Source organism: Sinohyriopsis cumingii, unplaced genomic scaffold (assembly GCF_028554795.1).
Source record: "Sinohyriopsis cumingii isolate HCF-2022 unplaced genomic scaffold, ASM2855479v2 utg000624l, whole genome shotgun sequence".
In the NCBI taxonomy this organism is placed as follows: Eukaryota; Metazoa; Mollusca; class Bivalvia; order Unionida; family Unionidae; genus Sinohyriopsis; species Sinohyriopsis cumingii.
In genome coordinates this window covers 1,183,897-1,290,656 of record NW_028315919.1, presented here as the reverse complement: position 1 = coordinate 1,290,656, position 106,760 = coordinate 1,183,897, and the positions used below count along the sequence as shown (strand labels likewise).

The 106,760-nt window shown below is 36.4% G+C and overlaps 2 protein-coding genes across 2 annotated transcripts; both read right to left on the bottom strand.

Moving 5' to 3' along the window:
* Positions 1 to 17,466: 17,466 nt before the first annotated feature.
* LOC149773584 (baculoviral IAP repeat-containing protein 3-like) lies at positions 17,467 to 64,959 on the bottom strand. The gene is made up of 9 exons (XM_089946280.1): positions 63,856 to 64,959; positions 53,286 to 53,497; positions 38,990 to 39,141; positions 37,873 to 37,948; positions 36,512 to 36,615; positions 28,429 to 28,504; positions 27,879 to 27,986; positions 27,050 to 27,135; positions 17,467 to 24,649 (listed from the first exon to the last, which is right to left on the bottom strand). The coding sequence occupies exons 2-8, from the start codon at positions 53,455 to 53,457 to the stop codon at positions 27,065 to 27,067; spliced, it is 759 nt and encodes a 252-aa protein (XP_089802406.1). The 5' UTR covers positions 53,458 to 53,497; positions 63,856 to 64,959; the 3' UTR covers positions 17,467 to 24,649; positions 27,050 to 27,064.
* A 2,662-nt stretch (positions 64,960 to 67,621) lies between these two features.
* Positions 67,622 to 101,403, bottom strand: LOC149773583 (uncharacterized). The gene is made up of 13 exons (XM_089946363.1): positions 101,209 to 101,403; positions 100,052 to 100,236; positions 99,761 to 99,894; positions 99,138 to 99,187; positions 93,669 to 93,806; positions 93,112 to 93,309; positions 81,121 to 82,497; positions 79,029 to 79,214; positions 74,523 to 74,692; positions 72,579 to 72,651; positions 71,566 to 71,682; positions 70,479 to 70,598; positions 67,622 to 69,739 (listed from the first exon to the last, which is right to left on the bottom strand). Exons 6-13 carry the CDS (start codon positions 93,143 to 93,145, stop codon positions 69,543 to 69,545), a joined length of 2,274 nt encoding a protein of 757 aa, XP_089802489.1. The 5' UTR covers positions 93,146 to 93,309; positions 93,669 to 93,806; positions 99,138 to 99,187; positions 99,761 to 99,894; positions 100,052 to 100,236; positions 101,209 to 101,403; the 3' UTR covers positions 67,622 to 69,542.
* Between the last annotated feature and the right edge of the window lie 5,357 nt (positions 101,404 to 106,760).

The window sequence follows — 106,760 nt, the reverse complement described above, 5'->3', positions numbered from 1 at the left end:
ATTCCGAATTACACGAAACCCGACAAAGTTCCACAACTTCCCGTGAAACAGATAAAAATATAACGACTGAGCCGTGTAGTCCATGAGATACGGTTATGTATGTATGTATGTATGTATGTATGTATGTATGTATGTACATACATACATACATGCATAAGAAACAACGACTTTATCTTCAGACTGAAGAATATGATAAAATGATTATGTTAACTGTCATAAAATTGGTACTATCTAATTATTTAGTCACATGTATAATGAGAACATCCACATCTTGTTCAAAAGTATCACGATTATCGTCACTTGTCGATGAGTTTGTTAAGATATTCGCGTATTCGCTTGAATGATCACGCTGACAAACTGTTTGTGAACTCTGTGAACTCTGGAGGGGCTGGCAGAGGGACAGATGAACGTAAACAAATGATAGGACGGACAAAAGATAACTAGATTTCATCGAAGTTCAGTGGGCAGCAGATATAAATATGATAACGTGGTAAAGGGAAAACGATTTTGAGGTTGTATTGGACATCTAAAAAGTACTATAAGCCGAATTTTAAGTATCCATTTTACACGAGAAGGGGTTAAGGAATTGGCTTTGAGGGAAAGCTACAAAAAGACATTCGAAATTGATCCAAATATACGTGTTGGCGATTTCATATCATATCAGAATTATGAACTAACGGTAAGTAAACGTGAAACGAACTCTAAGCGAATGTTGAAAAGGCGAAGATCAAACGAAGAACAAATATAAACGACACGCGTCAAAAGGTTTCTTGTAGCAAGCAACATACGCTGAACCATAAAGGATAAACTGTGAATGATCAACAATGAATGGTAAACCAGAAACAATAAAGAAATAGGATTTCGAATATGCTTTTTATTGCTATGAAATCGTTTGTTTGTAAATAAAATAATCATGGTTTGGTTTTGTGTGATTTAGTGAAATTTTCAGAAAATGGCAGTTTATACATGGCAGCTAGTAGATTTTGTGGAGGAACTCGAGAAAACTCCAACAAAAACCAATGAGTAAAGGGAAGCTACTGGCAAAGATTCTCACATACCCATAGTGTTCAAGCCGAAACACGAACTCACGTAGACAGTGGTAAATATGTGAGTGATCAGCAAAGGCAAGCGCCATAGACCGCTCGGCCATCAGAGACCCTAAATAAAATCATAAAGGAACAAAATCCATAATTAAAAATTCACTCGTGCTATCCTGCAGTCTATTTGAAAATGAAATGTCAGTCTTAGTGAATCGTTTACCAAATGGGAGAATGTTTGGCCTCGTTGTCTTAACATTGTGCTTGATTCTGAGCCCTTTTGATATTATAGTTTAAAATCTAATTATTACTCCCACTGAAAAAGGTTTTACCGTCCATGATTTATGTGGATGACGTAAACGGATGTTTCGCGAAATACGAAAGTTACTTATGCAAACTGCAAAAGTATCTATCAAATCATTACTTGTTCTTCATTAAAATATAGAGGAATTTACTTGACAAATACGCTAACTGATTTTCGCCTCTGCTAGATACACATCAGTACGTATTTAATTAAAGTACAAATTATGGATCAGTTGGAGTTACTACCCTTCTTTAGTCTCTCAGAAATATTTGAAAATGCATTTTTAAACGCACTTAAACAAAAAATGCACGACTTAAAAAAAATAAAATGGTCAGCGATGATACCATGTACAGTAAACGATAAAATAGTTTATTGAGACGCTAAAGCAAACAAATTGCGCGTTTGGAATACTTAAATGTTTCGAGGTCTGCACAAGTAAACATCCTTATAGTTAAAGACGGGGGGGGGGGCTCTTTAGCAAGTCCACAAAGTACAATTTCCTTTGTAAATAACATGCTGTACAAATATAAAAGTATTTTTATAAACATAGCTTCACAAAAGTGGGGAAAATACTGTTAACTCAGAAACGAGAAACGGTTGCTAAGCAACAAGAGATTGACAGGTTTGAAATCAGATGGAGATAAAGAATATAAAACATTACTCAAGTGATGAACATGCTGAAAATATAAAATAAGTTACTATAGAAATTCACCAATAAAATTTTTTTCAAAGCTATTGTTATATCGGATAAGACTCATGCGGAGTGGCATCAAATATTATTTTATTCTATGGTCAAATATTCCTGTCCGATGGGCAATGGTTAAAGCGTTATTAAACCAATGCACCGCCATTTTAACTGTATGCCACCTACCCCACCCCAGCTCCTACAACAGTAATATCATGGGTCGTATATCCTAAAATTGGATAAATCCTCTCCCCTAACACTTTATGTACCGAACGTTTGGACATGAATTACCTTACTTGTTAGGAGGCATCGTGACTGATGATTTCACTGCATAATTGGTGGGCGGAAAAAAAAAGAGACGGTCTTGCGTATAGATCTACACGTATCTGACTGCATACACCCATTCTGACAAAATATACATATTTATGTCAACAAGCATGAAATCTTTCGTATAAAAAGGCAGACAGCTTGCCTGCCCATGTAATAAATGCCAAATGTGCACTGCTTATGCACGTGCAGACACCTCAGATATTTGCATATGCTACGGGTGCAAAACATAATAATATTCCAGTGTGTGCACGTTATTGTCTTTATTTCACAATTTGGCCTATAATAATTAATTTTGTAAAGTAACAGGCGTGAACTCTTCCTTACAAACTGATTTCCCCAAAGTCCACAGACAACATTACTGAAACGCCAGTTTGTGAAAACAGATTATTGAATCTATCTCGACCTCTATTTGGTAGCACAGATCTGATAATCTAATGTATTTTTGTGTTTGTATGAACTTTTATGTGCCATAAGATCTGTCCAGACCTATTGTGAAACATCCTCTCATGTGGTAACATCTAAAGAATACTTCAATACATTAATTAATACTTGTCTTGTCTAAAGCTTCATTTCTTAAAAACACTGATCGACAAAAATCAATAATAGTTCAAGTTCTGAACAATTTGCTTGTATTCTAAAATAACCGTGTTCGCTGTTCATTTATAGCAAACAGAGAAAGCGGGAAGCTTCCTGCTTGTAATGTTACTAGAATTTGTACCAAGAAGGGAAAGCTGGATTACATGATAAAATCAACCATGTCATTGCCCACCAGCTTTGTGACACGAAAAATATTTATTTGCAAATATGATTACGTATAATATGTGATTTCATTTCTTTGTATCGGATGCATCGATCTTACCACCATTTACACCTCATACATTTACCTCGCAAACGTACAGAGGGATCTCCCGATGCAGTTGTGAAACCTTTTCTTTCTTAGCTAGAATTTTACCTCTTCCGTTAGCCAGACAAATTCGTTTAGTCTGTTGCCCCCTGCTCACCACGGGGAGGTGGAAGTAGGCATTTTAAGCAGGAATAAGTTTGTTTTCTTAAGTGATTTCATGCGGAGCGAAATCTTAGATCTGTCATTTGCAATATTGCTAATGCACACAAATTTATGATATCTTGTTAATGATACAGGGGACACGATCCAAAATATTTTCTTTTCTTTACTTAAACAGCTTCTGAACTACAGCAACAGCACACTCAAGAAAAATTACACCTGATCATACAAAGTGAGTTATGTGACATTATCTTAGGTCACGATGCGTGAATAAACAATTTTATTTCACTATCCTTGAGAATTTGAAAGCTAGAGCCTTGCCACAAAAATAGACGATGTTGATATATGATCAATACATTGATGAAAATACGGAGAAAATTAAATGATACATTCAGACGTTAGAGTTAAACGCAAGTTTAATTAAACTAATTTCAACGACGTTTTAATTACAGTTCTGAAGAAAACGTGAGTAGGCTTCACGTGAGTTTGATCTTGCTGACAGGTTCAAGCTATTAATACATGTGATAAGTACAAGTGTTACACCATCAAGCTATGATTTGACAGGGAGAAACATTTCATTCCATGAACTTTAACAACAGCTTCTGATAGCCAGTTTGGACACACACAAATTATATTTACATGATATCCGAGATCTGTCCTTACAGGTATGTCCATGAAAGTGCCACGTGAAAACATCAGATGATGATGTAGTTCTGAACCAGAGTTGACGTCTATTGTGTCATTCAAACGTTTGTAACTTACAGCTTCAAAGAACAACAGTAATATCCATATTTGAACATCAGATGTGAAGACTGAAAGTGGCAAATTTGGCTCCCTTGTCTTACGTATGTGTAAAGGTTTCACGGTGCACATACCACTACTTCTATCTGATTCATTGTTACAAACAACACACTTAAAATACACGCTAAATCAACATGTGACCTTGACCTTCAAGAAAGAATAACAACATACTCTCTGGTTCTGACAAAATTTACAAAGTATCATCCAGCCAACAGGCTAGTTTCAGTAAATCTTCCGAGAAAATCAATATTGAAGATTTTGTATAAACATTTCAATATGCATACACTCTGGTTCCACATTGTCTTCAGGAAGTATGTAAATAGTGTCACTGCTACAGATTTCACCCTGGATTATTGCTTGAGTAACCATTAAATTCAGTGTGATCCAAAGTGAAATACAGAAAAATACCAAGAATTACATAAATGAGATGGCATGACATAGTATATCACCACGCCGCCAATAATATATGCCAAGGGGTATAGCCTGATCCCTGGGTACATTTGTCAAAACCGTAAATGTGTATTTATCTTTTCATATCCAGTAAATGTATACATGGTTACATGGTGTGAATCTTGACATTTTCCAAGTTATTAGCCAAAGGCAAATCCCCTACTCCAGTGGCATTACCCAAGATATGTTTAACATGTACAAGTTCATCTGTGCCCATTAAGTGTATATATAGTTCAAATATAGGGATCTTAACAGTTTGCAAGCTATGAGCCATTGTCAAGTTCACAATCAAAGGGACACAAACTCAGGGTCTGTGCTGGATATATCTGTAATTTGTCTCTTCATGCCCTTCAAACATATATATAGTTACAGCCTGGGATCTCAACAATTTTAAAAGAGGTGACAAAAGATCAAGTCTTCTTCTACGGGACAGTTACTGAAAATAAGTATGCTTTCTTGTCATGTCTATCAACCAATGTATGGTTAAAGGATGGGGATCGTAACTGCTTCCGATCTACTAACCAGGAGCAGCTTATAATCTAAGAAGCACGACTCATGGTCTGTACTGGATATACTAGCATGTCTGGTTCCGTCACATGTCCTTGAAACCAGACTCACATACCACTAGTCTAAGTGGTTCAGACCAGATAGGTTTATTGTGAAGTGGTGTTGACCGCTACATTAATGGTATTCAGAGCTACGTGTCGCTGGGTTGTTATGAAAATTTCAGCGCTATATGGTATTACAAAGAGGAATACAAGTGTAGTATTTTATAGCAATCAATCGCAATGCGCCTGTAAATTAATAATGTTACTGTTATTCCCCACAAGAAAAGAACCGAGCGCAAATTACTATCCTTATAAGAAATTTTACATGTATCCTTAAGTCGTATTAAAGTTTGAAAACAACTGTAATAATCTAAAGTAAATTCAGTTGAAAATGAATTCCTAGTTAGTACTAAATTTTATTTAAACCATTTTTAAATCAAGCGGAGTTATTTTCGTATAATATATAGGAGTTCATTCGTGGACTGAGCTCTTAGAGGAGGTTATCCTTTTTCCACACAAAAAAATAATTCGTCATAATGATTGGTATGATACAGTCTGTTTTGATGGACCTCTTCTCCCCCATCCTTTCTTGCAACATCTACCTTAACGTCATAAATGCTACATAATTGTTGTTGTTATATTCAATCATTTCTAATGGCATCGTGACATTATATTCTTCCAAAGATACATAAGAAAATGTCTTAAAGTTTCATTTTATGTGTTTTGGAAAAAAGAAACAACAACAACAACCAAACCAGTTAAGGGAGGAAATATATATGTATAGAGTATTTGTCCCTCTGCCACCCCTCTCACCCCTAAAGAAAAACAAACAAAAAATCGAACAACAACAAAACAACAAAGCAACATGTTCTTGGGATAAATTCTCTATACTAGTTTTACTTCCTTATAATCTTCTTGCCAAAACGAATTTCATCTCGTACCCCGAATCATACGATTAATTGATCCGTCAAAACATTGTAGTAATATTTTAAAAACCTTTAGTAATCGTGAGAACGATTTAGTAATACATCATAATGATTTATTAGACCGTAGCAATCCGTTAGAACAATTTAGTAATCCTTTCAAATTAATTATTTATCCGTTGCAATATCAAGCAAGTAGAAATAAAATTTACTAATTCGTTGCAACTATAACCCGTTACAAAGATTAAGTCATTTGTTGGAACGATCTAGGAATCAGCATTTTTGTTGTCATGGGCTTAATGCCATTCTTCTGCACATGATATGCTATAAATAGCGGCCAGTATAACTGGTGGAGGAAGAACCCGGGAAAAACCGCGGTAAGAACCACCGACCCACGTGAAGCTACTCGCAAACTTTCTCATATACCCACATTGGCCGAACACGAGATTCGAACCCATGTGGACAGAGGTGAGATGGCAGCGATCGGTGAAGACGAGCGCTTAAAAACCACTCGGCCACCCGGGACCCCCGACTGCGTTTGACGGAATTATTAATTCCTTAGAACGATCTGGTTATCTTTTCAGAATGATTTACCAATCCATAAAAAATAATTATATATTGGCTGTCTAGTGTTTTGAAGGATTCGAATTCCAATAAAAATACGATATACTGTGTTCAAAGAAACTAGGTCTTTCAAAATCTGATTAACTTTCTCAACGATCCTTTATTCTTTAAAGGAGTTAAATGCAATTGGCAAAGACCCTTATAGTAAATAACACTGACACTTTCAAGAAAACTTTCATTCTGAATTTTCATTTTGAAGAACTTTACCTTTGTTGGAGGTCGTGTCATTCTTTTAAACATATCCTTTTTCAAATACATCCAGGATTAAATGAACGGAGCAAACATGGTACCAAACATAGACGTGTACACTCTTTCATCATCAGGGTGAGATAACTTAAATTATACTTTAATGTTTTATTTTCAGCTTGTTAATTAGATCTGTGTTGTCAATTCAGTAATGAAACTTAAGTTATTATCATGTATGGTGTACTTCAAAGTTTACATGGTTACGCAACTCTCCCTCCCTGCCCCATCTCTCTAACTCCCCCTCCTCTCTCTCTCTCTCTCTCTCTCTCTCTCACACACACACACAGAGTGGAACCTGTTTGTGCCTTTGTAATTTATTTATTTTATTCGCGATAGTTATTTGTATTCTAGTGTATTGTGGTCTGTTTGCTTGGTGATCCCTCCATCTATATGAATCTTTATCTGCCTGCTGTACGTCAGTCGTCCTTGCTATCGATTTATGTTTATCTCTTTTTTCTTACTTGTTGTATGAATCTAAACTTGATAATCCAAAAGCAAAATACATGTGTCTGCCAATATTTCATCATAATATTTTAAACTCTAGTACTACTCTTAATACTTTTCCTAACCGCAAGAATTTAGTATTTACTATCATTACATTAACGGACATAAAGAAACTAGCAAATATGTATTTAAAAAATTATCTTGCATAATATGAAATTAAAACTTGAAAATAAAAATAAAAGAAGAGCGATGGAATGATCATTAGTTACATGTTTTGGCAAATTATGCTTTTGTTGTTTGTAGCTATTTATTAAAAAATTACATATTATATTTTTTTAGTGTAATTTTTTACTTAATATACAAACAACTCCAACGATGAGATAGACAAAACCATTCCCTCTCTCTCTCTCTCTCTCTCTCTCTCTCTCTCTCTCTCAGGGGCCCCGAGTGGCCGAGTGGTCTAAAGCGCTCTTCGTTACGGATCACTGCCATCTCAATTTCTGTCTGCGGCGGTTCGAGTCTAAGATTCAGCCAATGTGGGCATGTGAGAAAGCTTGCCAGTAGCTTCTCGTGGGTCGGTGGTTCTTTCCGGGGTTTTCCGGGTTCTTCCTCCACCATTAATACTGGCCGCCATGTATAGCCTATCGTGCTGAAAAATGGCGTTAAACCCCACAACAACAAAAAACTCTCTCTCTCTCTCTCTCTCTCTCTCTCTCTCTCTCTTGCGCAGCGCTTGTTCTTTTTTCTGCTTCCCAGGAACAGCTTCTAGTGTGCCGTGCACTGTAGTCGCTAGAAAGTGTGCAAAATCCATCTACCACTCATATAATCTAACGCACACGCATAATTTGTATCACGTGTATGTATATATGTGATACCTCCCTGATTGTTTGGAAGACTCACTTGTGTAAACCACGAAAAGCGACCAACAATGTGAGGAAAACTGGAAATCTTCTTGAAATTAAACAAAGGGGGGGGGGGCGCCAAGAGTAAATGTTCTATAATGTTGGAAGGTAACAAATATGCCCTGGAAACCCTCAAAGCCCCAATGATGTCGTTACGTGCCGAACGTCGTACATGCCAAATCACCTGAATAATACTGAATCTTGAAACATATTCGTCCTAAACATCTTTGGGTTCCATTAAAACCAGATAATATTTGCGTTTCATCACATTATGAGCCATATAATTTCTCCCTCGAGCTGAAGAAAAACTGGCGTTTTGCACATGTGTACCAGTTTATCCGATGTTGATCGGCTACATTCGTGGATGAACCGATTTCAGTCGAAAGCTGCAACACTAGATTTGATGACGTCATCGTTGTAAACTTAAGAAGCTAACACCACGCTATCTCGGAATGTCTTCAGCTTACGGTTGCCCTTCAAAGGATTCCAGCGTACCAGCTAATACCAATATAGACTCGAGTCTATCTAATGCGATTTTTCTTCTCAAATCCACTTAAAAATGTGGGCTTGCCTCTTTTCATTCCCCCTCGAATTGATTTGTGCGCTATGTGCGAATGTTGTTGTCATTAGATTAGTCATTAGCGGAATTTGTCCAATGTATCACATCACTGCTTTGGAAGCACTTCCAAAAAAGAACAGAAATACGAACGACTTCGTTGACCTAATTAACGATTGGCTCCTCTTAATTATAAACTGAGTATTTGAACGTCGTTTAAACCAAACTTCTTAACAAAGCGTTACCTTATTTCCAAACCTGAGTTAGATTTGAAGATTGGTAAAATTTATGAAACACGGTGGCGTTTGGGCTTTTAATTTCAAGTACAGCACACACACACACACACACACACACACACACACATTGGAACAGCGCCTCTTCCATTGCTGCTTCCCTACAGCATCTTCTACCGTCAAGTTGACTGCAGTCGCCAAGTGTACGGATCGCATCTACCATCTACAAAATTTCGCGTACATAAACACAAATATTTTGCTTTACATTTATGTATACATGCGATTTCAACCTTGATAATATGTGAAACTCCCTCATTTAGGCCTTACAATGTGTCCAATAAAATGTGAGAAAAACTGGTAATCGCTGGAAAACGAATCTAAATTGGGTTTTTTTTAGTGTGTAATGACTTCGAAAATAAATTGAAATGAAATACAAATCACCTTGAACAAGAGCGGAAAGGGGTGTGGACAAGCCAGCCAACTTAGTGTAAGTTTTCTAAACGGTTAGATTATTACAATTAAGCCCCGGAAACGCCTAAAACGGATGAGCTTTTATTACAGACATCTCTTCTCCTACTTGTTTTTGAGCCCCCTAAACGATATTTATGGATCCCTCACTACCTAAAGACTGTTCTTGAAATATCATATGTACAGAAATAAGACCATATCTGATATTTTCAAGAGTTCCAGTTATGCACAAGAATACCAGTTGTAGCTTGATACATGTAATGGAAATTTGTAATTTCCAATAAATACATAAAAAGTATGAAAAGTTTTTTTCTTTTTTTTAAAAGAAAAGGAATCGGATTAGTCACTCTTAGATTGGGTAATTAATATTGGTCCAGTGAAAAAAAATACCTGCATTGTCATTAATGTTTGGATTGAAATCATTTCCCGTTTTATAACTGTACCGTACATTTAAACTGTCAATTTTAAGGATATTAAATACGATCAGGGTCAGATTTCCTAAATTCTTACCTTTAGTCACGTACACTACCCCCAACAAATCTCAATATGCACGTCGTCTTTCTTAAGAGTGCATCATTGAACTGGGTCAGTGTTAGCTATAATTTGTCGCATTATTAGCTGGGTTTTCCAGCTGAAATCTATTTTTTAAGTAATCATTAATATCACCTGTGTACTTCACCTTGTCATTATTATCTGCGATGAAGTAAATATGATAATCACTCGTTATGAGCATGGTCTAAATGTTTGTTAGTATTGAAACTAAAAGAAAAATGTAACGTCCGAAGACTCAGTAATCCAGTAACAAATGTTTATATGAGTATATTTGGAGTTTGTTACCACGTTATCAGTATGTACCAGTTGCCCCAAGGAAACACCGCATGATCGTTATTTAGGGGGCAGGGGCTAGTTTTTACGTACAAATTTAATGTCGCATGCACCTGCCTAATATAAAAAGTCATAAAAAAAATAATACATGAGGTCAAAAACTATCTCGCAGTCAAATTAAACATTCTTTGAAATGATCATGATGTTGGGTTTATACGACATTCATATACTCAGTTTAGAAATAAGAGCTGCCACCTCATAATAAAGTCGCTGAAGTGGCTTGTAATTCCGTTCTTTCTGAGGAGTGCTCATAAAGTTGTGACATCATACATTCGGCAAATTCCGCTAGTAACTAATATAATAGCAACAATATTCGCACATGAAATACAAATTGTTTCGAGGAGGAACGAAAAGAGGCAGGTCTGCTTTTTTAGAAAAGCAGCTCCGAGATGAAAAAGCTTACCAATAAACGTGAATTTGATAAACATAAAAGTCGTTTGAATATTTGAAATCATTTGTACATTTGGAACAAAGTATTCTAAAAGACTACCACATAAGAATCACATACCGTATCTCATGGTGTTAGCTTCTCCTCTTTACAACGGTGACGCCATCAAATCTTCTGCTCAAGTTTTCGACAGAAATCGGTTGACCCACGGATGTCGCCGATTAACTTCGGATTAATTCCGCACGTATGTGAAAAATGATCGCGTTTCTCAGCTCGAGGGAGAAATTGCGTGGTTCATAATGTGACGAAATGTCTATATCATCTAGTTTTAAAGATACCCAATAATATTTAGGAACAATATCTTTCAAGACTCAGTAGTATTGAGGTGATCTGGCATATACGACGTTTTGCACGTAACGGCGTCAATGAGGCTTAAGGCCCGACCATTTAATTGTCGGATGGTGTGGAGGTAGGGTACTGGATTGGTTTTATTTTTCATTCATTCGACTAAAATTAGCCTTATTATTTAGCTCAGGTTTTCAAACAATGCCGATTCGATGTTATCATTGACCTACTTTAAGGTTACTTTTTCACCCCACCCCCACCCCAAAAAGAAACTTTATCTAAAGATTATCTCTTGACTTATCTATATCACGCATGTTGAAAAATTTGTACGAGCCCAAAACATTCAGTACGTCCCTCTCCTTTTAAAACTTGTGGGTTATGACTATGCAAAGGATCACAAAATTTAATAAATGTGAAACCTCGAAAACGTGAAGAGCTTGCAACTGAGCCAGTATAAATAATAATTAAAATTGCTAGACGAGTATATCTAAATGAACTTAAAAATAGACAACTCACCTTTGAGGTCTTGGCAGTGTGAATTAAAAGTAAGCAACCTGCGAACGCCCCAAAGCACTCATTAATACCGCAATGAAGTTTTATAATTACGTGTATTTTCTTGGATAGCGTATTCACATCTGAAATTGGACTCACCTTCTACTCTGTTTATAGTTGCATGTAATTTAATTATTGGGTTTTCCTAAATGGATAAATATAGCAATATATCATTAGAAGTGACGCAAGCAGTTAGGAATACAACCCGAACCTAGAAGCAAATTTCAATCATCCACTAGTATGGTTAACGTGCCGAACTCGCGACCAGAATGGTGCAGGTTCGAATCCTGCCCCCAACTCACCCCACCCTGAGATATGATCAGTTGCTGTAGCATATCCTTGGCAAGATACTTTACGCAGCCACGTTATGACCTGTAATGTATAGATGTGCATTTATTCCAAACCAGTTCAGTAGAAAGAGCCTCCCAACGTTCAGAGGATGGATCAAAACTCAAGAATTGTATGATAATGCATATCTACAATCACCATCATAGTACATAGTCTCTAACTATACGGGTAATGAGCGACACTGCAGACGCATTACAGACACTTACAATGCTTCTGAAGAAGACTTCTATGTTGATATAAAGCGGGTCTTGTTAAAACAAAATCCCAAGTGTAGTACTTTAATCATGAAATGTCAATGTGTTTCCAAGAATGGTCGGACGAACTGGTGAAAGAGCTAACGGATTTACAGGCATGCAGCTAGTGACGGATTTAAGATTTTGCCACCCCTAGACACTGCCAAAGTTGCCCCTGCCCCGAAACAAATAGAAGCATTAAAATTAGATCCATTGAAGACTTTAGGTCTTAAAATAGTGGCAAATACAACTCGATTTAAAAAAAAAATTATTATGTTTTTACAAAATTGATTTTAAAAAATTGACTAAGCTAAACAGACCACAGCAAGAACACTTAAATTAATTGCCACATTTTCCATCCTCGTTAAACAGTATTTTTACTTGTAGGTGTACGATACCTACATAATTCATTTTTAAATTAAAGTAAGTATTGTAAAATAATTGTAGAAAAAATGAGGAGGTACTCCACTGTGTTTATTTAACCTTAAATCAAAGCAACGACCACTAAAAATCACACCATTTTGTCCCATACCATTTTATCCGTACCATTTTGACCGCACCATTTTATCCATATCAATTTGTCCAATACCATCATGTCCACTTAACATTTTGTCCATACCATTTTGTCCGCTACCATTTTGTCCTAGTACCGTCGTTTCGATTTAATTTTTTCGCCCCCTTTTGGGCACAAGTAATTAGTATAGATACTATAGAATGTGACAGCTTTGGCACACCTATTATTTGTTTTTACAGCACACAAATACCACACATAAGGTATGACCAGTAGAACTATCAACCATAAACGCAATTTATGAGACACCGATGCAGACAAAAGCTGGTCTAATCAGAATGTTGCCGTTGAAATTTTCATGTTATATATCCAGAATTCCAATTTCACGTGTTGTATCAAAAATGATTGTCCTTAAAGTTGGAATTTCAAGGTCGAGATTTTAGATTGTATCTCTTGAATTAAACAGAAATGGTTGAAAGTTATATTTTCTATGTCTAGGATTCGATTGTGTCGTTTGAATTACAAGGCGGTGGTTGAAATGTCAATGTCATACGTCGAGAATTCCTAATTTACGTATTGGTTCAAAGAGTTTATGTTGAAATTTCCATTTCATTTGTTGAATATTTAGATTTCATCTGTTGAGTTAAACAGAGCGGGTTAAAAATTGGACGTCCAATGTCGAATTTGTAGATTGTATCTTCTGAATTACACGTCAGTTGTTGAAATTTTAATGTTATATGTCGAGAGTTTCAATTTAACATGTTAAATTTCATTGAGTGTGCTAAAAGCTCCATTTCGTATGTTGAATTTTCAGATTGTATCTGTTGAAGTACGCAGCAATTGGACCTTTTATTATGCTTGTCAGAATTGTTATTTGTATATAGTGAAATATCGTGTTGGTGTTACAAGTAACATTATACAATGTCCACTTTAACAATTCAAAATAATATCGAGTATTAAGATATATCATTCATGTATTCCATTATAAGGGGCAATTACATTTCATGCCTTTACAGTTTGAAAGTTACCATACACAGGTCGAGAATTACTAATAAGTTCTTAGCTAGAGGTCGCTGTCGTGAAAGATCCACGTTCTTTATAAACAAGGAGACCGCTCCTGGACTCACGGTACTAATTCAGTTCTCACAGTAAACCTATGAAAGCACCATGATATTAAAAATTCAATAGCATAAAAATTTTGTGTGCTCGTGATTAAACCTCTATTTATCAGTATAGATGAAACCTGAATGTCAGCTTCTGTGTAGAGGAAAGGATATCAGCCGCGGCATTTTCTGGACCTGCATGTGTTTGAAACATGTGCTTTCAATTCCGCACCAAAGAGTCAGGTGCTAATTTTAGTAAGGAGTGTTCCAAACTCAAGACTGTTAAAGGACTGAAATTCCATCCATAAAACAATTTGACCTTTAAAAAAAACAACACACAAATAGGAAATATCATATTGCTTACTGTAATTACTCAGTAAATGGTAAATTGCATACATTTTATATATGCAACGCTTAGATATAAACCAAAGTGCTAAACACTCCACCTAACAGTCAAATCTACACAATGTTTCCCCTCCCCCTTCTTGGCAACAGTTGATATATCTGAATATGCATTTAATATCCTACTGAACGTCACTCTGTGGTTTACAAAATGTTTTAATTTTGCTTGTTATCCACAAATAGAACCATGTGATTTGATTTATAGTAAAGTTAATTGCACTTGCATATGTGGAGTCACTGGGTATTGCTGTGGCTGTCTATACGACTCACGGTACTAATTCAGTTTCTATAGTAAACCTATGCAAACACCATGATATTAAAAATTCAATAACTTAACATGTTTGAGTGCTCATGATCAAACGTATATTTATCAGTATAGATGAAATCTGGATGTCAGCTTCTGTGTAAAGGAAAGGATATGAGCCGCGGCATTTTCTGGACCTGCATGTGTTTGAAAAGTGTGCTTTCAAATCCGCACCAAAGAGTCAGGTGCTAAGTTTAGTAATGAGTGTTCCAAACTCTGTTAAAGGACTAAAATTCCATCAATAAAACTATGTCTCTATTATTTTTTTTCTTCTTCTCACTTACAACTAGGATAAGCTCTCAAAAGATTAATTTTCCTACAACATAACTTACATTATTAACCAATCCTGGTCAGCCTAAGCCATATATACTCTATGTTTCATTCCCAGACTGGTACCCATTTTTCCATACCATTAGTACATAGTGTCATTCTCGTTTCTGTGAAATTCAACAGACGAAAGCTAAATACTTGCCATATGAAATGGAATTTTCATCGCAAACAGTTTCATACAACGTGTGAATTAGGAATTCTCAACATACGGTACTGAAATTTCAACCACCGCTGTGTAATTCAAAATATACATTGTAAAACGTCGATATAGGAAATAGAACTTTAAACCACTACTATATAATTTAATATATAAAATCTAAAATCTCGATCTATATAATGGAACTTTAAGGACATGCAAGTTGATCCAACACATGATACTCAGTTTGTCGACTTCGACATTGAAATTTAAATTGCAACTTTCTCACTGAACCAGCTTTTGTCAGCTATGGCGCCTCATAGCAACTCACTTGGTTTTGTTGGTATTAGTGGCACTTTTAATACATCACTGGCGAGGGGCCATCCATTTAGTATGTACGCAAAAATCTGGCAAAGCTTGACCCATTACCCCCTCCCTGTACACATGCGTACTTTTTTACACCTCCCACCTACTTACGTACCCTTGACGAACCCCCACCCCCACCCCGAATTCTATACAACGGTAAATATTTAATACACGTAGAAACGATCAAGGATTAATAATATTAACGTGTTTAATAAAACAGATAGTCCACCGACGTTGAATGTCTTGCTGCATCAGATAAATAAGCTGCGTAACTGTAAAAAGTTTGTCTAGTGACAGCTAAAATTCAAACGCCGACTGAAGTTGAATAGGTTACGTATTAGACAAATTATTATCGAGGTTTCACCCAACCCCTCGTTTCCTATGCGTACATACATTATCAGTAGACCCCCCCCCCACCTTACGCAAGCATATGCTATTGGGTCAACCCCCTCCCTCCTCCATGCGTGAGTACTAAATGGACGGCCCCTATATCATCCTGTGGAAATGGTAGCTAAGTCTCAATATCAACTGAATATAAAAGAATATCAATCTATAATGAATTCTCTACTCAAATATAAACAAGATTAAAATTCATAAGTTGATGACTTATAATTTAAAGTTTACAAACACAAAATGTATACTAATCCTTGAAAACATGTCCTATATTTTATTGAAAAAATAACTATTTAGTATGTGCTCAGATTTAATTTAGAGGTCTACTATTACTATATATAAGATTGTTTAGGATAAGTAGCTAATGGCAAGTACTTTTCATTACCTTTAGACGGGTATTAAGAAAGAATGACATTTTCCGCAACAACAAAAGAAACAGATTCTCCCTGAACATTTAAATAATATTTTTTTAAAAAAAATTAATAATCCATAGCTTGCGTACTATATATGCTGTTTAACAATCCAACATCCACCCATCATGCTAAGCCTATCAGTATCACCAATAACCCTTAAGACGGTAAATCAGCAGGATGCAGGATCGTTGATTTCAAGAAATCGTGAAACCCACGAATGATAATAAGGTCAGTACAAGCACTGTGCATGCACGTATACATTGCTTTCCATTTTGTTTCATTGTTGGAAAGTGGTCATGTGATTATTTTCGACAATTTGCGGAAGACATGTGCAACTCCCGCCAACGGCACAAGCACGATACACGTGATTTTGTTAAGTCACACTCTATAATGTAAATTTATCGGATAAAACCAGGTCACGTGCGGGATCCAGCCCACGAGTCATATTTTGTCCTCCTCTCATCTACGGCAAGCTATAGCTGTGAATATTCACTAGCAAACAATGAAGACAGTCTACCTATCCTTTATGTGTTCTCGTCTATATTTTCCCGTCATTTGTGTTGTCTAAAAAATTGCACAGTTACACATGCATACTCCAAATTCAGAATATTTATGTTGACAGTTTGTTAATGACGGTGTTATTTTATAAACCACATCGTTTCATTAAAGTGGAAACTGTCGTCCTTTAAAAAAACAATATTTGTTGTATTCGTTCTTTGGGAAACTTCCTCCTCCTTTTATGTACCTTATTAACGGAACCAGTGATTTTATTTCCTCGTGGCTATTAAATTGCTTCTTATTGTCCTTCTACCATTTGTAAACTCTGCATCTGAAATGTATATATGGTCCCTGTTGCAAATGTGAAATAATGTTACGTTTGCCACTGATTGGGATTGGTTGTTCAAAAAGCCTTGTAGAGTGTTATATTTTACGGCTTAATTACTTGAAGCAGACTTAATTACTTGAAGCAGACTGTATCCTTCTGAGTCATTCGTGGTCTTTGTGCTTTTGTATTACAACTTAAATATGTATATCATCATGTTAGATTGATGGAACGAAAAATGGGTGCATGAATAAGTTGATATAATTGTGTGTTGATAGAATATTACATCTTGCTTGGAAGAAAAGAGAAAGAATTCTAAGTTTCTTATTTGAAAGCTATTAATACTATCATAAATATAAAGAAAACAATCATTACAGATATTTTTGTTGAGATGTTTATTGAAAAACTAGTAGGCAAAACAAAATAGGTGTGAAGCAAAATATGTGAGAAATGGTTAAAAAATATAAAACTTTCGGTATCATTTAAAAGTATTATGGATTATATGATGTAAAAATTGAATTCCAGTAAATAAATTGGTTCCTGACAGAAATATTAACATTTTTAAAAACAAATAAGGAAAGTAAATTACTGAACTAATTATCGCTACACATACTGCATACATATCTAAATCGAATGAATAACAAGAGACCCCAAAAGACCTAATATCGATCACGTGACTTTCATGAAACCACGATTATATCAGCTTATCAAGTAAGTAATATGCAAATTTGGTCTCATTAGTGGTAACAAGCTCAGCCAATATGAAATAAGTGAAGATCTTGCTCAAACATCTTGATGACATACGACAATTTGATATAATTTGATATTAAATACAATCGCTAGAGGTAAGAATCAGATGCGAGATCACGTTCTTAATATGCGCGGATCTCGCTTATCATTAAAACCTTTCAATATTACGTTGCATTTGTTGGCCATTAATTAGATACGGACACAAGAATTCTGCGGAACACAAGTCTCGCTTATTTGACCACTGCATGATTTCGACAGCCTACAATAGTAACTGTAGCAGATTGACGACAAGTTAGTAACTATAGCTACCTATCGTAGCAAGGAACAATGTATGTCAATGAAGCAACATGTAGGCGTATGTGAAGAAAAAAAATCTTTGTTTAAAAACGCAAATGAATCTTAATAAAGGTCACAGTGACAACTATTTTCCGAAACAGCTATCAAGTTGTATTACAGTAAATAAAAATTATCTGACAAACATGACTAAATAAAAATATGATTAAAAGCAGCAACAACAATGACGACGTCAATAACCTATTCGTTGCAAAAGCGATATAAAAGACCTTTTTATAACACATGACCCAGATTCTTGCATAAGTGATAACCTGGCACTTGTTATAATAAATGCACAACGTTTTCTTTTGAGCTACTTAGGACAAACTAAAAATAGCATATCTTAGATTGCTACAAAAATGATGACCATAAACGACAAATTCATTGAATGCAGATGAAATACCCGTCATAAACATAATGCATTATAGAGGCCGTTTGTTGTTTCCTGAGTGGCAATCAAATTAAAATTTTCCTCTATTTTCTGACTGCTGAAGACGAGTACGAGTACCAGTCGACTCAATTTTTAGAGGCATTAACTGCAAACATTGGTATAAAAAAAACGAATGTTTAAATTGTACCATTCAGTTGCTGAAAAAAGTTTTGAAGTCATAATATTAAAAAAAAAAAATTAAATAAATGTCGACCCTTAAGAAGAAACCAGAAGAAGAAACTTCTTATATATTTTCTCTGTGGATTGTTCCAAGGTATTAGTTTGCTTCCTCCCTTCGCCGAAGTCACTATTCCGCGCCCACGAAGTAAGCATTGCCCAATCTGTCAAAATGACTACTGAGTGCATAGTAGGTTTGATAATATGCTCCTCTCAAGAGAAAAATAAAGCAAAGGGAACAATAACTGATGGATCGCCGACTCCTCTCACCCAGCCAGCCAAACGTTACCAGACTGAAAATAGTAATGGCCCGCTGAGAAACGAAAATTGCTGGGGAGGTGTTAGTGTTAAGTAATTTACAACCAGGTTCAATGTTGGTCGGAAGTGTCGCCATCTAACATACAAAATCAAGGTTTTAGAAGTTAACAACTGTCCATTAAATTTTCGTGAAATTTTCAGTATATGCTAAGAAGGGATTTTACTTTCAATTGAACGTTTAATCGGATATTTGGTTTTCTAAAAACATTATCATGTTAAATAGTAGGCAGAGCTATTTCTGCTCTGGTGATCCATTAGGAATCACAGAGTACATTTGAGCAATCAAGTGGATCGCAGGAATGCTCTAAAATGTTCGCATCACCATGTGGGTTTTGTACGCATTAGCTGTAATACCTAATGTCAAAACAGGCCATGAATACATGGCATTGACAAAACGTTTGTTTATAACTGAGTCGAAAGTTCCTCAATCACTTGGAATTTATATAAGCAATTTTTATTCCGCCCGCTCCACGCGTGTCAGTTGAAATACATGTACTGTAGTTTTCTCAGTATCCTATATATAGCGTGAGAAACTCCATGTGTCGTGGGGAAATATTCGTAAAGTCTAAATTTGGGCCCGTCTCTTTTACAAATGGGTAATTCTTTGAGTGCACCCCACCACCACCACCACCACCACCCAGGTTAGATTAACCAGTCGCTTAAATGTCTTAGTTGATAGGTTTTTAATCAAATGTACATTGAATGCACAACACGAATAATAGGTGGTGATCTTGTTTTCTCGTAGATACTTTTACCCCTAGAGAAAAGAATAATGCCATTTGCTGTGAATATTAGAATCCATACCCATGACACAGCAAGTTCGGCAATGCATAAATCGACCTACAAACGATCTGACATTACATTCGAGTAACTAGTAGATCCTGGTCCAACCGACTATCAAGTTAAGCGGCATGTACTAAATGCATATTCTACAGAAGCTAGATAATTCATTCATATTATGCATACATGATGTTGCATATGCAAAATAATACCTATTACTGGAGCGGACCTGGACCGTTATTACTTACAATTACTATAGTTTGAATACACACGTCCCCGTTTGTTTGTACACCCACCCCCACGATTTAAAGAACAAAAAGCACAAATGAGATTTAAGATGCACAGAACTTAATCAGTTAATTTATTGATTTATAATTTCAAACCTCATTTTGCGTGGGGGGTGGGGCTAACGCCCTTATCGTCTGCGCGTTTCATTCCAAACTGAAGTTTTCAGTGTTCAAGACGACCCTGCTCGCCAGTCATTTACAGGTCCTGGACAAATCCATTTTCAGCGAAGGGTCTATGCACGACTACACATGTATGTAAACAGAAGGAAAATACTACGTCGTCTGCTTCCGATATTTACAATGTCGAATCAAGGAAAGAAAAAGAGTGACAACTACAAATTTTCCTTTCACGAGGATTTAACAAGCGATGTAATTTCTATGTTCATGTGTGCAAAGGGATGTAACTATAAACTCTCAACATTATGGTAATTTAGGTCTCACTGGATAGTTTCGTATTTTGACACCCCCTAATTTTTAAGGTAGAAGGCATGAACCTAATTATCACACGCCTAGCATTTATAAATTCACACATAAGCTAAATCTATAATGTGGTTTAGATTTACTTTGAGTTAGGCTTGGAAATAGGTTGGCTTGTTGGTGACTGCATGTCACAGTTAGATGAGCATTGGAGATCAAATGCGTAACTTGGGCTGCAAATGAGCTGCCGACTTGGCTTACGTATTTAGGTGTGTCTGCTACAGAGGTAAATATCTAAAAATCTAGATGGTAGAGGGGTGATGAAAAGTATGCTAATTTGTTATAGTACTAGTGAGCTTTATTCATGCATAAGGCACACACTGATTCTTTTAGCTGCATTGTCACAGGAAAACATTCAAAATAGCTATTTCTTGTCAAAAATGAATGCAAAATTTAGGGGTTGGTGGCAGTTTTGGTTCAGTATAAAAACGACCAGTTGCATCAGGAATTTACCTGATTGCTGCAGTCAAAATTTGGCATGTATGCTTTCTACAAAAATCATTAGTTTGTTTTTATTTGTATCTTCAGTGTAAAATTATTCTCATTTTTCTGTAATTGGTCATTGTCGGATGAAAATTCACCAGATAAACTGTCCAGTGAGACCATACGTAATTATCCAGCAGTTACCAAACAGGATGAACTACGTCACTTTTTGCATAAGGAAATTAGACTGGCCCATAGTGTAAGCAATATGGCGCCGTGATAGTATGAAAAGTCCATTAAGCATGAAAGGCGCAGAGGATGTCGGAGTTAGGGCCACTCTGGTCACAGACAGGTTAGACATTATAAATCAATGAATGAATTGACTAAGTTCTGTGCGCTTTTTATCACAGCAAAGATTTCCGATACTGCGATCGGTAGAGTGGTACAAACAAACGGGGAGGTATATTCAGACTACATGTATACATTTTAAATCAGCGTGATAGGCAAATAAAGTCAAGGTTCATCAGTGACTAAATAATTAATATACATCATGCCTTGTTATGTTTGCTGCTTCTCAAAGAATGCATTGGGCCATCTTCACATATCCTGTTTAACCCCCGATAGCATATTGCATAGGCAGCTGCTAGAGAAAAAGATGTGTAAAGCAACTAACGATTTAAAATAATTGATTTAGCATTGAACTTCAGAATATATTTCAAAATTCACTTTCTTAATCTTGCAGAAGCAAGTTTATTAAAATAAAGTTTCAATCTTATACTCCTTTGTTTTAGGTGTTCTTGATTTGTATTTAACAGTCACGAATGTAAAAAAATGATGCATATATAAATATGCGGTTTTAATGTCACCATGTGACAATATTTTTTTTAAATGAACGCTATCAACTGCCTATCAGTATGCATCATAGGACTCCATAATATATATTTAAACAATAAGAGGATTAAGGATATATCTCAAAAACTTCAAGTTCACCTGGAAAAAATGCTGAAGTGATCCTTATTAGAGTATTTCCTCCACATGTTAGTCTTTATCTTAAAATTCTACATAAATACCTTTTGGAATTGTTCACGTAAATTTAACAAATGGGATTATACAATAAATAATAGGAGTTTTCTAACAGAACCAATATTTGATATTGGCATGTTGATGAATTTGCCATAATTGTATACCATAATAAATAAAAATTCCGTGTTTTTATTATTGCTCAGAAATATACTACAAATTTCTAAAAAATTGAAGGCACGCGCCTTAAAGAATGAATACAATTCATGGAAAGTTGCAACCATTCTCCTCACTCTGCACGACTCCCAAGTGAACCTGTTGTGAAAAATTATTTGTTGAAGATGTCTCCCGGACAGAATAAACGCATATGCATGCTTTATTTTACTACGTTTGGTATTTCTCCGTTTTCTCCCCATACTAGCTTGGAAATATAGTTACTAAACATAAATACTATAATATCAGACAGGTGTAAAATAGGATGTAAATATCATGCACGTGTCATCACTACACAAAAGTATACTGTATCCCTATATGATAGTTGTGGTTTAATTTTCATTCTTTTGTGGAGACGGGTTTATTTTAGGACTATATAACAGATCGCACATAAAAACTGGCCGAAACCGTATATCTTTTTTCAGGACATGTGATTTCCTTCGTACATAAAACATCTAGGACACACACGATACATAAAGTCGAAGGGTTCAGCCATTGACTAGAGAATGAAAAGTGATCTAAGGTGAGAGTGATTTATATTTTCAGTCACTGAAATGAAGCTTGAATCTGACCTGTATGGCAACATAGAGAATGCAACTTGTGCTTAGCTTTCTGAACGATGCTCTTAATCGATGGATTCTGTACCATTTTAAATGTCTCGTCCTCCAATAAGATTTAGCCTTTCCTTTTCTTTTAGTTTGTTTAATATTCAAGAGATATTTGTTTTAAATGATGCTGCTTAATTAAGCACGCCGCGGCAGTTATTCAAAAGTCGAGATTAATCTCCTTCCCCCTAAATGTCAATAAATAAAGATATAAATTGTTTTTCAAATATTAGATACACTAAGATATCTCCCTCTCTCTCTCTCTCTCTCTCTCTCTCTCTCTCTCTCTCTCTCTCTCAAAAGTATGACTGTTAAACTTGAATACAAACGTTAAATACATACGTTAATATACTGATCGTTTTAGTACATAGTTCAACTTGTGTACAGCCAGTATGTTTCTGTGAAAATATAAATAATTATGCAGTCATAATTTCTGAAAGAAAGACACAAATCTGCCTACTTTTGACGGACCGTGCAATTCTAAAAGAAACTCTTCGCTCTGACTGTGTTTGATGTTCATTCAAAACCTACGATCGATGGATGTATCTTAATATATCAATGTTAATTATTTCAGAAAGAGATTATAATTATAAGTGATGTTATACTGGATAAATTGTCTTACGATAAGTAGATCACTGAACAAAATATAGTGAATATAAACTGTGTGCGCATTCACACTACCAGTAGAACGTGCACGCTGTTATAGCATTTGATTTTGGTATGCAAACGGTAATATTTGTGTGTGTTACAACATGCAGAAAGCATGCAAAACAAATTTATGCATTCTATAAAACATATATAAAAACGTATGCAAAAAGTGTTACGTGCATGATATTTAGCATGCGAAAAGCACGTAGGTAAAAATGTACATATTATAAAGATTACACAAAACAAAAGTGCATGCTAAGTCCAATATTCTCAATTAGGTTTCTGTCATATGCTTTTTCAATCCCACAAGATATGATAAATGCTATATACCGAGATAGCCCTACATAGGGTGTCCATTCTATTGTATCTGTCAGACATTTGACTGCAATCGAATTTCAAAGCGTCGCCAACAAGTGTTATAAACGAATGCTATGTAAAATGGACTGAAACTTCAACGTTCATCCAGCTCAAAATGCGCAAAATGACAGTTTATAAAGAACACTTGCAGCAAGGTCCAAAGACACATTTTTCTTTCCTTTGTTTTAAATACACAAATGAATCATGGGTCAGTTTTAATACATGATACTGAGACAAACAAACCACAGCCTAAAAGTCATTTAAAAATAAAGTGTACAATATATTAATCAAGAAACCAAAACGAAATAACAAGAATAGTGATAGAGGCTAACGTTAGAAACACCCGAATAGTAATATACATGAAAAACCCTTTTCCTTTCAACAAATCTTAACAAGCAATTTTTATATTGTAAATAGCATTTGGGTCTTGCTTTGACAATACAGACCAAATAAGGTCTCTTATGACGTAATTGTCGGCTCAAGAACAAATCCTGAAGTGACATGGCTAGATGTTGCCTACATTCATTGAAATTGACATTATTTTATAAAGGTCAAACAAAATTATACTTGGTATTGACAAAATATGTATACATGGTCTTTATAACTTCCACCACCCAAATGCGGTATTTACAAACACCGTCGTTAATATTATAAGTATGAAATGTTAGTAAAAACATGCGAGTAATATTGTGAACCATTTAATGTCTATACCGCTAGACACGTCATATGGTTTCTTCTTTCTGCCCTGCAAATACAAAGAAAAGTGTTATCCTGCAAGTCCCATGTACCGTGTGATTAACGGACATTCCAAAGACAAGAGATCAATGCTTAAAAATCACATAGGGCTATATGAAAACAGTCATAGTTTATTTAGACACGAGGTTAAAATCACATAGGGCTACATGAAAACAGTTATAGTTTACGTTAACACGAGGTTAAAATCACTTAGGGCTACATGAAAACAGTCATAGATTATTTTGACATGAGGTTAAAATCACTTAGGGCTACACGAAGAAAGTCATAGTTTATTTAGACATAAGGTTAAAATCACATAGGGCTACATGAAAAAAGTTATAGTTTACGTTAACACGAGGATAAAATCACTTAGGGCTACATGAAAACAGTCATAGATTATTTTGACATGAGGTTAAAATCACTTAGGGCTACATGAAAAAAGTTATAGTTTACGTTAACACGAGGTTAAAATCACTTAGGGCTACATGAAAACAGTCATAGATTATTTTGACATGAGGTTAAAATCACTTAGGTCTACACGAAGAAAGTCATAGTTTATTTAGACATAAGGTTAAAATCACATAGGGCTACATGAAAAAAGTCATAGTTTACTTAGAGACGACGTTAAAATCACATAGGGCTACAAAAAAGGTCATATTTTACTTAGGTGTGAGGTTAAAATCACATAGGGCTACATGAAAACAATCATAGTTTATTTAAACATAAGAGATTTATCAATTAAGTCTTTGAATTGTCAGGATCCAAACTTTTTTGAAACTGTATTTTTAAAACTGTTTTTCTTTCAGAAGTTGCTTGTCTTGTATCTTATGAATTTCCAATTTAAGAGAGATATTAAAAATAAATTACAAACAAATGGTCCCAAACTATAGAGATGCAGCATACTATTTGTAACATTTGAGGGTTTTTTCTGTATGTTTCTAAAGTATTGTTCAATGAATCGAGTTCATACACTGTTCCATACGTTTGTACAAATCGAATATCCCGCACATAATGCATGATTTGTTGGTGGGTATTTTACTTTGATTTACGTGTCCCAGAATTTTCAGGGGACAAAAAAGAAGCACGAAAAATGGTATCTTCGCTTTGCTCCATCCGTTTCTTCGTCCGTCACTTTCGTCCTTTCAGCATATAATTTTAAAGCTGTTGGAAATTAAGTAATGAAACTTGGTATACGTATACATCATAACCAGCAAATATGACGCGTACTAAATTCGGTGGTATACTAATACATCTTAACAACAAGATATGACGCGTACTAAATTCGGGCTGCTATCTTCAAAGTCACTATCACGGCTCAATAATTTACAATTTCCATCACACTTTCCATTATGTTTACTAACTTTAAAACCCTTTGAGGTTACACGCTGAAGCTTGTTCATCATCATAAGGATGTGCATCGTGTACCACATTGTGTATCCTATCGTTCAAAAGTAAGGCTCAATTGTTTGTGTTTGTCATCACATTATCCCCCCCATTCTATAACTTTAGAGCAGTTTGAGATTAAGGGATGCAACTTGGTGTACGTATATAGCACCATTAACAGATGTACTCTGTGCCACACTGGAGTCTTAACTTCAAGGTCAATGTCAAGTGTTATATGCAGAATCTCTATATCACACATTTCTTTCCACAATAAACCGTTTGAACTATTGAAGGTAAAGGGATGAAATTTTATATAACCGTATGTCATCACTGACAAGTGCGTTACGTACCACACATTAGGGGCCTATTTCAAAATCAAGGATGCATGTGAATATCTTGGATTTCAGTCACATCTGCTCTTCTGATATCTAACTTTATAGCTGTTTAAAAAATGGATGTAACTCGATATACTTATATACTGTCACTAGAAGATGCGTTGGACTGAACAAGTGAGATCTATCTTGAAGGTCAAGGTCACATGTCAATATGTTCAGCATCTTTAACTTCTGTTTTTTATTATAAAAGCTGTTTGAGGGATGAACCATGGTGCACTTATTCTTCCCAGCTTGATGATATTTTATCGTGCATCACCGTCAATGTTACATTTCAAGGTCAAGGATACTGATCATGTTATTTTTCCCCTTACCTGCATGTTACCTTTCATTTCTTTTTAGATAAGAAAACGAAACACTGTCATGTTTCATTTCTGTGCAGTAAATGTATAGCACTGTCTTAAAGGTCATAGTCTGATTTCATTATTCTGATTTGTTTTATTCTCGTGATACTTAGGGAGATCGTTGAAAATATTTCGCGGAAGTTGCTTGTTAAATTTCACAAAAGCAAAACACAATCTTTACCCAAATGCATATCTATTGGATATTGTGAACAAGCTTTCACCGCAATGAAGCTTAGTAACGATTTGTGTATGAATTATAGTCTATCAATGTTTAACGTCATTTCAATATACCTTCCAGCCGTATTTCTAACAAGCTCTGAAATCTTCCCTTGAATGGATAATCTCTACTATATCCTTGCTCTTTAAATCTTTGTGCCCTGCAACAAAAAATATCACGAAGTCATGTCTCTGTTCACTTTTTATTATTCAGCAAACGTGCAATCAGTCAGTTTTCAAAGTATGCATGCATTCGTAGCTATCCTTAGTTGAATTAATCATTTAAATACAAATAATCGCTGATGCTGACAAAATGTGAAGTTTAAATTGGAACGAAACTTCCCTCTATGTGTGATACTAACTTGCTAGGTCAGAAAATCTTTTCATTGTGGGTTTAAATTTTTTCACCTTGCCTTGGTTATGTATCAACCTTAGTTGCGAATGTGCTTTTGTTACTGTCTTTGTAGCAATTGAAGTTTGTAACTTAAATGGGTTTTGTGTAGGACCTAACTATTGAACATTACGTTTGCTGTTAGATTTTTTTGTATTCATATTTATTGATTTTTCCCAAGCCAGTGAGCATAAACGTAGTTATTTAAATTCTCCAGCCAGGAGTAAACTAAATACTGTTGTTTCTGCAAATATGCAGATATGTTTATTAACTTCTAGTAAATTGGTAAGTGGTTTTTTTAATGCCAAGGCTTTAAATTATTGCTTATTTGATTTTCCAACGAGGCAGCATTAACCCTCTATAAGTAAACCACAAGAAAGACATTTATCATAAACCACAAGAAAGACATTTATCCTAAACTACAATAAAGACATTTGTCCTAACCCAAAAGAAAGATATTTATCCTAAACCACAATAAAGACATTTATCAAAAACCACAAGAATGACGTTTACCTTTTTCATACAGGTCAATAATAGCCCTCGTCACACTTTCCTGATCATAGCCATTCTCTAGAAGGCTTAGGGCGGCAGGAGTATTCAACATATCCGCAATATTAACACCTAGCGAAATAATAATAATAATAATAATAATAATAATAAGGTAAATCATTTTGAAATATTTTAGACATAACGAGGAGGAGATTATTGTTTTGATTGAGGTATGAATATATTGTTCCTATTTATTTTACTAAATAGTGAAATAATTTCGCTGACAAAAGAATCTTATCGACATATCAAAATTAATGTATCGCATGTGGACTATGTTACTTTCTCATCTAACTTCCAGATTATCTCTAGCAAACCAGTGTGTGCATGTATTCTGAATTATTTATTCAAGAATACTGATCAAACCTGATAGTTATGAACCAAGGAATAATTGTGAAAAAGAAAGCCTAAAACTTCACGTGAGACGGTAGAAATATGACGAACTGATGACACTATGAAAACCATGACTATGATTTTACCAGAACTAGTCACATGCAATGCAAAAGTATGAACGTACCAGGACTATCTCCATCCAATTCCCCTCTGACAGACGCGACAGTCATGGCCCGTGCTACATCTGGTCCTTGTTCCTGCTGACTTGGACAAAAAAGTAAATGCTTATACGTGCATTTCAGGATTTAAATAATAATGCCAAGGTAGCATTTGTTCCTCTTTTATCAATTTGTACTTAATTAAACTTCATTAGAATGGCAATGCAGAAAGTTGTCCGACAAACATGACGATGCATATATATATATATATATATATATATATATATATATATATATATATATATATATATATATATATATATATATATATATATATATATATTGTGTGTGTGTGTGTGTGTGTGTGTGTGTGTAAAGTATCGAATTTTGAATTGTATTGAACCTTCTAGATGAATATATTGAGCATTAAAATTGTATCAAATTAAAGCCAGAAAAGTCTTTGTGAAGAGTCACTTCGACCTTTCCCATTTCTCCCCCACGTCAGTGTTAAAAATTGAAAGACCAGCATTTACGACTCAGTGAGACTGACCGGAGCATTGCTACGCTGTCCTGAGAAAGTAAACATTTGAGCTACCAACCATCACAGCTTGATAGGAACCCGTGTCAAATTATCATTTTCAAAGGGAAATGGATATGCCCGTACTTCACAGGTTCTATGCTGTCTGAGATCTGACAAAAGAAATGATTATCTTGGTAAAAATTTAGGAATCGCTGCTTACGATTTGGCCAGAGTAAATTAAGGCGTACACGTTGAAAATAATGTGAATTTAAAGTGACGACCTTAGTCGAAATTCTTTTGTATTAAAATTCCTGAGAGTAGACATTTTACTCCGCCGCCGCCTAAAAAGAATAGTGCTTTCTTCGTTAACCAAGAAAAGGGGACCAGGTGGCTGTATTGTAAGGAAAGACAGGGTTTAGTGCTAGTATGTACTCTTTCTGAAAGAGAACAGCATTAAGGTTTACAATTTTAATTTTCCACGTAATCTTCTATTTTTTGATTGTTTGTTTTGTGCAAATGTGTTTGATTTAATTAGGATCCATATTATATATATATATATATATATATATATATATATATATATATATATATATATATATATATATATATATATATATATATATATATAGTTTATTCAATTTCATGGAAATCTGTTGATGATTGATGCTAGAGTTTTTCTGCAATTTATCTTTTTAATTTTACAGTTAAAAGTTCATTGATAGTATTGACTATTGCATGCTATCCAAGTTTTCATATATGTAGGATTTCATAGGGTTATATGAAATAATTTTGTTGGTCTGTGAGGATGATTTTTATTATCGTGAGTTAACGATAATCGCATATTTATATCTGACTTTGTAATGTTGAAATAATCTTGCAAGTTACGGACTGCTGTGAGCTAAAATTTTGTGAATTGTATGGAATAGTAACCGAGCATGTGGTAGGGTAAGTAAAGAGATACGGTAACGTTAGATATATCACTAACGTGTTATTTATGGCCTGTCGCTGTGAAGCGATGGTAATGTTCTATCGGTTTAGTTCAGATTTTATGCAGTGTGGATAGCTAGAATGCTTCTGAGTAACGTAAGTGAGGAAATTTTATGTACAAGTAGGAAGTGGTACATACAGAGATTTAGGGGTAATTTTGTCCTATAAGAAGCAGCTTTCTGGGGAGAGACGGGACAGTCCGAAGACGGAAATCCAAGAAAAGAAGTGACGAATTCAGAATAAAGGATTAGGAAGTCCAGGAAGGGTTGAAGTGTAGAGAATAGGAAGGCTCCAGGAAACAAGAAGACGTTGATACATGGTCACGGGAAAAAGGTGATGCAAGCAGTCGTGAACATTGCGCTCTTCTCACCATTCGTTCTTATGATGAAATCAATCCAAATTAGACACTGCTATTAAATTATGTTGACCTAATTTAGATTGAATTGGAATTGCCGCTATTCATTTGTTTTGATTAAATTTGCTTTGTTTTGTTTGTTGTTTGTTTGTTAAAGGGGAATCGTATTGTATTATTTCTTCCCAATATTCTTGCCCAGGTCTCTGTTGAAATTCTATTGTTCACTCCCATCGGGCTATAATATCGAGGGAGGTCATCCTCTAGATAACGCCAGCCAAATCCAACTAACCACCCCTCTTACTAAAAGTGCGACGTTACAAAGTGGGGTCTATCGTCCGGGATTATTTTGAACGGTGTGAGTGACAGAGGCTGGGTAGGATATTGAATAGAAAGTAGAGTACCATAGCAGTAATAAATTTGGTTATTGTTTAAGCAAGGAATTACGCGAGTGAATCGAGTCAATATCTATGCATTCTATAGTTAGTGCATGCCATTGTTTGATATTTCTTTAATGTATGTTATGACATTGTAAGAAATTAAGGTTCCGTAACTGAACTACTTAGATAGCGTTTGTCGTTATCTGAATTAAGTAATTCAGAAAGAAATATTGCCTTTAGTTAGTCTTGCTAGAAGAGATACTAAAGGAAGTCCCGAGAGGGTAATTGCACATCGTTGGTGAGAGCAAGCTGAATTTGGAGAGAAATTCTGAATTTTGTACTGCCAAACCTTTCAGATTGCTTTAGGGTGATTTAAGTAAGTCTGTAGGTTAAGACTTTATTGGAATAGAATACGGGTAAGTATTCTTAAGGAAGCTGTTTCCTATAAGCCAGTAACAGTTAGTCAATACTTAAGCTAAGTAAATTGGTCGGTGATACAGTCGAGTAGACGAGAATGGCAACTGATAGGCACTTGGTCAAAGAGTTGAAGTCTATTGGTAAAGACGAAATATATATGAAGGAACCCAATTAGCGGAATTTGTAAAGCGAAATCTCAGGGAATACAGCGAACAACAGGCGGCACAAAAAGAAAGAATCAGACAAGCCGAGGAAAACGAAAGAATTAGACAAGCCGAGGAAAAGAAAAGAATCAGAAAAGCCGAAGAAAATGAAGGAGTTACACAAGCCGAGGGAAAAGAAAGAGAAAGAGATATTGAGTTTGCCAGATTACAGGCCGAAGAAAGAGCCAGGAAGAGAGAACATGCGTTAACCATGGACAGAATAAGAATCGAATCGGAATATAGGAGTGGCGAAGAACTGAATGAACATTCAGGACCCACAAGCAAAATATCAGAGGATAGACGTATCGTTCAGATAACAGTGCCGATGTTTAACGACAGAGACGAAATCATCGATAACTTTTTGAGTCAGTTTGAAAAATTAGCTTTAATCCATCAAACACCCAAAGACCAGTGGGCCATTAATATCTTGCATTTTTGCAAGGAGGTGCCAAGGATGTCTATCATAATATGGCACCGACTAAACCAGATGATTACGACGCTCTCAAGAAAGCGCTGTTAGGGCACTATGAGTTGACGGCTGCAAGTTTTCGTAAACTCTTGAGAGAGTAATCTAAGCGAACAACGGAGACACGCGCAATTTCATACTCGCATTAGCGTGCTTTTCGATAAATGAATTTAAATGACAGGCATCGCGCTCACTTATGAAGGGATACGGGAGGAGGTCTTGAAATAGCATTTCCTCATTACATATCGGATAGACCTGACCGAAGTTTTATCGAAGCTTGATTTCGCGACCTTAGAAGATATCAGTGTAATGGCTGAGCGATATGAGAGTGCACATTCTCATCCAATCACCTGGAGTGGCAGGGATAGACCCAACGTCACTGACTTTAAAAGAGCTAACGGTTTGACACCTCATAGGTGGAATGGTCAAAATGGTATGAAGCTAGGGGCTCATAACCTCAGCCGTGATCAGTTCCGTGGCCCAGGAAAGACCCAAGGGGTAGATAAGGGTACCCCTTGTTAGAAAGCTGAAGTTGTATGCTACGGCTAAAACAAACCTGGCCATATTCTCGAACACTGCAGGAAATATCGTCCCACGATAAATGCAGTGACTCCAGGCACAGGTAGAAGGTGTATACCTGTAGAATGGTCTAATACAGCAAAATCTATGGTAAATGGAGAGAAGGCTACCATGCTGAATGACACCGACTGTAGTTTTCCAGCCTTGGTGGATAGCATATTTGTAAAATATGCTGCCTATAAAGGTGAGAGAGTGGAAGTCCAATTTGCTAATAGGAGTAAAAATTCTCTCCCGGTTGTCTACATTGACCTTGATTCGCCGTATGTGAAAGGACGAATTGAAGCAGCGTGCTTGTCAAGATTATCGCACGACGTAATTTTAGGATGTAGGTATGTGTTTCCACAGTCTAATCCTATGACGTGTACACCTATACACGTGGGGTCCATACATACGAGGTCTATAAAGCGAAGGTCAAGGACGAAGCCGCTTAACTCCTCAAATTCGCCCATAGACAATTTGCCTCCTGGTGAGTTAAAGAGACTTCAAGAGGAAGATTCTACCCTTAACAGGATACGCGGGTATGCAAAGGAGGAGTCCATGCGAAACTTGCCAGAGGGCGAGGTAGAGTTCGTGCTGAAATGGGGTATCTTGTATCGATACACCCGGAAAGGTCTCGCGAGGTATAATGAAGTGATTGTACCTCGATCTAAGAGAAAATAAGTGTTTAGGCTAGCACACGAGAGTCTACTTGGAAGTCACATGGGCGTGGCAAAGACGAGAGATAGGTTAATGAGGAAATTATACTGGCCAGGTGTATATGGGGATGTAAGGAGGTTTTGTATGTCGTGTGACAAGTGTCCGCGGGTGGTACCTAAGACCTCACATTGTCCAGTGCCGCTAGTAACCACTCCTCTGATTGATAAACCTTTCTCGATGGTGGCGATGGACTTGATAGGTCCGATAAAGCCTGCGTCAGAAAGTGTCAATCGTTATGTGTAAACGATTGTTGACTACGATACCCGATACCCAGAGGCGCTTGCGTTGTAAAACATTAATTTAGTTACGGTGGTTGAGGCTTTGTTAGGAGTTTGGTCCAAAGTTGGTGTTCCTGAAGAGATATTAACTGACCAAGGGGCGCAGTTTGTTAGCCAGTGACGGAAGAATTGATCCGGTTACTTTCCATTAGGTGTCTGACTACTACTCCGTATCACTCGCAGTGCAATGGTCAAGTAGAGCGTTTCAATGGGACGTTGAAGCAAGCTATGAAGAAGTTGTGAGAAGGTCGACCCAAGGACTGGGGTCGATACTTCTCGCGATATTTTTCGCGTACCGCGAAGTACCCCAAGCTAGTCTAGGATTTTCACCTTTCGAACTAGTTTATGGGAGGACAATAAGAGGACACCCATGGCTGTATTGAAACAGCTATGGACGGATGAAAAGGAATCCGAGGAAGTACGAACAACGTATAAGTATGTTGTTGATCTCCTTAACAAGCTGGAGGAAGTTTGCAGCTTGGCCCAGAAGAATCTCTGTGACGCACAGGGAGGTCAAGCCAGGTACTACGACAAGAGGGCGAAGGAACGGAAGTTTGAAGTTGGTGACAATGTGCTGTTGTTCCCGATGGAGCACAACAAACTCCAAGTATCACGAAAAAGAAGGGTGGACAGAACTACCGTGTCCAGGTAGGAGATAAAGAGAAGTTGTACCACGTTAACCTTTTTAAACGCTATCTTGAAAGGGAGACACTCACTGAGCTCGTGGTTGTTACACTTGTGCCTGAAGAACCCGACGACAACGGAGGAGTGGCAGAAGTACTTCTTAGTTGTCATTTGACGAAGGATGAAACGTATGTCGACGTTGTACTTGACGTAACGTTAACTTCAGAACAACGTGAAGAGGTGAAGAAGATACTCCACGACTACTCAAGTGTCTCGACAGAAAGGCCAGGCATGACGGATTTGGAAGAGTTCAGCTTGAAGTTGCTCGATGAAACGCCTGTGAAACTGCAACCCTATCCTCTACCTCATACGAAGTTAGAAACTGTACGGGACGAAATTAGAACTATGCTTGACTTAGGGGTCATTGAACTAGCCCAATCTAAATATAGTTCATCGGGTAGTTTGGTCCAGAAGAAGGATGGTAATCACCGCTTTTGCGTCGACTACCGGAAATTGAACAGGATCACAGAATTTCAGGTCGAAATGTTACCGGATCATGAGTCTATATTTGCCGGAGTAACCAAAGCCAAATGTTTCTAAAATAGACTTGTCCAAGGGATATTGGCAAATTCCACTTCGTAGGGAAGACCGTCGAAAACTTTCCTTTGCAACACCAGATGGGACATAACAACGGGTAGTCATGCCGTTCGGGGTCCAGAATGCACCGTGCATTTTCACCCGAATGATGACGAAACTGCTAGAATCTTTAGGAGGGACCGGAGTTTCAAATTTCATGGACGATTTGTTATTGGCGACACCTACTTGGGAAAAACACGGGGTCTTATTGAGAAAAGTTCTGGAACGCATTCGACAGACAGGGCTCACTGCCCGACCATCTAAATGTCATAGGATTTCGGAGGTTGACTTATCTAGGACACACTCAGTGAAGATACATTAACCCCAGACAGTACTAAAGTCGACCAACTTCGGAACGCCGCACGTCCAACTACGAAGTCAGAAGTGCGACCTTTTTAAGAACATACAGGTTATTATCGTTAAGTATTCGCAAACTTCAGCGCTATTGCTAGTTCGTTGACTGACTTGGCAGGGAAGAAGGCTCGGACGAAGTTATTTGGACAGACGCTTGTGAGAGAGCATTTCAGACGTTGAATGATACGTTGACGTAAGACGTCGTAGTGAGACTACCGGAAGTGCTGTACAGGGAAAAAATGTATATGATAGAAAACTGATAAAAAAAACCCAAACAATACAAAACTAGTATTAAACCAGTTTCAAATCACAAAATCTACTAATTCCTTCTTCAAGGGCAAAAAGCCATAAAAGACAATTACATAAAATGAAACCAAAACAAATCATAAAACAAAAAAAAACAAGTACTATAGAGAATCTATTGGTGTTTGTTGTAGATATGTACATAGTCCATATACAGTCAAATAAGAAATAAGTTTAAACTACTTTGAATGTCGCTTTTACGGCGGAAATGACTAGAACTGACCCCAATTGATGTCATAATTAAGTAGGTCAGCAGTAAAATCTCTGCGCCATCTACCATTGGGCAATTGTATTTTATTTATCCATTATCTATTATTTTGCTGAAATTGCATCATTACGTTGGCAATATTTAATAACTTAATAGATGCTTTTAAATAAATTTATGAAGGAATTTTTTTAATGTTTGAGGTTGTTTAACAGAAACATAATGTAATCGCCCATAACTCAAACTGGAGCATATAAAAAAGGACACCCCACCCCCAACCCCCGCAAACAAAATAAAAAAAAACAAAAAAAAAAAATATTGGATTCGCTGGCTTAAAACACTCAACCCCAGCGTTTGAATCATGAAGAAAGCAAACGGGCATTTGTTCATGCATAGGTAACAAGGAATTTATAAGCTACCAAAATCAATTTTTCTCTCATTAGTTTGCTTTCTCGCTATAGAACCAAGTCAACAGTGTATCATATTAGGAATGAAGGGAACAATATCAAATATAAAAAAGATAACCTTTTTATAATAACAGACATCAACTGTGTGTAGGAAATGGAGCCTTTGTATCTTATTAAAATTCAGCAAAAAGCAATGAATGCACTTTACTCTAAATATATATCTTAAACGCTCAAATATTTTCAACCAGCGTTTAAACTGAGCATTCAAGGACACTAAGGAACTCTTGATGCTGCATGCTTTTAGACAGGTTAATAGGTTTTTTGACAACTTATAGTTGGCACTACAAACACTAAAATACTTTATGTTTTACTTATTGTCTCTCTCTTTTCATTATTTCCCACATGGCAGATGGAAAACGAAATATATAAAAATATTTAGTAATGTATATCCTTCTCAAATATTAATATAGTCAGTAACGTCTTTGTATGCAATGATCAATAGCAACTGCCACCAAAGAAACATACATAACATGAACGTCTCTTCAATAAATGATTCTTCGACGAGCAACATAAAATTGCAAGTAGGGTTTAAGTATTCGATCCATCTACATTTCGAATACCATCTTTGTTATGACTTTTGAGGCATGCATTAGATGTTCCTCAAGTATTCAAGCCAGAAGAAGTAAATACCGCCTATCTTACCTGGATGATGCCAGAACTTTCTGAGTGTCGTTCACCATGACCATCATGTCCAAATGCTATTGGAAGGCCTGTGGAAGTGTGCACATTACTCTCCACTCTATATCCTGAAACAAAATTAAGATAATAAATTACACCACTCTCTTTAACTAAAAACTTGAAATAAATTAAAATCATTACATATAGACACAAAGATAAAAGATTTATCCAAAGAACAACCCACACGAAATGGATCTTTCGTTGTTGTCGGTGGTGTTGTAGTTTTGCTAGGTGGGTCTGATTTTTCACAAATATACACAGAATAATAACACTGTTGCAAACTTGTTATTTTTATCTCATGTGTAACCTCGTATATTTATTGTGTAGACGTGGTTTACAAGTGATATCATACTAATTAACAGATCGCAGATGTAATTCTAACCGAAATTGTAATAAAGTTGATCAGCAATGTAATGATAACCAATCCTATTATAAAGTTTAACCGATAAGAAAACAACTTCCTCATCAGATCATATTATAACTTTGTTTTAAAAAAATACAATTTCAACAGCTAAAATTATAATAATTGCAGAATTCGCCGACAAAGTTAATCCAGTGAGTTAGACAGCAGCGGCGGATTTAGGGATGTGTGGGCCCTGTGCGAAATGAGGACAATGAACCCCCAAAATCTAATTTCTATATCACTGAAGAAATTCAGCGAAATAAATATAGAATATACAGGTTTGTTTTCAAAATCAAATTCATTGTTAAATAATTTGCTTTATTTATACTCTGTATTTTTTTTAAAATCCAAACTTTTTGGGCCTCCCTAGCGAAGAGGTGACATAGAGGTAAAGAAAATTGATAAATATAGTATTCAAACGTAATGATAAATCTGCGCTTGTGCATTTAGTAAAATAAGAAAATGAGCATATAATGAAAAGATTACTGCATTTGTTTGGGAAAATATGAACTCGTTTTGTCGGATGCATATACTGCACTCCCAAAGTCGTACAGTATTTTCATCCGAAAAAACTCGCTCATATTTTTCTAATATAAATGCAGTCCTCTATACTTATTGGTTAAATGCCTCAAATTACTGGTGAACACTGTTAAAATTTATTACATTAATGATTATTATTGCAATTTGCTCATCGCTCAAAGTATGTGCTTGAAAGTTAAGTCTGGTGCGGAATGTTTGAAAATCTGTTCGCTTGTTCGTTACTAAACTTCACACAATTATTATTCCTGCGGTTAGAACAGCGATTAAATTATTTTGGGAGTATGAATTCTTGCTAAACTTGCCCATGTATGAAAATGCGCAGCCCACACGACAGAATAAACACAAAACAGTACCATTTCTAAGTATGTGTATTCATGGTTACCTGTAATACTATCATTATTTCTATCCAAAGGAATATTTGATGGCACCCTCATTCTATCAACTCCAAACAGTTGATCCTGGAAAAATAACAAGAAGAAAAGTTCTCAGTACTGTTACGTATATCTTATTTAATATATATATATATATATATATATATATATATATATATATATATATATATATATATATATATATATATATATATATATATATATATAAATTTAATGAAACTACGTGGGTTAAGAAGTAAACACTTTTTTTAAATTTTTATTCTGGGAATAAAATCACTGGTCTAATCAAGGCCATATTCTGTGTATGTGATATAAACATGATCACATGACCCTTGATGATATTTAGGAAAGCCCATGTAACTCAATGTTTGAAAGAAATAATTTTAGTAGAAGTTGGGTAGTTAAAGTGTTATGTTGTGCTGTTTAGAGTTATTTCATATTACTTGTTTGGAGTTATTTCAAATCACTTGGACTCAAGAGTTTTCACACAAGGAAAGATATTGCTTACAAATTCAATTTGGATTTCCAACACCGGAGTGCCATTATTTGTATTTCTACCAAGAACAGTAGATAAGAACAGTACTGACTACAGCATACGTCATAGTCATCCATCTTGGATTTTACATCAGGACTCGAATTTGAAATTATTAGAACATTTATTACTAGGACTTTTGCAATTTAATACGTGGAGTATTCTTAGATTAATTTTGGATTTGATTCTTGAAACCGTCAGTTCTCCTTTTTTCATTTTTTACAGAATTTTCCAGAAAAAAAATTATTTGTTAAATTTTAGAAAGCATGTTGTTTTCACTCTTTCCGTATTACTGTTTATTAGAGCCTAATCACGTAACATTATTAAAATATGAAGAAAGCCATGAAAAGTACTCATTAATTTGCAAAAATAGGTTTTCAAATTATTTTTATCTGCATTGATGACATGATATTTATCAGAGGAATTTCATAATCTGACTACAAACAAAGCAAATTTGGATCACACATAATGATGATCATAAAGAAGAATCAAAACTGATACTTGATTTACACGTTCAAAATGTTTGCTTTTGTCACGCTCCACTTAATTAAGGATAGAAATTATGCTTACTCTACCTTGATTTCGGCCAAAATTGCTGGTGGTTGAAGTTCAGGAAGATGCCTGCAAAATGGTGCGTTGCGCACATGCTCCAGCAATGGGTCCATTTCAATTGTCCAAGTTCCAATAACAACGCCACAAACATAGCACTGCACAGAGTCTCCATCGTCTAGCGAAAACAACAAGTCAAAATTGGTGATAGCGTAGCGTTAAGCAAATTTATATCAGCCGACATACTGTGCGTGGACGTCTTGTGTACACCAAAAAATGAAGTAAATATGGAGGAATATAAAATGAACGTTTGATATTGTGACATAAATATCTGCAAAAATATTTGAATACATGTCCAAAATTGAATTGTACTCGTCAATTTTATATATATATATATATATATATATATATATATATATATATATATATATATATATATATATATATATATATATATATATATATATATAAGTAGTAAATGGGGCCAACCTAGCGACAAGGGACTTTACCATGCAAAAACGGTCCATGCACTCTGGCGACAATGGGAATTTAACATGGGAATGTCACCTGGGGATCAATGGGAATTAAACATTGGTAACGTCATAGGTTTATAGGGTCAAAACCTTTTATAGGGTGAAATGTATTTGTAGGGACAAAGGGTTGATAGGGACAAACATAGACATACAGAAACAAACAAATACACATTCAGACACACAGAAAAGAGGACAGAAATATTCTAAAGAAAGACTCACAGATAGAATAGAGACTCGATAAAGAAAAGTCTGTTGTATGGGTTCAAAACATTTATTCAAGTACATATATACATAGGCTCTCTGGCCTGTGCTTTGGTCTAAGCACTATCCATTAAATACATAAACATTTGAACATAGAAGAAACATATTTACGAGTTGTTTAGTTATTGACACCAGTAAACTAATGTTTAAAATTAACGTTCACTCCTTTCTAAAATCACTTCATATGCAACGAATTTACATTAAATGTTCGTTTATAAGAAAAAAGCTAAAACAAAACAAGTAACAAACAATCAAATAAGAGAAAGTTCGTGTTTGTCTCTCTATCCATCACACACGTTGTTTAAAATCTGGTCAGCTGCCACTTGTGTCCCAGCATAGATGTTTCCCATCTCGTATTCCCTGTCACTCGTAAATCTGCTGTTACGTCCATCGTGCTAGGTACACTTATCGGTAAGCAGATCAAGAGCAGTGATCGTCTTCTTCCCATGGAGGTACAACATATGCCATATGAATAGTCACTTTTCCATCGGTGATGTCAAATTTTTCTCTCACCGACCGCACATCTTCAATAGCCCTCAAAAGTTTGGAAGAAGTTATTTCTGTAGGTGTGCTAAATCCGAGACATACAGGCGAGTTCAAACTGTCGTGATACATAGATAAGCTCAAACGACCTTCATCTTTGACTTGGCAATGACATTTGAGTTCCTCTAACAGTGAGTCAAGTAGATCCGTAATGAAACCTGATACTTCCTCGTCTGGAACGTCAGACGCGAAGTCTTTAAATTTCACCGTGTAGGTGTAAGTTGTCGTTCTAAATTTTCTCGAGGTCGCTGTCTGGGTCATTTGGATGCTAAAATACTCCTTTAGGTCTATTGAATCCTTTCCCTTCTTGAATGCACTTTGCTGTGACGGTATGGTGGTGAAAGAGGTCAATGATGTTTGTTCCTTCTCTTTTTTCTTCTGCTTAGAGTTATTCATCTTTCTCGTCGCTTGTCCTCGCAATGAAGTGTCGTTCTTGGAAGTCGTCCCTTTTTATACTGGGTGATATCAGCATGTCCATAAGGTAAAGTTTTGTGGTCTGGAAGTTTCACTGGTTGCACGTAGTTTGTCATGGCATTAGTACATAACAACTAAGATGTGGTATTGCATTGGTGATGTGATCGTGAGGCATAGAATCACACCCGAGTTTCTCGTTGGACTTGAGTCTTACGCTCTATACTTGCTGTTTAAAAGGATTCATTTTTGTCGATTGGTCTTGGTAGTGACAATGAACTACTGGTCTTGGACGTTGTCCCTTTTTATATGCCGACCAATATCGATGTGACCGTACGGCAACGTAAAGTGATTGGGAAGTCTCACTCGCTTCTGGTACACGATTTGATAGACTTTTTCCAGGGGTCGACTGACGATGTGGTGAGTGGGTAAACGTACAATCTTGTTCGGTTGGTGAGTGGTCACTTTAAAGTTTCCATCCTCTCCCGATTGCAAGGCTTCTTTCAATACCCCAAAGTTGACCACTCGACTGGTACGATAATTCAGAGTCAGTCCTTTCACTTTGCACTCCGTGTGCACTTCTCCTTGTTTGTCCCGGTATTGGTAGCCGTAATTTTTAGGACCGCCACTCGGGAAACTTAGAATCTTGTCGTCGGGGTGTTCGTCTGTCCAGGCTCCTAAACGGTTTTCTTCGATGTTAGGGTGTTGCTGACCCGGTCGATCGATGTAGATGCAACTGTCCGTGTCAAAGTACAGGACACTATACCCTAACAGTTCTAAAGCTTCGTACAATTTTAAGCGAACATGGGCTGTCACATAAGTCGCAATGATGACATTTCCAAAAGGGTCGTCTTGTACAAAGTCCAGATCTTCTTCGTAATTGACCAAGATCAAATCCTCACGAACGATGTCCACGTGTTTCATGTATTTGGTTTTGTCGTGAATCATCTGGAAGTAGCGGGAAGGTTCTGTCAAATATTCCGTCTTGAGTAAACACGGTCGTTGTGCCATTTTACCCCACAAGCAATTTAACATCACTTTGGCAAACGATCGCCTGCCTTCGTTTTTCTCGATGTGGTCTAAAGGAATACCTTCTTGTTCATAGTATTTCTCTTTGAATGTCTTTTCGTCTTCGGAAGTGTGACACCAGGAAGGATAGCCGCTGGCTTCTTGTTTCAGTTTCAAAAAGGCGTCCACGTAGTCTGCGAAAATGCCTTTCTGACTGGGGTCACCCTTGTGGTATTGTTGTGTCTTGGGAAAGTGGCAAATTTCGTACACTTCTAACAGTTGGTATCCCATGTCCAGAGCTTTGAACAATTCCACGCTAACCCACGTCCCCGTCAAGGCACGTTCTTCCTGGGTGTGCTGACAAGGCTGATCTTGGTTGCACGTTTCGGCACAAGTACAGCACAAAGGAAACATCAGTTTGCCTTGGCAATGGTGAGGTAGCACGGGATGATACAAGTCCGTGGGAGGCAAGACTTTGCACTTGATCAGACCTTCGTATTGTCGAATGTTTTTCAGGTCGATGTGTTCCGTCAGCAATTGCGGGTGCCCTGCAGGAAAGTGACAATATTTGCACACGTAAGGATACAGCGAACACACGTCCAAGTATCTGATTTCTTCTTCTTTCTCTTCGTCGGCTTGGTACAGCAAACAGGTGGCATTGGTTCTACCTCCGTACAAACTATTCATTGGGTTCAGGGGGTCCACCCACTGGTAACTTTCTACGATGCGTTTAAATTCGGGATCGATTTTCAAACGGTGATCGTACTCGTGTTCCCACATTTCCACCACTTGGTATCCTTGCTGTTCTAACTTTAGGCGACGCTGACATGTGTCCTGGTACAAGTCTTCCATGGTTCGTTGTAAAAACTGATTTTTAGTGCTACGATCAGGGTAACAGACGGGACATCCGTGAAATAAGCAACCGTTAAACTCGTACACGATCTTGGGGTTTTCTAAGTTCCAGCCATCTACCGAATACATTCCGATGGTCTTTTCGCCCCCTCCGTTGCGGGCATGCTGAATCCATTTGTTTTCCTTGTCGCACAAGTAATGTAACCAACGTAGGGCTTTGACCGAGTATTGACGTTTGACAAAGTTGGTCGTTTGAGGGCTGATGACAGCCACGGTGTTTTCAGGCATGAATCGTTGTCGATACACTAAGGAACACGCTTTGGCAATGGTGCAAGCTTCTTTCAAAGGATCGACCCCTCCGTGTTCCATGAACAGTTCTCGAAATTTTCCACAGCAACGCCGTAAAATGTCCACGTCGGAACGACAATACTTTAGCATTTCTTCCTGAAAATCGAAAGGGTCCGAGGCGTGAGCCTGGTACCAAGCGTAGAAAGCTTCTCGTTGTTCGGTACGCATGTTGTCGGGGTCGTAATAGTGAGCCTCATGTAAATGGGGTAGAACGGCGTGTTGATTGGCTTCCGTATTGAAAAAGTGTGGAAAGTACCCTTTAGCCATTTCTGTCATTCCAAACGTTTTAGGCATTCGACTCAAAGGCATGGCCAAATAGCTCATCGAATCTTTAAACTGTACTTGTCCCACTTGCATGAAAATGATTTTGGCTCCGTTCAAAGTCACTTTAGGACGTTCGGTGCCATGTTCCGTATAGTATCTGAGAAGAAACTGTCCATCGTATCCGGAGAAATTGTGAGCCATCACCGTGGCATGACGATGACAATCTCCGTAACGTTCGATGTCCTCTTGGCTCCACGTCTTGTCGATGGGGTCTAAGACCCATCGAGCGAAATCGGCTAGCGTGTTCGGTCCTCGAAAGATTTTTTCACGTCCTCCAGGAATCTTGCTGCAGTGAGGGCAATGAATGAAGATAGGTTCTTGAATGCACTTCTCGCACGCTCGATGAGCCACGCAGAAATTAGGAATGTGAATGCCAGTCTCTTGCATGCATTCGAAATCGAAAAAGATGAAATTGCTTTTCTTCTTGTAACCATCCTCTTTCTCTGGTGGGGGTTGGTATTTTTGCATGTAGCATTGGTCTTCCAAGTCCACGATGTGATGACAAATGTGACTTTTTTTTTCCTGAACATACGTGTGCCTTGGTACTATTGGTACGTATTCCTTGTCCACACGTAGGGCACAATCTTAGGAGTTGACAAGCACATTTCTGCTGTGAACCTTGCGTCTTCAGATGTTGTTGGTAACAGGCAGGGCTGACAAACGTGCGCAGACAAGCAGGCAATGCATTGGTTCTTGCCCTTCGCTCAGACAGGGTTGAGAGGCCAAACATCCTAAGCATTTCGATCCACAATGCTTGTGTTGCTCTCGATTATTATAACCATGGTCACATTTCTCACAGTAATATCTGTATCCCAGGAATCCGGGGATGGCGGTAATGGTATCGAAATGTTCATCGTGATAATAGACATGAATGTATTTTCCGTCCTTAAAGTCTTGGCCTCGAAACAATAGAGGTCCGCGCACTTCTTGAGGGTGCACTTTCAAGATGTATCGTGGAGCTAGGGCATCTTGCAATTTTTGCATCTCAGGAATGCCGCAGGGTGTGTCTTTGGACAGTCCGGCTTGTTGTAACAGGAGTTCTGCTTCATTTCGTTGTTTGGCTCGGTCGGATCGTTGAATAGTTTTCCAGGTTCTTTTCCATTCCACCGTGTCGTTCTTGTTGGCATAGGTTCGTCCCACCACGATGCCACGGGCTAAACACATCTGGTCTTGAGGGTTGTTAATTCGGACTAGATTTGTTTTGGTGTTGCGAAGGTCGTCCACCAATAAGACCTTTTTGCGTCCAGTCCCTTGAGGAGGAGAGATGTGGGCCATTTTCAGTGTGGCTTTACCATCGGTGATGTCAAACTGATCATTAGATTGTTGTACGTGTTGAATCTTGTCCATGACTTTGGAAGGGGTTAGTTCTGCGGGTCTGCTAAACTCGATCCAAACAGGGGATTTCAAGCTGTCGTGATCTATGGATAGTGTCAAGAAATCGTCTTCTTTGGGTTGACATTGTCGCTTTAGTGTGGTGAGCAAAGAATCCCACATCTCGGTGATAAACCCTTCTGCTTTCTCCAATGGTACGTCGGACTTGAAATCTTTAAACTTCACCGTGTAGGTGTAATTCGTGGTTCTAAATTTTCTAGAGGGTCGCTTTTCCGTCTCTCGAATGTGATAGTACTTTTCAGGGTTAACTGGTGGACTTTGGTTTGGAGTGGGCTCTCTATGTCTGGTCGCAGACGTGGAAGGTGTTGGTTCAGGTTTGCTCATGTCTTCTATTTGAGCGAACACTTCTTTTCGTGTGTGAGGCGATACGTCACTTCGCTGCCTCTTACGTTCTTCTTCTCTCTCACTGAAATCGTGCGATCGTTTCATCTCGATTGCTGATTCAGAAATGATTTAACCAAGTTCATTCTCTCCATATATACCCTCTCTACCTCTTGTTGTCACAATGACTTGGTATATTTCACAAGGGCAAGTGAAAGCCAAGCATATAGGAGCCCAACGACAGCGGTGCGTCTTAAACACCTCATGCATCTTGACGACCCTTCGATTCAAACCCTACCACGAAAGAAAAAAGTTGCAAGAAAAAAACCCAGACAGTTGGTGTCTTCAAGAGAGCTAGAGAAGCCGGCACTGTGTCGCTGGGACACGTACGTACTCCAGAAAACTACGCCACTCGACAACGTTGTCTCCTTCTCTCAGTCACTTCTACTTTGTCGCTGAATACATTCTACCAACCCTGTTTTAACACACGTTTTCTTCATCTGATATTTTTAAAAAATATACTAAACGCATTTTTAAAAGAACTACCCTTTTTCGACAGCAGTGACGGCGTCTCCTCCTGCTCTTACCACTGTTGCTGTACAAAGATGATCTTTCCTTAAGATCAAAATATGAGACAGAGCAAGTAAGTTGTGAAGTTGAGCGGAGGTGTCTAAACAACAACTGTCAAGCCCCTATGTTCCATTTCTGTTTGTGATAATAACTTGTGATACTTCACATTTTCTAAAGTGGAAATCTTTACAAACCGTACAAAAGTTATATGACTTTGGCTTCTGACAGTTGTACAGACACTTCTCTTTATAAGTGTCACGAGAAAATTGTGTGTCCAAGTTTTACCATTTTCCAAAACACGCACACTTGCAACGTGACCAGAATCTGTACTTCTTTACGTGTGGATATCCAACAGACCCGTCCCAGCATATATAGCTGGTTAAGAACTGTAGGAATATCACCTCATTTTTTCAGAAATATCAAAGCTTTTATGCGTCTCTTCCCTGTTCCACCCTTTATTAGTGCTTAGGTATATTCCCTAAAGACACAAACAATTTGGAACAAAATTAAATTTTGAATTAAGGTTTCTCTCTGTTTATACATTTTTTTCAAGTTGTTGGTACATGGCATATGACATCCAAATACTTTCTCAAACTGAGAGGCATTTCTACACATGTCATTGCCTTTGTTAAATTCGGTTTTGTTGGTTAGTCATCGTTAATCTTTAATTCTATTTTTATGATGTATTTCTTTTTTGCTAGAAGATTTAATTTCTTTATGTTGTTTAGTCTGTTGCTGCAAAAGAAAATACATGTATCTATAGCAAAGTGTTTAAGTTTGTTCAGTTTTTTATTTCAAGCTCTACAAAAGGTACCAAGTTTGTCTTGCAAGGGGATTGAAACTTTAAGTTACGCGGACGTGTAGGAAAACATACCTTTGTTACTACAATTTGCTGTCTTTGTGTTCGTTCTAATCATGCTTGCCTTATATCTTTTTGTTTTAGGATCATATTTCTTCTGATGTGAATACATACATCAATGGACAGACAGCTTGGGTTATCATCCTTGAGGTTCACTGTACTTTTAGTTTCTTTACTGAGGACTAGGACGAACATTGTTACAATTTTTTCCTGAACCCATGTTTTGGCTTTAGAATTCAGAGTTAACCATAGGCAGGGTTATACAGTGCAATGTCACTTGCTTCATTCTTGAAAAAGCCGTGTGATTGTCTTTTTTTCTGAAAAACTGTAAATCTAATGTTAGAAGAAGAAAAATTCCGTGACATATTGCAGTTCCAAAATAGGATAAAGTTAAGATACCAGAATTGTGCAAACTCAAGCTTTTATTTTATCCAAAGATTTACTGATGGAAGAAAAAAAAATCGTTGTACAATTTTTTAGAGTGTAAACTTTTGAAAAAAATAAGATGACAAACGGAACAGTTGGCGTAATTATGGTGACCACTGATCACAATTTTGGAGAGGTATCTTCAAACGGGAACATTTCATTAGGGTATAAATCAAAACCAGAGAGAGAGAGAGAGAGCATGTATTCCTACTTTAAAAATATCACGACACGTACATTTGTTTTTTACGGTATATTTTCCTTATGAAAGTTTCAAAGAAACACTCATTCCACTTACATAAGATAAGATAAGAATTCTTTATTTCAGACTACATAGTCTATACATCTAAATTAAAATAAAGATATAAAGTAAAATCACTGAAAAAATAAAAGAACATATAGAACATAACAATCACATCCATAGAAAAAATACACCCTTTAAAAAATATCACAAGAGTGAACTGAAGACGCATGTGATTAAAGAGTGACCACAGAAAAGTACATCCAAACAAGTCGTGATATATTTCGTAACATGACTAACATAATTTCCATGAGTCGCCCATGGCGTGATCATTTGTGTGTTAGTTTTATTGTTTGTGAAGTGACTAATGGTCAGGTACAGAAAAACACGTCTGATCATCTCGCGGTGCGAATAACAAGTGAAACCAATATGAAGCTAAGGCGGTGGAAAATATCGACTGACCAATGAAGTCACTTACAATGTGCAACACATTGTTTGGTTGCACTGGACAACAAATTTTTACAAAAGTCATGTTACTGAAATAAAATTAGTCAATTCTTATCAATTTTTATGTGCTGAACACGAATATGACAGTCAAATTGCAAAATTGGCTCTAGTTTTTTTGTAATCTGCAAGAAATTAATGTTTACATAACGAAATGCATTCCAATAGTAAAAGGTCAACTGTAATAGCCTACCTATAAAAAATCAAGTCATTGACTACATCTTAGATTTCTTCGCCTGTCTCTTGTACAGCTGTTCGGGAGCATCTCTGAGGAGTGTCCAGCAGTAGTCAGCCAGCATTGTAGTGGACCATTTTCCCTGGTATCTTTGTTCCATTGTTGCGATATCTTGATGAAAACGTTCGCCGTGTTCATCACTAACAATACCACAGTTGCTAGGAAAGAAATCCAAATGGGAATGAAGGAAGTGAATCTTTAGAGACATATTGCAGCCAAGTTTCTTATACTTCATCAACATGTCTTCTACTAGTTCCTTATAGTTTTCTGCCCTAACATTTCCGAGGAAGTTTGTAGAAACTAGGCGAAAAGCATTCCATGCTTGTTTCGCGTCACCTTCCAGCAAGTTGTTGAACCGGTCATCTTTGAAAAGCTCTCGAATCTGAGGACCCACAAAAACTCCCTCTTTAATCTTTGCTTCGCTGAGTCGAGGGAATATTTCATGCAGGTATCGGAATGCTGGCAAAGTCCGGTCAATGGCTTTCACGAAGTTCTTCATCAAACCTAGTTTGATGTGAAGGGGTGGTAGCAAGATTTTCTGAGCCTCAACCAGAGCTGGGTGTTGGATATTCTTCTCTCCAATGGCTACATTCTGCCTGTGAGTCCATTCCTTCCTCATGTAGTGCATTTCCCTTGCTCGGCTATCCCACTCGCATAAGAAACACATGTATTTTGTATATCCTTGCTGCAGTCCCATTAAAAGGGCAACTACCTTCAAATCACCACAGAGGTGCCAGCTGTACTTGTTATACTCAATGGAATTCAGTAGCTGCCTTAAGTTATCGTATGTCTCTTTCATGTGGACAGCATACGCTACTGGAATAGATGGAAGAATGTTTCCATTGTGCAAAAGCACAGCCTTGAGACTCAGTTTCGAAGAGTCCACAAATAGTCTCCATTCTTGTGGGTCATGAGTGATTTTTAAAGCATTCATGAGGCCCTCAATATCGGAACAGAATATCAGATTACTTTCCTTTCTGAAGAAAGGCTCCAATTGCTGGTGGCGCTTTCGATATGCAGTAATTGTGACATCTTCTTCTAGAAGATTCCATTGTTGGAGTCTTGATCCTAGCAATTCTGCCTTGTTCTTTTATAAGTCCAAATCACGAATCAGGTCATTTAGTTCTTCCTGTGTTATTCTGTGTGGGGTTGATGATGCACCACAGTGAAAATCTGGATCACTGCATGCTGATGGACCAGGAGAAGAACACGTCGACTCACCTTTGTCTTCGTCGGATGAATCAAGAGAATATTCTGCTGGAGGTTCTGGAATAGGAAGTCCCTCACCATGTGGAACTGGTCTCAATGCAGACGGAATGTTTGGGTAGACTATTCTCGACTTCTTTCGCTTCGTTATTCCGCCGGAAAGAGGAGGAACCAAGCAGAAGTAACAGTCATTTAGGTGGTTGCTTGGCTCTCTCCACACCATTGGGACTGCAAACGGCATTGATGACCTTTTGCAATTCAACCACTGTGAAAGCTGTGTTGTACATGTAGCACAGCATATATGCGGAGCCCAAGGCTTGTCTTGGTCACCAACCTTGCATCCGAAGTAAAGATGATACGCCTTCTTCACTTGAGAATTGATACTTTTCTTCTGGTTGGCAAATGTCACTTCCCCACAAATATAGCAAAAATTGTCCGCGGTATTAACACACTTTCGAGGCATTACTGTTCTTTATTGTACGTAAATGGATAAAATAATAAGTTTTATGTAACAGTAGCTTGAACTGTCTCGCACGTCTAAAATATTTTAAATGCTGAACCTATCTGATTGGGCTTTATATAGTACACTGCTTACGTCAGCTTCAGCAGCCGCCTGGCATTAGTATAATAGGCCTACACATGTATAGTACACTGCTGACGTCAACTTACTTCAGCAGCCGCATGGCATTAGTATTGCATTGCATCAGAAAATGATGCAATCAACTGTGGATGATGTGAGCATGATGGTATTATGCAATGTTACATCATTATTCCGGATGTTGCTGCAGTCCTACTGGAGAAATTTACACAGTGAAACATAGAAAATGAGGTATATGAATATCTTCAAAACGAGAGCCAATACAAATTTTTCACGGTTATATTCGTGTTCGGCACACCAAAATACTACAGATTAGGGTCTTTTCAAGTCAGTAATGATTTCACTGTTGACCAGTGTTGTAAATTCAGGGCAAGTAGAGTAGCGACCAGCCGCAGAATAAAAAAAAAAAAAAAAAAAAACACGTCCGATCTTGTCACTGTGCGAAACGGTACTGAAGTCAATTCGAAGCGAAAGCGGTAAGAAAATAAGTATAGCCAATGAAATCGTTTATGATGAGTGATGCATTGTTTTTTTCTTAGTAGCGTGGCAAAATAATGCCAACGCAAGAGCGTTGTTACCATTGCAGTGCAGACAGATTGGAGAGTGTAAACGTACAAACCCTTTGTTGCGTATTGTACCATTTCTTCTTGCCAGATCAAATATTAAACGGCCACAGTACTGGTTCGCGTTTTGAAACTGACAAACATTTTTAATCTTACTCAAACATTTTGACAAGCACACTCACATGAATAGAGACAGAAGTGTAAAATATCGGTTGGCCAATGAAGTCACTTACAATGCGTAACACAATGTTTGGTTGTAAATTCAGAGCAAGTAGTGTAGCGACCAGCCGCAGAATAAAAAAAAAAAAAAAAAAAAAAACACGTCCGATCTTGTCACTTTGCGAAAAGGTACTTAAGTCAGTTCGAAGCGAAAGCGGTAAGAAAATATGCATAGCCAATGAAATCGTTTATGATGAGTGATGAATTGTTTTTTCTTAGGTAGTGTGGCAAAATAATGTCAACGCAAGAGCGTTGTTACCATTGCAGTGCAGACAGATTGGAGTGTAAATGTACAATCCCTTTGTTGCGTATTGTACCATTTCTTCTTGCCACATCAAAATATTAAACGGCCACAGTACTGGTTCGAGTTTTGAAACTGACAAACATTTTTAATCTTACTCAAACATTTTGTCAAGCACACTCACATCAACAGAGACAGATGTGTTACAGTACCAGGTGTCAGTTTTTTATTATTTTTTTACCCTTCAAGCTAGTGATTTTGGGGTTTGTATTATCTCCCTCCTGTGTTTATAGTATATTTGGGGTTTGTTCTTTCCTCTTCCCTCTGTGTGTGTGTGTGTGAGTGTGTCTGCGCGCGTACGTTGTGTGTGTGTGTGTGTGTGTGTGTGTTGGTCTCTGTTTGTCCCTATAAAACTCACTTTATCCCTATCAGATACACTCTACCTACCTACCTGCAGTAGCGTGTATTCAGGTCAGCCACTTGCAACACTGTTGACATTTATCCCCTAGTGTTCAGTACAGTGACGTCACTGACGCTGGAAATTTCGAGACTATAAATATGGACTTGGGGATTTCCACAGTTGTAGCTATACATATGTACTAGAGTTCATAAACAGGAACGTCACTCAAGCTGAGGCTATAAAAAGATAGTGGGGTTTTCCAAAGGAATAACCCACAAGTTGTAGTATAAATAGATAGTGGGATTTCATAGGAATTTTAGCTGATTATAGCTATAAATAGATACATGGGTGTTTATCCACGATCGTCACACAAGTTGATATTGTAAGTAGTTACTAATTTTATCGGGGCCCCGAGTGACCGAGTGGTCTAAAGCGCTCACCGTTACGGATCACTGCCATGTCACCTCTGTCTGCGTGGGTTCGAGTCCAAGGCTCGGCTAGCGTGGGTACGTGGGAAAGCCTGCCAGTAGCTTCTCGTGGGTCGGTGGTTCTTCCCTGGGTTTTCCAGGGTTCTTCCTCCACCAGTTATGCTGGCCGCGATGTATAACCTATCTTGTGCTGAAAAATGGCGTTAAACCCTAGAGCAACAACAGCAACAACAACTAATTTTATCCATTTTAGTCTAAACCATTGTAACTTACTTTTCGGGGATATGTTTATTTTCCTTTAAATTCTGGGACAATTTCGTCATCTTAGCGTTACTTTTAGTCACATCCATTTTGTCGTTGAGCATTTCCTTGATTATAGCTATTTATAGCATCATTACAATTATGCAAATTTTTGAACACCCCAGCAAGATTTCAGGTCTTGGTAATGCTTTATATATAAATCTCACGCTTGTACTAGTGTATGTATGTTTCTGTCTCTGTTGTGTTTGACCCTCTACCATCATTGTCCCTTGACAGTCCCACCATGTTCAATTCCCCTTGACGCTATACAGACCCACCATGTTCAATTTCCATATGTTAAATTCCCTTGAGGCTATATCCCCCAGGGTTTTCCGTAATGTTAAATTTCCCATTGTCCCTAGACAGTCCCACGATCTCTTCCCCATGTTAAATTCCCATTGTCCCTAGACAGACCCACACTATAGTCCCCTGTTCCATTCCCCTTGTCCCTAGACAAACCCAAACTCTATTCCCATGTTAAATTCCCATTGTCCCTATAGTGACCCAGCAATTTTCCCCATGTTAAACTTCCCTTGTCCCTAGATTGACCCAAAATAGATTCCCATGTTAATTCCCATTGTCCCCAAAGTGCCGGGCCAGTTTTCCCCATGTTAAATTTACATAGTCCCCAAAGTGCCGGGACCCTGTTTTTAATGGTAAGTCCCACTGTCCCTAATCCGCCCCCCCCCCCCTTCACTACTTATATAAAACTAAACAGCTTAAATATGAAATGTTTATTGCAAAATTATGAATGCTATGTATCATTGGCGCCCGCACAAAGGACAAGGAGGAGGGTGTACTTGCCCCCTGGATATCACCTCTAAACATCCTTTGGCCTACATCGTAAAACCTAATTCCTGACCACTACATGTTTGCTCACCACTAAAGCCACTACCAAAATAATTCTTTGGTCGCCCTTTCTAGGTATTCATAGTTTGAGATAAATAGTCAATAGTATATGTGTTTAAAGAGATAGCAGTAGAGATCGATAGTCAATAGTGGGGTTTAGAGAGATAGTAGCGATCGATAGTCAATAGTGGAGGTGTTTAGAGAGATAGCAGTAGCGATCGATATTCAATAGTGGAGGTGTTTAGAGAGATAGCAGTAGAGATCGATAGTCACTAGTGGTGGTGTTTAGAGAGATAGCAGTAGAGATCGATAGTCAATAGTGGAGGTGTTTAGAGAGATAGCAGTAGAGATCAATAGTCAAAATTAGAAGTATTTGCATTGATATTAATATGTACAGCAGTTACCTTAGTTGTAGCGATAATGTTCTTGTTTTATGGTAGTAGTAGATGTAGCTGAAGCAACAGTTGTCATTGGTAGTTTTCTTGCAGTTTCATTAATATCGGTGTGTTGATAGCGGCAACAATAGCCGCAGCAGAAGAAACAGCGTAGGAGAAAAATAAGCTAAAAATATATCGAACAATGGAAAATAAAATTAAATCGCCACAGGCACCGAAGTCAAATGAAACTGTTATCCGGATTAGAAAACAGGTCATGTAAGAGTTCAAAATTGAATTAAATAAATGTAAATCTTACTTGTGAAGAAAAATCCATTTTCCACCAAATTTCTTAGATCTATGTCTTGACGCCCCCTCCAATTCTTGAAACTATCCATTCGCATATTGTCGTCAGCAAAGAAAGGAAATTTTGCTTTTCCGCAATACGGTCTGAGGATTGGGCCACAAGTGATGTTGTGTTTGAAGGACATTGTGTCAGCCGCAATACTTTAAAGAAACTTGGGAGACTAGCTGGAAAGAAAGAACAACCGTCAAATGTTTTTAAGACAGTAGGACGCCATCATTTGAAATTCACATTGAGAAAGTATTGTAATCACCTATAATATACGAAAATAATAATCTGAAGCTATATAATCCTAAATTGTACATCTTGTCAATTTAAGTTGCTTTCCCAATCCCTTTAACTATTCATGTACTTTTGTTGTGGGCCTAGCCAACTAGTCTACAAAATGTAGATTCATATTCTAAAGTAACAATATATCTCTCTAGAGGATTTTAATGATCAGTTGTCATGCTATGTTATCATAAATGAAAGAGAATAAGATTACAATAAAGAACAAACTGGATTTTATCTTCCGGATATTTGATGAGTTGCACACACACACACACACACACACACACACACATGCATACATGCATGCATACATACATACAACATTCAACATTAGGGTGCATAACAAATAAGACGGTGTTTTGTAAAACATTGATTATTTTCGCAATGACTGCGTCACAATGTCAAGGACTATGAGTCAGAGGAACTTTGCCTGAGACCGTTGCCTATTGTAAGCTACTAAGCACAGATGGCAATGGTATTCTGTCATCAATATAACTGGCAAGGATGCCAGTCAGGACAAGCATCGTAAGTAACAGTAGATACGTGGCTGTTGATCTAGAGTAGACAGGTACGCCTGACTCCTTCTAGTAAGTCCTTCTGGTGGATAAAGCGGTCGAGCAGATATCCTCATCCCGCTGCTGTGAAGGCAGCTGGTAAGGGATAAGTTTATAGCGCATCGGCATGAAACTCGCCTAGCTGAGAAAGAACAACTCACGGAAGTAGGAGCCGGCTACACCTTCTGCTGGAGTGGCAGAAGTAACGAAGAGCGGCGTGAAGCTAGTGTTGGATTTGCTATCAAATCACAGCTACTAAGCAAGCACACTAATCTCCTAAAGGGCGTGCATGACAGACTAATGCAAATGTGACTTCTACTGTCAGAAAAAGACATGCATCTATCATCTGCGCCTATGTACCAACCATGTCCAACCCAATTTCGCAATTCATTCAAGAGTATTTAAAACAAAATTGTAGATTCATACCTCCTAATCAGGATACGCACCAAAACCTTTAAAAATCCGCTGGGCGGTCTGAGTGCAAAACTTGTACATCATCAAAGAAAACTCAAAAAATTAATTTAAATTTCAGTACGGAAGCGAAGACATGTACAACACAGCAGAGTTTATTTTGGGAAAGTCGTATAACGACAATACTAATAAAAGGCAGGAAACTAGCGCATCACCAGAATTACTATCCTATTAAAGGCGCGTATTCTCAGTTGGCACAGAGCATACAATTATCATATTATCAAATGAAGGGAAGAAACCTCGTTAAAATGATAGGAAGACATCACAGGTCCAATGTGTGTCTTTGGCGAAAAAAATTATTTGAGGAATTCATGTTTAGAATTCAGCTGAACAAAAGTAACAGAAACATCTTAATATTCGTGTAGGCTAAACCACACTTCTGGTCACACGCGCCAATTCACCCCACATCTTATCTCACTTCCCGAGCAAGCTTATGATAGAAGTATGTGAATTGTATCTGGTGTGGATTCTGTTTTGCGTATTTTTAATTATGAAAATGAGGTCAACTCGAGTTTAAGATTAAAATATGATTTTTTTTTTACACCGTGGCCACAGCATCCTCTCTCTCTCTCTCTCTCTCTCTCTCTGTTTTACGGTGTTTTTCTAGCGGGGGAAGTAAGAGGGCTGTATAGTAGGAACTTGAAACTCAGAAACGTTTGAAGCATTTGAGGAAATAAAATAATTGAAAACAACCAAATAGCATCTGTACGAGCGGTATACAAGAGTACCGCTAGTTCGTCTTGGAAATGTTCGTATCAAAACGGAGTTTTCACACGTCTATATAAGAAAGTTTGATGAAGGCAAGGTGCATTTGCACACATAAAAACCACACACCCCACCCCCAAGAAATCGTCTGCCTTCTCCTGAAAATGGAGTCTGATTCATTTATAATTTTATCAACTTATGTAGTCATTCTCACTATAAACCTTATCTGTGGTACAGTAATTTTCCTTAATAAAGTATAGGGGTTTCAATTTTATTATTTTGACATATCGTTTAAAATTTAATTGATGTAGGAAAATATTATGCAGATTCGTATTCCCATATATAAAGCGTTAAATTTTGTTCAGGTCAGGGCCGCGTTTTTAACCTTAATCGGAACCATGACGCTCTTTCAGAATTTTAGTACGTTCAAATATTATTATTATTATTATTATTATTATTATTATTATTATTATATGGAATTTAAAAAAATAAAATGCTCATTAGTATTGACTGCCTTACAGGAAAACACTAAGAAGGAGTAGAAGTGTTTATATATTCAAGTGAATTATGGTTCCGACTTGTGAGGAAATAAATACTATAATTCATTATTAAAACAAAACAGCCCTGGTCAGAACTATACCACGTGGAACACGTCGAATCAAACGTTCATCAGAGTATGCATAATTTTAAAGACATAACTGACTGCCCAATACACTTCACAAAGTCATGTAAGTCTGATATCATGAGAAGCTTACTTCATTCTATTAACCTTATTTTTTAACAACAGAATTGCTTACCTGGACTGTGCACAGCTCCGCCATGCAGAAATTGCAGTATGTGGAACTTCCCAAGTAGATAATTTTAGCTGTCACTGTTAAAATAGCTACTTGGAAAGTCCTGCGTATTCCAAGATATACTTATAGAACACGTTTTCATATAAAGTTGTCTTACTAAGTTAAAATCAATACATTTGAAGAGCTACAAATAAACGTGTATTCGTTGTTTTTTTTGGGTGTGTGTTTTGTTTTTTTTTGTTTGTTGTGGGGGGGTATTTTTGTTGGGTGGGGGTGTCGTGTTTTTTTCTCTCTTACCTTATCAAAAGACAAAAAGATACGTAAAAAATGAAAACAAGCAGCATGGTGTTAAAAAAGAATATACTATCTGACAGCCTGCCAATTATAAAAGTAGAGTGTACAATTGATATATCAGGTCTGAGTAACAGTTATATCAACCGACATAATCAATGACTACTTAGAGCAAAGTGGTTTTGAGATAACTTGTTTGTTGATTGAAAATACTCGTGAAATCCATTAATAAGTATTCAAGATAAAGCGTAAATTCTTACTTTTTGCAACCCATTTAACAGTGCATCCTAGGGTATTTATGACGCCTGTCACTTTTTGTGAAACACTGGCTGTACATTAGACTAAAATTTGTTAGATTATTTACTAAAAAGTTTTACTTACATTGGAATAAGCAAGAAACTTACTTACACAAGTGCTGATCAGTTAACACACTTTAACACAACTCACATTAAGTCCGTAATTTACTTTTTTCCCAACGTGTATGATCAAGTCAATATATTTGTATCACATGATTCGAACGGGATATCCTTCAATAAGCGTTAAAAAAAAAACAAAAAAAAAAAAAAACGATACATACGACTACGTAACTGGATAGGTGACTTAGTTCAATCGCATTAGTGAACGGTTCAGAACGTAATTTCTTTAGTAAGGACAATTCTAAATTGAATATTACCTGTTAAATGAATGTGTGTCGACAGTGGCAATAAATACTCATATAGATAATATAACCCCTTGTTATGTATACAGCATCTAAATATAGCTTCTTTGTCTGTGTGTAATTATATATCAAGCCTCAATTTTATTTTTTGAGCCAAATGCAGCAATGCCTATTTAAAACTAGTTATTTTATTGTTTCTTTTCGTATTTTTCATTTTCTTTTAAACCGCAATTATATTTTGCGAAGTACATGAATACTATGCATTCATCTGCAGTAACAGAGTATTATATATCGCTGTCTACATGTAATAATCCGTCGTCGTTGTTGTTGTTGTTTTAGGGTTTAACGCCATTTTTCAGCACACGATATTCTATACATGGCGGCCAGTATTAATGGTGGAGGAAGAACCCGGGAAAACCCCGGAAAGTTTCACCGACCCACGAGAAGCTACTGGCAAGCTTTCTCACATACCCACATTGGCTGAATCCGAGACTCGAACCCACGCAGACAGAGGTGAGATGGCAGTGATCCGTAACGGATAGCGCTTTAGACCACTCGGCCACTCGAGGCCCCTAATAATCCGTTAATCTCTTGAACCGCGTTACACAAATGTATGATACCGGTGGTCATTTTCCAAACGTTTTCTAGTCAAAAGTTCAACAAATGAAAATTACATTTTCAAAAATAGAGAAACAGGGTTTGTCCTAGGGGAAATGGCACCCTATTCGAACTTTGCATTCGGCACACACCCCGGCAGCAATTTGGCCCCCCTCCCCCCGAAAACAAATTGTATTTGGTGCCCCCCCCCCCTTTTTCTTTCTTTTTTCCAATCGCAGCTCCCTGTGCGGTGGTATATATATATATATATATATATATATATATATATATATATATATATATATATATATATATATATCCCACCCCTATGACCGGCCCCGAGTAAAACTTGTGAAGGCCACTATATTATGTGGACCAGTGTACAATACCCGTTTAGAAAGGTTACCATTTTACCTAGGTTGTCCTAATATTACTCCGTACAACCCCACCCCCAAATATAAAGTTGCTACTCCATCTGTGCCAAAAATATGGTCTAAATGAATTACTTTGATTTTCATCTGTTATAGGTTACTTCTGGTTAATATTCCCGATAATCACTTTACTTATAGAGTGCAAGACATACGTGCACGTAGCTAGGAATATGAATTTGTTCCGTAACATTAGTCAAGGGTTCAGAGAATCATCTCGTATGGTTAGAGGATATTATCTGCAAACAGTTATATCAAGACAACGTGGAGACGTAGATAGTTCGTTTAAGCAAGATATTTCTTTTTTTAAAGCGTGACACTATCCAGATTATTTGGTTATCAATCTTTGGTACTAGTAGCTACATTTTTAAAGTCACATTGTCGCGCGACGTATGATCTATTTGCTTCATGCAATACCACCCCACCCCCCCAACCCCAGAGCTATAGACCGTCATAAATATTCACAATTTTGTACACACACACCCCCCTTGCTGCCGCCCAAACCACCAACCGCCATGGCCACATTCTGGATCTCAGATATTTTTTTTATCACCCCTGATCTTTCTCAAATAGTATACGAAATCTGGTCACCCTCAGTTCGTGCAGCTGGGGTTCAGGTTACAAGGAGGAGTCGATACTACCCATACAAATTTTACGTCTACCACCGTCTCCCCGGGGAGTTTTATCCAGTATATAAAAAAACAGTAAGGAACGGACGGTCATGTCCAATAATAATAATATGTCCACGAAAGTAATGATACAAAACACACAGTAAGTTTGAAAATATTTTTTTGTTGTTGTTGTATTTGATATAATTACATACTACATAACTTATATTTCTGAGCAAAATCTAACAGAAAATCATATTAGATCATGAAAGGTGAAAACTTGTGTGTATATATATATATATAGAGAGAGAGAGAGAGAGAGAGAGAGAGAGGTACGTAAGTACTTAAGCATGAAGCAAATGGTATAACTTTTGTAACTGCTAAAGGTTATATATGAAAATATTCATAATGTTGACCGTATGTGTAACAGTAATTGTAAAACTGATTTGGTGGTTTTCAAACCAATCCTAATACTACTACCACTGACACTGCTGCTCTTGGTATTTATGCATGTCTTGATATATATGGGTGCTTTATTTGCGAATGTTTGTATTCGTGTACGCACGTAGCTATTTATGTTTGTACGAAAATTAAAACGCTAGTAAGTACGTTTGCACGCATGTATATATGTAAGCATGCATGTTTCTGTTTCTTTGTCCGTCTGTATTTATACTAAACTTTCAATATATCCTGATGACTAGCTATCCATTTAATCGGGAAGTGCAATCTTGATGAAAGGTTTCATAACGCAGAATTGTGGCAACAAGCTTCTGACCCAAAGACTTCCACTTAAAAGTCCATCCTTTTTCATTTTCAAGAGAAACGAAATGCAGAATTGAGAACCTTAAAAATGTTCCACTAGGATTCAACGCATTGATTGCACTGATCAGTTCCCGAGATTAACATCTCCTCCCGAAAGTAGAAATACTTGCATGGCAGGTACCTGCCTAATTGCAATACCTACGTATCCTACTATCTTTATTGGGCAGCATTGTCTTGATTCAACTGCTTGCATATATATTCTCCGACATTACAAGGGTGGCTACTAGTATCAAAAACACATATTGAAATAATCTGGCTCGAGAACTCCTCAATGCATAATTAAAATATAATCTAACATTTTCATATCATGTTGAAGCACAATAACATTTCGTTTAAACATTATAGTAAGATATTATTTCGTTTAAACATGTTATGATTTTGTTTAAACAAGATATCGAGAAACAAATTCGTGGCACTCTCCGGCCACCGTCAAGTATAATGTCCATTCACGGTTTTAAAAATGAGCTAAAACGAAGTCGGTGACTGTTTAGAGCTTTCTTTTCTTTTGTTTAAGTAGACATATTTACACAATACATCCGGTGAGTATAACACATGAAATTTACGTCTCACTATTGCTGTTTCAACTAAATTATGATTTACACTATTTGTACGTGTCCTACCCCAGACAGAAAAAAAGATACCCACAACAAGTCAATTAGAAACAATAGGTGTTTCGAAATTCAGCAAATCTCCAAAGCGTTTGACAGCTGTTTTAAACGTAACCAAAGACAATAATTTGTTTACTTTATAATTCATAGGCTGACCTTCGTTCCCGTTGACCGAAGATGATGCAAAACAACGTTCTTAAGTTGAATATGCTCCGACTAATGGCGAGTAATAAGACACAATATCGTTTAACTTGCCGTCAATGATTTTTTTTACCAACAGAATATGAATTTCGTTTTGTCCTTTTGTATATTGCATTTACAAATGCGAATATGATTTTATACTTTTGGGCTGATTTTTATTTTGTTTTGTAATTTTGTCTTCTAATTTCAGCTGGCACAACAACATGCCAGAATTTGACACGTATCATATTAACGCTAGATGGCTTCCCAATACAACTGTCGGAAAGGCTATAGTTCCACTTTTGCAGCTCATGGTAAATCGTTAAATCCGTCACGCAAATGTCGTCCGAAATATGAAGATAAAATGCTATTTGCACATAGCAATTGTTTTAAGTGTAAACTTGTCATTGTTGTAGCCTCACTGTAATTGTATTGTACCGTTCTGGCCTATATTGCCTTTCATAGTTAACTCACTGAAATTGTATTGTACCGTACTGGCCTATATTGCCTTTTATAGTTAACTCACTGTAATTGTATTGTACCGTGCTGGCCTATATTGCCTTTCATAGTTACCTCACTGTAATTGTATTGTACCGTTCTGGCCTATATTGCATTTCATAGTTAGCCTTTTAAGAAGAATGTACGTAAGTATCATGCCTATATTGTCTTTCATAGTTAGCCTTTAATGCACATAAGTAACATGCCTATATTACATTTCATAGTTAGCCTTTTCAGACGAACGCACATAAGTAACATGCATAAAATGTGTTCTTTAATATACCGATATAAAAGCGTATTCTGTTAATTGGTACTGACATACAATGCTTTGGAACACAAGAACAACCCGTTAGTTGCTTTCAAAGAGGTACGCCTGTGAAGATGCGATTGTACGAAGACGCTCTCCAGACGTTTTAATTTCAGCCACATGTAATATAAACACAATGTATTGGTGATATATTGTTCACAGCAAGCTCGTCTGTCATAAATACTCAACATTCCGAGTACTAAATGTTACCCCAAACTTGGAACTCTTACTCAAAATGCACCAATGCAGCGTTGTAATTGGTCAAACCATTTTCAATTAAGATTTATTGTCGAGTAACGTTTATGACGGAGGGGCAGGAGTTGGTTTATGATACGGTATCAGGTAATAATCAGATCTTCAAACCGTAAAATGCAATATTTCATCAATCGTAATTTATACAAAATCGTAGTTTATATAATAAAGCAAAGTAACATGACAGTTATTTATTGAGCCTATCCCATTATTGCGAACATAATGTTATTTGGCTATAGTAATTTAGCATCTGATTACCATAATTAGACTGCTCTAGTATGCTAAGTGGTTAGAGCGTCTGCCTCAGATGGAGAAGTTCGCGGGTTCGAAACCCGGCCGAGTCATACCAAAAACATACTAACAGCTACCTTGCTTACCACCTTGCATTAAGAGGTTAGCGTTAGGACTGGTCGGCCTGATGTCAGGATAATGTGACTGGGTGCGACATGATTCCACGTGTCTTCGGTATGATGACCCAGTGCTAGACATCAGTATGTACTGCCACGCTGCAGACGTCTGTGCGATATGACTCAAATTGTTAAAGCTATGTTACAAATAAACACACAACTTAATATATTTATAAAAAAATTGCATGTACGATATATATTTGTTTGCAAAAACAATAATTTTCGTGAACATTAGCAAGTATTTTGCTAAGTAATGATGAACAAAATGAAAATCAAAGTAACGCATTTGTACACTATTTTGTACAGATGTGGTAATAACTTCGGATTATTGAGGTGTGTGTGTGCGTGTGTATGTATGTGATTTGGATTTTTAACGTAGCTTTAACAATTTTTCAGTCATATCGCTACGATGTCTACAGTGTGGCAGTTTATAGTGATATCTAGCACTGGGGCATCATGCCGCACACATGTAGCATGATTTCCCACCCAGTCACATTATCCTGACATCAGGCTGACCAGTCATAACACTAACCTCTTAATGCTGAGCGCCAAGTGAGGCTGCTGTTAGTACCATTTTTGAAAGTCTTCGGTATGACTCGGCCGGGGATCGAACCCACGACCTCCCGCATCCGAGGCGGACGCTCTAATCACTAGGCCACCGGAGTTGTGAGGGGTGGGGTGAGGTAGTCTAAAATTAATGGAACTTTCTTAAAACAGTAGCTTTTCTACAACGGTATTGCACATTGAACCACTGGGTGTAGCGATTATGACAAGTTTTACTGCATGGGAACATTTTCATGCTGTTATATTTGTTGAAACGTTCGCTACAAAAACATACACACAAAAAAACTCTTTTGGAAAATGAATTTGATGTATGTTTGGACCATTATATGCACTACATGTGTACTGGAACTATATATCTGATATTTTGTAAGAAATAGACAAGTATTGCCTTTCTGCAAATGTAGCACCATTTACATGTGTCGCCAATGGCTTCTTACAATAAAAAGGCTGAAAATTTATCGATTTCAATGTATTATTAATAGCAGTAACCTGGATTGAACAAATCATACGTAAAAATCCGTTGCCGTCACACATTACTTCTTATTAGGCTCCGTATCCTTTCGCGTTTTCTTTCATGGGCTTAAATCACTTTTAAGACATAAAAAATAAAGTATTACATGTGGGAATTTTCTTTGAGTTTACAACGGAGACGGGTATCTTCTCCGAGTTTTCAATGCAATCAACGTATGATCACGTCCATTGGAAACAAAAAAAATAAGAAAAAGGTTTTAAAAATGCATTTTGCATACCACGGTCAGTTCAATACACAATTTAAACACATTTTAAAACAGCATGGTACTTGTACACGAAATAATATATTCTAATACACTGAATGATACTCCCAGTTCACAGTCTGCATAAGCTTTGTTAGGTAGCGAGGGTTTTCACGAGAGAAGCTATTAATAGCAACATATTACGGAAAACCCCAAGTGTTTTGTGTCTATATTTAAATTGTTAATGATATAAACTACAGCTGATCTTAAAATCGTCATTATTATATTTCTCGGCAGCGCTAATACACAAGTCAGCTAAATCATCTTGTTTCTACTTAAAATGATTCATATAAGTTTTATGAAAGATGGCATAGCAGTTCGTTTGAAGACAGTGTGGGCCTCTCTGCATGCTATTTCCCTCAGTTTGGCTCTCAACCCAACTATCATAATTTTGAAACATGCCTGTTTTTAATTGCTCAAGCGACGTGCTTATCTGGTAGTACCTGTCTACAATTTGTAATTTGGAGCCTTTGTTTATTCTCTCTCTCTCTCTCTCTCTCTCTCTCTCTCTCTCTCTCTCGTATGCATATAGGTGTATCAGTTTTAACGTCTAGAGTATCATGTAGGCCTACCAGTTTTAAGACTAGGCTTGAATACGAACCAGATAGCATATTTCTAAACTAAACGAAAATAAAGTATTTTATACAAATGTCGATGCATCGGATAATAATTAACAGTGTCCTTTGAAAAGTGTTGTTTATTTTACTAAATTAAGAGCATTGTAAAAATGGCTCTTACCTTATCTCAGTCAAGAAGTCAAAGAACCGCATAATCAAGATTAAGGCCAACAATCCATCCGTACTAGTTCGATAGCCCGCCCAATCGCTCTGATTGGCTGCCGAAAACTGGGCTTACAAATTGGACTACTGTTTGGGGCCATGCATCCCAATAAAGACTGACATTACCACACCATTAGCTATGCATGCAGTAATTAGAACAGAGCACTTGAGAGTTGAGCGAATGTGGCCATTCCTACGGGGGCTATCAGAAGAAAATAGTCAGTATAGTGTAGTTGGGCTTTCTGTTTTACGTTTTTCTCTGCATGAACCCTCCTCCGATTAACCGTCTTAGTTTTGCAACGCCTGTTGTCAAGTCTGCGTTAATGAGTTCTAACCAGAGGCGTACTGAGGGGAGAACGGGGGAGGTTCAACCGAGGTGACAGCCAGAAGAAAAAATGGGGAGGGGCTGGGTATTATCGAGAGAGTTGATATACCAGTACAAGTTTTCAAACCAAATGAAAAATTCTTATTTCCAATTTGCTTATGACAGCACTGTACTGTTTAAAAATCTACTTGCAAACGTCTTAGTTTTGCAACGCCTGTTTTAAAGTCTGCGTTAATGAGTTCATCTCTAACCAGTGGCGTACTAAGGGGAAGTGGAGGGGGAGCACCCGAGGTAACAGCCAGAAATAAAGGGGGGATACCATCGGGAGAGTTGAAATACTAGTGCAAGTTTTCAAACCAAATGAAAAATTCTTATTTTCAAATTGCTTATGACAGCACTGTCCTGTTTAAAAATCTACTTGCAAACATAATATATTTTTCTGTATCTTTACATTTTAAAATTATTTGTGGGAGTGCGATATGAAGGAGCAATGCAATAAACTGACAACGAACAGTGTGAAACTATTATCTGTCTACCCTGAGAACTTTCGACTCTTTATTGAGTCTTTTTCAAAGGCAAATACAAAACATAGACAAGACAAACAAATAAAATAGAAAAACGGTTATGTTTGCGAAAGTTACATGGCTGTTTCTACAGGAATTCAACCTTTTAACATTATTATGCTTCAATATTAGGTTAGCACTGTGCAATGTCAGTTTATTGTATTTATCATAATCAATCCCTGATACACGTGATCCTTTGCTGGATCCTGTTCACTTGAAAGGAGTGGTATTCGCCCTATGATTTTGTATTCTATATATATATATATATATATATATATATATATATATATATATATATATATATATATATATATATATATATATATATATATATATATATATATGAGGTGATAATGATGTGAGAATGAGATTCCTCATTACTAACGGTTTTTAGTTATCGTTATCTAGGAGATTATCGACCACAGCGTTACTACTAATATCAAGTAAACAATACAATAAAATAGGAATTTAATATGGAATAACAGAGATATGTGCAGAGAAATAGAATAGAACAACACTACCACCCATATGTAAAAAATAACAGTTTGATCAATTACATTAACAAAATAAATTTGCATATTAGATTTTAATAATTCACTTTCTCTTAGAAATAAAGTTACAAAATTGATGCGAAATTCAGTCAGATGTTATGTTATAATGATAAAAACAAAAATTTCATCATATAACTGATTGACTGATCTAACTCAAATTGCCAGGCATGTCAGCATAACCTGGTGCTTCGAGTCTTTTCCAAATCAGTGTTGGTGATCGACCTTATTTCTACTCTCTCTCTCTCTCTCCCCTTCTCACCTCTACAAGTCACCAACCGTCTTGGTTTTAGACGGTAATATTTTCCCACTGTGCAGTACAGTATTGAGCTATTGTTTCATTGAACTAAAAATATAATACCCAATAAATGTATGTAAGGTTTCTCTTTTCCTTGGATGAAACAATATTTCCACTCATTTTTATACATCTGATAGCGTCTATCGTGTTTCAACAGAACGAAAATATGGTCAGTTCGCAATGTAATACACACTCAAAACCCTGAAAACGTGAATTTGTGTCTTTTCTAGTGGCTACTAACATTCTTAACTGGAACTATGACATAATTAGACCTCTCAGACAGCTATAATAGCCCTGCTGTGGCTATAAATTACCAGTTGAGCTGTGCCTGTCGATACACGATTCTAACGCTTACACCTTCAATTCTCGAATGAAATGAATTCACAACTTAATCACACAACGAATTAATGGATTTCACACCTTGTCCTAGCTACGTCAAATTGCTAATCAGCAGACGTAGAAAAAACACTCTCGACCTACATGATCATTTAAGACATATAATTTACTTCTCACCAGAAATGAACAAAATTTTTTTATGATAAATGATTTCTGTTACATACAAAACATCTTAATCCGAATTCGTTCATATAATATATGAAGCATATGACATTTTAAACAAAAAGAATGCTAACAACTACTTCCAAACTCAAGGAAACATTTATGCATAAATTTAAAATGAATAAGTTGGACAAATAAATACAAACTTACATCAAAGAACATATACTGTATGCAACTGAGACTAACCTTGTGCTTTATTCGTGACTCGCACCTTTCTATAAAGTCGAATCTCTCCTTTCGTGTCCCTCGCTTACCGACACGCCCCTTTAAATAAGTTAACGCGAAATACTTATTATTTCCAAGAGCTAAACTTCTGGCTCTTGTCAGAGCTTAAAAGCCCGAATTATGTCTAGGAACACATACCCCTCGTTTAGCTGAGCCAATCAGGATTAATATCTCTACCCGCTCAAAATTATACCAATCCTATTGAAGTCAGAATAATCTTCTTCAGTCCGCCTTTATTAATTACTATTCTAGTAAAGATCATTTTATGACACTTTTTCAAATGACCCAAAATTTTTCAATTTTTCTCTAGTTTGTCTTTGCTCTTGTCATTTACGGTTAACGCTTCATGACCCTACATTTACATATCTACTGGACCTCTATCGAACTGACCCTAATTAAAATTCACTTCATGTATCAAAGAGAGCTGATTCCATCCCTCGCAGTCAACAATTAATGGCGAGTCTAGACACATGTCAGACTTAATAGTTATATGTCATGCTGACCAAGAGAGAATGTACTGCAAAACTATCTCAACAAAATTTTGCACCATTAATATATATATATATATATATATATATATATATATATATATATATATATATATATATATATATATATATATATACATTTGTGTGTGTGTGTGTGTGTGTCTCACTTTGACGTTTGAACACGATTTGAATACCATACATCTTATTTTTTAAACAAATGCATATTATTAGGTGTGTGCTGTTTTTTAATTGATAGCAAGGTTTAAAAGGTGTTTTTGTTCTGTAATATTCATAGAGAGGTCGGATATAGAAACTATTACATGGGACATTGAAAAGAAGGCTCTTACTCTATCTAAATCAACGAACCAAAGGGGAACGAAATCAAGAATAACTTTTTTATATGTGATCAAGCAATCCTCTTATGAACGACAGCCCAGTCACTTCTGATTGACTGCTCAATACAATGGTTACACTTGAACTGCTGTTTTGGGCCCTGATTCACAATAAAGTTTGATGCTCTGTAAACACTAGCGGTGGAATGCAGCTATTATAACGTTTATGTAAACGCTGCAATTGCGTCTTAAACAGTAATCCAGACGTACTTGTAATTAACTTGACTTTACTCAAAAACCTATTTGAAGTTATGGTTCCCCAGATTAGATATGCATTCAAAATTATCTAAATCATGCAGTTGAGGAACTAAAAGAAATTCAACGAAAATTCCACAGTAGTATGTTTATTGCTAATGAAGATCATGATCACCTCAGTATTATCAAAAGGACAACAAATAAATAGATTAAATAATACAATTCATTAATTTTCATGCCCTCCTTGCAGTATTCTTGATATCAGGTAGAAATACATCATTGTTGGTGAGACGTTTTGACATAATTAGTATTAGGACTTTATGTTAATAACTGACATAATTTGCCATGCGACAAACTACAGAATCAGTTCAGTAGTCAGCAAGATATGATGATACAGAAGGAAGTAGATCCAAGCACTTGCAAGCAACCATTTGTAGTTTGCCTCAATGAAGATTATAAAATTCATTTATGAATGCAGCACTTGCAAGCAGCCATTTACAATAATGCAGAATGAAAATAGCACTTGCAAACTGCAACATACAATTTGCATCAATGAATACAAGATACATGGATAAAATCATGAATGTAGCACTTGCAAACAGCCATTTACAATAATGCATCAAAGGAGATTTGAAAGTACATGCATAGAATCATGGCAGTACTCCCCCTCCATAGAGCTGTAGCCCATATCACCCTTCCTGCACACAGGACACATTTTAATACTCAAATACTTCATCTTGTAAGCCATGCTAATCAAAATGGTTGTTTTAATATCCATATACATTTCGCAGTCACAAAATGCGGAGACCAATGCCTTACCCTGGTAACACCTGTTATATCGTGTATGGGACTAGACAAAGGAAACTGGTCTAAACTACCTGCTTTACATCTACTCTAGTGAGATGGCACTGTGAAATCATTAAATTGCATGCACACCTAATCTGTCACTTCATAAATACGCATCAGTCTTAAAATATTTCTCACCCCACACATACACCCCGGACTTATCCTCCCACCTCTGCTTTTTCTGCATATGCCACTGAGTTTGGGGGCGGGGGGTGCGCCTTTCCACACAATTATGTAGCCTGTTTTTATTTAAAATTGTACCTCTTCCATTAGCCAGGCAAATTAATTTGCTTTGTCTGTTGCCCCCTGCTCACCACGGGGAGGTGGAAGTAGGAATTTTGAGCAGGAAAAATTTAGTGTTGTTATTAATTATACAATGGAATTTGCTAGGAGAAAAAAAAATTAAATTGTATGAAGGAAGCTATGTCTGGTGCTAGGTCCTGTACATTAAATGAAACAGATGAAGATATAGAGAAGACATATGGGTGATGTACATAATGTTATGGATAATGGTATATATTGTTTGACAGGCTTTTCATGTTTTGGTGTGTTAATAACTATCAATATTTTAACACATTTTATACTTGAAGCATGATTCCTTATAAACAAAAATTAGATGAGTAAGTCAAATTTGAAAATAAAAAGGTGTCATTTCTTTGTCTTTTTTATATTTTGTTTGCTTTGTTTTGGGGTTTGTTGTTGTTTTGTTGTTTTGTTATTGTTTGGAGGATCTTACTTTATTACATTCTGTCAAGACTTTTAAAAAAACATGTCACCCTACACTCAATCTCTCAATTTTTTGAGGGGTTGTGGTAAGTATTACTAAAACTGGGAAACATGGGTTCAAACTACAATGATACAAATGATGAAACAAAAGAAAAGGTTATGCAAAACAACAAAACTCCAGAATTAGGACAGTACATTTATTTCTAATTTCTTGACTGAATACAAAAGGAATCAAGGAAGAAATAAAGGCAGAAAGAAAGAAAGAAGAGAGAAAGAAAGAATTAGCATGTTCATAATGCAAATATTTGTCAATGTCTCTTCTAATGCAGACGCTGCTCTGTGTCACCAAATTTTCCACAGGTGTTCAGGCTGATCATTTATTAACACCACCTCCTTGCACACTAAAATATCCAGAATATTCAACCATCTTACCATTATTCCTGAATGTACATCCATATTTAAACAGAACGACATATTCCAGTTTACGACATGTAGGTCCTCACTTTCTCCTTTATCTTCCTGTAGCAGCAAGTGCAGATATGTAAGTCACGTGAGCATGATTCACAGACCACATGGTGGGTGCAGGGGAGGAATAAGATATTACGTTGTTTGCTTTTACACTCTGTACACTGTAGCAATTCTTTCAATTGTTTGTTCTCAGACATCACATGTCCAACAGCTGCCAAAAGAAGAGAAGATAGCAGTATGATTTCTACTATCCTTACTTTGTCTTTAGCATTTTAGCAAGATTCTCCACTTAAAATGACTTCTAAAGCATCACTACCTTACATCTCTATAATTTTCTTTTAACGAAATAAGAATTGGTGTTTTCCATAAATATTTAACAATACAACTGTTTATATTTCCATCATTGCACTGCTGTTTTATCACCCACAATCATCTCTAAAATATAATTCTTTAGAAGAAACAAATAAATCAGCATGTTAAAAAACGAAAAATAAAAGATTGGCTTTTCGGCAAAAGCAAACAAAGTTTTATATTTAGTAAAGAAGCATTGCACCTTTTCTCTAACCTATAGTTATTAACTCAAGTGAAAGAAGAAATAAAAACAGGACTATACATTATGTCACTAATGTGGCATTGTTGTAAAGCAGACCTTTTTGCTTTTATTACCTTTTGGGGAATCTTGGAACACAATTTTTCAATGATGCAAAATCAGATTTACAGTGTGTGACAATAACCGAATAACTGTATTCAGGGAAATTCCCTCAAGAATTATCATTTAATAAAAAAAATTATATACATGTTCCTGAGTAAAATACCTCTGACAAAGAATATCGCGTATGATTAATTCCAAGTACTTCAAGCATAAATAGTGAGTTTATCTGAGAGTGCATTTATCTCAGGGATGCTTTCACATTTTCGTAACTGCATTCCTACTACTGCTGTTTACTTACTTGAGGTGTTCCCGACAGATGATGGGGAGTCAGTGGCCAACTTGAAATCTATCAATGCTCCACGCATTTGCTTTTCCAGTATGATGTCTGCAATTTCCTGACTGGTATAATCTTGTCTACCTGCAAGACAGTAGTGTGAAAACTTGATCGAGTTGTGTGTGTACGTGTGTGTGTGTGTGTGCGTGTGCATGTGCATGTGCATGTGTATGATAGAGTTGTGGGTGTGCATGTGTATGTGTGTATTGCACTATCAAAACTTGCAAATACATTTCATAGCTTTAATTAAAGGTAAACAGATCTATATGATAATTTACATCCAAGTCATGAAACATGTTAAATATCCTCAGTATCTTCCCTTGTACATAACATAATGATCCCAAAACTAAATTATCCATTTCAAGTCTGGAAGCCATGTGAATAATTTCTAAATATGTTGGTTTGTGCGATGTCCTTTTAAGACTTTTGCTGAAATCATCCTCCTACAGTCCTACTGCTGAAAAAGTTACCTCCCTTTTTGACTCAAGTTTTTATCTTCTTTAAACAGCCATTCAGATATACACATTATTTCGTCTTTTGGTTGGCCGCTAAAGACAGGTTGCATTGTACATCAATATATCAAGCAATAAAAAAAGACAAACCAGCACTCTCAACATGATGGGTGGGGTCACCAAAACAGACTGGAGAAACCAATTACCTAGACTGGATGACATCAATCCCTCGCACATTCGGGCCCCTGTGATTGAATTTGTGATTGAACCCCAAAGAGCGCAAAACATCCAAAACGTTTCCAACTGTAATATTGCTTTACAGTTATGTAGTTAAAATTATGCCCTGAAAACGTTTTAAAGGCAGAAACTTTATAAGGGTTTCACACTATAGGTTCCAACAAAGAGTTCCATCCCACAGACCTCTTGGCAACTTGTTTTTACACCCTCCTCCCCCAACAATATTTCTAGACTCGCTATTATAAGAAACTTTAAAACCAAATTGTATCCTTATAATTTCAGCATACTCAGGCTTTTTATTAATACATAGTGTACTATCTGCAAATTAATTATATTGTTCTAAAATGCAAATTGTGTTTTACCTTTCTTAAAAATGTCATTGATTGCCATTGCGACATCCTTTTGTGAATATCCCATTTCAATGACAATCTGCGCATCTTCGTGTTCTAGGACACTTGGCTCTGTGGTTTCATTTAAAGCTGAAATGTAACATTTAGAAGGTGCAGATGAAAAAAGGGCAATTGCTTATTCATTTGGTACCAAACATACGATCTCAGAAATAATTGCTGAACTATGCGTGATATTTTAGGTCGCAAAATCGTTTACTTAAATGTTAGCAGCAGAAACGATGATGATGATGATAATGATAATGATGATGATGATGATGAAACTTCCTAAATTTGTATCTGTTTCTTCGGCACATGTAAAATATGAAAATAATTGTTTCTGCACTTGTTGAAAGAGCGTGAAAATAATTAATCTTTTAAGTACATGCATGTGTGTGTACGCTATCAGCCAAACATTGCTCATGACTTTAACATACAACATTGCTGAGACAGACGTACAGTCTTTATTTCTTTAATTATCTATATCATGATGGAATTTGTGAGGAAATTTTTATGCGCAAGTTTTAGCATCGTAATTTAAATTTGTATGATTTTAATAAAAATGATGATTATTAGAAATTTTGTATTGTATAATTCAAAATTTTATGCCTTTAATAAAGTCTATAACTGTTAGAATTTAATATTATTTATTATATTTTGATTTCTCAACGTTACTTTTTTTCTTTCTATGAATGTCATTTTCTTTACTGAGGCTCGAGGACTTAGCTCAAATAACTAGGAGGGTATTATTGTCTTTAACTATATAATTTTTTATCTAGCTTAATATGACTGTCTCATTATATATATATATATATATATATATATATATATATATATATATATATATATATATATATATATATATATATATATATATATGTGTGTGTGTGTGTGTGTGTGTGTGTAATATAGGTACGTTGATAGGTAGTTAAGTAAAAAGGTAGGTAGGTATGGAATTTCAAATTTTTCCACTGACTGTATATCCTTACCTGCTGAGTCAGCATTTATATTACTGGTTTCAGTCCTTTGCCAAGTTGCACCTTCATGCACAGTGGGGTCGTTCTGGGAAAAAAAGCAACAGAAAATTCAACTGCGTCTCAAAACTCAACTTGAAGAGAAAAAAACGAAAAAAACAAACAGGCATTAACAAAATATCGCCTGTAATCTGAAGTTGGGATCCAGTGTAAGGTATGGTCATGTATAATAGTAATGGTCATCCTTTCATGTTTAGCATGTTTTTGTTGTTTTATTTTGTTTGTTTTTTTTCAACTGTAAACACTTCACGTCATGTGTAGAATCCTAGATCATGGCCTAATCAGAATTCCATCAGCTGAATCAGCATAATTACAGAAGCATAAAGTTAACAAGCTCTAGTGATTGATTCGTTAAGTCGTAACAAACAGTAGTAATAATGCCCAGAATATGTTAATGCCTGTACTTGCTCTATTCTCTGTCCCCCAGTATGTAACAGAAACATTACAATGGTGAGGTGGATGATAAAAAATGTAAATATTCTGAGAATTAAATGTTATAAAAAGAGGAATGTCCTTAGTTTCCCATCGCGATTCTACCGGCTCAAACTCCTATGTAGAATGGCTGCAGCACTGTCGCCGTTCCTGCTATATTTAATGTTCACAAACAAGCAAGAGACATCAGGCAGAGAAAATGGAAAGACAAATTTAGGAATCTATTGATTACTCTCAACATCGATGGACATAAAATCGAGCATTATTATTGCAATTTACATAGGAGGGAGTGAAGGATTTTTTTTAAAGCCATGAAAAAGCAATACAAAAGCTAAAAACTCGAAAAATAAAGACAAAAATTACAAATCAGTCAAGGAAGTATCGCCGGTTTTCTATAACCTTAAAAAAGAATAAAGAGTTAAGATTTTACAGACATTGGAGATTTTAGAGGTTCTAGAGATTTTAAATCCCAGCAAGAAAAGTATGCATTCAGTGAAACATTGATACCGGCAACACACAGTTTAATAAGATATCAAATGGACTTAGACAAAACAATTAAATCAATGATAATTCGAGATTGTGTGCAAGTGAGTTTAAGACATCAATCTTTACTAGATGAAATGAATGTTGCAGAACTGCTTCAACTAGCACATTCACTGGAAATATCTTATTCTCATAAAGATGTGTTAGACGAAAAAAGAATACAACAAACACAAGCAGATGAAACAGACCTAAATATCTGGAAAACCCCTAAATCAATACAAACGAAAAGACAGACTAAATTAATTCAGAAATGTAGGAACTCTGGAGATTTCCACACAAGAGTAAATACACATAAAATGGGAATTACTTTCACCAAAAACCCCACAATGTCACAAACGAGTACCAATCAAGGAAAATGGTAAAACAAGTGGAGGAAAATAGGGAAAAGGAAACTCAAAATCACAGTGAAGAACACTTATCAATGTAAATGCCACTTAGAAAACATTGCTGAGACTGTTCCAGTCTTAACGTCACAGGTTTGTCAACGTATGCAAACACTTCATCATGCATATTGCCATGTGCATAAATTACACGTGCTCTAGCTTTTTTTGTCATTTATTTTAACTACAGTGATAAATCTTAAATAAGAAGTAAGGCATAGCTATGGGTATTTTCCCAAATTTAGCAATAAGTCCAATCTTTCATGAGAAATTCCAAGAAAGAGGGAAGATAACCCTACAAGAAGAACAGTATCTCCAATATTACACATCTCTGAGAAGTCGAATATATACAACACATTGGAAACTGATAATATCGATAATGAGAAACAAGAGAAAAGTATTTGACATGACACGCAGCAGCAGTACTATAAACTTTGCATGCCAAAATTATTAAAAAGATAAATTAAAAATGTATTGCTTGCAAAACCACTTTATTTTTTTACTGGATAATACAACGATCAAAAGCAAACAATTGGTGATTTACCTCGTCTTCTGTCATCATCCGCACAAGGCTGATAAACTCTTCACCCTTTATATGGCGAACATATGCGCATTGTGGAAACCATCGTGCATGCTCAATCCAAGGATCGTCATGAGGATCCCAGTTCTTCAAGCCACCATCACAAACAAAGCACCGAACTATGTCCTGGAATCCTGCAGGCAAGAGAACACAAGAAAATAACAAGAGTCCCTTGAAAGGACTGATGCTCTACTGGCCCAAACCATTCCAGGAATCAAAGATATATCCGATTTGTCATTCATTTATTTTCTCCAAATGCTGAGCATTGAACATCTCTCATATATTCTTGAGACTCTCCAACATACCAAAATGCCATCTTGATATGACCATAGGCTCAAGAGGAGTAACAATAATAAGATTTTCAAGCGGCTATATTCAATTTCAGATTGGCACCATTTTCATTTAAAACTATCTTGATATTACAAAAAGTCTTTTAATGAAAGACAACGACAATACTATCATCCATTCAACAGGAGCGGCATCAATATTTTCAAGATGACCACCTTGGCGGCCATACTGGAAGTCTGAGTAAACTATTTTCATTCAGAGTAACTAAACAGGATAATACCTCTTTAAGAGAAAACCCCATGTAGATATTTTCAGGATGATCAGCAATAACAATCTTCTCAGGACCGACGTTGTGGCGACCATACTGAATGAGTGACTGGAACCATTTTCACCTAAAACTAAAGAGATACCATAATAAATCAGTTAAAATGCCACGTTGAAATGAAATCCATGGGCAGGACAACTAGGACAAAATCCCGAGGACCACAATGGTCTGGGGGCCCACCGTTGTCACAATTTGTAAATCACATGGACCTACTAGAGAATCTTTCCTAGGGCCCACAAATAGTAGCCCTGATGATATATGTTCAAGAGAATTAGTAATAACAAGATTTGAAGATGACATCTGTGATGGGCATATTGGATGTAAACTTGGCACCATTTTTGTTTCGGACTAAAAAGGCATTGTAAGACTTCTTTTGGTGGAAATCTGTTGTTATATGACTTTCCGTTTTGGAGAAAAAAACAGCAGCAAGATTTTCAAGATGGATACTATGGTGGCCATATTAGATAGCAGGTTGGCACAATTTATATTAAGTACTAACCGAACATCCTAAGAAGTCTTTTAGCACAATGTCAAGATGACCAGCTGTATAGGATAAGTAGTGATATCAAGATTTTCCAGATGGCCATTGTTGCAGTCATATTAGAAATTAGACTGATATTATTTTCATGTATGACCAACTAGACATCAAAAGCAATCTTTCAGTGAAAACCCCAAACAAATTAAACCATTCAGTCAGGAGAAATAGTGACAACAGTATTTTTTATGATGGCAACTGTTGCATGCAATATATAGATATTATAAGAAGTTGCACAGTAAAAACCCCATGATGATATGACCATCCATTCAGGAGGAGTAGTGTTAACAATATTTTTGAGTTAGCCACTGTTGTGTCTGTAATGGAGAGCAATCAAATCCTCACCATTTTGATTTTGGACCAACATAAAAATATTCTCGTGAGAGAAAAAACATGTCAAAATTGTTTTTCAATCAGGAGTATATTAGCAATAACAAGATTTTCAAGATTGCCATTGTGGCAGCCATATCGAACATCAGATCGGCACCATTTTAACTTAACTATATATCATAAGATGCCTTCTGGTGAAAACCGCATGGCAATATTACATTTCATTATGGAGAAATAGCCACAACAAGATTTTCAAAATGGCCAATGTGGCGTTTAAATTAGACATCAGATCGGTGCCGTTTTCAATAGAGACCAACTAGACATATAAGAAGTCTTGTAGTGAAAACTCCATGTTGATATGACCATCCAATCAGGAGAAATAGTGATAGCAACATTTTAAAGATGGCCACTGTGGCATACATACTGGATGTCCCGGCGGCACCATTTCATTTTGGAACTAGTTGACCGTGGGATGTATATGTGCATCAAGCTAGATTCATGGCAATCCTCCGGTACTCAAGGAGAAGTAGCAATAACAAACTTGTACTAACTGACTGACGAACAACAGCCAACAGACCATCCCATAAGCTGTTGTTGTCTTAAGTAGTTGAGTTAAAATGATTATTTTTAATAACAAAATACAAATGATACAGAAAGCTCATCTTCAAGCATAAGGACTGATATTTGTCAAGTTATGGAATCAAAAATATAGACTCAAAGACTGTAATCTTGAATATTTCCTTGGATTTTCAGGTGATGATTAAAATTTCATATAAATGTGTGTAGTCGAATCAACACCAGTCACACATTTTCAACATTTTCAATGTTTTGTCTAAGACTATGGAAATAGAAATTACTTTGATTTTTTTTTATATGGAACTAAGTCTTCACACAGACAAAAAGGCAAGCACAAAATATCGTCAGAACTTTGGATAATTTCGGTCCAATGTAATAATAACATGCTTCTGGCAACAGCAGCAGCTCAACTAGTTCATCTATTTTTAATGACTGTGATAACAACCTTTGAACATGGGTTGGATCAAAACGGGGCAATTTTAGAGGTCAAAACAGAGGTGTCAAATACCATACTGATCTTAAATGGATCTTCTACCGTCAACCATTGCATGTCATGTCTGAACTTCAGCAACTCGCTGCCACTGCTTGGGCATAAAGAGTCTCCATAACATGTTCATATTTGGTAATTTTAATCTACAGGATATAAAAATGTATATATTGAGTGATGAGTTTAATCAGTCCAGTTGTAAACTCAGTGAAATCATGATTGAAATCTCATTGACAACTTCGTTCAACAGTAGTAATATGTGCTTGAGCCAGCAGGGGAGATCACCTACATCGTCGTGTTCTTTCCTCCAAATGTGACATAATACAAAATAAGAAAAGCATACTTGGCTTGATTAACCACTCTCGTTGCCATGAATACCATAAACACCAGAGCAATATAGAAATATAAACATGCATGGAACATTTATTAGTTTAATAAACATAATGCCCATCATCTGATACCCACTGATATCAAGACTTACGCCACAGACTTTTTCAGGTACAAGCCATCATCCACATGCGTAAAGAAAACTTTAATTACTTTAAGAAAAAACGTCATATGCATGTTTAAGTTTTTGGCAGAGAACCGGATGACATTGCACTTACCAAAGGACCCAATCACAATCCAACAATGCTTGATTACAGTAGCTACCTACTGACTTGGAATATACCAAGGCAAAATGTCATCACTGAATAATCATGCGAATATTGAAACTTTGTCCAAAAAAACTGGCTCATTTCAATATCTATAGTTAATCAACAGTCTTACGATAGTTGGTGAGAAGTGGCTGGAAACACAGACGTCATAAGCTATATATTAGAATCAGGGGAAAGGGTGTGGTCCATTTAACTGGAAAACCTATCTCTTGACACGTGTTTTTGTACATGGATAGAACATATACATCTTCAGTCAGATAATGAATCACCCATGTTTAAACTGCATTATTGATTGATCTTTAACATGGGTTTTGATGTACTCATTCCTGTACTCTTTACTGCAAAACGTATCTCATCATCACTAAGAAATATGATAGGCGAAAACAGATTGGTAAACTCGAGTTTTCAGATATATCACTGTCATATGCCACCCCCATGTAATCAAACAATGACTCAACTAGATCACATCCTGACCAGTGAGGTACTTGGGTTTTTGCCACCCTTTGGCCCATTTGGAAGAGCCGCCCCAGCACTCTTATAGATAGTCTAGTTCAAGGAACACAGTGGGGGGGGGGGGGGGCGGGGTGATCTTCCAAATGGTCCTAATATATCTGACACCTGCTTATTAGTGTTGTGTTCGCTACATACTTGTATTGATTTTAACAGTATTTTTTAATTATCAGAAATGCCACCAGAATTTTGACACCCACCCCCCTCAATTTGCCAACCTAGGTTTCAGTCTTTTCAGCCAGTGTGGAAATGTCACTGACCTTAACCCTACATACAAATTCTTTGTGATTCAGATGCCTACTGCTACAGCTATTTTCCTAAGACGAAGACATAACTGAACAAGCCAACATGCTGGCCTTCAAGAGAAACTGCACTCCAACAGTAGAGATGATGTTATGGTCTCTACATGTACCGATAGATTTCCTACTCATATTAAGAATTGTACATATTTCTAATGTCACATGGACATGATACATAGCATCACAGTACAAGCCAAATAATTTTTCTTCATTGATCTCACAAATGGAACAAATCTAATTGTGGATCTTGCACCTGTCTACATACTACTTCTTGTTAGCAAAGGAATACTTTAGAATTTTTAAGCTTCAGAAGATTGTTTCTGGTTTATTCAGAACTGCCCTATGAATAGTTTTTCCTTACAGTGTTTATCTGATTATATGGCTGAGAATGGTAGGTCGAACCGTCGCAGCTGCTTTTGGTTCCGAAAGTTTTTGATGTCTGACCAATTAGATTTCATACATACCTGTGTAATAGAATCCCGCCTCTGCTACTTGGTGCGGCGTTTGTGCAATGTCTGAGGGCCATCGTAAAAACGTATCTAGGCGGTCCGTGAGATCGGCATAATCTGGACATCGGACATATCCGAGAACATGAAGTAAATCGTCGTTTCGGTTCTTTTGCCTAGGGAGAGCCTGAAGTGGTGCCGGTTCTAAATCAAGGAGAAATTTTGGATTTATATTTTAGTCCATATATCTGCCAGTAAAACTGAGATGAATTAAAGCAAGATATTATATTCTGTATTTACCAGTAATGTGATATTAATACTTTCAGTACAGGTTTTTTAATCTTTCTTCCATTCTAGAAAATGTCAGTAAAATTTGCATAAGTTGATTACTGCCCTCCTAATTTCGGTGTATGCATATATTTATAATACCCTGATACATTTGATCCATGGGTACGGTAGGTGATGGTTAGGGTGCAGGCCGGAGTTGATTTTGAGGAGATGATACTATATACTGTTTGAGAATATATAGAATACTACTCATTTCCAAAAAAATCTTAAAGAAATTCAGGCGGAATATATGCATTAATTTGTGAATCACTCTTCAAGCATTTCCATACATATAGAGAAATGAGTATCTCAGAAATGTTGTTTGATTAGTTATATAGTCTAAGGCAAGCATGCTAATGTGGAACTTTACTTGGGATTTTATCTTTATGTTGTTACCATATTACTCATCTGTTCACTTTACCCTATTACTCATCTGTTCATTGTGACGAAAATGTATTTATAGTTGTAGAAAATTCTATAGCTTACCTGAAAACAAATTATACTGACTACAAAATGATAATCGCATGTGATTTTAATGCTCATACGGGTACTGAGCTAGATTTTATCATATATGATAGTGTTATAACCTACTTCAAGACTTTAATTATACACAAGACGAAGGCACGTATGGTCAGACTAATCAAGACGTAAGGGAGATCATCATTACGGAGAAAACCCCTTAAATATTTGACTAAGTTAAGGTTCCTTAATTGCAGATGTGGATCAGATAAAGGAATTCATGGTAATTCTACCTCAACAATAGATTGTTTTACCTGACGTATGTGTTTTACAAATAAATGGTTCTTTGACTTAGATGATATATTGAAATCTAAAGTTGCCAACTGTAGTTTCCTTTCATTACATGGGCAAATTAGAACAGGAACGTTAAGTGACTCGGGAGGCAGACTAACAGATCAATACATATGGAACAAACAAACAAAAAAAATGGTTGTCTTTTATCCAGAATTTCGTGATATATTATCTCAAAATGTGGATGCGATTTGAAATGATATCAACAATAACAAACTCAATGAATGCGTAGAAACAATTACTGATATTTACCATGATGTAGCAAACACAATGAGAATTGTCAAAAGAATGCAAAAGTCTAGTACGACATGAATACGAATGAAAAAATCTAACACAAAATGAAATAAATAGTATTTAAATGAAATAAACAAAATTCAAACTGGTTAAAGTAACATAAAATGAAACAAATGAAACACAGACATATATATCACGGGAAGAAAGACAGCCAAATAATCAACTTTATCAGAAGAAGAGGGTCCATGCATTGTAAGGGGGATAGCTTTTGTTTCGCCAAGGACGCAAAACATTTGAACATGACGCAGCCAGCGAGAGATAATGATATAATGCAGTAAGGCTGCAAAAAGATGTAGCCGATTTTTTATCACGCGATATAAACAGTAGCACAGGTGAATCCCGGCCGCCGCAGCGCCCACCCCGATGACATTAGTGTCATTGTTAGTATCAAGATCATCCCCAGGATCAATTAGGCAACATCATCGATATCGGCTACACAAAGACCATAATCAACGAACGCAGACAGCTTATTTGAAAGAGCTTCCAGTGTAAGTAGACTTAATTGGTTGTTAATATGAAAGTTTATACGAGACAACTCTCACGTTCATCTACACTTATCCACCCATCATAGGTAATTCGGTTAACTGTTAATTATAATGATGGATAATGATCTTAGCAGTGATCTTTATACATCAGTAGCCGATACCAAAAATCATTTACAGCCGTATGAATTACTTACCCGTAAGTGTTTTGTCGCTAATTTGCTGGGGGTATTTCTGATGCTGGGCAAAACTACTGCTCCCTAACGGTCCCAGAGGGAAAGATCCATTTTGCAGACCAAGCGCTGGTCGTGGCAAAATGTTCCCATTGGCAGAAGCTGCTACATTGTCGAAACTTATTTCTCTAAATTGAAACTGTCCAGTTTGATTAGCACTTCTGGATGTGTCACGGTGGCTAACGGATTCGTCTGAAATGGTTGTATGCTCATATTCATCACACTCCATAGGGGTATGGTTGTCCTCAGAATAAAAGTTTGGCATGTCGTATAAATGACTGTCATCCTCAAGAGTATGAGATCTGACATTGTTTTGGTCCAATCTTAGACCTGGGCGTCTATCCAAACTTGCTATATTCTCTTGCAAAGGCATCTCCAATACGTCAGTACTTAAAGACCCTTGAGAGGATCTCCTCGCATCACCATCAGCAGTAATACCATCGGGAACAAGAGGGAGGTCACCATTATCACGGACCAGTGGATAAAATGTTACAACCTGATATACCTGTACCATTTGGTCAAACTGTGTTTCATTCAAACACACAATATTATTGTTATTATTATTCGAACTGTCCTCTGGTTTACGTGACTGGCATGATTTTACATTTCTGCTGGACTTCATATTCCTGCAAATAGACTCACTAAGTTCCAAATACGAATTTTGAAGAGTTTCAGCTAAACATACATTATTTTCACAAATTCTGTTTGGACTATGTTCGGATTTGAATGGTGGGCGTATCTTCCTTTTTGTGCATGGCTTGCTGCACTCACATTTACAGACAATGAGTCTCTTGGAAGAATCTGACTTGATATTGATGTTATCACTAACAGAAGAACGTTTTGCGTCAGACGACGGTATCCGACGCAGCATCTGGTAATCAAGTTTTGAGGAAAAACAAATACTCTGTTCCTTATCGTTTTTGTTTTTCTTCTCGGGAATGAATGATGAAATGTCTTCATCGAAGCGCATATAGGCCGTCAAGTATGAATTTTCTCTTATATTTATGTTCAGTAATCCAATCATCTTTTCCAGTTTACATCTATGGCAGACAAATGTATTCCTTTCTAAAATTAAGAAGACGTTTGAATTCCTTCGGTGCTTCAAAAAAAGGTCACTAGACGGTTTATAAAACATACCTTTGATCAAATCTATAAACTCTTTTGACAGATTTATTATTATATAAAAGTTATCTTCGTTCTCCCATTTCACACCAAGAACATTCTCACAGAATGTCGATTTAATGGCTCTGAACCATTCGTTACAATTCGCTTTTCCTGCGGTCAATACCTTATACATTTTATTATGATGGATTTCTTTCTTCAAATAAAGTAGACAAAAACCTGAAATAGCAAAAGCAGACTAGAATTAGTATATATCTTTTTTTCTGTAGATGTAGGTACGTATATGTGTTGGAAGAATATATTTGTATCTCTTCACTCGCATACAAATAGACAGGTCATATATACATATACATGTATCGGTGTACTTAATCTTGAGGAGTGTGATGGCATATCACTTCCTTTCAGTCTATTGATAGTTTTACAGAGAAGGTAGCAATGGTGATTTATATTTAAAAGTGTCGTTGGCCAGTAAAGTTACCTAACACAGAGTAGCTTTTAATATGACATATTTGTAACTGGCCAGCTCCCTGCATTTACACATATACCAAATGTCATTATTATTAACAAAGACAGATTGAACAATGGTGGGTGTTTTTATGAAAAGATTTTATTCTTTTATTGACACATCCAAATATTCTGCATGCGTAATTAAATCAGGGATGAGAGCGTGCACAATAACTATCTTTAGTAGTTCAAAGGAATCAATGCATGTAGACTTTACTCTCCTTACCAGGACAAATAACTCGTACAGGATTTAATCACAAATGCCCGGAATTGCCCTAAATTATCATGCATCTATGTACAGCGGTGTAGTCTGAAGATGTGTAGTATTTTGTGTTACTAGTAAAACATGGAACCCATTTGACTGTTACCAAATCTTTCTCAAACATATGTATGGTGATTTATTTTCTACATACCTCAATCATATGTGCAGACCAACTTATTTAATGTTGGACACCAGACAACTACACAATGGGAAAGAACTCTCTTAAGCTGCAGATCTGTTTAAATCCCGAACAGTGTATAAAAAGAATGACAACAACGTTGCTATTAAAGACTTAATGAAGACAGGCATTTTAGAAATGAGCAGAACTGATGTTTACGCTATATAAGCAATGGCATCAGCCTTCGAGTGACTTAATAAAGCAGTAGGATTTTTTTTCATTCTGTAAACTATTTGATCCTATCTAAAAACAAAGCAAGTCCAATTCAGTAATGCATCAATGCGCAGTTTTCGGATGGCATGATGGGAAATCTTATATATTCACTTGCGAAAATATAAGGACATATTTTTCACATGCAAACATATAGTAATGAAGAAATATGAAAAGTATTTTGTTAATAAGTCTGTATATTTCACACTTAAGTTTATGATAAAATGAAAATATCATAAATATATAATTCCTCTCGAATTATATCTGAACACAACTGTAAACTATGATCAAAATGGATTGCCACAGGCTGATTTAAAACATGAATTATTTTATTTTGAAATCCTTATTTATAAACATTTTCACTTGATCTAGATATGAACTATTCCAACGGAAAATTCCAGTCTAATGTAAACAAAGACTGGGCCTAGAATATCAGGGAAAACATTCTGTATTACAACATGCAATCACGGATAAATGTTAAGCACACAATACAAATTTATATATATATATATATATATATATATATATATATATATATATATATATATATATATATATAGGGAGAGAGAGGAAAGAGGATACAGATGGATGAATGCTTTATTTTATTTTTTGTTGTTGTTTATTTATTTATTTACCTTACTTAGCTTTCATGTAAATGTAATACAATCGCACTTTAATTGTATATACAGTTACATCTGTTCTATTATAATCAATTACACAAAACTCAGCCAGGGGTACCCTGTCAAAAATGTATTGTTATTTTATTTCCAGGTTTAACAGTGGTGATCTGATTTATGCTATACATAATATTTGGTTATTTTTATGCTTTCGTTACTAAGAAAATACAATTAAAATAAATGACTTTAAAACATAAGTGGCATATCGACCGTATTAAATAATTGAAATTAATAATGAAATATTTTCCAAGGTATTTTAATCAACACATTTCGCCATCCCTCTCTCTCTCTCTCTCTCTCTCTCTCTCCCTGACATATTGTTGCAAAAATGAGCTTTGAATCTACCTAAATTCTTACATATAAGATGAAAGCACGTATTGTCAAGCTTAATAAAGGGTATAGAAGATCAATTATTATGGTTAAAAACATCTATATCAAATGGCTGGTTCAAGGAATGTTAATGGCACATGTGTACCAGATAAAGATTTACTTATATATTTAGTAATTCAGCCTCAACAATAGTTTGTGTTTTAGCTGACATGTGTGTTTTAAAAAGATACCGTCTTTAGGCAGAGGTGATAGACTGGAATCTATATGTATGCTGATTGTATTTTTCCTCGATTATACGGATACATTGGAACACAGGACTGTGACACTGGAGATAAACTAGTAGTTCAGTATACGTGGAAAAAAGAAAAAGCATCATCTTTTAAACAAATCTGAAAGATTCATCTCAAAATATAGGTGATATTTGAGCAGACACTATATAATCCATGTCCGACTTAAGAATGATGTCCATGGAGGAAATAAGAGCAATCGCTTTGAAGCAAATTATGGCTACTCTCTGGAGATTCTTTTCGCTTTCGCCTAAAATGGGGATATGAAACCTATTGTTGGGATTACTTTTGAATATATCCAAATAGATCTGCTTCTTAGTCTTACATGTAAGACCTCGACGCTGATGTTTATGTTTTGGGTGTCTAGGTCTTACTGCCTAAACAATGGAGCTGTGTAGCGCGTTTCTGTCGACTAGCATAGTAACGAAAGTCACATTTTCAGGAATATCTCACACAACTGGCAGACAATAACGACGATTATCAACAAAGTCAAGTCATAATGTTTTAGTCAGACTTTATTTAATCTGGTGTCTTTTCTCTAATAAATTCAAATTCTCACAAAAGAGATGACCTGTTTTCAAATTTCGTTGGCCTACATTTCAGTTGTCTGGAATACGATGGAAGCCGGGAATGTTCAAATCGGGTTAAGTATATTTCTTTAACGAAACGAATTTTAAAAAATTAATATTGAAGAAAGTGCTTAGAGAGCTTCGTTTCGTTCAAGATTCTTATCATCCTTTAAACCGATTTCGGTATTCCCGGCTTCCATCGCATTCCAGACAACTGAAATGTAGGCCAACGGAACTTGAAAACATGTCAATTTGCTTGTGTGGAAATTTGAATTTAGTAGGAAAAAGACATCAGAGTAAGTAAAGCTTTACTAAAATATTATAACTTTAATTTGTAGAAAAGCGCCGATATGGGCTGCCAAGTATTCGACATATTCCTGAAAATTTGACTTGTCGTTCCGATGTTAAACGACATCGGAACACACTATACAGCGTCGTTATTTGGGCAGTAAGACATGGATGCCCAAAACATAAACATTAACGTCAAGGTCTTATATGTAGGACTAATCTGCTTCCGAGAATGTTTCGTGTAACCGGATGCCTATTTGTATATAAAAAAATTTTTTTTAAAAAAAGACGTTGTTTTCGATTGTCCGTTTCGGTCGCGCATATACACTGGGTAAAATATTGGACTTCTTTATTGGATCCATGATTTTCGAGGCCTGACCACTTTTTACTCCAAAGCTCAAACTTATCTTACTTTCTGCAATGGATCACCTGTCCGTGCGCAGTTCCGATCGGTATTCTTTAGATCTCAGGCCAAAAGTCTAATATTCGTACACAAACTCCGGTATCGAAAACAGGTAATTTCTGAGCAAAAAGAACCGGGTCTCGAAAATTACGTTTCTTCCGCTTTTTTGTACTGCGAGTAGAAAGTCTATATTATGTGGTATCAATGTATAGCTACGTTTGTCTACTGTTTTGCAATAACACCAGTTTCGTGTATCGTAAATTTATGCTCACGGTACAGAGCTCGGAAGTAGGGTACAACCTCATGACGCGTAAGCGTTGTACTAGTGGTTAATGATTTGAAACGACTACATTTACACCAATCTGTCCCCTCCCTGTTCTGCGCACAGGGGCTCGTTACAAAGAAAATCAAGGGATGGGGGTTCTAACCTGTAATAATATAACAATACAGAACCCCCATCCCTTGATTTTCTTTGTAAGGAGCCCCTGTGGTTCTGCGCGCACCGGAATTGGAAAGAAAAGATTATAAAAATCGATACAAATAGGTTCTTATTGTGTACACCACTTTTGTTTATACATTGAGTGAGTCGCGTACACCATTCTCCTATTATGACGTAATTCCATTTTGCATTTACTGATCGTTCCATGCCGTGGGAGACAATCAGCCACGATAAAGGAACTAAGCTGATTGTCTCCCGTGGCTTGCGACGGTGGCATCTTTTGAGAAAGACAGTGCAATATTGTCGGGTACACCATGCTATTTACAGTGTTTATGACGGATTCACTGTTCTGCTATCGGAATAAAGTCTGACGGACTAGTAATCTAATATTAGTAGAGCGGGGATCCCATAGCCTCTCGCAATTAATCACGTTCTATTAATAAAAGACTAACACTAACAGTGAATGTGGGATCCCAAGAATGACTGTGAAAATACGGGGAAAACAACTTAAATCATCGCGTGATGAGATTAGATTCTGTAATCATATTTAACTTGGACTAGTCCAAATACATAACGGGAATTTTAATGTTTCAACTGAGAAAAGAATATTACGTCAGACTTTTTAAAATTATAAATGGGATTTCTGTTCAAAGTAATGCTCTGCAGATTAATGACCATGAATTCAAGCTGAGACTAGTCAATGGATGTTTTGAACAGTATTAACCAACGCCATTTAGCATTAACGATTTACACAAAACAGGACAACATAAAGTTTATTGATTGTACAAATTCTCTGGCCCTCTCATGAGGGATAAGGCATACAACAAATAAATAGGTTATAGGGTGGTTGCTAAAACAAAAACCAGCAACAAAGAAACAAAACAAAGCTGTTGCTAGTCCAGAAATATACTCGTTTCAGAAAGAAACAGGAGAGAAGGAAAAACAAAAATAAAGGCGATGAGTATTAGGATATTAATCAATGTAAAATGATATATCGCAGTGTATATGAACATTCTGAAATCTAACAAAAGAAATAAATCATTGAAAGAATTACATTGTGGTTAGAAATTACGTGGAAACTGTCCAGTTTGAAAGAATGAAAGCTAAAAACGGCATAGTTATTTACACTTAAAGGAATATTTCTTAGTGGATGCAACATCTCTAAATGACTTTAACAGTATCCCTGATACAAATAAACATGAATCTAAACAAACAACTCACATTAAATTTCACAGATACTGCTGGTAGAAGAGTATGTCAAATAACAAACTCCAAAAAGTAACAATGAAAGTTTATGTCCCCATTTTAGTCATTACTACATGGATTGTAGTGAATGTTTAGAAAGAACAAAAAAAAATAAAAAAATAATGAATGAATAGCTTGTTCAAGTGGCAGTTTATTAAATATCTTCATCTGTTAGCAACTATCATAACGCAGTCTGGGTGCCACTAGCAGTTATAATCAAGTATAATGTATATGTCAGTGCTTAGTAAACGTTATATGGCCAAAATACATGATGGGATGACCGAAGTGTAAACATAAACCTTAAAAAGGTATATTAAATTGTTATTTACCTAATAGTATGCCAATAATTTGAATCAAAAGAACGAACTCGGAGGATGTTTATAAAAGTGACCAGTAACTTACACAATATTCAAAGTGCAAGTTACAGTGAAACCTCCTATAATGGTCATCTCCCTTCAGCAGCAGCCTCTCATATTCAGTAAATTCTTGAGTTACCTCCAATGAGGTTCCCTATAAATATGTTCCTCTCTTTACAGGCCACATCCCTTCGACACGGGGCCGTAGAGAGAGATCACGGGCACTGGGGTAAGAAACAACCGGGCCACTCCAAGTTCCTGTTCATAAAAACATTTCTTTTATAAAAGTAAAAATTGTTGTTCGGCCCGGGTCCCGGGTATATTTTGGGATATATATGTCGGCCCTGCTTTGACAAACTATTTTATATACCTCGTGAAAGCCCTGCGAGAAGGTGCAAGTATAATATTAATGAATACATCTTCAGAGAAAGTGAAATATTAAAAACTACAGATCTTAAATATCAATTGTAACTCTAAAGCGCTCTCCGTTACGGATCACTGCCATCTAACCTCTGTCTGCGTGGGTTCGAGTCTAGGATTCAGCCAATGTGGGTACATGAGAAAGCTTGCCAGTAGCTTCTCGTGGGTCGGTGGTTCTTCCCGGCGTTTTCCCGGGTTCTTCCTCCACTATTATTACTGGCCGCCATGCATAGCCTATCGTGTGCTGAAAAATTGCGTTAAACCCCACAGCAACAACAACAACAATCAATTGTAACTGGTCCATTTTCATTATAAAAATCATTTTTGGACCATACAACTTGGGCAATACACAGCTATTGGGCGTATTTGCCAATCCGCGTGTACTCGTATGTAACAAAAACTGCAAAAGAACAAAACTCATGATCTGCCGTAACATAATGCAGCTGTAGAGCAGGGTTTATGCTTTTTCCCTACTAATTACTCCTATCAATCTACACTGACCCAGATCTGCCAGCGCATAATGTGCCGGTAGATCTGGGTCTGTGCAGTTTACAGCTGAACTCAACTTATAAGCGAGCAATGATGGTATATTAAAACTATTTGAATACACGAATATACCTTGCTTACCTCAGAGTTTATACTTCTGAATGCCGCAAAGAAAATTACTTCAAGTGCCTTGACTTCTTTAAATTATCTGTACCTTTCCAGTGAATACTGCGCTCAGGGTTACTCGAAAAGCAGACAGGAGTTAAAGATACTAGAGTAGTATTCAACCGATCGCTTCGCAAGCATCCAATTGGATTTTTATGGCGGTTGATTCTATTATCTATTTTAGGGGCCGAAGGTTGGGGGATTGAAGTACTTGGACATGAGATGTAATAATGACTGATTAAGACAGAGAAGGAGAAGGAATGCCAAGTCCAACAAGTTCTCATCTGAACTCGACTTATAAGCGAGCACACTGGTGGCCCCAGAACTGTAAAAAAAAAAAAAAAATTTTAAAGTTAAAATTAAAAGAAAGACCAGTCACAATTGTGTTGGTCTGAAGCAAGTAAAACGAAAAACCCGAGACGACGCTGAATCAGACAATTCGTATGTTACGTGTTCAGGCTCGAATAAACCGTAACACAAGTAAGAGTGTTGTTGTTGTTGTAGGGTTTAACGCCATTTTTCAGCACAAGATAGGCTATACATGGCGGCCAGTATTAATGGTGGAGGAAGAACCAGGGAAATCCCCAGAAAGAACCACCGACCCTCGAGAAACTACTGGCAAGCTTTCTCACATACCCACATTGGCCGAATCCGAGACTCGAACCTACGCAGACAGAGGTGAGATGGCAGTGATCCGTAACGGAAAGCGCCTTAGACCACTCGGCCACTCGGGGCCCCCAAGTAAGAGTGAAAACAACAAGCTTTGTAAAAATACAGTAATTTATTTCCCTGGAAAAAATTCTGAAAAAATGAAGAAAAAAATATGAACTTACGGTTTTATAGAATCAAATCCAAAAATAATCCAAGAATAATCCACGAATACATTTTTTAAGTCCTAATAACAAAATGTTCTATTGATTTCGCGTTCGAATCCCGACGAAAAATCCAAGCTGAAAGACGATAACGTATGCTGCAATCTGTAGTGTTAATGTCTACAGTTCCTTGCATTATCATTCCGGTTTCTGATTGCTGAATAAATATTTATATTTAAAAAAAAAACTGTCTTTGTTCCACAATATTACATGAGCGCACGTATTTTCCAGAAAAATACCAGAATTAATCCTTTTGAATCCAAGTAGTTTGAAAAAACTCCAAACCAAGTAATTTGAAAAACTCCAAACAGCACAACACACAACTACCAGTTTAACAGCCCAGCTTCTACTGAGAATAATTCTCCAAAACATGGTCTTTCTAAAACGTAAACAAGGGGTCACGTGATTATCTTCTGGAATGTTATAGAAGCAAGTACTTGTTACAGATCACGTTTACCCAGTGTGACCCTGAGGAAAACCAATCATTTTACTCTAAGAAATAATAAAAAAAATTGTTTACATCTTAAAGACAAAGTCCCATCATGACCTGGAAAACAAGCAATCATTTTAAAATAAAATAGAACTTGTTTACGATGGTTGTTACAAATTTTGAAACAATGTCAGGATTTAGATCAACACCTGGTGTTTAGAAACTAACAGTCAAGGTCAAACTATTTTCTGAAAAAAATTATCATCTCTAGTGAATAAATTTACATTACAATATCAGGTAATGAAACATATAAAGAAACAATTTAAAACTGACAAACAATTAAATTGAAATAAATATATATTAAATCAGATATAATTAAATCAAATATGCATAATACAAATATAAATAAATTTTTCATGAATAGATTCATAGGAAATAAATGAAGATGCACTACATACATTTTCATGCTTGTCAGTATTCGGAAATCATAAATTCCAGCTGAAGGTATGGTTCTAAATGAACTTAAAGAAATATTCCCTGGCATCGAAAATAAAGATAGTTTATGACTATTACAAATAAATAAGCAGTTGCAGCTCAAATGGGGAACAGGACAAGATAGGTTGTCTCATATGTCCTTTCATTGCTCCAATCAGGCGTTCGAAAATAAAACAAGTCAGGGTAGGCGTGGGCTGGGGGTGTTTAAAAAAAAAAAAACACTTTCTGCTTATTGATCATCCATATAATGTTGTGATTGTTCAAAATCAAACACGTGGATCATAAAAGGATATAGTTTTCTGGATGGTATAAAGTATATCCATCCAAAACACACACACACACACACACACACACACACACACACACATCCCCATCCCCAGTAGTATAAATTCTTGTGCTTGTTTGATAGTGACTCGGGAGGGATTACGCATGTACATTTGATACCATAAACAATATAACACAGTTTCTTTTATATTTCGGCAGAGTGTAGACATATTGCTTATCGTCTCCTCGCTCGCACGATCTGGCACATACTTGCAAAGTATGACAGGCGTGTACTACCGGTGTTACGAAATACCTGATTTGACCCGTCTGATATGCCGTAGTTTAGTTGGGGTTGGGGGTTGGGGGTTGGGGGGTATTGTTTTTCTTTTAGTTTCTATTTTTGATTTCTTAATTTTGTTCATATCCTAATGTGCATGTGGAAACGAAGTTGCATTAATCGCCCGCTCAGTACGTGCGAAGTACAGCATTCGGCCATATGTTTAGGCATGTAGGTATAATGGAGTATACTACATGGGAGGGTCATTTTAAGGTCTAGCTGTTGGAATGTGACTGTCGTTATGGTGGATGTCTTTCTTCTAGTTTGAGTTAAAAAGCTGGGTGAATTATGTTTCATAGTATTATATTTGAAATTAGCGGACCTTGTGTTAAGTTTCGTATTATGAATTAATGTTGAAATGTAGGTTTGTGCTGATGTTTTATTCTCAACAGATACTACCGTATTTTTAGCGTAATTTACTGAGTAGGTATGGTTTATATAGCGAGGTTAAGGGTGATGTGTATGATTCTATTGAGCATTAGTATGGATATGCGCCCATGTTCAAAGAATCTGAATATAGTTTAGTTCGTTATAATGTTAATTAATAATTAATGGGATGTTATATGTATTAGATTTTGACATGACATGTTTTTGGCTTTATCAACAGTACATCTGTGTCGTTCATGCATTGGTGAAATTCATACGTATGGGAATGCTTGTAGTACGTACCAATTAGTGTTCTTGGATGTATATTGTACAGCGTATCTGTATTTACTTATTTAGGCAGAGGTCATGAAACGATTTTTTGTAAAGTATTATGTTTATCTAACTAGATGAAACTAGGGTTCTCGAAGCTAATGGTTGCAATGAGGAACTACTAGGAGTGCCTAGGAGTGCAGTAATTTTCAGTAAACTAGGTGATGTAGCTACGTGGTATTGAACTTGAGGTAGACAGGTTTTACCCAACCAAATGTATCGTTGCCGTACCTTTGTACAAGAGGCCTGAGCTACCAGTCGAACCAGGCAGTGGACTGTTATGTTGAGGGCAACATAATACTTTCATGTAATTATTAGTTGTATGGTATTTCTATCACAGTAGTGTTTGATACTAAAGTTTGGCCCAGTAGTGTTTGACTACTAAACCAATCACGGTAGTATCTGGCTACAAAAATCTGACAGCGATATATTATTTCTAAAGTTAATGATTGCTTTACTAAAGTTAATGATTGCTTTACCAAAGTTAATGGTTGCTTTACCAAAGTTAATGGTTGCTTTCCTAAAGTTAATGGTTGCTTTACTAAAGTTAATGATTGCTTTACTAAAGTTAATCATTGCTGTACTGACTGTGTATCCCATTAGCTATTTCACCACTATACTGATATTATTCATTGTCGTTGGTGTAAGGTGATATTATTCATTGTCATTGGTGTAAGAGATAGAGAGAATTGACGTAAACATTTTTAATATATTTCATTTCATTGAACATATACGTTTTGCGTTTTTCTTTGCATCAGTTTCTTGATAAAGGGTTGCAAGATCGACTTCGTTACAACCAGCATGTGCAGCAAATGTCATAAGAATAAAACTAAACTAAAATAAAACTGAAACTAATAAAACTTCGGAGAACTATATACGGTTTGACTTTTACCAGAGACCTTTGACAGCAATGCCCTGACCTTTGTATCGTGGTGACTTCTTGCTTGGGAACATTTTTGGCTGTGCTGGTGATAGTGATGATCGGAAGTGCTGATGAGATGATGGTGACTGGAAATACCTTGAAGCTTCCTCTCGACTCTCGACTCTCGAGCCTCTCTGTAAGAACTGTATTTTGTTTTCTTCGAATAATTATTTCTTGCAACATGGCATCCAATGTTCTGTTAACAAACGTCCGTTTTATAAATCAGTATTCGTTCTTTTCCACATAATCACAACATTTGCTGATTTCAACAACTGAAGGCCGAAATGGTCTTTACTGAATAACTATCGTATAAATTTTTTTACAAAAGATATTTAATACTAATATTGGGCCATGAAGTGTACAATTATACAAGTTGTAGGAACTTTCTAAGTTAATTCTTTTATAACTTTACTAGTAGTAGAATTTCTGTTGAGATGGGGTTCTTCATCAGATGAATAATTTACGGTTTTCTTTAGGCACTGTGTACAATAATCGTATATCATCTGTTCATCAAGCAGTTATAGGAAACTGAAGAATTAATGAAATTTTACTTACAAAACAGTGTACATTCTGATTCTTATCTGATGTTTACTTTGGATAGGTCAGTTTGAACCTCAACCGCTCATCTTTTAGTCTGGATTATTTCTGCACTGCAAAATGGGGAGAGGGGGCGGGGAGGCTCTCAAGTACAACCTAGAAAAGAACGATGACACTAAGAATTTGCAAGTGTCTAATCTATGTGCATATTCTAAATATTATCATTTAAGAATTAGTCTTAGCGATTTTAGTCATCTATTGCTTGCATCTGTAACATTCAAACTCTACAGCAGAAAATAATCAGCACCACCCCACACACACCTGTTTAAATCCTCAATGTAATATTATTTTGCAGCACTTCACGATCTTTTTGGCACATGATAGCTCTGTAATTCCCTAACTTCGTTTCACTCCTGGACAGAAGAATCTAACAACTTGCGGCAAAATGATAGGCAACATAAGCGTTGTGCCTCCAGCTGAGACGTCTGCTCCGCTGGGAAGAGTTTATGTATGCCGTTGAGCAATCTTTGGAATATATCCATCATCGCAAGTCACGGGCGACAAACCGCTTCGCTCCTTTATCACTCATAGCCGCCTTTGCGGAGATTTCACCTTTTCTCAGGAATATGCATAAACCTGCTTAACCAATCACTGAGAGCACAAGTTTTCTTGCCGTTGTGACGCAATACGACCATACTTAACTCCGATATCAATCTTACTGAGTTTTCCTCGAATGTACGCTGATAACTGACGTTAGCTGTCGTTCGAACCACTTTAGTTATTTACGAATCAAGGATTCACCAACAGTAGCGCATGCATCAAAGTATTTTTTTCTTTCGCATTCTCTCGGTAAATCCAATCGTAAAAGTAACCTAGGTGGTCTGAATAGATTGCGGTTTCTTATTTGTGAAGAAACTTTTGGGGAACAAAATGATTTTTCTGTAATTACTGTGCAAGACATGCGTCGGAGGCGTATTTTTGTCTCGCAGAAATAGCCGAGGTGGTCCTAATGCCAACATTACTTTTTACCGTTTGAATGAGCAAGACAGCTTGTTTGTCAACTTGTCCATCGATAAAAATAGGCACTTTCACTGATGTATTGATTGTCACATGGTGTTGCTGATAAAGTATTTATTTTTTCTTTATGCGTACTAGTGAAAAACGGGGAAGACAGGAAGAGGATTTTCGCCCGTGGCTTGCGATAATGTGGGATATCAGCAGGTCCATCTCCTTGTGGGCCTTAGATCCTGAAATATGACAAGTACATTGTCTTTGGTTGTTATAACAAAGAAATGTAATGGTTAATTACAGTACAAACAAAATTGTTGTAAAAGTATTAGAAGCTTCCTGTTTAGCAGTCCATGATGAAGAGATACAAACAAGAGTTGAAACACGCCTCAAGTGAGACACGAGCATTTTCACTGTCAAGATAAATTATATTCCAGTTGAGTGTGATGTAGTTTTCATAATTTTAACTTTCATTCCAAAATACTCCCTATAATAGGATCAATCTTTGATGAAACCACTCCGTAACTTTTCAAAAAAACTTTCCGACGATAACTACCCTTCAATCAACGGTGGATTTCCCATTAGGCAATCAATACAGCTGCCAATGGCGGAATTCAAGGGGCGGCATATTTTTAAGCATGCAAATATATCTTTGTAAAACAATGTATTCATTCAATTTTAAAAGAGCTCTATTTAAATTGTGCCATTATTTAAAGACAGAAAGGCGCAAACGTCTTTAAAGGTTCTGGTTGTAATGTTTTCGTTGGGGGTTGGGGTTCGGGGTCGCCAATTCTGACATTGAGTAGGAGCGACAAAATCATAAATCCTTCACTGCCTACAATACTTCATTCATAAACCAAGAGAAACTACCTTATAAATTTCACAACTATTAAGTCTATTTTGTTAATAAATTGCCTTACTATAAATGATGTACTGTAATGCAGAAGAAATGCTCTTATCGTCTGCTTTGATTTAGTTTATTCCTATAGAACTGTTGAGACAACGTGGGAACTTTCCACTACAATATTCGTGTTTGTTTTTCACAATTTAGAATTGACAACAATTTGTTCCGCTGCATCACTATCTCCATTTGATGCTGCACAGTAATACAAATGATTGGATAAGGGCCGTATCCACTTGCCGATGACCTCAACCAGTCTTCTTCCCGGGATTATTGAACTTTCTTTCTGCCTGAAGAAAATGATTGAATAAATCATCATTCCTTCTTATTACTTAACTCATTTCTCCCAGAAAATCAGGTAACTATTGATATAATAGTTTATAATGCCACTACTAGTTGCAGGGATGGGTGGGTGTATTTTGTATTTTTATCTGGTTTTGTCAGTCTCTACTACAACCTTCTCGTAAAGCTTGATAGTTAAGTTTTCATCAAAACCGTTCAACAGACGGGGGAAATTGTTTTAATTTTATGCGGAGATTATCCAAATGGATTTGATGCCAAAATGAAAACTATATTTTTTTAATTTTTTTTTTTTTTGCATCTGAAACTTGAAAATATTCAAAAAGTAAAAAGTACCGTGCCGGTGGCCGAAATGGTTAGAGCGTCCGCCTACGATACGGGAGGTTGAGGGTTAGATCTCGGGCCAAGTCATGCCAAGGACTTGTAAAATGGTACTACCAGCTGCCTCGATAGGTACTTAGCATTAAGAGGTTAGTGTTAGGACTGGTGGGTCTGGTGTCGGGATAATGCGATTAGGCACCGTGGATTAGGTGGGACATGATGCTACAGCATGATGCCCCAGTGCTAGACATCACCGTAAACTGCCACTGCTGACATCGTAACAATTTGACTCAAATTATTAAAGGCTACGTTAAAAATCTAAATCACACACACACACTTAAAATCTTGTGAACACAATTAAATACAAACCACTAAACATAGATAAATGAAATTTGGAAGTCATTTTTGTGGGCACATGTAGAAGAATGTTACCTTGAGACTTTCGTAGTGGTGGCTTATATATTTTATAGACACAAATCTATCAAAATACACACGTTTCCCACTAAAATCTTTGAAAGTAATTAAAAGTTCAGAATGCAGTTTTTTTCTAAGAAACCATGTTTCCTACTAAAATATGAAAATAACTTTTATAATCCTTCCCTAATGTGTTTCATACCTTGTTTTGTTTTGTTGTTTTTTGTTTTTGTTAAAAAGAAAACATTTGCACAGAACTTAACGATAGCTAACGTTTAGCAATATGACATCAATTAAACCAATGGCTAATCGTCTTTCGTTCTTCCATCAGATGCCGCCTGACCCGTAATGATAGTCTGTTGTGATGTCTATACCGGTGACACCATCATAAATTCTATCAATCTTAATGCCCTCTTCAAACCCACACCCCATCTTCATCGCAATAGAGCTTTGCACACTATTGTTCCATATATAAAAAAAATCCAGACTTAAACAAATTGAGACAGTTAACAGGAATAATCGTACTGGGAGCTAGAGAAGGCGAACTGGAGAGATCTAAGGGTGAGCTGGAGTAATCATACGGTGGAAGAACTGAATAATAGGGTGAGCTAGAGTTATATTAGGGTCCGCTTGGAGAGCGTAGGGTGAGCTGCAGTAATCGTAAGTGAGCTGGAGTAATCGTCGGGTGGATGTACTGAAGTAATAGCAGGTGAATTGGAGAAATCGTTGGGTGTATTTGGAGAGATCGCTGGGGTTAGCTGATGTAATAGTAGGGTGAGCTGTAATAATCATAGGGTGTGTTTGGAGAGATCGAACAGTGGGCTGATGAAATAGTAGGATGAGTTGGAGAAATCGTAGGGTGTGCTTAGAGAGATCGTAGGGTTAGGCGATGTAATAGTAGGGTTAGCTGTAGTAATCGCAAGGTGATTTTGGAGAGATCGAAGAGTGAGCTGTAGTAATCGTAGGATGAGCTGGAATAATCGTCGGGGTGAGTTGGAGTAATCGTAGGGTTAGCTGATGTAATGGTAGGTTGAGCTGTAGTAATGGCAGGGTGTTTTTAGAAAAAAATCAGAGTGAGCTGATGTAATAGTAGGATGAGCTGGAATAATCGTTGGGGTGAGCTGAGTAATCGCTGGTTGGATGAACTGAAGTAATAGTAGGGTGAATTGGAGAAATCGTAGGGTGTGCTTGGAGAGACCGTATGGTTAGCTGATGTAATAGTAGGGTGAGCTGCAGTAATCGCAAGGTGATTTTGAAGAGATCGGAAGAGACCAAATTAAACATAATGTAAGTTAATTTTAGGTCTAACTCTTTAAATATTCCCGTAATATTCTGTAAAATCTTCATATATCTATATAATATTAAGTGCATGGCATTACTGTTATTGCATGAAATGTATGCTTGAACAGTTCACTCACATCCCCACCATCACACATTAGTTATGCTCTTCAACCATGATATTTACTGAGGCATAGGAAAACCACTGAAGTTGATAAGATACAACATCACTGAGAAAACTTGTGCTTTGTATATAGCATGGTTTTCATGTAATATGTATGTGTAAAAGGAGGGTAATTAAGTGCATGGTATCGTGAAGGAACATTTCATTTCAGGACAGATATGATCTGATTGGACCGTATATGTGTATGTTACTTTACGGTCAACATGCCAAGAGCTATGGCCGATTACTTCGCGCCTGTTTTCTGTTAGGCCTGAATAAACAACGTGCTGCTCGCTGAGACATAACATTAAATTTCCAAGTCTATAAAATTATTGACGGTATATTTGATGTATTAATTTTTACTCTTGTTCTTTTACAGACTTCTAGCCAACTTTAAGACCTTTCATTTAAGGGGACGTCCATTAATTATGTCAACAATTTTTAGGCAATTTTTTTACCCCCCCCCCTCCCCCCCGGTCAACAACTGTCAAACTTTCAGTGACCCCCCCCAATAAAATTTTAACCCCCCCCCCCACTAACAATATTTTATACGGCTGGCTTTTATGCTAAAAATATGCTAAAAATAGAATTTTTACTTGTTTAACAGATATCAAATTGACTATAACACTTTGAATTCATTAAACAATAGAGTTTATATTCTAGCTTCTATCATCTTCCCATAGGGAAGCCAAATGTTCCTCAATTGTTATAATGGGGATTGTGGCTGATTTTGTTTAAAAAAATAACATTGTTGACGTCAATTTATCTTGAACTCCCCCCTCCCCCATGTCAACAATTGTCAAACTTCTTCAAACCCCCTCCCCCATTGTATTGACATAATTAATGGAAGAACCCTAACATGTATTGTCTCAGTGCACCTTTCGAAACCGCAAATACCACTCGAATGATAAATCAAGTCCTAACTCTCGGTACGATCAAATTAAAAGACTTCATTCTGCTGAACCATATTTTTACTAAGAGCAGAAGTCTTAAATGTATTTTCGATATCATGTATCTCTTCAGATGTGGCTATTTTCCATTCGATGAAATAAAAAGCTAAACTGATTACAAGCAATTTCGATTGTATAGCAATTGTTCTTACTCTTCCTGCTCCTCCTTCTGAGAACGCCACATTCTGTTCAACTCTTTCACCTGCAGAAAAGGAAACATTAATTGTGCAAGTATTTATAATTCCGCATGTAGCCCCCAAACAACTTGTATCAAACCTAAAGCTGGACTGTATCTGTGAATTGACCCTTGATTGCTCCATTGGAAGGTAATCTCATTTTCTCAGTGCCAAAAATTTGATCATGAAGACATAAATTATATCCTTAATATACGCGTTCCAGCGGAATAGAATAAATCCTAACGAGAATGTGTGTACAAAAACATATTATCACCAAATATATTTTTTAATATTGTTAATTGAAATGTCTCTTTCTGTGTTAACAGTGAACCTTTCATGTTGACCCAAACTGTGTGTAGCATAATGCAACTATTAACACCAGTCCAAAGCTGCTCGCCATCTTAAATGAACATCAGTGATCAGATAAGTGCCAATTAAACTCGTCGGAAATGTATATTAAACAATCAGTGGAAAGTATTTAATAAGTGTGCAACATTAATGTCTGTTTTCAATAGGGGCTTTTGGACAGAAAATTCATATTTGATGCAAAAAATAATCACGATTCAAAATGGTAGACTAAGTTTTAGTTTCATTCTCACCATCTAAGCAAAAATGTTACTGGAATCTAGCGAAGTAGATGTCTGCATTGGGGTGCTCGTTGAACGTGCTCCACAAGAGGGTGAGTGTCCTTAGTCCAATTCTTGATCACCACATTGTACTGTACCTTTCTCACCTAACAAGAAAAACCAAAAATAACCTAGGAAATTTATCTCAACATACAAATTATCATTTCATGCAATATCTGAGTGGAAATATAAACGCAATGCTTAATAACGCAAGGAATCTAAGTATCAGATTACCAAATATAACTAATATATGTTGCAACATACTTGTAGCTTTTTATGCTCAGTGAAACTGTTTCCACCAGAAACTACTTAGCTTCCTCTTTTAGTATGGCGTCTGCCCTTCGACCTTTTGTGGCTTGATTGCGAAGGATAAACTCTTTCCCCCATTGTTCACCTGATGGATGAGGCATGCCAACGCCTTACAATGATACTGTTGTCACGATGGAATGCTGAAACAAAAGTTGTAGAACGGAGCAATTACCTTTCATTTCTGTATAAAAATAGTTTTGGGCCTTTCATGCATTTTGTGATCCTCGGGATAATTAGTGAATAGAAATGTGGTGAGTTAAGACTATTTGTTTCCTATTGTTAATCTACAGTTGGAAGAATTTTACTTCCTATTTTTGTATTTATTTGCCCTGCTACAGACCAACAAAAAAAAAAAGGAACAACATGATCGCAAAAACAAAACTTTCCAAATTGTAAAAAATGACTTAAAATCATTATAGAAAATTGCGCCTTCATATGCCATCCGCAAGTGCTCAGCGTATCTACAACTGTTTCTCTGTTGATGTGACAGCAGGGTTGTTTTATCACAATCCCAAGTCCAAAATATATCGACAATTTATTTTTTTTTATAAAAATGATTCCAAATTAAACACAGTAATCAGCATATGCATATATCCAAAAATGATTGAAAATACAATAGTCTCCATTATCTCGTAAAAACTAGTTAGGTAATGGATATAAGTATGCCTACGAAATATTAATTGCTGATGTAAAGTTGTTTTAGCATTAAAATCTCAGCTAGGACAGTCGGATGGACAAAAGCATGTACGGATGAATGAACAGGAATATACCAAAATGCCACTTGCTCTATTCGCAGTTCAGGCGTGAAATTTAACAGTACCAGAAGCACGTACCTACTAAAATAAAAGACTATGGCATCATCGATAATAGTAGCTTCAAACTGATACTGAACCTTTTTGTATATAGTACAGTTTCAGTAGAAGAAATGGAAATGAGTTTGTCATGTATGGCATCAAAGATTTTATTCTATACAGTATATAGTTGTCATTGTTATTTTATCTACGTAAAGTCAACGCATTCCTATATCTATTTTTAAAAAAATGTGTTCATGTTTTTTCACCTCACCATCGTTTATGTCTAATCATTAATTGATTTCATATTGTTTGATTTACCTATGTAGGAAAAGCCAGAAGAAACATGCCATTCCAACTTAAGCTGTCCTCTCCAATCTCTGCAGTTACCTGAACGTTCATCTTCACAAGCAGAATGCTCATGTCCGGTTTCTTGAAATATGCGTCTTCCGAGTTTAGTCTGGTTTCGTACCTTTTTTGGCATGGCTCACTCTTCTTCCTTGAGGACCGATAAAAGGATATTTACCGTTGAGACACTGCAGCATCAAAATAAACCCATAAATAAACGACAAGTATAAGGGAAGTTTTGTCATTAAAAGCAAACCATGAATAACAGAATGGTTGAAACAAAAGACAACTCAACGTTGTGTACACAGTTGCAACCACAAAACTTGTGGACAGAAGTACAAAATGTGAAAAGGGTGAAAAAGCTGTATAAGTTAGCCAAATATATTTGTACAATAGGAATGTCTGTAAGCATTACACAAAACCAATTGTTACTTAATGTTGTTAAATACATGCTATTTGACACATTAATGCTAATATAAATACATTGTTGTTGTTGTTGTGGGGTTTAGCGTCATTTTTCAGCACACGATAGCTATACATGGCGGCCGGTATTAGTGGTGGAGGAAGAACCCTGGAAAACCCCCGAAAGAACCACCGACACACGAGAAGCTACTGTCATGCTTTCTCACATACTCACACTGGCTGAATCCGAGACTCGAACCGGCGAAGACACAGGTGAGATGGCAGTAAAGGAGAACGCTTTAGACCACTCGGCCGCTCGGGGCCCCCTAAATACATTGCTTTTGGAGCTTTCTAGTTGTTATCAGTGCTACTGTCAGTGTTTTTATTTCTAACATTGCAGATAATAATAATAGTAATAATAATAATAATATAATTATTATTATTATTATTCCCTATACAATTTAGAAAAGACTTAAACAAACGGCCTTTTCAATGAATTGTGCAATATATTGGTGGCAAGAAAAATAAAAACTGAAGATGGTCGCCAAATTTTACTTAATATATTTGAAGTTTACACATGACATAGAACACAAAAAGTATTATAGGTCATATGCTGTTCTCTTCTCGACATGCTACACAACATTATAATTATAAAAAATGACACAAAAATACCTTCAATGCAGGGTAAAATGAAATTAACACAATGGGATGATCATTCAAGAGTCTTGTTTATGTGCTCAGAAATTCTGTTCTTTCTGACGTTAAAACCTGTTACATCTCATCGAACACTTTAGATTTATCTTTACCTTATATGCATACATGTCCAAATTAATTGTCATGAAACGGTGATAATTCCTTCTGCATTTTGAAAGTATCCTAAACAAGAGGAACCATGACTAAATTGTAAACTGTAATCATATGCCTCTTGACAACATGCAACCAAGTATATGGCATGGATGAAATATAAGCTTTGAAATTGCATGAAATCTAAGAAGTGTCTAAGGCAATGAAAGTTAAAAGCAAACTGCTTTATGTACGAACTCTTGCACTGTGTAATGCATAACTTATTGTACGTGAATATTTTGAATGATACTTCAGCATGACTTGACAGCTAGGTAAGTCGGAAGTTTCCAACATTCCCCAAAACAATCAATAAGTTTAAGTTGGTAAACAAACGTACAATACCTAATACTAGAAACAAATGATTATCTACATTTCAAAAGGAACAAAAATACTTGCATATTAAAGAATCAAGCCCTGTGTTGTACTCGCTATCCTAAAGATTTTTTCGAGGGCGTGCAAGCCACGTTGTTTGTAAAAAGGAAACCAGGGTCGATCGCCTAACACTGCTTATGCAATACTAATTCCCCGCCTCAGTGCACTGCTACTCTACATATTTCCTAATATATCGGGTCAAGAAAGCAAATCTCTTCTATTCAGTACAGTCTGTAAATCTGAGTCAAAAATAGAACCATGTCGCTCAATGTCAACCAGCAGTAAAAAAAATAAAAATAAACATCTTAATATAGCTCCATGTCAAAATCCCAAACAGTGAATCGTAAGTAGTAATAAATGATTAACAAAATGTGATTCAAACTAGAAACATATACACATAATGCAAACGTTGTCATTTCACTTCATCCTTCTGCACGATTACGTTCCTTTCGCACTGCCCGAGAGTGTACCAATGCTAGATACGGTCATACTACGTTAACTAGCTCATTTGTTGTCCCATATTAGAAAGTTTCATGGTATTCTAATATTCTTAATAAAGGTTACAATCCATCATGTGCGAAGTTAAATATTAACTTGTTGCATAACAATTCATTAATGTTTGTTCGATTCAAGCCCACATTCTGGGTTGCAAAGATAAAAATAGAGTCGAAGTTACCAGTTGTTTCGCCACATCACCCTCTTTAGAAACAAACTGGTATAACCAGAGATAAATTATTTTTTATTTCGTTAATAAGGATGTTGATAAATGTAATTACATTAATATCTCTACGTTTTGGACGTTGTCGTAATTGCAATTCGAATGAAAGGACGAGGTTTGTTCGTTTACGAAAAAGAAACGGAATTTAAAATGACCGCTCAAAACTTAAAGAATTAACTAGAAAGTGATAATTATATTTTGCGTCCAAGTTTCCAGGAAAACTTATTTTGGTTCCTCGTATATCCTAGCCTAGTATGTTAACAATATTTACAGGTGTAACAGATATCACTGGCTAAACAGCCTTCCTGTAAAAAAATTATGGCTATTTTTGTTTCGATTTGAATTCGAGTTAAGGCAAATCTCATCTCTCCTATTCAAATGAAAAAAAAAACATGTATTTTACACCATTTAATTATACTGTATGCATATAACTTGATCAGCTTGCAGACCATAAGCGCGTGGTCAAATACAGTTTCAAAAAACAGACTGCTTGCTTGAGACTATTATACTTCATGTACGGTGAAAGATAGTTTCTCAGTCCATAACATCGCGTAAAAACTGAATTGCTCGACAAGCAACGCTAACACTATTAATAGCAAACACAAGATCGGAAAACCCCACGTGTTTTCTAATTCTATATTAATTCCATAAACGTATCAGGTATAACTGTTTTGAAAATATAGTCTGGTTATATTTTCCTGGAACGAAATTATAACGTTCCATATAATTAACAACGTACAGTCCTCGGTATTCCAGATAATGTATCGAAGATGAATAATTTTAATTTCTTAAGGAAACACTTAAAATTTAGAATGATGAATTAAATGTCCACTCCAGTTATGTTAAGCTCTTAAACCTAATTTGACGGGAGTAGCACTCAACCATTGTGCGGAGCAAATGATATAGAATAACCGCTGCACTCCAATCAATGTTCACTTTTTAAGGATCAGAGTCTGTGTACTAATATATACGCAAATGCACCCTCGATAAGTACGAGTTTCATTAATTAAGGAACTAGGGTCAAGTTTGTATTATGCAGAGCTTCTTGTATTAATATTTCGGCTGTGTGCACCCTTGTGCCTTTCGTTTAATATACCGTAGAATTTGATGTACGTAATACTTTTTTCTTTTACAATTAAAAAAGCTGTAAACAGGAAATTTTAGTTCATTTCAACGTCCAGTTCACGGTTGGATTTTTCCAATTCATTGTCTCCGCTCTATAAGACAGAATTTAATTTTCAGAGATCTCATAACAAACTATATCAATAGCGATATAGGGTCAACTCGATCGTAAGTTTTTATTTATGAAAATAAATTTCTGCGTCCATGTAAACCAAAATTGAAGCAATTGGGAATAATTCCGCATGATTTTGTCTCCTTTCAAACTGATAGCTATAAGCGTAACAGTATAGAAATCGTCAGCAAAGCGAGACTTTACATCCATTGGCATCTACAAATTGCTGTAATAGTAACAATGACCCATACATGTTACAGTGAAGTAGTATTTGCGTCATTCCTGCTTAAAAATCCCAACATACTATTTATAGACACAACCGCTGAAAATTCCCCTTGTTTCCACTGGTCTATTTTTACATCAAATCGGTCTCTACTCTGTGTGTCTTGTCTGGTTCACTGAATCTGTACACTCCGGTTCTATTTAGTGGAATGATATTAGGGAACCAGACAACTGAGTGTTGAACTAGTATTAATACAGATTAAAGCAATCAAATTCGAAATTAAGGCCCACTGACAGCAATATTCTACATATAATACAATATCATTAGTTATGTTATTCGTTCAGTTGTTGATAAAAAAAAATTCTTTGGACAATGACTTGCAAGGACATTTGGTAACATTACGTGGATTTAACTTGACATTTGGAATACCATTTGAGAAATCTGAAAGTGAATAAAATCGTTTGGGAGACATTGGTGCTTTTTAGCTATACAGCTTAGTCTCCCAAACGCAAAGATATTCGACTTCATCTGATTGGCTGATAAAGTTTGCAATTATGGTAATAACATATGTCACCAGAACATGACCCTAAAGCGGTCATTGCTAGAGCTTTACGAGGGACAGTGGAGATCTGATTTTAATCAGACTGAACTATGAAGTTGATAAAAGATGGGAACGGAAACTACGTGGAAGATAGACTTGTCATGAAGGACCCAAAATTGCCTTTTTAACTCCAGGAATCTTGAGCTTTAATATATGGGCTCGATAATCAATATGGAGAAGCCTCCGCATCATTGTTAACTAAACATGAAGTTTCATGGAAATTCAATCCAGAAAACTTGATTAATTGGGCCACTCCACACACACACACACACAAATGACTTTTCACCTCTCGGTCTCGGAAATCGTTTGGGAGCTGGGCCTGCCCAAAGTTTCCCTGCTTATTATATCAGCAGTCTAGCTAGTAAATTGTAGGCTTCAATGTCAATACTTCGTATTTTAATCAATAATCTCTCTAACGTCCGCGTAATGCCTTGTACAGGATGTCAGCTATATTGTGAACTTAATCATAACACTCTAGTTAAGTTTTAGATGATAACGTTAACAATAATTAATAAATTTAGCTAATTCATCTACTGTAAGGTACTGTCCATTTAATTTTCGGGGGGGGGGGATAGGTGCAGTTGCGATTTTCTTTCGAGCCGAAATATTATATTTTATCTCAAGATAATTATTTTAACGGAATTAATATTCTGGTAGTTTACTATAAATCAGAGCAAGATACTTTTCCAGCTAATTGAGAGCCGGAAATTAAAACACAACTTCATGGCTCCTGCCCCAAGTATGAAATTGTTGGTTCCTGATATAACTGCGGTATACCGTGGAATGTATCATAGCATGTTCAGAAATATCGCGGTATAACGCGTACAACATTTTCGTGATACTCAACTCTAAATGCTGGCATACTGTATGTTTTGGTTCCCTATTGTCTTATTTATAGATATTTTAAGAAGGAACATTTCGAATGTACTCCGTGTATCTTAAATGCAGAGTGGAGGCTAAAGTTAGACAAGACTATACAATTTGTAACGTATCCGGTATTAAAGTTTTAAAATACTCTAGCCCTACCTCCCATTATGAGTGAAAGCAATATGCAGTGGTTTTCATAACTTTCTGACATAAAAATTTAACAGAGCGTCAACAAATATATATTTCTGTCCCAAAGATAAAGTTT

Coding starts and splice junctions, on each gene's coding strand:
- LOC149773583 (XM_089946363.1), bottom strand. CDS start 93,145: ATGTTCCCAAGCAAGAAGTCACCACGATACAAAG. Junction 72,652..74,522: donor GGATGATGACAGAAGACGAG/GTAAATCACCAA, acceptor TTTTTTTCCCAG/AACGACCCCACTGTGCATGA. Junction 70,599..71,565: donor CAATGACATTTTTAAGAAAG/GTAAAACACAAT, acceptor ACTGTCTTGCAG/GTAGACAAGATTATACCAGT.
- LOC149773584 (XM_089946280.1), bottom strand. CDS start 53,457: ATGTCCTTCAAACACAACATCACTTGTGGCCCAATCCTCAGACCGTAT. Junction 36,616..37,872: donor AAATAATGATAGTATTACAG/GTAACCATGAAT, acceptor ATTTTGTTTCAG/GATATAGAGTGGAGAGTAAT. Junction 27,987..28,428: donor ATTGGATGGAGATAGTCCTG/GTACGTTCATAC, acceptor TTATTTCGCTAG/GTGTTAATATTGCGGATATG.